The 144,179-nt window shown below is 36.1% G+C and overlaps 10 protein-coding genes across 11 annotated transcripts; 5 read left to right on the plus strand and 5 right to left on the minus strand.

The window, feature by feature from the left end:
• The first annotated feature begins 20,660 nt into the window (after positions 1-20,660).
• On the plus strand, positions 20,661-22,083 carry LOC143569759 (putative calcium-binding protein CML36). The gene is made up of 2 exons (XM_077055590.1): positions 20,661-21,141; positions 21,559-22,083. Exons 1-2 carry the CDS (start codon positions 20,891-20,893, stop codon positions 21,962-21,964), a joined length of 657 nt encoding a protein of 218 aa, XP_076911705.1. The 5' UTR covers positions 20,661-20,890; the 3' UTR covers positions 21,965-22,083.
• Positions 22,084-26,842: 4,759 nt separating this feature from the next.
• On the plus strand, positions 26,843-35,583 carry LOC143569763 (anaphase-promoting complex subunit 5-like). Its single transcript, XM_077055594.1, has 20 exons — positions 26,843-27,215; positions 28,389-28,548; positions 29,226-29,347; positions 29,437-29,677; positions 29,759-29,912; positions 29,986-30,064; positions 30,137-30,222; positions 31,061-31,187; positions 31,301-31,333; positions 31,462-31,701; positions 32,359-32,436; positions 32,520-32,782; positions 33,442-33,501; positions 33,617-33,684; positions 33,776-33,881; positions 33,957-34,098; positions 34,173-34,271; positions 34,780-35,044; positions 35,218-35,285; positions 35,422-35,583. The coding sequence occupies exons 1-20, from the start codon at positions 27,045-27,047 to the stop codon at positions 35,581-35,583; spliced, it is 2,724 nt and encodes a 907-aa protein (XP_076911709.1). The 5' UTR covers positions 26,843-27,044.
• Positions 35,584-37,630: 2,047 nt separating this feature from the next.
• On the plus strand, positions 37,631-43,306 carry LOC143569760 (uncharacterized). Its single transcript, XM_077055591.1, has 3 exons — positions 37,631-37,906; positions 42,574-42,838; positions 42,921-43,306. The coding sequence occupies exons 1-3, from the start codon at positions 37,681-37,683 to the stop codon at positions 43,153-43,155; spliced, it is 726 nt and encodes a 241-aa protein (XP_076911706.1). The 5' UTR covers positions 37,631-37,680; the 3' UTR covers positions 43,156-43,306.
• Positions 43,307-44,112: 806 nt separating this feature from the next.
• On the minus strand, positions 44,113-47,889 carry LOC143569761 (rhomboid-like protein 20). The gene is made up of 8 exons (XM_077055592.1): positions 47,667-47,889; positions 47,482-47,582; positions 46,342-46,482; positions 46,016-46,082; positions 45,728-45,879; positions 45,490-45,591; positions 44,650-44,763; positions 44,113-44,552 (listed from the first exon to the last, which is right to left on the minus strand). Exons 1-8 carry the CDS (start codon positions 47,689-47,691, stop codon positions 44,385-44,387), a joined length of 870 nt encoding a protein of 289 aa, XP_076911707.1. The 5' UTR covers positions 47,692-47,889; the 3' UTR covers positions 44,113-44,384.
• Positions 47,890-54,833: 6,944 nt separating this feature from the next.
• On the minus strand, positions 54,834-58,554 carry LOC143569764 (histone-lysine N-methyltransferase, H3 lysine-9 specific SUVH1-like). Of its 2 annotated transcripts, none has more exons than XM_077055595.1 (3): positions 58,483-58,554; positions 56,004-58,156; positions 54,834-55,085 (listed from the first exon to the last, which is right to left on the minus strand). In XM_077055595.1, the coding sequence occupies exon 2, from the start codon at positions 58,091-58,093 to the stop codon at positions 56,015-56,017; it is 2,079 nt and encodes a 692-aa protein (XP_076911710.1). In that variant the 5' UTR covers positions 58,094-58,156; positions 58,483-58,554; the 3' UTR covers positions 54,834-55,085; positions 56,004-56,014. The 2 variants fall into 2 exon arrangements, with proteins under 2 accessions (XP_076911710.1, XP_076911711.1); XM_077055596.1 differs by having other exon boundaries at positions 54,834-55,082; positions 56,000-58,156.
• A 9,467-nt stretch (positions 58,555-68,021) lies between these two features.
• LOC143569776 (uncharacterized) lies at positions 68,022-71,595 on the minus strand. The gene is made up of 4 exons (XM_077055605.1): positions 71,535-71,595; positions 69,725-70,982; positions 69,042-69,172; positions 68,022-68,141 (listed from the first exon to the last, which is right to left on the minus strand). Exons 2-4 carry the CDS (start codon positions 70,917-70,919, stop codon positions 68,022-68,024), a joined length of 1,446 nt encoding a protein of 481 aa, XP_076911720.1. The 5' UTR covers positions 70,920-70,982; positions 71,535-71,595.
• A 2,136-nt stretch (positions 71,596-73,731) lies between these two features.
• On the plus strand, positions 73,732-75,693 carry LOC143569777 (putative protein FAR1-RELATED SEQUENCE 10). The gene is made up of 3 exons (XM_077055606.1): positions 73,732-74,761; positions 74,842-75,061; positions 75,129-75,693. The coding sequence occupies exons 1-3, from the start codon at positions 73,732-73,734 to the stop codon at positions 75,691-75,693; spliced, it is 1,815 nt and encodes a 604-aa protein (XP_076911721.1).
• A 4,153-nt stretch (positions 75,694-79,846) lies between these two features.
• LOC143569766 (glycosyltransferase BC10-like) lies at positions 79,847-84,252 on the minus strand. The gene is made up of 12 exons (XM_077055597.1): positions 84,177-84,252; positions 83,294-83,359; positions 82,715-83,177; positions 82,249-82,347; positions 82,063-82,163; positions 81,878-81,949; positions 81,692-81,785; positions 81,510-81,590; positions 81,345-81,404; positions 81,133-81,255; positions 80,907-80,945; positions 79,847-80,191 (listed from the first exon to the last, which is right to left on the minus strand). The coding sequence occupies exons 3-12, from the start codon at positions 83,078-83,080 to the stop codon at positions 80,063-80,065; spliced, it is 1,164 nt and encodes a 387-aa protein (XP_076911712.1). The 5' UTR covers positions 83,081-83,177; positions 83,294-83,359; positions 84,177-84,252; the 3' UTR covers positions 79,847-80,062.
• A 9,833-nt stretch (positions 84,253-94,085) lies between these two features.
• Positions 94,086-97,282, minus strand: LOC143569767 (uncharacterized). The gene is made up of 3 exons (XM_077055598.1): positions 96,973-97,282; positions 94,651-94,877; positions 94,086-94,555 (listed from the first exon to the last, which is right to left on the minus strand). The coding sequence occupies exons 1-3, from the start codon at positions 97,274-97,276 to the stop codon at positions 94,277-94,279; spliced, it is 810 nt and encodes a 269-aa protein (XP_076911713.1). The 5' UTR covers positions 97,277-97,282; the 3' UTR covers positions 94,086-94,276.
• A 44,364-nt stretch (positions 97,283-141,646) lies between these two features.
• Positions 141,647-144,179, plus strand: LOC143569762 (uncharacterized). Its single transcript, XM_077055593.1, has 2 exons — positions 141,647-143,095; positions 143,183-144,179. The coding sequence occupies exons 1-2, from the start codon at positions 142,204-142,206 to the stop codon at positions 143,605-143,607; spliced, it is 1,317 nt and encodes a 438-aa protein (XP_076911708.1). The 5' UTR covers positions 141,647-142,203; the 3' UTR covers positions 143,608-144,179.

The raw sequence follows: 144,179 nt of genomic DNA on the forward strand, positions 1-144,179 counted from the left end.
GTTCCAAATGACGCTCGTCGGGGCAGCCAGAGCATGGTTTGATCGTCTACCGATCCACCACATCTACGATTGGGCAGACTTCCAGCACAAGTTCAGCCAGCACTTCAATCAACAAAGAAAATATACTGAAGAGCAATGGACGATCCTCAACTGCATCCGAGAGGAAGACGAATCTTTGCTAGACTTCATCACTCGCTTCAACTCAAAGAAGCTAAGTCTGGGCACCATTAGCGAAGATCTTGTTCGCGCCGCTTTCATCCAGGGCGCTGAGTACCCAGAGCTCATCCGCACGTTGACAGGTAAAGACGGCATGCCATCCACGTGGGATGCCATCATGACGGCAGCTAAACGCTTTGCCGAAACGGAGAAGCAACTGGGTAGAAATCTTCCCCAGAGCACAAACCTCTACACTCAGAGAACAAGAGAAAATAACGTCCGGACCGCCCGACAAAACAAAAAGAGGAAGCTTGGTATTTGGCAGTCAAGGGTAAACTTTGACACCTCATCCAGCTCTCGCCCTCTCTTAGGCGGAAGGGACAACATGCAGTCGTCGAACCGGAATCCCAGATGGACGCCACTCACCAAAAGCGTCACCAAGATATTTGCCACCGAGAAACTCCCATGGCCAAAAGCTCCAATAATCCGACAGCGTCATAACGCTGATCAGAGCAAATCCTGTGATTTCCACGGGACAAAAGGCCACACCACGGAGGAATGCACATCCTTGAAGGATGTCGTTGAAACATTCGTCAGAGATAGGAAACTCACACACCTCGTGGCGTCAATCAAGAATGGAGGGAGGAAAGACAATCGGTACAAGGGCAATGGACAGAAGCCCGTCGACGTCAGCATTCACATGGTTCACGGCAACATCAGAGAAAGAAAACGACGAACAACGGAGCCAAGTGCGTGAAAGGAAGCAGAAGTGCGCTTCTCGCGTGTGCCAGGGGGGCCCAACAAAGAAGGCCCCATAGTCATCAAAAGCCAGCTGGGGCACTACATCACCTCCCGCACCCTTGCTGATAATGGCGCTTCATCAACGATCATGTATAGGCAGTTCTTCGACAAGCTAGACGACGAAGACAAAGAACGCCTAGAAACAGTTTACGCCTCGATGGAAGGGTTCGACGGCAGCACAAACACCCCCTTGGGTATCCTATCTTTCCCCGTCACTCTCACGGACGGGAAGTATTCCCGCACAGAAGACGTGGACTTCGTTGTAATGAGGAAGCCACACCACACATACGACATTCTCTTCGGAAGAGATGGGATGGCAAGATTTAATGTCGTGGTGTCTTCGGTCCATGGGATGATGGGATGGCCAACAGCCGAGGGCGTTGCTATGATCACGGGCATTCCCCAGGTATGCATCGCATCTGTCTCATCTAAACCCAAACCAAAAATGGCTAAACCAACCACCTCTAAGCCAGAAGAATGGGCCTTCAATGGCAAATACCCTGACCAGGCCGTTACCATTGGCCCAACGATCACTAATCCCACATGCACCTTACTCAAAATCTTATTGCAAAAAAATGCCGACATCTTCGCGTGGACACCAGCTGACATGACTGGTGTACCTCGAAGTAAGGCTGAGCATAAGCTCAAGTGTGACCCGGCGTTTGCGCCGGTCATACAAAAGCGTCGCGTAATGGGTGCTGAGCAGGCTAACGCGTGTAGAACCCAAGTCAAGGAACTCCTTGACGCTGGCATCGTACGCGTTAGTAAATATCAAACATGGGTTGCAAATCCCGTCATGGTACCAAAATCCAACAAACAATGGCGCATGTGCATAGATTTTAAAGACCTAAACAAAGCATGCCCCAAGGATTGTTACCCGTTACCCGAAATTGACCTTAAGGTAGATTCATTAGCACCGTTTCGCCTTAAATGTTTCCTTGATGCGTATAAAGGGTACCATCAAATCCACATGGCTGTTGACGATCAGGATAAAACCGCATTTCGGACGCCCGATGGCACATTTTGTTACCAAATGATGCCATTCGGACTAAAGAATGCCGGATCCACATACCAACGCCTGATGGACAAAGAGTTTCATGCCCAAATCGGGAGGAACTTGGAGGTTTACATGGATGACTTGGTCATCAAAAGCCTCGAGCCAGAGGCGATGTTGAAAGACATCGAAGAAACTTTCAACACGCTCAGAAAGAAACATGAAGCTCAACCCGAGCAAGTGTTCCTTTGGGATGGAAGAGGGGAAGTTCTTAGGAGTCATAGTTACCAAAGATGGCTTCAGAGCGAACCCCGAAAAGGTTGAAGCCATTATGAAAATGGAATCACCTACTACCATCAAACAGGCTCAGATACTGAATGGACGACTAGTCGCACTTAACCGCTTTTTGGCAAACCATGCGGATAGGTCGTTCCCATTCATGTCAACATTAAGAAATTGTTTGAAGAAAACGCACTTCCGCTGGACACCAGAAGCGGAAGCAGCCTTTCAAGAGATTCGGTCACGCTTGATCGAACTCCCAACACTCACAGCACCAGAAGTGGGGGAGAAATTAATTCTTTACCTCTCCGCCACAGATAGAGCAACTGGGGCAGTCTTACTAGTAGAACGAAAGGGCAGCCAGATGCCCATCTACTATGTAAGCCGCGTCTTAACAGACGTGGAAACCCGGTACTCCACCCTAGAAAAATTAGTCTTTGCGCTTGTACAGGCTTCACGCAGGCTAAGACGATATTTCCAAGGTCACCCAATCACCATTCTCACCAACTTCAAACTTGCAAACGTTCTAGGAAAACTTGAGTTGTCAGGGCGCCTAGCCAAGTGGGCAATTGAGTTGGGAGAATACGCGATAAAGTACAAGCCAAGACCAGCCATAAAGGGCCAGGTCTTGGCTGACTTTATTGCAGAAGTCCCCGCTTCACGGGAAAAAGAGTGCCAGGAAGAGGCTCAACCCTCTCCAGCACAAGACATTAACGATGTCTGGCGACTCTATACTGATGGAGCAGCCAACAACGAAGGTTCAGACGCAGGGTTGAAACTAACTAACCCAGCAGGCCAAGAATACACTTACGCTATTCGGCTGGATTTCCCAAGCACGAATAACGAAGCGGAGTACGAAGTATTCTTGGCCGGATTAAGAATTGCGCGTAAGATGGGGGTGAAAAACTTGGAAGCCCACGTGGATTCCATGCTAGTAGCCAACCAAATAAACGGGACGTACACGGACGTGAACGACACAATGGCCCTATACCTCGCACAAGCAAAAACCCTTATGTGCGATTTCAACGATTGCAAAGTTGTGCACATCAAGCGAAGCGAAAACAAATCTGCGGATGCGTTAAGCAAGCTTGCATCGTTAGCCTTCACCCACTTGGGAAAGGACATCTGCGTTGAACTTCTTTGAACACCATCATAACCGCACAAGGAAATTTGTGTCATCCAAACCGGCACGGAAACATGGATGACGCCAATCATAAATTACCTTGTGACGGGTGTATTACCAGAGTCAAAGACACAGGCAAGAAAGATACGTTGTAAATCACTGAACTATCAACTTGTTGATGACATACTTTACAGGCGTAATTTTCTTAGCCCACTCCTCAGATGCGTTGACGACCAAGATGCCGACTGCCTCCTAAGGGAAGTACACGAAGGCATCTATGGAGTACACGCAGGTCCACGCGCAGTTGTAGCTAAGCTAAACAACGCGATATACTTTTGGTCGGGGATGCACACGGATGCGCTGGCCTACATCAGAAAATGTAGATCCTGCCAGCTCTACGCACCCAACACGCATCGCCCGAAGAACGAACTTGTTCCAGTCACTTCTTCATGGCCATTCCAGAAGTGGGCCATCGATGTTACAGGCCCATTTCCCACAGCAGCAGGAACCGTTCAGTTCCTAGTGGTAGCAATCGACTACTTCACCAAATGGATAGAAGCAAAACCCCTAGCCCAAACAACCGCTAAACATATCAAAAAATTTATTTGGAAATTTATTATTTGTCATTTTGGACTTCCACAGAATTTGGTGAGCGATAACGGCACCAACTTTGCTGACCAGAAGCTACAAAAGTAGCTGAAAGAGCTTCAAATCACCCACACCTTTACCTCAGTGGCACACCCGCAGGGTAATGGTGAGGTGGAAATAGCAAACAAGAGCATCGTCGACGGCATAAAGAAAAGACTCTTGGAGCATAGATCCGGCTGGGTGGACGAAGTTCCACATGTCCTTTGGGCAAACAGAACGCTGAAAAAAGCAAGCACGGGCGAAACCCCATTCAGCCTCACCTATGGCACTGAAGCCATGGTTCCAATCGAGATTGGTCTACCCTCACCAAGAGTCATAACTCAATCAAAAGACAATGATGCGGAAAGACGGTTAGACCTTATACTAACTGAAGAGCGCAGAGACTTAGCCGCGGCGCGTGAAGAGAACTACAAGCGACAAATGCAAAAGTACTACAACACGCGGGTGAAACTCTGCAACTTCAATGTCGGAGACTACATACTGCGTAACAACGAGGCTTCGAACGAGGAGCGCCCAGGAAAGCTGGCCCCGGTCTGGGAAGGGCCATACATTATTAAAGAAGTTCTGGGAAAGAGCGCATACCGGCTCGAAAGGCTCGATGGCACCCCCATCCCAAGAACATGGAATGGAGCTCAATTACGCAGATGCTACATGTAGATCAATTCCAAACTTGTAACGAACAGGCCTAGAGCCACTTCTAATGGAAATGATTCTCCTTATCACATTGATGCTGATAGCCTTACCTTTATACTTATGAACTGACCACACTGATATGCCGGTATTCACCGCATAAATAAGTGAGGGAGGAAGTAAGTCGTTGCGTGTGGAAAGCGGCACAACCCGCATAAACACAAATAAACAGTAAAAATTTCTAATGAAAAGATGAGGAAAACCTTCACGCAGGTCAGACATAGATAAAGTTCGGTCATCCTACTAAGTGAAAGTGACGGTTCTACCCGCACAATCATGATAGAGGAAACAGAACATTAACCTATTATCTGACACGCGTCGAAAGGATAACTTATTCAAAACACTTAGAAAATTGCTAAGTTAAACTAAAATATGCATAAGCAAATCATATAATGTTTACAAGGCAAGGCATTAACAAACATTTATATTCACAATAAAAGCTGTTCAAACATTACAAAATGGCTAGGTATCTACCCGCCTACAAAAAGTACAAATCTATCCTAACTGCTTGGAGGAATCAAGATTCAGGCTTCGGGACCACTCCCTCCAAACACACTTGAACCCGCACCATCAGTTGGCTGCGGCTGTTCAATGAAAGCTTTGAGAACAGCTAGCCTGTCATCAGCAGCAGCAACTTCATTAACCTTCTCCACAACCGGATGAGAGAAAGCAGCATACTGGTTCACAGCTTGGTCATAGGCAGCCTCAGTATCAACATCGTGTAAAGGAAATTTGGAAGGCGAGATGTCTTTCTCTGCAAATCCTAGGGCAAGTAAGAAACCAGCTTTCTCTCCATCCTCATGAGAAGCGTTGAGGGCTGCGCTCATGGCATCATCATAGGATGTGTTCGCGAAAATCCGATGCACAACCTACAAAAAAAAAAAAAAAAAACTTTTCTAAGTATAAAAAGCAAAAAGAGCAAAAAGCAAAGAATAATGGAGCTATGCGTACCTGCGGCAACGCTTCTCGTAGAAGCCAATCCTTATTGGACAGAGCCTCTTGAAGGGTAGCGTGAGCTTGATCGCGCGCGCGTTCGGCCTCATTCTTGTTTAAGTTGGCAAGCAACACTTCCTTGGCAGCAGCCTCCTCAACGCTTTTAAGCTTGCGCTCAGTACGATCAAGTACACCCTTCTGATCCAAGAGCTCTTGTAGCTTCTTGGCGTCCTCCAAAGCCAAAGCCTCATGAGCCTGCTGAAGCTTCTCCAGTTTAGTTTTCAGCTCTTCATTCTCAGCGCGTAGAGGCTCAGCAACAACTTCAGCTTTTGTAGCCCTTTGAGTAGCATTACGCGCAGTTTCCTTAGCCAACCTAAGCTGTTCATTAACAACTTGGGCAGCCTTGGAATGGGCCTCATGCCTAGCTTGGATTTCGGCCTCAAGATCCTTGAAGGCCTTCTCTTTCTCAGCAGCGGTGGCGGCAAGCTTCTTGTTCTCTTCCCTCAGCGATCGCACCTGAGCCCCCTCCAAGCTACGCGCAGTCCTTAACTTATCGTTTTCACGACAAAGTAATTCGACACGCGGCTGCATCCGGGCGAGTAGAATTCGGAGCTCGGTGGACAACCGGCCTTCCTGGTAACTAACCATGGCCTCCCCCAATGCACCACTTGGAGCGGCATGGCGCGCCCAGTCGACGCAGTCTGCAGCCGTCCTGAGAGTTGTTCCTCGGCGGATATTCCACCTTGGAGCATAAACCTCATTGGAATCCGAAACTGCGAAAACAGAAAACAGTTAGGAAAAAATGACAAGAATGGATAACAGGCCAAAGTAACCCCACGCACCTGTAGGGTCGATAACAGGCCGATAGCCGCTAAACCCATCACCCGAACCTAAAGGATATCCATCCAAGAGGTCAAGGAGATGGGAAGGAGGCAAAGATCGGACCTCCTCATCAACAGAGGTAAGTCTAGAGGTCCCAACTCTAAACATACCTGAAGAACCAGCCAAGGACGAAGTAGTCGTTGACGCCGAATGTGACACTGTAGAAGCCACTGAGGTAGAGACCATCGGAGATTAACTCATTTGAGATGAACTCATAACCGTGGTAGCCGCTGCAGATGAGCTCACAGAAAAAGTCACCGCCGGTCCGGTGAATGATGTAGTAAATATGGCACTAACGGCCGGCGAAGAAGTTGAACTGCTCAACGCAGCAACGAAAGTGGACGCCATCGTCGGCACAGCAGCCATGACAGACGACGTCATAACCGGAACAGTTGCTTCAACGGTATAAGCAACTGAACCAGTACCAGAAACAGGCGCAGCCGCCTGGGTCATCGCCTCGGATAGGTTGACCAAACCTATCGTCGTGGGTCCCGAACCACTTCCTCCCGCACTGCTCTCAAAAACAGATAAGTCCACTCCTGCATAAAGAAAAACCAAAGATATAAAAAACAAAGGCGGAAGGAAATGCGGAAAAGGTACACAAAAAGTATACTTACTGGTTTTCTTGATCTTGAAAGCCCTGACAGGCGGAGATGGACCCGATGAGACCGGCCTCTTCACGCCAGTTACCTTCGCAACGCTTGGCGGCTCGGAAGTGACAGCCGTTGTCTCAACCTCTGAGACAATGGTCTCGTCACCACCACCAAGGTTCCTCGCCGCCTCCTCGCTCTCAGTCTCGGAATCAGACTGATCCCCCAAGTCAACGAAGGGAGCAACCTTCGTTTTGCCCTTCACGCCAGCCGCCTTCTTTTTCCTCACAATAAAAGGCCCATCTGCGGATCCCTCATCAGAAGATGACAAGATCAGAGGAATTCCAGCAGAAGTGTGAGCATGAAGAGGACGAGGATTAAAGAACTCCTTACCTGGCCGAGTGGCGCTTAAAATCTCGTGCCCTGGCGGGTAGACCTCTACGAATCTATCCGCAGTCTTCTCCAAAATGGGCAACTCGTTCTCATCAAGATCACGAGTACCTAACCGCGCGGGACCACCAGTCTCCCGCGGGTGCAAGAGCGACTATAAGTCGTTCCCCTCTGAAATAAAAATGATAACAATGTTAGAAGGAAATCCTAAACCAACACAAAAGACGGAGCATACCATAAGGAATATAGTTCAAACCGTATTCAAGAACGATGGGTATTTGCGGCGTCCCAGACCCGGCATCCTTCCACACGCGGCTCATCCCAAGCATGACCATCCCAGACTCCGCGAAGCGATAAACAGGAGTCCGAATCTGGGAAATCTTGGTGAACCACTCCGTCTCCTGGTAATTGGAAGCCGGAAGATTAGGGAGTGCCCTCCCATTCCTGAACGTCATCGCAATGGGAACGACGCGAGCGAAAATGTAGAAAAACTCAAGCTTCCAAGAGCGGAGACTACGCTCGGTAGTGCAGATCTTCAAACCCTTGATCCGAGTGACAAGGGTATACCAACCCTGGATGCACCTCCAGGTATAGAAGGTCATCAGACGGTCGACTCGAGGCTCGATATCCAAAATACGGCACACCCATTCGAAATGGCGAACTTTAGCAATTGCCATTGGGTGCACCTCTGTCAAATGAACACCGTGTTTCTCTAAAACACGGTATACGAACTTCGTTAATGGGAATCTTAGATTCCCATATATGAAGAACGAAGCGTAAACCCCTATCTTGCCCTTAGGGGCGTCGTATACCGTCTGGTCGGCCTTCGGGAACTCTGGCTCATAGGGCTCCAGCATGAACTTCTTGACGATGTAATGGTATACATCGACAGAAAGAGTACACTGACACTCGCCAGCAGTACTCTTATCGTCCTTATCGAACGTGGACGTCGGGTTCCCGGGGTAAACGTCGGACTCCTCAACTTTAACCTCTGGGTCATGAGAAGAAGACATTTTTTAATGTTGAGGAAAGAAAGCGGTTTCAGGAGAATGCTCATCGGAAAAGATGAGTATTCGCCGGAAATCGCTTAAAAGGAAAAGGAGAGTGAAGTGAAGATAATGGACGAAATACACCCTCTCCCCCTTATATACTCATCACAATGAATGCGATAAATTTAATGCGGATGAGAGAGAAAGCGCAGGCGCAATGACACGGCGACACGTGTGGATAAAGCAAGCTGGCAACAGGTGTCGGAATGGCGCGTGTCATGAAACTCGCGCCCACACGCCTGAAAAAGCGTCCTAATTGACCACATGCTGTCACGTCGTCATAACTTCCTGCACATCCTGAAACCGTCAGAAGAAGCCAACGTCCCTTCAACCGTTTGGACTGTCCTTATCCTTTCACCAACCCTCCGAATTTCAAAAAGATTCAAAAATAAGAGGGAATATACCCCCTTACCTTGGAAAGCAAGAAACCATAAGACAAGTGCGGGTACATTGTCAAGGCGAAACCCTTCACATACTTAGCATTTGTAGGGAATTGAAACCAAGAAGATCGATCTTATGGGCCATGCTTGCGGAAAGAGAAATAACACCCCCGCATGGCGGGAACGTTGAGAACTAGATTGTTTGAAGCTTCAAGGTGGAATTGGTTGTTTTAACATAACTGATCACTATGTCTAAAACTACCAAAACCTCGTGAAGAATCTACACAAGTGAAACTCAACGCTCCCGACTTGCGAAGAGGTTACACACCTACCCGCATCATACCCAAAGATCAGGCAGAAAAGTCGGGAATTTTCTGCAAGTGACATTTGGAAAACTGCGGGAAGAATCCCCACGGAGAACCTTAAAAAACGAAAACCCCCTTTTCAAAACCCCTTGCTTAAAGTCCAAAAGTTCCCCTCACTTATTAACAATTCATGAGAAGAACAATGGATTGGAGGGACTTGAAGAGGTAGGTTCCCGCAAAGCCCAGTTGGACCCGCAAGACTCACCTTGAAGAGGTACGTCTGCGCAAAGACCAACTGGATCCGCAGGAACCACCATGCTCAGAGAGATGAAGACCTTACACGCAGTAAGCCAGCTGTCCCCACAGGAAAGCCTCCCTTGGTACAGTACCCTGCCTGTTCCCGCAGCTGTGGGTACAAGCCAAGAAGGAAGGCTACCCGCACTAGCAGTAAGGCTACACGCACAAGGCACTAACTCTTATACTTCAGCAATGTCACCTGAAGAAGGAATGAGCAGGGCGGGAATATTCTCGCCCAAAAGTGCCAGTCCGTACGCTTCTAGAAGATCTTTTGTACTATACCTACCAAGGTATGGACAAATGGACAAGATCTGACAAAAGCAACCCATGAACCAATCACAGGGTGACAGCTCACTGACAATAGTACGAGGAGGAGCACGCTCCAGTACAAAATGTCACTCTCAGCCGCTGCCTACCCACCAACTCCCATCGTGGCACGAACGTAGCCCATAGTTGGTGGAAAAGGAATATTATATACAGCTGGCCGTACCTGCTTGGAAACCTACCTTCGGCTATAAATACTCCAACACCTTGGAACGGTATCATCATCTTCTCTCTAGCTATTTCTCTCTATATACACTTATATTCAGAGCAACCTAGTCTGATTCTCACGCCGGAGGGTGGTCACAAGAAGGAACCCCCCCCCCCTTTCTCAGTGACGAGCTTACGGTGTCTGTTTTGCAGGTTGAGAAGAATAACCATCTTTGCCGGACCTAACCCTCGTGGGAAACATCTACTTAACCCTAAGATTATCCTTAATATGTCGGGATCACTTAGTGTTTCTTCAAACTCCTAAAAATGTCTAAACAAAAAACATGTGACTTCCTGTAAGCTCATCTTTTATACTAACATTACATGAGTTCATCCACATTGAATGAGAATATTCTGAGTGAATCAAGGTTATTAATCACTAAAAAATTCAGTATGATACGCAAGACACCGACGACACAATACATTACATTTAGCGACGACTACATCAATTTTTATTTTACTTTATTTTGCGACCTGTATAGACATGCGGAAAACGGAAAAAGTTAGTGCCAAGTGAAAACCATGTAGCAATGACACATCTATAGCGACGACTTCTTGGACCTTTTATGTCGTCACTTAGGCAACAACACCTATGATGACGACATGTAGTCCTATAGGTAGTAAAGATTTCGTCTTATCAGATGCAACTTCAAATTCTTGTACCTTTGCATCATTTCATCATAGGTATTCTTTTGACTCTTTATGTGAGATTAGGTAAAATTCATGTTAACAATCAGAATCAGGGGCGGATTTAGTACGGGTTCCCCGGGTTCACGGGAACCCATTGATTTTCAAATTTTACGTTAAAACGATATATAAAAAGTGTTAGTGAACCCATAAGATTTTTAGAAATGAACCCATAATATGAAGTTCAAGATGGTGTGGTCGTAAACTCCTTTAAAACCATTCTAATCTTTTGTAAGGTCTCAAGTTCAAGTCTTTCAAAGACCCATTTTTATTACCTTTTTTTTTCTTTTCGGGAAACCAACACTTTGTTATTAGTTTGGGTTTTACTTGAAAGGTTTCTAAGGCTCATTTTAGTAACTTTTTTTTTCTTTTTGGTAAACAAGCATCGTGTATTTAGTTGGGGGTTTTAATAACTAAAAAAAGAACGTTTTTGCTTATGATGATTTCCAGACATATTCACACATCATGCACTCACAACTCATTTATTGTAAAACAAATTTCATTTTTAATGACCTTACATATTTTTTTTAAATTAACATATTGTTTTATTATGGTATTGTATTATATAATATTCTATAACAATGCCGGACCGGCCTGAAAAATATAACATTTGATTTTGTGAAATTTGAACACCGAAAAATTATGAACCCATAGAAAAAAATTCTGGATCCGTTGTTGATCCGAATGTGTTTTCTTAGTAACTAGAATCTCTACAATGAATTGCAAGTAATATGTATGGTTTTTGTAATTCAAGTTCTTAAGTTAAACCGCAAACTTCTCTTTTTTCAAATCAATTGACTAGCTAAGCATTGCTCATTATACTTTGATCTCTACTTAATAATAATTTATTTTACAATATTAAGTTTCATTTAACAAGGTTATACTAAACAAAAGCACAAATACTAAATGGGATACTGTAAAGTTAAGAGAATCAAAGGAGCTCGATGTTTACTAAATTGGTATTGTTTTTGTTGAGTGTAGAAATGGATTGCGTGAATGAGTCTGGAGTTGGGCTTTGGGCTGGACTTAATAAGCTGGATTAAGAGTATTAAACAGATCTTGCTGGTCCAGTTGAAGAATACACACGGGCCCAAGTTTGATCCAAATCATCCAAAGTCTAACCGGGTGAGAGCGGGTTATCATTAATGTTTTCATAACCGGATGGCGTATCAGGCACGAACCGGACGGGCTACCCGGTTCAACCAGTCAAACATCTTTTGTCTGACAGTTGAGGTTGAAAAAATTGAGGTTGAAAAAATATTAAATTTCTAATATAAAAAAAATCTTCAGTAAGGAACTTATATAAACTTTTTCTGGCCAATTTCACGTGTTAACTAGGCGCTTGTTTCAGTTTTTTTTTGTCCAGATAAACATAAACAGGCTAAGACTACCCGTAGTGGCAATATTGAAGGCGTTTTGGCCTATAACGCCGGGGGCACCCCCCCCCCCCCCCCCCCCCCCGTTTTGGGCTATTTTTTTAGGCGTTTTGTGTATAACGCGAGAAATGGGCTCAATAATAAAAAAATATATCCGTTAAAATGCCGTTGGATAACGCGAGAAATGGGCTTTATGACTACACTCTGTTTTTGTAAAAAATCATAACTCTGACTGGGCGTCACGTGACGCGTAACGCCTGGTGGTGGGGCTTTATCACATGGTCTAAACAAGACCATTTTTCATTTATTTTGGCCCAATTACACTTGTTACTATGCATTTTTTTTTAGTTTCATGGCTCACTTGAACATTAACATACTAAACTAGGTCCTTTTTTTTCAGTTTTCCCTTCAATTTCATGTGTTAATGTTGTAAAGAAACTTACATACATATATATAAGTTTTATAAAAAAAATTGTGCTTAGGACCGAAACCGTACCCAAACAGTTGCCGAGCCAAGACTTTTATATACACGTATACGCGTGGATCCAAAAGTTTCGTTCATTCACTCAATATTTTAATCTCACATTCTCTCTTGTTTTTGTGATGAGAGCTTGTTGTGACAAAAGTAATGACTACTAAAAGTGAAGGGTGATATTCGTGAACATCCTGAAAAACAAATGATAATGGGCGAACTCAAAACGAGCATAGATTCTTTTCCTAATAGCAAGGTCCATAGATTTTATTCGAAACCGTCAAATGTGCCCACCCAATTGATTATATATTAAACAAATGAAAAACCAATTTAAACAAAAAAAGTATACTCTTTCCACTTTCAAATAAAGACATCTTTGATATCATTTAACTAAACAATCGATGGCCTAGTTGTCAATTCTTTAGATACATGTATATTAATTTTATTCGTTTAGTTTGTATTTCACATAAAAAGTTGATGCTAGATTGCTAGTTCGATATTATTAACTTGAAATATATAATTTTAAATATTGTAAATGATAAAACTGGTTAATAACATATGATATGTCTTAAATAAACTTTAAAAGTAGAATTATAAATTTATTTGTCGTTTCTTAGCATTATTGTTAGTTACTTAGTTTCTTTTTTTAATAAAGTTACAAAAAATACGTATCATGATGTTATTATTATGTGTATGTTAATGATATTAAAAAAATAGTATACTTAAAAAATGTTAACTCTTAAATGTAAGATGAAATAGTTTAATAGTAAATAATCCTTTTTGTTAATACTCTATAATGTAATTCGTTATATTGTAATGATAAGATTATTAGTAAAAAGACGATTTAATTAATAAATATTGGATTTTAATAATCCCAACTTTACTCTATTGACCGGTGCTAAGCCCAACTTCAAAAATAATTTCTGACAATCTTAACTTTTAACTTATTTTCCAATAACAATCCCAAACTAACTAAACACTAACCCCGTTAGTCTCTTGCTGACTTGGACTGCTTATTTGACACAAATGCTAACATGGACTGCTTATGTGTCAAATACATACATAAATACATTATATACATATACATGTATTATAATTTATACATACCAAAATCACAATCTGCTACCACCACCACCACCCACATGCCTCCATCACCACCTCCTTTTATTCCCTGACCCCCCTCCATCTTTTCTTCTCCTCGACCTTTTCCAGCTACCAACTGTCGGCCATCGTGGACCTGAGCACACAATGTCGTCACCTTAACCGTACACACCTCCACCCATAAAAACCCCTCTCCTATTTTTCTTCCATTGGCTGCAACTCTCTTCTTTCCCGTCGCCGGAGTAAAATCAAAATTGCCCTAATGAATTTAAGGGAAGACAAAGATGCAGATTACTATAATTTTGTGATAATCAAACCACCCACTATCAAATTTGGTTCAATTTTGTTTCAATCCGCTCTAATTAGAAATAGTGGAATCTAAAATTGGAGCGGACGGTCAAAATTATTGTATGAAAATTTATTAGCGGCAGTAGTTCGATGGATGTGGTGAGGTTGCTGTTGATTTGTGGTGGTCGCGTTTCAGGCAATGGTGGTGTTAGTGGTTGCCGCCGCAGATTGATGGTGGGGAATACAGAACAATGGTGGTGTCGAGGGATACATGTCATTGCGGCGGCGGATGTGATTAGGGTGGTAGAAATCGGAGATGATGGGTGGGACACATAAGCAGTCACAACATTTGTGCCAAGTAGGCAGTCCAAGTCAGTAAAAAACTAACGAGGTTAGTGTTTGGTTAGTTTGGGATTGTTATTGGAAAATAAGTTGAAAGTTGAGATTGCCAGAAATTATTTTTGAAGTTGGGCTTAGCATCGGCCAATAGGGCAAAGTTGGGATTATTAAAATCCAATATTCCTTTAATTAACTATAAACTTATAGTACCACCTCGCATGAAAACTATCACGTTTTTCTTATGTTTTACCGTCAACTTGACTTTCAATAAAATTTTTATTGGAATGTTCATAAAAAAAAGACAAACAACACTACAAAATTAGATTTTTTTTAATTAACATGTACAAGTTATTGCCGGAGGATGAGTTAAATACTTAATTAGTTATAAATTAAAAAAGTTTTAAAAAACGATATTGTTTTTGGTCTTCAACGTAGTGCTCCATCAGTCAGGGGCGTCTCGTGGGTAAGCCTAATAAGACGAAGGCTTTGGGACTTCAGTTTTATAGGGCCTCAATCTAAAATGTAGGTTTGTATCATGGGTCTTTGAAAGTTGTTTTTTAAGAATGAATAACCCTCATTGATTTGCCACAAGTTAAGGAGGAACGTCACGTACCCATTGTCACTGCATATCATCCATATCTATAATTCATAGATACTCTCTATAGCTATCACATAAAAAAGCCTCAACATTTTAGTTAATTTTAGGCCTCCGAACACGTTGAGCCGGCCCTGCCATCAGTCCACTCCGTTGAGATTTCCACCGACACCTTTCAGACCCGATTGCCTGTGAACCACATATAGCTGGCGTAGCATTCTACGGTGTGGTTTTTTTCCACCTAATCCATGCTACCACACCATGTTCAAACTTGAAACCTTATAGTGGGTGTCACTACAAAGGTCTGGTATTACTAGATGTCACACTCGTTGGATAATTGGTTATCTTTTACTTTCAAATATATGTATGCTTGTATTTTGATTTGTAAAGAGAAACTAAAAGGAGAATAAAAGGGAAAAAAATCATATCCATGAAATAACCATTCCTGTTCTCTTCTGTTGATCATTTTCTTCTCCATCACACGATTTTCCACTTTCTTCACCGATGTTAATGTATTACTATTTTCTCCAATAATCCACAACTTTTTATCGGTCACACAACCACCTCTACCGCAAACACTATTTTCATCTAGTGACAATCTAATCATTTTCATTATAAAGGACGAAAATAGGTCCGGGTCAGATCTAACTCACTATGACTCCACAATATTTCGAACCCGTCACATATTACATCAGCCCATAACAAAAACAACTACAATGATCTTGCAGTGAGATAGCATCCAAGATAAAATAAAAATAAAAAATTAATGCCTAAACAATAAACTAACATCTATATGATATGAGATGATATACCATTTGACAATGAAAAAAAAATTCTACACCTTGATTTAGGAAAGTTCAAACCAAAAAAATAAAACAGCGTGTAAGATGGTGGAGATTTTAAAATCACACATTCAAAGATTTGAATTAAAATAAAATGAGCGTTTAGGTAACCTTTATTAATAACACCCAAACATTAGTAGATAAAGCTTATAAAATCTATGGTCTATTTGAAGTTTAAAATATGATGTTGAAGAGCATGAAATGAGATATGTGTTACTATGCCCGTGATACATGGGGTTTTTTTAATATAGAAAAATACTAGGAATACCAAGAAAGAAAAAGCAAATTAAAGATACAAATTCGTGGGTTTTACATGCTTTTATCATCAAAAGAGTTTTCATATACTCATGAAGCCACATAAAATGAGTTTTAACTGGACGTTAGCATCCAATTCGGTTGATTTAGACGAATCAGCAACTACGGTTTTGGATTATAGCAAATTAAACTGGTTGGGTTCTTCAAGACAGGGAAAAATGGTTTGGCTTTAATGATTTGAGTCGCTTATTAGTCTTTAAGCAAGTCATGTGGAAGTCATTAATGATCGAAGAGTTGCGTCACTAAGATAAAAATAAAAAACATTACCAAATACATATGCATTACAAAAATGACGAATAATATATGACGTGATTAACAAAAATTTTGTTAATTCGTTGTACTAAGAGCATTCTCAATGAGTTCTCTATCTTCATCTTTAACTAAAAAAACATAATTTCTTTAATTTATACATCATTTTCTAATAACCTTCCCAAACCCATTCTTCATTACCATCTCTATATTCATTTGTTTTATTATTATTTTTTAATATAAAATGTTTTCTAATACAAATTTATAGAAGGGTAGATGGAAATGAAGTATTGTGGAGCACTCTAAATTTGGAGGCTTCTTATATCATTTCACTAAAATTTAGAGATGGAGTTTAGAGATAGAGAATAAGTTGGAGTGATAATTTAAATGTTTTTTCTAAATTTTAGAAATGAAGATGGATATAAAGAACCCATTGAGAATGCTCTAACTCATTTAAACAAAATATATTTCATACTAAAACGTCTTAACGTACATCTTTTCTAAAACCACACAATCATAATTTATGTTCATGACTAATTAAAAAAAAGCAAAACATTATACTATAGGGGTGTTTAAGATTGCTTCTTAAAAGTGCTTATGGCTTTTTGGAGAGGCAAAATATCCAAAGTGCCCCTCTAAAAGCACTTAAAAGCTCTTGAGCTTTTAAGTGCTTTTAGAGGGGCACTTTGGATATTTTGCCTCTCCAAAAAGCCATAAGCACTTTTAAGAAGCAATCCCAAACATGCTCTATATTCCAACTTCAAAAGTCATATTTCATGTTATTTGCATCTCCATAGTCTCCAAACTCCAGATTCTCGTATTGTCATTCAACACTGTGTACGACGATTTATAAGACAAGCATAATACAAATAAATAATGGTATAATCATATTCCATTAGCACGGGCAGACCTAGATAGCCCTTCTATGGGTTGGGGGAGCCACCTAAAATAAATTTATGTTGTTATACATATGTAAAAATCTCGATCACCCCTCTTAAAATTAATGTTAAGCCCCCAACTGCCGTCGATGAAAAAAAAAATTCTGAATCTAGCATTCTTTAGTAATAATAATAAAGTCGTTACAATTGAATAAGTAAAACACACATAATCCCTGCCATAGTCATTTTTCATTATGGTAAGTAGGGATGAGCTTTTTTTCCTAAATACCCGTACCCGTACCTGTTCAGTACCCGTATTTGTACTCGTACCCGTACATGTATGTGTCTATTGGGTACGGGTATGGGTACGCAAATTTACTGATTATAGGTCCGGGTACAAGTACGGGTATTACGGGTACTGGTACCCCTTTAGAATATGTATGGGCTTTTATTAGGTTTCCGCCACTTATGACTTAACTTTCAAGCGAGATTTTCAAAACATAATATATATTAGTTGAATAAGTTCATTATCAATTTATATGTGTATATTCATATATTGTGTATTCGTATATTTTTATTTCATTAAAACGTGTATGTGTAATTGTGTATATAATTAAATAACATCTATTAACTTTCACTCTTGTTTTTCTATAGAATTTGAGAAAGCAATAAACTAAGAAAAGGAAAAGAGAATGGATTTTATATTATGGTTGATTTGTTTTTCGTATATTTTTATTTCATTAAAACGTGTATGTGTAATTGTGTATATAATTAAATAACATCTATTAACTTTCACTCTTGTTTTTCTATAGAATTTGAGAAAGCAATAAACTAAGAAAAGGAAAAGAGAATGGATTTTATATTATGGTTGATTTGTTTCATTTTGTGTTTTGGTTGCAGTGTTACGGTTTTTGTATTATAGATAATTGATTATCGGTATTGTACTGTTACCGATACCTGGTTTAGTGAAGATTTTTTTTTAAAAGAACAAAGAGGTACAAAAGCGAGTACCGTACCTAAACTACCTGTACTCGTACCTATACCGGTACCCGTACCCGTACCCTATAATTCGGGTACGGGTATGGGCACCAAGATTTACTGATTTTAGGTACGGGTACTTTCGGGTACAGGTTCGAGTATAGGTACGGGTACGGTCCCGATCTCATCCCTAATGGTAAGGGGGCACAATGACCTATAAAAGTTTCAAGGTTTTAAATTTTAAATATTAAAATTGTTAAACTGAAGACCGGAACTTGGAAGAACCCTATAAAAGATACTAAAACTTTACTCAATCGGTTCAGCTTATATAGGCTACTCCAAACAAAAAATCAGGGTCAAACCATCAAAACCGGTTTCCAAAACGTGTAATCCTAATTTAACTCGGTTTAAGTGGTTTCACAATTTTCACCACTCATTGTTTTAACTCATACTTAACCAGGTTTTTGTTCTTTGTAAACCCATATCCGAGTATATTTAATTTTCATTATAAGAATAAAACTTTGGTTTAAGGTATGACTTTGGTTTAATATGTATTTGACTTTGCATTTAGGTTTGAATAATGTCTATGAAGAGGTAGGTCCCAGCAGAGCCCAGTTAGACCCGCAAGACTCACCTTGAAGAGGGACGTATGCGCAAAGACCAACTGGATCCGCAGGACCCACCATGCTCAGAGAGATGAAGACCTTACGCATAGTACGCCAGCTGTTCCCGCAGGAAAAGCCTCCCAGTGGTAAAGTACCCCGCCTGTTCCCGCAGCTGCGGATACAAGCCATGAGGGAAGGCTACCCGCACTAATAGTAAGGCTACACGCACAAGGCACTAACTCTTAATAATTCAGTAATGTCACCTGAAGAAGGAATGAGCAGGGCGGGAATACTCCCGCCCAGATGAGCCAGTCCGTACGCTTCTGGAAGATCTTTTGTACTATACCTGCCAAGGTATGGACAAAATAGACAAGATCTGACCAAAGAAGCCCATGAACCAATCACAGGGTGACGGCTCACCGACAACAGTACGAGGAGGAGCACGCTCTAGTACAAAATGTCACTGTCAGCCGCTGCCTACCCACCAACTCCCATCGTGGCACGTACACAGCCCATGGTTGGTGAAAAAGGAGTATTATACAGCTGGCCATGTCACTATCAGCCGCTGCCTACTCACCAACTCCCATCGTGGCATGTGCGTAGCCTGTAGTTGGTGGAAAAGGAATATTATACAGCTGGTCGTACCTGCTTGGAAACCTACCTTCGGCTATAAATACTCCAACACCTTGGAACGGTATCATTATCTTATCTTATATCATCTGATATTATCTTATCATCTCTAGCTATTTCTCTTAATATACACTTATATTCAGAGCAATCTAGTCTGATTCTCACGCCGGAGGGTGGTCACAAGGAGGAACCCCCCCCCCCCCCCTTCTCAGTGACGAGCTCACGGTGTCTGTTTTGCAGGTTGAGAAGAATAACCATCTTTGCCGGACCTAACCCTCGTGGGAAACATCTACTTAACTCTAAGATTATCCGTAATCTGCCGGGGTCACTTAGTGTTTCTTCAGTCTAGATACGATTTAGTTTAGACGTGCTGTTAGTGGTGGTGGTGTGTGTAGTTTGGTATTTGTTTTCGTGTGGGCATATGCATGTGCTCATGCTCTTTGTGTGTTTAGCTTATGGTCTCAATATTGTTGGCAATTACTAAATTTGAGGAAAACAATAACAATTCATAGTTTAGCAAAAAGAGTTATCAAAATAGCAAATACTTACAAAAATAAACGTAACTATATATTTTAATTAAACACTTCATTATTTAAAAAATCAAATATTTTATTAAAGCTTGTATTAAGTTACTTTTAAAAGTCACACAAAAGTGTTACCAGATACCGAAGACTTTGCAAAGCTTGAAACAAAAGCGCTATGAAGGCAAAGTGATCAAGATTGAATACATAGTAGACGATATTAAACGAGCTTTCTCCGGTTAAAAATTAGATTAAAAAAAATTGTGGGGAGTGGGATAGCTTGTGTAAGTTTGATTTAGTGTAATTTGCTTGGTTAATGTGGAGGGGCTTGCTAGTATTTGTTACCAAATTTAATTTTATAATTCAAATCAGAATCAATTGACCAATAATAAATAATAAAAAAATGTGATTAATTACGCTTTTTATAATCTTTTCTCTCCCGTTGTTAAAAGCAATCCTGTCTAATTGAGAAGAAAACTTCGTTCGCCTCTAATATTCATATATATTGCTTCATATATAAATCATAACGTTATACTTGGATAACAACTTATACATCATCCTAAGAATCATCTTGCACAAGCGAATAAAAACGAACGCCAAAAATGTCATTCACGATATTAACGGTATGAATTATTATCGATATTGTTAAACCAAAGCAACCAAAAAATCAACATATTTTATTGATCTCAAAATAATTTCATTTCCATTAACAATCAAACACTTAACACGTGTAATCAACCGATTGGTTTAGGAATACAACGTCAATATCAAAACAACATACAACCAACCAACCACATCGTAGTCATACGAATAGTCTTGATTATTGTCTGTCAGGAAGCTTCGTGGAAGGCCACTCTCAGTCCTCCATTTAACACCCCCGCCTTCCTCTCTTCTTCCTCCGCTCATACCTTCTTTCTTTAATCTCTCTCTCTCTCTCTCATAATAATAATAATAATATTATTATTAATGAAGATTGCTGGTAACATTCATATACATCCTAAACACCTTTTCCGGTCTAAGAAAACCCGGTCTGTTTCCAGATCTAACCCGTCCTCGTTCAACTCCTCCGGAACGACGTCGTCTAGCTCACCGGATCACAAGTCTAAAGCAAACGGTGTTGCTACTCCGACTAGCGTGTTGCCCACGCATGAAGTATCGTCTGATGAGTGGTCTGAGGCTTCTACGGACGTCCACATCGAATTAGTACAAGCGTTTAGGTAGTTTCTAATTACGGTTAACAAATTATATTTACATGATATAAGTTCACGCATGAAAAGATATCAACTTTTATGACATATTTATTTAATACTTAAATCATCCACAATAACAACTTTTTAGGTTGTTTTTTTCTTTGCATCTTTCCATGTTACTGGTTTTTTATTATTGTTGGAGTCATTCTTACCGCTCATTTTTCAAACATGTTCTTAAATAAAAAACTATAAAAAATCGGTTATGCGCGCTTATGGTGAGACCGGATGGGGGGTTGTCTTGTGAATAAATGTGTTAGATGATGTGACAATGTTGCTGAATGTTTGGCAGCGTTTTGCGTGTTTTTAAAAAATAATATTTTTATGATGTGCCATCTGACTATACATAATTATGGATGTTCTAATTGAATTATGTCTGATATATAGGTTTATCGACAATGACGGTGACGGAAGGATAACGCGAGAACAACTAGAAGCTATTTTGAACCGGATAGGAGGATCCGAGCCTTTGATCCGCGAGGAATTAAGCTCGATGATTAACGAAATTGACAAAAACGGGGACGGAATTATTACGCTAGAGGAGTTTGGAGCGATAAGTGCTGCTTTCGCACCCCCAGCATGTGATACGGAGCTAAGAGACGTGTTTGAGTTTTTTGACGCGGATCACGATGGACGGATCACTGCGGACGAGTTGTTTGAGGTGTTGAAGTCGTTAGGAGATGGGAAGTGCACGTTAGAGGAGTGTAGGAGTATGATACGGAGCGTTGATAAGAATGGGGATGGGTTTGTGTGCTTCGAGGACTTCTCGCGTATGATGGACCCGCAGATGTGATGTGAACCCGTTCGGTTCAGTTCACCTGGCGTTTTATAAATTTGAGATTCTAGACGACGGTGGTGGTGGTGGTGTTGAATGTTGATAGATTGTTTAGGGTTAATTTGATTATGTTATAAAGGGTTATTATATACGCAAAGAGTTGATTATAGAAATATAGATTGTCAGAAATCAGAATAAGAATCCATCTTTTGTTATTATTCTATTGCAAGGAATATTTGTTTTTGATAATTAAAATTTAAAACAAAAATGATAAGAACAAATAATACTCCGTAATATTTTATAATAGAAGTAGTTGTAAGAAAGGGGAATTAGAATTTAATTTTTTGATTTTGTTTTTATGGGTGGGCAAGATCGCAGGAGATCTAGGTTGCCTCACCCGAGCTCGTACGAGCTGGCCTAGCATGCCTAACTCCAGAGCGAGTTGTGTTCCATGCGGGTATATATATACCTTTAGTTTTAAGATTTACAAATTTGGTTTATAAAAACATGTAGCCATCAAGCATAACTAATAACCTATGACCTCATGAGTTGATCCGATCCATATCCCAATATTCTGTGTAGTAGCACATGTAGATAAGACGACATGGATACACAGCTCACATAGTAAGATCATACAATATCGGTAAGATAGTAAGAACTAAAATCATACAATATCTACATGGATGTGCAAGTCACCTGTAAAATCATATGATCGAAGTCTAATTATTGGTTGAAATTAAAGTAATTAAAAACTTGATTCCCAACAACAAAAATATTAATAACAAACTTGATTTGCCATTAGTAGTTTAAATGAATTCGTTAAGAATTGTTGTTAAAAAAAGTAAATTATCTATAGTTTGATGTAACCTTTAATATGATAACATATACACATTCGGAATGAAAATATTTAAGGGCGGTTACTAAGAATACGTTGTATATAACTATTTTTAAAGAAAGGAAGATATAATCCCTTTTTTATAAGCTAAACTTGAGACATGAATTCCAATTAGTTATAATGCATTTTGTTATAAGAGGAAGTTTGGTGGCTACTTTCTGAGATTTGAAACTAAGGTTAGAGTTGAGGACAAAACTCAAAACTATTACCATTCACCAATTCTCATGGCCACTACCGCCATGAATTATGGCCAAACAATATTTTTGGACCAACCATTGAAACATCACTAACGTTTGAACGCAACCACCAAAGTCATTGCTTGTTGCTTCGTGTACACATTTAAAACGTTTTTATTGCACTAGAATCTATCATTAGATAAAGGTCTTTTGTTTTCGTCTTTGTTCGGTATGTAGTATGAATTCCTTTATAGGCTTTGAATCGTGCTACTTTTGCTTTCACTTTGCACAATATCTATGTTTAATCTTGAGAGAGATAAATATTAGTTTAGTTTGATAATTTACCTGTAACGCATTTGATAATTGAAAATTTATTTAAATAATTGTCGTGTGTTCAATATTAGATTTGTATAAGGATGGCGTAATACTTGATTTGATGTATATGTGATAAATTATGTTAGACGTGATATGACATATTTGGATATGATGCAATGAGCTTTTATTATGTTTCATTTTGATATAACATATTTGGATATGATGCAATGGACTTTCATTATGTTTCATTTTGAATATGATGCTCGGGCATTCCCAACCTATGGGATATCATAGGCACATCATTGTTACACTAAGGGGACGGAGTGTGTTCGGTAACTCTTCATGGCTATGTGTAGCGGAGCGGATACACCACCACCACCATTGCGGGTATCCATTAAAATGAATGTTTCCAGGTTGTGATACCTGTGAAAGTTTGGATGGCGTGTTGTATATATTTGTAATCTAACACCAAGAAATCAAATCAAATAAATAAACATGGAACTTGTATGCAACTGTAGATGAATAAATTAAAACATGAATCATATTCTGAATCGTGTAATCACTAATGGATAAACTTATTTGTTGTTTACACACGTACAATGATTTATCGGATCAGACATGAAATATCGATCATGAAATTGAGATTTGATATAAATGTGAATGTGTCGATGATTTATGTTGTAACAATCATTTATTTATATCTTTCGATCGAGAAGAAAAAGAATAACCAGGGAAAAATTCATCGATCAATATATTTGATCAATATTCCATATGAGCCCAAACATTAATTAAGCCCACCTCACATACCACATACATTCAAGTAAATAAATACTCAAACCCAAGTATAAAATACAATCATAAATCCTAAATGACATTGGAATTAAATTGTAACACCGTGTAAATTACCCTATTAAATTTAGCCAAAAATGTCAATCTATTAAAGTATAGGGGCTAAAACTGAACATTCTGAAAACCTCATCCATTGCGATACGCGACGGGGTGAGCATAAGCCCATAGCATAGCGCGATGGCCTTGCACACAAATCAATATCTGGGCGGCGTAGCGATACGCGATGGCTTAACCCATAGGACCATCGCGTAGCGCGATGACCACGTTAAGTAACCGTGGACACGTGTCCAACCATGTGTCAACACGTGGCACAATATGACATGCCACGTGTCACCATCTGGTAAGGCGGCGTAATTTTGCGGCGTCGCGATACGCGACTGAGTAAAGAGAAATCCATCGCGTATCGCAATGGGTCACTGAATTCGCCTATAAAAGGGGGTGACGGGTATGAGGCCTTCTCATCCCAATTTCACATCCATTTCACACACTTAACTTAGAAAGGTGTGCCTGATTGCGGGTGACGAGCCGACATTCTGTTTTCTCGTAATTTGTGCAAGTAACGAAGTTATGATCAAGCTAATAATCGTATAAGCGAGTTAGAGATCAAGATCCTACCAACAAGCCATCACTAATTTCTTAGTATTATTAATCCGAGTATCTGTACTAAGGTAGGGTTATGTTTAAGATAATTAATTATAGCTTAGACATCAATCAAGGCTATGACCTTTAACCTTGAACGTATTTTATAAATATTCATAAAGAGTTTTCATAAACGTTACTTATTGATGAAGTAACGTTAACAAATGATATATTTTGGCGGACATGTAGTAACTGTAATGGGGATATCACTAGTAGTGAGTTTCTTGCCTAAGGAAAAGTAATTCGTATAAATCTCAATCAACCGCGGGACCTGTTTACTTATCTGGAAAAACTCACCGACGTGTTAGAACCTATTAAGCCAAAGCATGCTATATCAAACGTCACATAAAACAAAGTGTTTTCATTCACAAACAAAGTAATAAACGATTTCAAGGTTAAGCTTAAAGGTAATAGCTTAATCAATAAACACAATCCAGTATTTATACGAACCTATTTATGTATAGGTTAAATATCATTCACATTTACATTCAAGAAGGTTTCAAACGCACCCACGGTACAGGTGAATGCGTTAACCTTTTTAATCAGTCAAAGCACATTTATACTCTATAAGATGAATGGGTTGTTTGTCTTAAAGAGTCAGTCAACGTTGACATGAGATTACGTGATCTCTAAAACGTTATAATACAAGATAGAAAATAAAACCAACTCAGACCGATTACACATGTGTCTTGATCCATACATAACTGTTCAGCCTAAACAGTCAAAGGCTACGTGGCCGCGGGCTAGCAGTCATAACTAGTTCTCCATTAGGGGCTACGTGGCTCGAGGAACAGTTTTGTTTGTGTAGGGTAGTGGTACAAATCCCAATATGAAATACTTCTTGCTGCGTGTACAGAAAACTATATTTGTATTGTAACTGTTATTTAAACGATTTATAGAGTCATACGTGTTCACCAGCACATAGTTGACGTATTTTTCCAACCCATTGCAGGTAATTAAACATTTGTAGCATTAGCAAGAATTGGAGTCTGTATGAAGATAGAAACGTGTTACAAGATGGCTCCATTTTTGTTAAACTAAATCCTTGTAATATGAAACACATGTTTTGAAAACGAATACTTGGGTATTTAATTCCCAAGTAAATTTTCAATGAAAATTAATATTATATCCAACCTAAAAGTCTTCCGCTAAAATTAACTCATAAACTCTGATATATTTACAAAACAGGCACCAACTATTGGCCACACTTCTAGGCCCTAAGTTGGGGTGTGACATAAATCGAGCCCATACTCCGTGTCATCTAACTCGCTTTATCTCCAACGTTATTTATTCGACCGACAAGTTAATCCAATATATTAAAATACACGTCGATAACACTAAAATTACCAACATTCCTCCCCCATTTTAGTGATACCTATGATTAACTTAATCATCATCACGGAAACATAAACGATGCATAAACAGGAATATCTTTTGTATTGAATTTTCATTTTAGTATCTACGCGATACAAATATTAGAATACCAGGGCGTCACAATAAATTGAAAGCATATTTTAAAAATTTATACAAATAAAAATATATACATTAACATTATATTGTTATCTTCATATTCTAAAACAACAATTTGAAAAGCAAACTGTAAAAAATTCTCTATGTAAGTGTCTCGTGATTTTGCCCCTATTCAATGAGGCTGAAAAGAAGCTGGCTCGTTTGTTTATTAATTACTCATAACATTATTGAACATAACTCGGCGACTCGTATACATATCTAGACGTAGAGGTGCATTAAATACTTGGTTCCGGACCCGACCTGGAAATACCAATCAAAACAGACTCGACCCGAACATGCTAAAAATCCGGTCAAATAACCGACTATACTAGGAACCGGTTTCTACCCGACTCGATTTTGACTTTTGTTGATCATACCCGAAACTAGTTTCAAGTAAAAAAACCCCGATTTATACACCTCTGACTAGACGACTGTGTGAGGTCGTGAGTTTAAATCTTCATAACAGAACACCCCCAATTTTAAAATTTTGAATTTGGGCAAATTAAACCATCACTCACTCAAATCAAAACGACGTCGTTTGCCCCCAAATCCAGGTTTCCCTCGCACATCTTAGCTAGCTGACTCCTATATCCTTCTAGGGTTTATCTACTTCATAATAATCAAATCTTGATTTCACAATTTTATCTCAATTAACCCAGTTTTCTAATCAATTATTGTAATTTGGGATAAAGGGTTTTGTTAATTGCAGCAAATAATGGCAGGAATGGTGAAGCCCCAAAGTGGGTTTGTAATCACACCACATAAAGTATCCATATGCATTCTTCTTCAGGTTTATGCTCCGTCTGGTCAACTGTCCGTACCATTCCCATTTGACTCCATTTCTCAGCATAATTGTCTTGGGTTGTTCTTGATCGCACTTACTAAGGTATACCCTTTATTATTTTTGCCCAAGTTTTAATCTTTTTGGTGTTTAATTTGATGGGTTTTATTAGTTTTGGTTGTTGGAGTAAAACCCTTCATTAATTTTTCCTAAGTTTTAATCTTTTTGGTATTTAAATTGATGGGTTTTATTATTTTTGGTTTTTGGAGTAAAACCCTTTATTTAGTTTGCCCAAGTTATAATATTTTTGGTGTATAAGTTGATGTGTTTTATGGTTATGTTGACTGTTGACTTGGGTTGGAATGATTGGTTTTTAAGAACCATGTAGAAAATGATAGTATAAGTTAATTGATTATAGATGTATAGCTATAAATTGCAACCATTATTTTTAAGATGATGGAAAAAGTGATGTAGATGTTGTGTTAAACAAACAAACGGACCCAGTAAATTCTGGTCATCGTAAGCGACCGATAGAGTTTTGGAGGGTAGGATGTGGAAAACCTTATTGTATCGCAGAAAATAGAGAGGCTGCTTCTGCTGAGACCTGTCTTAATTTTTTTTTTTGATATGTGAAGTATAGTATCTACTATTTAGATAAGATAAGTTATGAATAGGAATCAAAACGAAAACAAAACAAAAGGTACGAAAAATAAAAGAGCAAACTATTGATGACGCAAGATGGTGAGAAAACTACATTAGCTACGTATAAAACTTAAAAGAACAATACATGAATAAGGTTGATCTTGTGTTAACAAGTACAACATGTCAAAATGACTTTATGAATATTGGAAAAAATCCAAAGGCCCAACGCTTATGTAATTGTGTCTTTGATGTTGTATATATATGTATGATACTTCTCTATTTGGTAACATGAATTTTAATATATTTCTCTTGGCTTTGATTTCTGAATATTAGAGTTATTTCTCATTGCCTAATTAGTAATCATAGATCTTTCCGATTACACCATGTTAGATTCACGTAAGAAAGTTCATGGTAGATTGTAGAGAAATTCATTTGGAGACCTTTGTTCACACTATAAACTGCTTATAATATCCCAATTTTTGACACGTAAAGTGATTCATCAATTTGTCAGCTTTATAATTCAGTTCGTCGACAACACGCCATTTTTATTCTTTCCTTTTCTTCATGTTTTACTTATAACGTCCTTTGATAAACTGTTTTTTCTCAATATTTGAACTTTCTCTATTAATCTTGAAGTCGTGTGATGATATTTTGGAGCCGACATTGGATGATTTCTTGAAGTTATTAAAGGAATTTGGTGGATTATTATATAACTGGTTGACTGATCATGTAACCGGTAGGTTATCTTCAGTATCATCACCAGATGACCTCTTTTCCCTTTTCACTGAGTTACGAGGTGAGAAACTCTTTTATCTATAAGTTTAATCTTATTATTTATTTTATCTTTAATTATATTTTTTCCTTTCTCACTTCATACACGTGGGCCTGTAAACAAACTGAATGTTCAGCGAAAAGTTCGTGCATCGTTTGCGGGAAATTTAATAAACAGACAACATGGACAAAACCTTTTTGTTTATTTAGTTAAATAAACGTGCATGGACACATGTCCAATCAGATTGATATTCACATTTACTTACAATTGGTGTTTGCTCAATTATGTTCGTTTATAATCGATCATCTATGTTAAGTTATATTTGTTCGTTCATTTTTCGTTTACGTTCGTGAATCATTTATGTATGCTATTAACGAACGGACATAAACGAACATGAAAATGTTCATTTTCTTAACGAACAAACACAAACAAGAAAACCCTGTTCGTTTAATTGTCCGTCTGCGATCGTTTGTTTGGTTAAAGCGAAACGAATGAACTCGAACATGCTCTGCTCTGTTCATTTACAGGCCCACATACATGCACTATTTTTATCTAGTACATTGTTTATATGTTACATTTTGTATTCGGTTTGACTCTTTTAGTTAACTTTTCCACTCTTCGTTTTTTAATTTTATGCATTTGTATTTTATTCATTTAATTTCTTTTTTCTTTTGAAATGCCGAATTGTGCATGTGTTATAGGCATTCTTGCGGGCCTAGAAACAAGCATTATTGATGATGATCAAATAAATCTGGATCCAAATAGTAATCTTGGATTGTATCTTCGTCGTTGCTTGCTCTCCTTCAATAATTTGTCATTTGAGGTATCTGTTTTCTTTCAATCTATTGTAGAGTTAATATAAGAAACCTTATATTGTTCTAACATATGTTTATAATGTTTCTTTACATATAGGGCATGTGTCATCTTTTAACAAATATAAAAACATATTGTAAAGAAGCATTTTCTTCATATGGAATGTCACATTTGGATGATGCTAGTAATGATCCAGAGGCACCATTAGAATATGAAAACATGGATTTGGAGAATATTGTGCTTCAGAATTTTACAGAAGAACTTGAGTCAAGAAAAAAGTCAACCGAGCGGGTTCCTTTTCATAATCATTCATCAAAAGCACTTATTAGTTTGGTTGAAGGTAAGATTTTTTTTTTTTTTTATACTTTTATGAAAATGGAATAGTGACCTTAACCTAGTAAGAAATGTTATGTAAATGCAGATATCACTGTTTCTCCTGGTCAAAAAGTCAAAAAGAGTCTTAGAAGGGAAACACAAACGCAGTCAACAAGTGTTGAATTGTCTGAAGTGACCCTTCAACGCACAAACTGGCAGATACAAGGATTCTTGTCAGAGAAAGCAGAAATGATTGAAAAGTAAGTTTTTTTATATATTTTACTGATATTTAATTACATATAATTTATAATCTATTAATAATTGGTTTTATAGGCTTGGAACCTCTTTTCCTATGAGTGCATTTGAATCTGTGTTAAAGCTTCTTCAGAAACTGGCACCCGAGTTGCATCGTGTATGCTACTTTGTAAACTGTATTATTCCTGTATCACAATTTTTAATTACTAATTTATTTTAATGTTTACAGGTTCACTATTTACGTTATTTGAATAGTCTTTATCACAATGATTATCCAGCTGCTTTGGAGAATCTTAACCGTTATTTTGATTATAGGTATTATTCCTCATCTTTTACTTCATTTATGTTTGTTTTCTAATAATATGATACCTCTACTAAAGGTGGCAAACAGGCCGGCTCGGGTTGATCACTTGACCTTAAAACATGTTGCTGTCCATTTTGTATAGTTAATGACTTAATGCTATTGCTGTAAACATTAGATATACACTTTGGGAAACTTTCAACTAAGGGTGGGCATGGTCGGATTTGGGCTCAAATCAAACCCAAAATCAAAAGTTCGATTTTTGGGGTTTAGAAAATTGTTTAATTTCGGTTTTTTCAGTTTTTGTGTTTCATTATGGGTTCGGTTTTAACATTTGAGCTTGAAAATTTTGGGCTGAAAAAAAATGACCCAAATTGATGAATCTGTGCTTGACTTTGGGCCTAATTATTTTTTGTTAATTAATGATTATTAATATTTCACATAACATATATGGGCTACACCGCATTTTATTTTCTTAGAAATTGCTTTAAATCGTTTTTTTTGGTTCAGTACGCTTTTAATTGGTTTGGTATGGTTTTTTGGTTTATAGCAACATTGAACCGACAAATCAGTTTTTTTTCTGAAAAACACAAAGCCAAACTGTCGCTTTTTGTTGCTTTTGGTTACAATTGTTTCATGCACATTCTTAAATTCGTTCAGTCTGGCCCATTTGCGTTTTAGCCACTTTTTGGATTTCACCTGATAAGGATAGTGCCATAATCCAAAGGCACCACTTTTGATTTTTAACATTTTATGATAAAAAATAGAAAATAAGCTTTATCAAGAATCTTTTTAGTTCTCGGTTTTTTTGGGTTATTTTAATTAATTAATACATGGCTATTAATATTGCAGTGCAGGTATGGAGGGATCTGATTTTGCCCCCCCAATAAACCACATGAACAATGGAAGATATGAAATTGCTTTATTATCTCTGGGAATGACACATTTCTATTTTGGTCACCCCAAACTAGCTCTAAACGTATGTAATTCAAGTAATTATATGTTTAGTATTATTAACAGTATCATGCTGGTAAAAAGGCATATAATAGTAATCTTTATATTTATTTCTTAATAAGTTTCTTTTTGTTTCAGGTTTTGACTGAAGCAGTCCGTGTCTGTCAGCTGGTATACTTATTATGCTCAATATATTTTATTTAGTAATTAGATGTTTCTCTGATGTTATTTTATATTCGGTTTCATATATATATAGATATATATAATTTATTTATATTTTGTTTGTTTACAATTTGTAGCACAGTGATGATACGTGTCTTGCCTACACATTAACCGCCATTTGTAACCTGCTATCTGAAGTTGGCATCTCAAACATAACTGGAATTATGGGAGCATCAGATTCACATGTTTCCACATCATTATCTGTTCAACAACAGTTATTTGTGCTTCTTAGAAGATCTTTAAAACGAGCAGATTCTTTAAAATTAAAGCGCCTTGTGGCTTCCAATCAACTGGCACTGGCTAAATTTGATTTAAAGGTAGGTTGTTGATAACAGTAAATGTTGCAAAAAATGACTCGTTTGGGTAACGAGTTATACGGTTTAGGTCAAAATGGTAGCTTTTTGTCCAGTTATCTTTATTTTCCTATTAGTATGAGAGTAGCAGTTTTTGTCACAAAAAAAAATCAGGTTTTGGGTTGGAATAACTAACTAACCCGTTTAAAAAACACATTATTTTTGGGTCGACCTGTTTACTTAAACAAGTTGTGTTCGGGTTGACCTGCTTAACCTTATAGAGTTAGACAAGTCGACCCACTAACCTGTTTAGTTAAGTTGGTTGCCACTAACCCGTTTGTGACCCGTTTAACCCTTTTTTTACAACGCCACCAACCTGATGAATACGCTTATAACTTGATTGTTTCCCTCTAGCCCGCCAACCTGTTTGACACGTTCAGATAAATGGGTTAAACGGCCGTGTTTAGGTTACACGATTTTAAGTGTGTGAGGTTTAGGGTTGATGTTTTTGACACAAATAAAAGTACGGGTTGTGTTCTGGTTGAACCCTTCAATCTGCCAACCTGACAGGATTGACACCCTCGGCTTTAAACATATCCTTCATTTGACCCATTTCTTTTCAAGCCATCTTTTGATTTTAACTATTTGGCATGTTTATGATTATGTTTATTGCTAATACAGCATGTTCAAAGACCATTATTATCTTTTGGTCCCAAAGCTTCGATTCAACTTAGAACTAATCCAACTAACGTTTGCAAGGTACTTTGATCTTACATTATTAAACTTACCTTTACATTATTCTGAATTAAACTATCGATGATACTTTGTTTTTGTTGTTTTAGAAACTTAGATTAAGTTCTCAGTTGATACACCAATTTGATAATGAAAGCTCAATAGTGACAATTGATGGTGCTTTGAGTACTTCATGGCTTAAGAATCAAAGAGAACCAACAACCACATTGGTTTTTCCTGAAGAAAGTGAGCTCCAGAGCAACCGTGACACCTTTTATTCATGGTTACGATCAAGTTCTGTTCCTGGTTCCGTGTTGCAGCTTGTGGGTTCGTCTTTTTTAGTTAGGGCAACATCTTGGGAGCTATATGGAAGGTACTCTTACATCTTCTAACAGTTTTGACACCCGTTTGTTTATTAACGGGTCAAATCGGGTATGTTTTATCCACGCCTGTAAACGAACCGAACAAACATGAACGGAGCATGCTCATGCTCGTTTGTTTAACTTTAACCAGACAAACGTTCGAATACAAACGAATAAATGTGTTCGTTTGTTAAGAATATAAACGAATGGTTCGCGAACGTAAACAAACGGACAGAACTGAGCTAAAACCAATTGAAAATAACGTGAATAAGAATGTGTTGGGCCTAGAAAGTTAGTAAAACTAGACTGAATTGTAATGAGCCTAACAATTTTAAATGAACGTATTAGCGAACACATGCAAACAAACGTAAACTAACATGAATGAACATGAACAAACAAATTTAAATAAATAAATTTTTTGAACATAAATGAACGTATGAGACATGTGTTCATGTTCGTTTGTTTAACTACATGCACAATTTTTTTTTTTCATGTTTGTTTGTTTAATAAAGAAGCAAACTTCCCACCGAATGGTTCACAAACAATTCACTGAATGTGCGGTTCGTTTACAAGCATAGTATTATCTCTAGCGGGTCGTATGCCTAAAATAAAATAAAAAGATTAGCTTAAAAGGAAATGGGTCGTTGAAGTTTTTATTTTTTTCATGTAGTGCTTCTCTTGCTCGGTCAAATGCTCTGGTTTTCGCTACCTGTTTTGCTGACTCTGCAAGGTAATAACACGTCATTGTAACTGATTTAATTAGCTCTTCTGAGTTATGTTTGGTTGCTATTGTGCCCCTGTATTTGATTTTATTCTAAAGATGTTTTCTTTAATGATTGGTACAGTTCAGCTGATCTTGCATTAGCTTATGGGAAACTCATCCAACATTTAGCTGTGTATAAAGGGTACAAAGGTCAGACTGAATTTTAACATATTTTACTAAATTTATTACTTTGATCAAATCTGCAAGAGCGATACGTTGATGTATTATATTCTATCAACAGAAGCCTTTGCAGCACTTAAGATAGCCGAAGCAAAGTTTTTGTTGGTCTCAAAATCTGGAATCTTGCCAGTTAAGCTGCAGCTGCTTCATGAGCGGGCTTTACACAGGTATTATTATTATTATTTATCAAACTTTGTTATTTTCTCATTTTATTGTATATTTATATTTTAATGATTTTGTAGGGGCCATTTGAAACTAGCTCAACAAATATGTGATGAACTTGGAGTTTTGGCTTCTTCTGTAACCGGTGTTGACATGGAGATCAAGACTGAAGCTAGTCTTCGCCGGGCCCGCACATTGCTTGCTGCTAACGAGTTTAACGAGGTCATTAATTTTTTTCATTTTTTATATTTTTAATTATATTAAGAGAATGCTGATGTGGCTGATGATGTGTGCAGGCAGCTTCGGTTGCACATTCTTTATTCTGCAAGTGTTATAAGTTCAATATGCATGTGGAGAATGCAAGTGTTCTTCTTCTCCTTGCTGAAATTCACAAGGTACTAACTACCAACCATGAAATATAAGTATATAACTGGTTTTAGTTAAATTTAGGGTAAGTTAAGGATTTTTGTTATATATTTATGGGGGTAACTTGCAGATTGTATCTTTAACTTCAATAAGTACAAAAAACATCCTTGAGTCTGCTAACTGGGGTTAACTTTTTATTGCAGTTTTTCAAAAATGACCATTTTGCCCTTCCCTTACAACAACAGGACAAAATATCTAATTTTCACTGTTTTAAAATTGATTGATTATTATAAAATTTTATAAAATAAAGTGATAAAAAGAATAAAAGAAAGAAAATAAAAGGGCAAAACGGTCATTAAAAAACTAACACCAGTTAGTGGAAATGACAGCTGTGTGACGACATATGACGTTTTTTGTACTTACTATAGTTAAAGGACACGATTTGCATGTTACCCCGTACATAAAGGACGAAAACTGTAATTTACCTTTAAATTTTTGTGAAGTTTATATTATCTCTCTTTAAATATGGTATTGCAGAGATCTGGAAATGGCGTTTTGGGAATTCCATATGCTTTAGCGAGCATATCGTTTTGTGAATCATTTAATTTGGATCTTTTGAGAGGTGCAGCCACTCTGACACTAGCTGAGTTGTGGTTGTTGCTTGGACCTAGGCATGCTAAACGGGCTTTAAACCTTATTCATAGCGCTTTCCCTATAATACTTGGTCAAGGCGGCCTTGAGCTTCAGTCTCGGGCCCACATTGCCGAAGCTAAATGTTACTTATCCTACTCCAGCATTTCAGGTAGTCCAATCTAATAACCATCTTTTTTTTATAATACACATCGTCTTGGAGCGGGTCATGCTTTTTCAAAACCAAGATTTTTACAAATACCATTTTTTAATGATCGCTTCAAAATATAAATTTCTTGAGGTGTTTCGATGCTGATTTGTTTTCATAAATATTTATCTTTTAAGTATCTGAAGATCCGGATATAGTTATTGATTCGCTAAGGCAAGCTTGCGAAGGACTTGAAGCTTTGGAGGTTAGTTGGTTGATTTCGGTTATAGCCAGATTTGACTAACGATAAAATGTCCAAAACGCCCTCAAATAAAAAGCTACAAGTTTAAAGCAATGAATTGAATATTTCTGATTTGATGTTTTGTTTTGAATTAATTCAGTATCACGAGATGGCAGCAGAAGCGTATTACTTGACGGCTATTGTGCTTGATAAGTCTGGGCAGATGGAAGAGAGAGAAGAAGCCGCGAGTCGGTTTAAGCAACATATTACCGCACTTGAAAATCCCATAAAGCCCGAAGACCCGCTTGTCAATCTGTTGTAATCAAACGTATAAAAAATTTTGATCCAACAGTATCTTAAATCTTAACATTAAGGCTGGCTGAAAAAAAAAATTATGTATTTAAGCATTTTGAATATTGTATTTAAAGAATTAGAGATGGCTGCAGTTGTAACTTTTGATATGTTGTATTAGAAGTTAGAACTTTAGATATCCGATATTTTAAGGTATTGTGATTGTCATGTGCAAAACATGTTACCTCATTAAAGAAACATTACGTTTTCGTTATGTTTGTAGACCCAGAATGACTGTTGATCGATTTGTTGCGATCATTGGTTTGTGTTGTACACACTTTCGCAATACGGGGTGTCTAAGCATTTGGCTTTTTATAAATTAAAAAAGAGAAATCTTTTGAGCTTAAAAAGCTTCTTAAAAACATATTACTAAGCAAAATATAAATCTTTCCATGGCTCTTGTACGAGTGTTTGTAACTTATGAAAAGTAACAAAGTCTTAAAAATATTATAATTAGGTCATTTAAGTTTAAAAAGTGTCTTAATTAAGTCACTAAACTTTCATATTTTATTAAATTAAAGGTTTTAATTTGTTTTTTTAGTATTATTCTTTTTTATTTTACATAGTAAATATTTTATCATTTTTTTATGTTGACGTTGAGTAGAGATGTGGATTTTATTTTTTTTAATTTTAATATAGCGTTTTTTTTTAATTTTTTAAATTTAACTAGATATATTGCAAATTCCGACCCCAACATCTTATCCTTCATTTCTTTCTTGACGCACAAAAAAATCGGTGAGACTCGACTAGAAGATTTAGTGACCCGATTTGGGAAAAATTTGCATGAGTGACTTAATTAAAACATTTTTGAAACATGATTACTATTCTATGACATTTTTCTTTAAATATGCTATATAGTTTTTGTTTCCATTTATATATTTTATGGAGTGATTATAATATATAGAATCAAATAAAGCGTTAACAACAGGTCATCTTTGATGACGTGAAACAGAGAGAGATGATGAATGTTTTGTGTAATAATACCTTAAAAAAATTATGCAAGGGTAACTCCCTCCGTTTGTCCATCAACTTATAAATTCACTTCACCTCAATTCATATTGAAATTTGGGTTTTGGTTTCACACTACTTGATAGCCTCTTAGATATTCTCACACAAAATGTTTTTCATTCCTCTCTCCTTCATGTCATTAAAGGTGGCTTATTATTGTTGATGCCCCATTTGATTCTATACATTACAATCATTCAATAAAATATATAAATGGATACAAAACTATAGTATATTTAATGAATAAGTTGCAACCAACAAAAACTCATTCACGAGCCATTAAAAAGGTTAATATTTTGCTTAGTAGTACGTTTTCAAGAAGCTTTTTAAGCTTAACAAGTTTCTCTTTTAATTTATAAAATGCCAAATGCTCTTTAAGTAAGTTAACCTAGATATCCCATATTCAGAAACTATGTACAACACAAACCAATGATCGCAACAAATCAATCCACATATTCAACCTTGGTCTACAAACATACCGAATACGTAATGAGTTTCTTTAATGAGGTCACATGTATTACACATGACAATTATAATCTGTCTTGTTTCAACTCCATCAACTTATTAATTTATGTAACCTCACGTCAACCCAATTCTAAAGAAAAAAATCAAATTGAAATTTGGGTTCTCGGTTTCACAGTTTTAGTTTCAAATCAAAATGGGACCAGACTAAAATATAATTCTGGTTTCTCAACTCTTAACATAATTCAGTTATTTAAAACTAATTCAAAACTAAACAAAATCAAATATGTAATTTTACAATTTAGTTAGGCGTTAAACTAAACAAATAAACCAATCGGTTTTCGCTATTTGGTTCAGTTTATTCGGTTTTCGATTCAATTTGGTTAACCGATGGTACAAAAACTAATCGATAACCGATTTTCAGTTAATTCGGTTATCTATAATTTCAATTCGATTTTGTTAGCTTTTGATTATGTTATTGCTCACCACCAGTGACCCTACTGACCCACATAATTTGACTAACGGCGTATCCAATTTGTTAAACGCTTATCCAACTCGCCAGTAGTATAGCATACAACCACCACTGAATTAATATCGAAACATGGAAGATTTCAATGTGGTGGTGGTACCGTCGGATCGTTACGGTGTGGATCCACGGCCCCTTACAACAACCACCGAAGACAACTGGCACGACTGCCCATCTGATCCTTCTGCATATAACGATGAAGAGTTTCCAGCTCTTGACGCCTTGCAATTCTTCCGTATCGAACCCCAGTATGATAACTCCGGCAATCGTATAGTTCGGGTTGTCGGCAAATACTTCCCAGGTATTATTATTATTATTATTACTAGTATTGGGTTTGGATCAAATACAAATGAAATTAACGTGCTAATCGTTAGAATCAAGTAGAGTAATTATATATATATATCTGTATAAGTATATATAATTACTCGTTTAGCACGTTAATTTCATTTGTACGTTAACTTTCCCCTATTCCCCTGTTATTATCATACTAATCTATTTAGTTTTGTGGTAATTGTAAGGGTTGTATATTTGAGTTGGTATTTGGTGACTGTTTTGTTTGATTATTATTATACTAGATTTAGAGCCCGTGTAACACACGGATTGTATAAATAATAAAATTACAAGTAAAGCAAATAATTATATAACGTATATGAAAAAATGCATTACATTATGCGTGTATCCATACTATGTGTTCATAAATTGATTTTATTTATATCACAAAATGATTTTTTTTATAAATGAACTTAATAAAAAAATGCATGTGCAAAAATGTACCCGAGAACGCTCCTTTTATTGAAACTTTTATTGTCAGTATAATATATGTATAATTAAAATAATTTAGGAAGCAAACTTCTCATATAATAGTTTTTGACCACTCAGCCTAAATACCGAAGGAGCATTACCTTTGTTGAAATATATATTTCAATTTACAACACATAGAAGGGAAAGAGAACATTAAATTATAACGACGAATGTTCTTCAAAAACTCTGTTTTTCTAAGCTACACTATGAATTTTTTTTTGATAAGTTTCATGGGCTTCTTGACTTTGCCATAAAGACAACATAAAAAATAATATGTTAACTCATTCAATTTTGTTAAATCAAAGATGGGCTCTTCCCTAGTGGGATTGGTAGACCAGAGAGAGGGGTAAAGCTCCTTGGAGGGGCTATTAGTCGAGATCCCTACTTTATTAAGGAGTTGGCGAGGCGGAGAGCATCTCGTGCGGTTGATCTTATGAAACTCTTGCCTTGCCTTAGGGATCCCCAGAGCGAATTCCTCCTGCTTAGGTCTTGCATGGGGGTTGCTAAGTTGCTTTTTGGGTTACGAACATGCCACCCCCATATGATGGATGATGCGGTATCCTGTTTTGATAAGGGGCTTCGAGAAGCCATCGAAGACATAGTTGTATGTGGAGGCCCGTTCTTTGGTGATCTTCAGTAGCGACTTGCATCTTTACCGATGCGTTTATGGGGTTTAGGCCTTCTTTCGGCTCATGATGTTGGGGTTTACGCTTTTGTAGCGTCGAGGGCTCAGTCTTGGAAGCTACAGAATCACATTTTAAGGAATAGCGAAGTTGTCGACCTGGACTCAGACTACGTGCAGGCCCTGGAACGCCTAAATGGCACTCTCCCAGACTTTGACATTGGCGGTTTCTCTAATATGGACACCGCCCCACCAAAGCCTCAAAAAACTTTGGCGAATGCCCTTTTTGGCAAAATCGCTCAGAGCCCGGGATAAGTTTTTGGATTGTCCCCCCGACAGAAGACGGTTATTAAATGCTTACAAGGTCCTCATGCCCAAGATTTTCTGACCGTTATCCCGATTGATGGCTTGGGCCAAAGCATGTCTGCGGTCGAGTATAGGGCCATTCTTAAGTACCGTTTGATGGTCCCAATGTACCCAGAAGACGAAACATGTCCGATCTGCCGTAAGGCTTGCCTGGATAAATTCGGAGAGCATGCGGTTCATTGCAAGGAGATGCCTGGGTTTAAATACCGACATGATTGGGTGCGGGACGTTCTTTGGGACATCTTAAGGCGAGCTGGGATATCAGCTAAAAAGGAAGCCCCCGTAAACTTCCTTACAGACCCCACGGAAGGGAGATCCACTCTACGACCGGCAGATTTGCTCGTCTTTGGTTGGGCCGGGGGAAAACACGCTTGTGTTGACCTCACAGGGGTATCTCCCTTAGCTGGTTTGAGGGATAATTGGTTTGTAGCTGGGCAAGCAATGAAAAGGGCCGAAACAAAAAAGGTGGAGAAACATGCTGAAGCCTGCGAAGAGAACCAACATGTTTTTGTCCCTCTGGCTTTTGATACCTTTGGCTCCTTGGCACCGGAAGCTATCTGTTTCCTAACCAGGGTCCAACGGGTTGTGCATAGCAATGTGTTGACTCCAAAGGGGCAGGGGTATGTCTTTAGCAGGTTAGGGTTTGCAATTCAGAAAGGGGTGGCGGCGCAGCTTGTTGCCCGCCTACCTGCTATGTTGATATAATATCTATGTTTCTATATAATGAAAGAAGCAATCAAAGATTTTGTGAATATTTTGCTTCATTTGAGCATAGTTTTGCATCACATGCTTACCGTACAACGTTCTGATCACCATTAAATGAAAAGTTAATGCTGACACAAATGTTTCAAATTTGATAAAAGTTAGAACCTTGATAGGCATGAGGGTGGCACATCGGAAGTGCTCTGATCTTTTCTTAAATTTTAATAATCGAGGGAAAAATAGTCAATTTGTCAAATCCCGAACCTTTTGATTATTTCCAAAATGTCCTTGAAAGTAAATTTGAAACCCGAACCATGTTTAAAATTCTAACTTTCATTCGTTTAACATTTTCAAGTCAACACTTTGAACCCGTAACAAATTTGACGATAAATCTATTTGTATTCTCAAAATTTTAAAAATAGATTATTTCCAAAATGTCCTTGAAAGTAAATTTGAAACCCGAACCATGTTTAAAATCCTAACTTTCATTCGTTTGACATTTTCAAGTCAACACTTTGAACCCGTAACAAATTTGACGATAAATCTATTTGTATTCTCAAAATTTTAAAAATACTTAGAGCATGTTTGGGATTGAGTTTGAAAAATGCTTATGGCTTTTCAGAAAGCCATTTTAAAAAGCCAGGATTTGAGGCTTTTGCAAAACTGTTTTTTAGCCCTTTCAAAAAGCTAAATAAGAAAGTTTTTTTATGATTGCCAAACACATTTAAATTTTTTGGCCTTTTGAAAACACCAATAAGCCAATAAGCATTTTTCAAACTCAATCCCAAACATGCCCTTAGATTTACCAACTTTTTGATTGTAAAAATCAAATTTAGGTTCCACAAAACCCGAATCAATCCTTGATAAAAAAATATCAACAAATTTAATATGATATACTTTGTTATATATGAAAGTGATTGGTATATTTACTAAATAACCGAAAAAATATATACTTTTCTAAATTAATCGAAAAAATAAATTGATAGATTTAAAGAACATATTTATAATTTATAAATTTATATAACATTTACAATAATAATAATAATAACAAATAAATAGATTGATTTTTAAAAAAATGGACAAACTTTTACGCATAGATTTATAATTTAATGATTAAAAAAGTTGCTTTGTAAAATAAAAGCATATTCGAATTTTGTTTTTCTATATAATAGTATAATATATTAATGATAACATTTGAAATTATATTATTTCTAATCTTTAACAAACATAGTTTGTTGTTAATTTTTAGATATCACCAAGTATTTTTATGTTAATATTTATTTTGGAATAGAATGTAAAAGGAAAGTGAATATGACATATATTATGATCAATTAAGATCTTGGTTTTGGAGGAAAAAAAGTTGTGAGGTTGAACCACCAACTGACATGTGTCACAGTTATTTTCTTTTATTAAAATAGGTAGATTATTATCATTATTATACCAAGAGTTTTAAGCACTAATTATTATTATTGTTATTATTATTATTATTATTATTATTATTATTATTTAAAGAAGTAAAAAAATAGTGTTTAAATCGATACAGAAGGCAAAAGGGGCAACAAGTTATATCGCTAGTCTTTTTTGGATAGCACACGAGTCACGACTAAGTAGCTCTATAGCCTCAGTAGCTAGCTAGGGCAACAACTAACAAGAACAAATGGTTTATAGGTTTTCAAGAAAGTAACTTGATCAAGGTACAGTACATAATACCTCATTTTAGATAAAAAAAGGATTGATGGAAACTAACACATCTGGTCTTGAGTGACTGTTTCTTCAAAGTGGATAGATACTGTTACTTTGAACTAACTGTACTTAATGAAATTGGGAAATTATACCAGAGGTTTATACGGTTTGATCGATCAAATTCCTGTGAAAAGTACTTCATTTTAAGATGAAAGGATTATGGAAACTAACGCATCTCGTATTGACTTTTGGACATTTCTTTTTTGAAGGAAATACCTTCTTGAATTATTAATGAAATTTGGAAATTTTACAAATCTGTGATGAACAGCTTGAAAAACCATCTTCAGTTGAGTTTATGTTGATCAAGGGCTGCTTATTCCCAGTTGCTTTTCCCACACCGAAAAAATAACTTACAATGATAAAATAATGAGAAATTGTTCAAATGCTGGCCCTCATTTTCACCTATTAGACTAGTTGTCTGTTTAACTGGTAATTACATACAATCACCGGTTTATCTTTGTATGAGACTCAAGTTACTCCTAAACTCTTGCAGAAACAATATGCTCTTCTAATATATAATCAATATATAATCTCCTTCATGGTTTATCTAACCGTGTAGTTCCACTAAAGATTCATCTTTAGTCGACTGGTCTACATGGAAATGAAAATTGCGTTAAAGTAACTAGTATGAACAGTCTATTCTTAGTTTTACAAATCTTGATTCAATGCTAATCAGATGTTGACATATCTTTGTTTAGTTGTATTACGTTAATTAATCAATGTTTGTGTTCCAGCCCCGGTAATTGGGGGAGAATGGCTGAAGAAATACATAATATACAAAATAACAACTGAGTTGCCAGAAGGCCCGTTTTGTATCGTCTACATGCACTCAACCGTGCAGACAGAATATAACAACCCGGGAATCACCATTCTGAGGTGGATTTATGAACAACTTCCATCAGATTTTAAAGACAGGCTTCAAGTTGTTTATTTTATCCATCCTGGTCTTCGTTCCCGCCTCCTTATTGCTACCCTTGGCCGTTTCTTATTAAGTGGCGGGTAAGTTTCATATTGTACAATGTTTTATAATTGAAATCAGATAATTAGTTGTAATAATTCAAGTTATTTTTGTTTTTGACAGGTTATATTGGAAAGTGAAGTATGTAAGTAGGCTGCAATATCTATGGGAAGATATGAAGAAAGGGTCCGTTGAGATTCCTGATTTTGTAGTTGAACATGATGATGTTCTTGAAAAAAGGCCACTTACTGATTACGGGATTGAACCTGACTCGCTTCAGTTAGCCGGACTCGCTTCTTCAAATTTCGCGTATGGAAGGTATGAGGACAGGTGGGCTAATGGCGAGTTTATGTCATAAATTGCTTGTAAAAGTTCGTGATTACGTGTGATTGTTGTTAAGCGTTGTGTAATGGTAAGTGATCGAGTATCCAAGTATGGATGGACTCATGTTTGGTATTTCATTATTTGTACTATGTTAGCTGTGTTATTTATAGTTAGTGTGTTAAATACGATTGTATAGATAATGTTTAGGAGCGCCTTTTATTTTTCTTCGTAAAAAGGGCTTTGCCCGGTAACGAGAAAAACGGGTACACCTTTAACTCTTTTAAGAGGACATACCCTCCAAGAAGACTAGGATGTTACATTGTTATTAACCCCACAAAAATACCAACATCATATTCACAATGGTCACAGGGCATATCGTCATGAAACGAAACAAAGACCATGAAACCTCCATGCCAGCGTTCATATCACCATAATAGTCACGGCGTGAAGTAACATAACCTTTACCAAATCCACAGGAACCTCCTTTCTTGGGGTAGGATGAACATGATATGCAACACGAATGGTGATTGCAAATATGCATTCAAGATAATAGACCTGTACACATGTAAACCCGATAGTTGCAGTAGAAGTTTCTGTGGTCTTCATGCCCAATAACTGGCTACTGCCTGTTTTGAATGGATCAGCAGTAGAGACCAGAACTGGGCACACACTAAAACAGCCGGACTCGATAGGAATTTCTATCATGTGTGATTAGATGCTCATACATGCCCCATCACAGGACCGACTCTCATTGGAATACCCAACCAGCCGAAGAAAACAATCCTTCCCAAAAGTGAATAAAAATCGATTTTACACACTATATTTTGGAATTGCATGATAGCCTGGTAAAATAGATTTTGTCAGCTTGTGTTCATAAAATAGCAAAAAGATCTTAAGAGCATACCCGAATTATAAAACAAAAGTATGTTCACCAATTTTACACAACATATTTTATCGTATGTCCATGAAGACACCGTTTTGAAACCAAATTCTCTAAACAACTTACATATGATCCGACACAGCATAATTCAAATTTACCAGAACAAACGAAAACAAAAACATTTTGCTTAGAGATGTTTAGCATGCATTGTAACTATACATCTTGATATGTTCAAATCACATGTTCAAATTAACCCTAGAAGATTCTAGATTCATGAGTATACATACACATATCTATCTCTATGCATAAAAACATAAAGCAGAAGAAACTAAAATTAGGCTGAGAACAAAATAGCATGAAAAGTCAAAAAAATAGAGCGTAAGTTAATGAGCCTGCGCCTCAAGAAGAATATTAGTGGCAGCATTGATGTCATTTCTTGCATGAACAAGTGCTTGTCTGGCTGAGTTTCTATCAAACCCCATTGAAACCAGTGTTGCAATCGAATCTTCTGGTGGCTCAGAACCCGTTGACATCAACCCACCATAATTACCCTGAATTTAACCAACAATAATTCATCATCCTTTTCACAAAGAGTTTACTTAAAAGAGTTATTGAAGCCAAGATGAAAACAGATAAAACTTTAATTACCTCCACTTGACGGGCTGCAAAGGATGGTGGGTTTCTAGGTGGTGTCGCGGGTGATGTACCGCCCACAGATGGAAAAGAAAGCCTTGAGAAGAACGACGATATGAACTCTGGGAACTGAAATTATGAGAAAAAAAACAATAAGAATTATTATAACTTTTAAAACATCATTAAGCTTTTTAGTAATAAAAGCTGATAGTTAAATGCTGCAGATAAAATTCAAAATTTGTTTATACAACTCTAAGGTTAAGATAGTTCAACAGAGATCATGGATACTAATCCTTCTAAGACTATTAATTTTTTTCAGAAATAAGTTTTCTACTAAATGGGAAGTCCATCACCATATTGAAAAAAACAAGATTTACTATGTAAGTCATGATTAATGGTTGCGCTTTTAACATTATAATGTTTTAAAAGTTTAAAAACAGCATTAGCTTAGGAAACAGAAATCATCTGTTGAAAGATTGAAGGGTGTCAAAACGAAGACCAACAGATATGCTTGTTTAATTTAGGGTAGCAAATTTGGTTTGACTTATGCAGTCATCCATCAAGGTTATCTAAAAAAATCCCCTATATCATTTGGTGCAAAGGACTAAACTCTTAATTAAATAATATATTTTTTGTAATCATATCTAACACTTCTTTATGAAAATTTAAAAATTAGAAAGAATTATTCAGATCAATCTGTCTTGTTTCAACTTTCAACCCATACACAAACTATCATTTTGATTTTGATTCAATCCCCCCAGCAACCCATTTCGCCACAGAAAGTGGCTGCATGACCATTTTTCGAATTCATAAACAGCATGCACAGCGTGAGGAAAAGAAGCAAAGAATGTATACCTTAACCCTACGGATGCGTAGCACATTTAAACGATATAGAGACCCAGCAAGAATGCCACACAGACCAGGTATTAAGGATCTTTTCCAGGATGACAATAGAAGCTGTGCATATACAAAACAATGGTGACCACAAACAGACAGAACGCGCATTGAAAGTAAACAATAAAATAAATATAAGATTTGGTAGGTAACAATTTAAATTTTACAGCTCATAAGTTATAAGAACAAACTTCATTACCTGAAGACCAGCTATATAAACAAAAGATTTGTCTGAAAAAGACACGCTAGATACACGGAACCGTGTTGAGACTGGAATGTCAAAAAAGAAGGGTACAAAGGAGGAGAATATGAGACCATAGGGACCGGATGTGAGCCTACTCAAAGCTGGATCTGCATAAATTTAGTTACAAGAACTAAAATTAGGGTTAAAGGATCAAAGGATATTTTAACTAACACCAATAGAAGAAAACACAGTAATCATGTAAAAACAACAAAAATGAAAAATGATGAACGCTGAGTAGCATACCATTGAGAAATGCTTGAGCTAAAATCTGTAGCAGTGAAGAAACAATTATAGAGAACGAGACAAATACCTGCAAGACAGTGAGATGTTCATTCCAAATATCGTAATAGATGAACAAACATAATGAATATTTTGAAAATACGCATCAATATATAATTGAAATCAATTATAAAGAAACTGTATCTTAGCTGTCTTTCATATATTATGCATGATGCAATTGACATGATTACATTCAATCACACAGGAGTCGCATGACAAATTAATTCAGTGTGTTCAGTTTGGAAAAAAAGACTAAAACTCAAGAAGGTTAATGGATTGAGAATACTCACAGAATACTTGTTGGAACCAATTTGTCTTTCAAACACACGAAAGTAGTACAGAAGATACGCGCCAAACATCAGCTCAGGTGTAGACGAAAATGCAAAAACTGAAACAATCAGTTTCCATAACTGAAACTTCTTCAAGATATCCTGTCATGTAAAATGACTATAGGTCAGCAAGCAGCTCCCAAATCGTAAACTTTATTAACATTTGAGAACCTCATTAACCAAGTTCGGATCATGAACACCAGTTTCATGTCCCACAGACACTATTATAGGAAAGTGATCATGAGAAAACTGAAAAGTATGTGAAAACCAAGAAAACTACTACTACTGCCAAACGATTTTATTTTTTCATCTCTTTTTAATATAAGGTTAGAAATAAGGATTAAAAAAAATGTGTAGCTCAATAGGCTGCATATACGTAACTATGTGAGCTACATACTTTTTCTTCATTTTTATCTATTTTACATTCGTTACCTTATAAATAAAAGATTAAAACAAATGATTAGTTGGTAGTTGTTTTCTCGGTTTTCTCGTAACTTTGCAACTTTTCTAGAACCCTCGCCTACTATTATAAGTAGAGGTGCACAAACCGGTTTAAAAATTAAAACCAGTTTGGGTTGAAACCGGTTCAATTTGGACAACAAACGTCAAAACCGGTTTATGATCGGTTCCGGTTCGGGTTGAAACCTTCTTGACCAGGTTATGATCGGTTTCGGTTCGGGTTTTGACAGATTTTTCCGGTTTCGGTTCGGTTAACCGGTTTGGAGCCAGTTTTGGTGGAGAAAATTACAAACCGGTTCCAAACTGATATCTACATAATCGGTTTCAAACTCGTTCGGTTTCGGTTCGATTTTCGGGTCGGGTCGGTTCGGTAAACAGGTTTATTTGCCCACCTCTAATTATAAGTCTTATTAGCCTATACAACAATATTATTAAACCTGTAATACCTAAAGTACTAAATCATTTTAATCTGCTCATTCCACTACTAAATAATCAGTTGTATGATAAGTTAGGGTTAGGAATAATCTAATCTACTTCAATTCCACAACAAAATGTGACCAAATTGATTCACAATTTCGAATCATATCATTAAATCAAAGCCTAATTAGGTTTCCATACACAAAATTATATCAAAAACCTAACCTGATAGGAGAATCCGAGCTTATTCGAACGGCCTTGGATCCCAAAGACGATCGAAAACAGACAGCACGCAATAACAAAGGCTCTAGTGATCGGAGCATTATCTGATCAATCAGCAAACGAATAATAAACAATCGATTCAATATTATTATTATTAATGATAATAAAATGGAAATGAAGATACGTACTGAAACCAGATGGGCCGCCGTTCATGTTTAGTGGACCAATGACCGTCAATCTGACTGAGTGAGTGGTCAGTCAGTTATACGGATCTATTATTATGAATATGATGATGATGATGATGATGGTGGGTAATTCGTTGGAACCAGAGGATTTGGTAGGTTAGGGTTTCCTTGTGGAGTAAGCTAGCTAACTATTGAGAAACTAATTCAATATTTATTTTGGTTGGTTTTTTGTTGGGTGTTAAATGGTTCAGTTTTCGGTTTATTCGGGTTGAGGATTTTTACGGTTGAGATTGTAATTGAGGCGAACTGAATTATGTAGTTTTAAAACTAGTGGTGAGTAATAACTGAATTAAACTAAAAATCGATGAAAATGAACTGAAATTAACCGATAACCGAATTAACCAAAAAGCGATTATTGATTATTTTTTGCACCATCGGTTAACAGGAAATTTACTATGGTCATATATTTCAAACTTTTATACCTAAATTTCATGTATTTGTACCACATTTTTATGTATAAATACTTTCATTTCATGTATTTTTTGAGTAAAATTTTTAGCTTATATATGATTTTGGTTATTAACCGAACCGAAAACCAAAAGATTAACGAATAAACTGATCCGATTAACCGAAAAATCAATAGGTTAGTTAGGTTGAGACAATTAACCGAACCGAATCATGCACACCCAAAAGCTTGATTGGGATATGGAGCTTTTTGGTTAAATGATTCTAGAATTTTGAAACCGTAAAGTGAATATTAGTTTAAATTGGTTTAGTTTTTGGTTTTAAACCAAATAATAATCAACATGCTTAGTTATGAATTTAGTTAATTTTTATGTATGTTTATGGTTAGTTTCTTTTCTTTAAAAAGTATAACTTTATTTATCATTTATTTCCTTTTCAATTGATCCGTTTGTTGTATATTGTAAGCATATATCTACTTTTAGAAGTGTAAAACTTTATCTAAGATAAATAACGTGTTTAATTTTTGGGAAAATCTTATATGTGAAGGCTCCAAAAACGTCAAGGGAAAAGTTAGTTAGGCTAGGACGGACCCAATCGCCAAATGAGATGATACAATTATTATTTAGCTTCTAATTATCACCTAATACGTTCATAAGAATATACAAACAACAAAAAGCTTAAAATATAATATAGCTTGTACATAAAAAAGTGTCTTTTTCCTGCTTACTAGGGATCGACCGTCCTAAAGAGATGAATCCACCCTCCTTTTCCGATATATTATGACTTCATGAGGTAGTGATCGATTTGTAACATAGTTCATTTTCTATTTGTTTACTAGTTTTCTCTGTACGCATTGACATTTTAATTTTCAACACGACATAGTTAGCCATTTAAAGACCATTATTATTTAACGAGAGGCTATAATGTATTTTCAAACCCTTATTATAATGACTTTTTTTCAATCATTTCATTGATGAGCCATACAAGAGTGGCTTGTGGGACAACGAAAACAAGTTAGGGCTTTAGGCCCCACTCAGTTAAGGCCTCCAAATCAAAAAAATAAAAAACAAAAACATTATATATAGATATATTATAGTGGGTATAGTAAACTCAAAGTAATGTACGGTATGATGGTAAGTTTGGTTGTTACTAAAGTATAGGTTGTGAGTTCAAAACTTGTAATAATCAAAATTTTTTCTTAAATGTTATGAAAAGGCCTCAAAATTTTGTTTTGATTTAGGCCTCCACATTCGTTGAGCCGACCCTGGAGCCGTACAGTGACATTCATAGAACTTTTGTAGATAACTTCAAACAAGAACTCATTTAAGCAGTCATATTTCCTGACACATGAATCCAATGCTATAAATATGAATAAGTGTGGTTCTACTATCTTATAAGTGTTCCAATTTATCTGGTCCTAAAATGTCTCAACTCTAGCACCACATAATAAGTATAATAAAACAAAGCTTGGCACATACAGGTGCACAAACAGGGTATTTTCAGAAACTGGAACTTGGTATGGTCAATAAAAGTCAAAACCGGGTCGGGTAGGAACCGGTCCGGGTAGAGTTGGGTATTTGACCCGGTTTTTCGGGTTTCAGGTAGGGTATGGTCGGGTTTTGACCATATTTCCGGTTCCAGTTCCACCAGGTCCCGGTCGGTTCTGGTACGTCTTTGGAGAAAAATCCTATACCATGTCCTACCTGAGGTTCAGGTACCTGATCCGGAACTGGGCATTTTGTGCACCTCTAGCACATGCAATGACACCAACACGGTTGTGATTTGTGAAGAACTTTAAAGATTAAAAAACATCAACGGTGCAAGATTAATAAGCTCAACAAATTTTTAAAAGGAAAGCTTGTACATGTTTGCCAGTAAATCATACATGCGTAGGTGATTTATTTATAATATATGAAGAGGAGACAAGTTACAACGCCAAGTAGTGGAAACCCTCAATGTAAAAGGCGAGAGGAGTAGATACAGACATAAATTGACTTTGGAGGAGCGGATTAGGCAAGATTTGCTAGAGTTACATCTCTCTAAGGACATATTCCATGACAAGAGTTCATAGAGACGTATGATTAAGGTTAAAGACTTTTAGAGAATTTCACTTTGTATGGACTTATCTTCTACATTTTAGGTTGATTTGCTTGTGTTTGTTCTTTTGTTAGTATGTCTATCTGGATTCTATGATTTCATATGTACCAGTGTTTGACTATTCCACTTTATCACTATATGTTTTGTTATTGGTACATGTGTGTTTGTATGTTGCATGCTTTGGAGGTAGAGGTGCACAAATCGGTTTTTTTGAAAAAACCGGTTCGGTTATTAACCGGACCGGTTTTTTTTATCCAGAAAAAAACCGGTTCGGTTAATAACCGGACCGGTTATTAACCGGTTTTTATTGCTGAAAACTCAAACCGGCCAAACCGGTTTGGACCGGTTTAAAAACCGGTTAGAACCGGTTATTAAACCGGTTTTTTATAACCGGTTTTTAATAACCGGTCTAACCGGTTAACCGGTTTTTTTTTTTTTTTTTTTTTTTTTTTTTTTTTTTTTTTTTTTGCTTTAGGGTTTAGGGTTTAGGGTTTCGTTGTTAGCATTCTTTGCTTGGAAGATTAAAAACACATAACTTTCATTTATAGCTTTTACATTAAAAATACAAACATTAAATCGTTATCGCATATTCGTAACTCAAAAATACAAACATTAAAGAATGCTTAGACACGATTACATTAACAAGTTGATGTTTGTTACTCATTTTCTTCGCTACCCGATCCCGAGCTATTCCTTAGGTAATCGTCGTACGCGGCTTCTTCATCGGTCATTGGTTGAATGTGTCCTTGATTGACCTCGTCTTCATACAAGGCCGCCTCATAGTCCATTTCCCCCTCGAGTGAGCGTTGATGTTGTGCCCTGTCTAAAGAGTCCAAGTAATCCTTGTAGCAAATCGACATCTCTACAGCTGCTGGAGTGAGTCGAGTCCTCCTAATCGATATAACCCTGCCAGAAACAGAAAAAGCAGACTCCGAAGCTACCGTGGAAGCTTGGACCGTTAGTAAATCTTTGGCCATGGCGGCGAGGATCGGAAACTCATCCTCCTTACCTCTCCACCAAGCCAGCAAATCAAGACTTCTAAATTCATCCGGAGTCATGTGTTTCACAAAGTTGGTACCACCATACCTTCCAAGTTCACTGCTTGGGGTGTTTACCCTTTGACGTTTACCGGCGTCTTCCCAAATCATGTAGTACATCCCCATTTCAAGGTCGGTTTGGGATTGGGATTGGGCAACAGCTCTTAACGAGTCATGAATTTGGGAAGACGACCCGTGTTTTGTAAGGTAAACATCATACATGTTTGCCAATGTGGTGTTGAAATCATTCTTTAAAGTTTGGCTATAATAGGGGTTTTGATCGTCGTTTAACCCTAGCTCATCACAAATTTTTTCTATTAAAGCTTCAACACCACCAACATTGATGCAAGGGTTTAACGCAGCCGCACAGGTCAAAACAGCGGGTAGTTGTTGAAAATATTTTATAAATTTTTCTTTCATTTTTGCACCCATATCAAAATAAGGTGCACCCCTACAATGAATTTCAGTCAACTTTGTGCACATGACAGCAATTTTTGGTAAAGCAATGGGGCTTGTTGGATAGTAAACCCCGGATAAACTAGTTGTGCAAGATTTAAAAATTTGAAGAACCTCCGTAACGATCTCAATCAATAACCAGTTTCTAGGATCGTACGGTGCACATTTACCCCTACTTGACATTATTTGATGAAACGCAACTAGTGATTCTTTTTGTTGGATGGCTTTCTCAAACATATCACAAGTCGAGTTCCATCTTGTTGGACAATCCCAATTGGGCCCCAACCATTGACAATTAGCTTCATCACAAAATTTTTTGTATCTTGAAAATGTTTTATTGTTGCTAAAAACATCTCGTAACATTCTTTTAAAATTGTTTCTTTGCGTTTCGATCACGTTTAACCCATCTTGCACGGCCAAGTTGATAATATGTGCAATGCATCGGCTATGAAAAAACGCTCCATCACAAATAGGTTTATACTTTAATTTTAAATGGCCAACCGCGGCCGTATTGTTGGACGCGTTATCAAACGATATTGAAAAGATTTTATCTTCAATCTTGTATTGTCGAATGACTTTATCCAAGAGTTTAAAAATATTTCTACCCGTGTGCGGGTAATCAAACAATTGAAACGCAACGGTTCGTTTCATCATTTGCCACGACCGGGGGTCAACCCAATGAGCCGTCACACAAATGTATGAGTCGGGCGAACCATTAGGTACCGACCACACATCCGTTGTTAAGTTCACACCAGTTTGTAAGTTTGAAAAGTATGAAATTAGTTCGGATTTAGCGTTTTTCCATGCTTTAAGCATATCTCTTCTAAGGGTCGAACGACTTACGTGTTGGTAGCGTGGTTGAACATACTTTTGCATCATCTCCGTGAATTGAGGGTTGTCGAAGTGGTTGAAAGGAAGTGATTGTTGAATCACAAAGTTGCCAAACTGTTGACGTACCGCTTCAAGGTCGTACGTAAACACCGTTCCTTGATTCGTCATCTCCGGCTCCGAACTACTTCCGGATTCGTCCTTCAAGACCTTGCAAGAGGGCCTTTCTACATGAGCTCTTAAACTGGAGTTTGCTTCTTTGTTATAAAACTTCAAACAATGTTTGCATCTAGCTTTTTGGGTTCCGTTAGACATTTCGCATAGGTCGAAATGTTGCCAAATATCTTGGTTTCGTTTCGTGGGGATGACCCGAACGACGGTTTCTCCCGTGTTCGAGGCACCCATGTTGACCGATGAAGCAGCACTTTGGGAGGCCATGATAATCGACTACGAATTAAGAGTGGTATACTCGAGTATGAAATAAACGACTACGAAAGAAGAGCGTTTGGAGTTATAATCGCGTATGAAATAAACGTTTAGAGCTTTTGGAGTTGTATAATCAAGTGTGATCTAACCAATACCCAACCTAAACTATATATAGATGTTTGTGGGGGTAAAAAAACCAAAAAAACGGCTAAAAAAACGGGCAAAAAAAAAAAAAACGGCTATAAAGCCGTTTGGTAACGTTCGAAAACCGGTTTAACCGGTTAACCGGTTATTAAAAAACCGGTTAACCGGTTTTTTTATAACGGCTATAAACCGGTTATTTTAAAAACCGGTTAACCGGTTTTTTAATAACCGGTTATTAAAAAAAACCGGTTTTTTTTATAACCGGTTATAAAACCGGTTTTGGCTCCAAAAAGTATAACCGATACGTAAACCGGTTACGTAAACCGGTCAAACCGGTTTTTAAAAAAACCGGTTTTTAAAAAACCGGTTTTCCGGTTAACCGCCCAAACCGGTTCCGTAACCGGTTTTTTTGAACACCTCTATTTGGAGGTGAGGGGTCACTTTGAAATTAACCTCTCTATCCTCATGGATAGAGAGGTTAATTTCAAATGGATAGAGGTCAGGTTTGCTTACATCACACCTTTCTCATACCGCACCAATAATTTTTCTTATTTGTGGGTAGAGGTGCACAAATCGGATTTTTCAAATACCCGGCTCCGGGTATGACCGGGTATTGGCAATACCTGGGTCGGGTCCGGGTATTGTCTCTAAAAACCATACCCATCGAGTTTGGGTCGGGTATAGAACCAGGTATTCTAAAACCGGGTATTTGAATACCTTATTTTCATGTATTTAAAAAAACCCAATTTCCGGGTTTTTTTGAGATTATTTATGTGTATTTTCAGGTATAGATTGGTTTATTTAAAGGGTTGCACTTTTAGAGGTATTTTTGAGTATTTTTCAGGTATAGATCGGGTATTTGAAAAAAGTTGGTTTCAAGTATTGGAAAAACCCGGTTCCGGGTATGGAACCGGTTCCAGTTTTCGGGTACCAGGTATAAATCAGGTAAGGGTTTTGGTACCGAAATGCATACCGTGTTGGTACCCTACGGGTAGGGTCAGATACGGGTTCAAGTATTTAAAACTCGGGTATAAAAGAAACCGGTTCCAGATACTTTTTTCGGGTCCGGTTCCAGGTTCAGGTTTTTTGTGCACCTTTATTTGTGGGATTTACTGGGTAAGTTTTTTTTTTTTTAATCTTACAAAGAATATTGAAAAGCAAGATGATTATGCATATTTTTGTACGACTATATATAAAAAGTACGTCTTTTGAAGTAACAAACTAACAATTCACACGGCTGTGTGAAGTAAACCTCTTAAAATCACTAAAGCCTATTTCCAGTGCCTGCCTCACAAACCATTTTATGAAAGATTTATTCAAACTATAGCAATACATTTTTTTTAAACAAACGATAAACGAAAAAAATATTCTCATGTCAACCATACTAGAAAATGACCCACTTCAAGTTTATACCCAAACTATTTTAACCCGTAACCAAACTCATCCAATCCATTAACCATGTTCTGATACAAAACCATGGACTGTTATTGTCGATCTTACATCATATATCTCGATTCTAGACACCATTTGTTCCAAGTGGTGACCTAAAAAGTGATCAAAAGGTCACATACTCAAAATAAATGGCCTCTAGAATCAAGATATGCGATGCAAGAATCAATAACAAGTCACATAGTAAAAAAAATGGATCATAATATCGCGAATGCCAACTTTTACATTTTAACTCGGCACGATACTCAAATCTTTTGGGATTTTCAACCATGACAAAAATGCACCCTTATTTCCAAAAGTACCATGTAGATGGATGCACATAACATCTTAAATAACAAAACACTACATAGTCACCTAGCAATAATAATAATCATCATAATCATAAGGGCTACACACCCAATCCCCATACAAAAGTACTTAACTTAATACTGCATTGCCAAGTTAAATACAACTTCAATATTACCTCCTCCTAATGCTTCCATCATTTTTCACCTACAAACTACAAATACTTCTTCTGCTTCTGCAAATAAACAAATAACATGTAGTTAGATTCACATCTTTCGTCACAAAATTAACAGTTTTCGCTTCATTTCATTTACGTCACAGATTATTAATTAAACAAAAAACAGAACATCAACTCTCTTTTTAAAGCCAACGCCACTAGACTGCCAGAATTTTAAAATTAGCCGATCAAAATAACAAGAGAAATCAACTAACATCAAATTATTAACAATTTCATCAACTAAAAGCTCTATTAGTAGGCTTTTAAAAGCACATAACGTTCGGTGAGCCATTCGTGAAACGTTCAGCGGGAAGTTCGTTTATTTAATAAATGAGTGAACAACAAAATTTTTTGTTGATTTAGAGAAACGAACAAACATGAACACACGGCTCGTTCATTCAATTATGTTTGTGAATGTTCATTCATTTGTGTCTGTTTATGTTATCTCGTTTATGTTCATTATAGCTTACGTTTGTTTGTATAATCATTTATTTTTTTTGGTCCATTACAGTTTAATATAGTTTTATGAAATTAAAATATCACCCGTAACAATTTAGTCTAGTTTTATTATTTTTAAGTGCAATAGACTGATATTCATGTCTACTTTAATTGGTGTTCGCGACTTCACTCAATTAGAACCTTCATCTATGTTCAGTTATCTTAGTTCGTTTATGTTTGTAAATTATTCGTTTATATTGTTAACAAATGGACATAAACGAACACGAACACGTTCATTATTAACAAACATAAACGAACAAGAAAACTCTGTTCATATGTGTGTTTGTTTTTTTATTGTTTGTTCGGTTAAAGTTAAACAAAAGAACACGAGCATGCCTACCTTGGTTTTATTAAACTTGGAACCTTCCAAGTATATAGCAAACGAACAAAAATCCAAAAAGATCAGAGAAAAAAATGACTTCAAAAAAGGCAACTTACCGGAACTGCCACTAGTAAAAAACACCCTTGCAATTTGATTCGCCACACAAACATTTTTTCCCACGCGCACCCGCTTTGTCAGCCGATACCAAACCATAGTTAAACGTTAACTCCTGCATAGGCGGAATATGCTTGATTGCAAAAAACGCAACATGAAAATACGATTCATCTTGATTCTCACGAATAACCGGCTGCCAATAAACATTAGGCGAGCAACTATGGTTCATAAACCGACTCACATTTCCCTCTTTTCTCGCACTAATAACCAAAGGAAACGGAAACTTAACCGGTTCATCAGTAGGTCGAGTTTCCAACGGCTCAAACGTGCGGGTAGCATCAAAAATATAATTATCATCAGAATCAATCCCTTTTTCAGAAATCACAACCCCTGCATATTCACAAATAAACGAACCGGAACGAATCGGGTCCCACGATCTAAGCCCCCAGCCTTTATTCTTCGTCTTAAACACTTCTAAACGCATCTTCAACCCCGCTTGCGAAATGCGGTTCCTGCAATTAACAGGACAGATACACATACTCCCACACTCTTGAATCAGCGAGTTGTGACTCAGTAACACACCGAGTGAAGTGTACGGTATTTGCCCTTCGTTTCTTTGAACACAAGGACAGTGACTATTAGCTTGGCATCCACCGGTGCAGCAGTTACAGTTTTCAACAGACGGTTTCGTTGAAGGAAACGGTTTTGCATATTTTAAAGTCGGTGAGTAAGTAAAATAAGCAGGACCCTTTTCGCCATCCACATCGTTTACAAGACAAACGGGTAAACTTTCAGCCCCGGAAGTTAGATCGGGAAGAATAACACCGGGTCGTGAAACGGCCCCATCTTTCCATTGTTGGATTGACTTCCACAACGTAAACGCTTCACGTTGACCAACAACTCTAACTAACTTATACTTGAAAATATTACAGCCAGATTTTCCCTTGTCGATCCAGGACTCGTGTATTTTGTATAATCCATCGTACACATACACTTTCCCAGTTGGACTCGCAAAATCTTTAAGCCCGCGAATCACTCTAACTTCATTAGCTTTATGTAAGCTTTTTTCAAGAGCGAGATTACCTCTAACTAACTGTTGATCACTTTGTTGTTTATCTTTCCGTTGAACACCGCCTTGACCACTGTAGATTAACACATCACCGTCATCACCTTCATCATCATAACCGCCTGAAGAAACAATACTAACCGCCAACGGATCATCCTCTCCAGCAACTTTAACACCCATGTAATCAATTCCCGCCATACTCGGTGCATGAACGCCTGCTAAACACATCTCCATACGAAAGAAGAATATATCACCGATCTCGACACCTGGCACCGGTCCGATCCGTTTCACGGTGTTAGCGCGAACGCCTTTAGTCATACAAATATTACCCGCGCGCAAGTCGGGGCGTTTAGCGACACCTGGAACAACGTGTTTCTCATCAATTTGCGTGATTTTTCGTCTCAGTAAGTTGAAAACGATTAACACACGGTCAACCAACTCTTTGTTACTGTTGGCTTGATGAAACGTGTTGATTTCAACAAGATTAAAAGCTTTTATCATGTTGTTGACTACTTCGTCGATCGCAATATCGGCAGTCGAAACCGGGATTCCGGATTTCGCTCTGACTTTTCTACGAGCGACCCGCGTTTGTTCGTTAACTTCACTTCCAGTTTCCATGTTTCTTTCGAACCCATTCTCGAAACTATCACTCAAACTATTTCCATCATCATCCACACGGTTTCTCGTAGTACTCGTACCCCTTCTCGACGTCCCAATATCACCATTCCCGGACGCTGAAACCGGGGTCTTAAACGAATTCAAAGGAACCGGCGACGGTATCGGGTACGCCCATTGCTGGCCCGGCTTTTGGGGATCAGACATAGCAAAGAACGGAAAGAACGGTGTGGCGCCAGGTGGGAACGGGCCGGTCGGGGGGATGGAAGCATACTGGGAAGACGGCGGGGCAGACGGGTCGGGTGGAGACGGGAAAATCGGGGCGAGGGATCGTAACGGCTTAACGGTTAAAACCTCAGTCTTGCTTACATTACCAGAAGGTATTGGGTTAGACCCAAAAGTGTGGTCCATGGAAGAAGCTTTTCGAACACGCAAAAGATTCAAAGTTTACCAGTGAATCACACTTAACATCACCTGAAAAACACATGCATTATATCTTTATTCAATTAGGGCTAAAACCCCCAAATTAATAAATTAATAATCCTCAGATTCAACACCAATTACAAAAAAAGATTAAAACCCTAGATACCCAATACGCCAATAATCGATAAACCCATAACAAAACACACAATCAAACACTAAAATTTCATGATTTTATACCCAAAACACAAGAAATTAGGGTTTATTAATGATACGGAAACATGGGTTTGATTAAAAATTGAAATGATTAATCGATTTGAAAGCATGAATTGAATAAGATCTGTGGGATTAAGAAGTATTATTGTTATTATTATTTTTACCTTTGGGTTCAGAATTAGGGCGAGACTGGAAATGAAATGAAATGAAATGAAATGAAAAGAAATTTGAAACCTGCGTTTTTCACGTTGTGTATTTGATTTCAATTTTTACACAGTGGACAGGAGATGACGTCACGCTTTGTATGGTATTAATGGTTAATAATATTTTGGATTAATTATCATTTATTACTTAAATTAGATTTTTAGTAAAGGGAGTGAACCAGATTTTCCTGTAAGAAAAACTTAACTCTTTTTTATTAATTTTTTGTTTTTTTTTTTGGCTTAATAATCATCTAGTTCCTTAAAATAATACGTTTGTGCTGATTGTTGGTATTGAAATAACATTATCGATACCGGGTATTCATTTTTCATGTTTTAGCCTTTAAGTTTTAGTATTTATCTTTTGATATTTTCAATGATTAGACGCATTTTGGTTTTAATATTTTTTGTGAATAATGATTACTTGAATAAAATATAAAAGGTAGTTAAAAATAGGCTTTGTAAAATTTTATGAAGTTTCAACTTATATCATTTTTAATTAACGGTATGCTCATAATTTATTTAATTAGTAAGTAATATTTAAGTTTAATGTATGTTATTTATATTGAAAAAAAAAAAGGAAATAAAAGTTGATGGGTACCTACGGTTGCAAAATATTGACAATTCACTAGTTTAGAGAGAGTAAGAATGGAAAAGAAAAATAACGTGAAGCATGACAAAGGTGACCATGACCCCCTCCCCTAATGATTGAGTTATATATGTTTTATTTGAATAATCTTTTATAAAAACGAAATTCACAACAATATAACAGTAAATAAAATTTAGGAAAATTGGACTTAAATAATCCAATCTTTAATGGGTTGGCCAATAATAATCCCACCTCCGGTATTTCCCGCTGGCAGTCCCACCTTTTCAATGTTTTTTGTTTTATAAACCAGCGTTACTGATGTGGCTGGTGAGTTGGCAGTCATAATCCTACATGGCTTTTCCCTTTTAATCATAAAATGCAATTACTATATTAATCCTACAAAAACGAGCTGCAGGGGATTCGAACATGTGCCTCCAGCCCCGCAGTCAACACCCAGATGCATAAGCCAACTGATCTGAGTGATCCTTTGATAAAAATCCAGAAACACAACCTATATAACCAGACATTCGCAACCCATAGAGTATTATGAACCCTAGATCATCAATCAGCCAGGTCGTTATTTGATTGGCCGATTGAAATTAGGGCTATTAAAGAGTGAATGACGACGAACACAAAGGTATAATTAGTTACCTATAAAGATGATTGGAAGAGGGTTAATTTGATCCCGGCAGTGACGGCGGAAGGGGCTCAAGAACACGCATCAAAACATCAATGATAATATAATTCATTATAGGGTAACTATAGGCGATGTATGTGAGGTTCTTTCTGAAAGTTTAATTGAATTATTATGAACAATATAAAGTATATTGATTAACAGGTTACGTCGGTTCGTTCAAACGAGTAATACGAATCAATAATTGATCTCATTCCATGTTTATGGTGTCGGTGGGCTCGTTATGGTATGCATAAGGATATGCAAGATTCAATTTCTATGTTTAGGACGAGAATTATAGTGCAAGCTAGTGATTTGGGTATCCGGGTTTGCTAATCGGGTCGCGGGTTTGGGTCAGATCCAAGTTAATAAATCTGGATAATAGGATTTAATATAATAAAATATAGTAATTGCATTTTAATCCAAAGGGAAAAGCCACGTAGGATTATGACACTGCCAACTCACCAGCCACATCAGCAAAAACTTAACCCCATTAAGTTTTTTTAACGCTGGTTTATAAAACAAAAAACATTGAAAAGGTGGGACTGCAAGCGGGAAATACCGGAGGTGGGATTATTATTGGCCAACCCATTAAAGGTGGGATTATTTAAATCCAATTTTCCTAAAATTTAAGTATTGCGCGTTCGTTTAACGTAATGGATTGGAATTGGAATTGGAATTTGCATAGGATTTGAAATTTGAATGAATTGGATTCGAATCTGAACATTCCAATAAGAATTGGAATTAGGGGAAATTGAAATTCAATTACATTCTTAATGTGTTCGTTTTACAAATGAACAAGAATCGGGTTTTATTACAAGGATAACGGCGAAAACATTTTAGTTTTTTTAGATTTTTTTGTTTTTTATTTATATTTTGCATTATAATTTTTGTTATTCTTCTTTTTGATTTTTTATGGGTTTTCTATTAAGATCAACAACCCTTTAAAAATATTCAAAACTAATAATAAAAAATTCATAGCTCAAAATATAAATTAAAAACAAAAAAAGTAAAAAAAAAAACAAAAATGTTTTATTCGTTGTCCTCGTTAAAAAAACACTCGAGATAAGATTCCAATGAATTCTCCACATATTGAAAGGATTTGGAATTCCTTGATTTAAAGGAATTTGAAATAATTGAATTTCAATTCAAATTCTTTGAACCGAACACACCAAAATAAAATTAAGATTTCAATTTCAACGAAACGAACACGTTATGTCATGAGATTTTAATTTCATTTCCTTTGAATTCCTACGAATTCTGTGAAATAAACACGGCCTTATAGTTTAAGAAAGTTTTTTTTTATGTATTTTAGTTATAATGTATTTGTTCGAAATACATTTTAAATTGTTCGAAAAAAAAGTTATATATAACTGTGTCAATTGTCACGGACAAATGGCAATTCAATTTTCACGATTTTATATCTAAAACTTTGTCTTTTTGTTTTGAACACGTCTAATGCAATTATATTGCCATATTAATCTAGCGGATGTAAATTGTAATATGATGTTTAAACATAAATAAGCATGTCTCTATTTCATATATTTTAGTTATGTATCAAATCAAATATTTATTAGTACTTGTTTGTATATTTAAATTACTAGTCTAGCTACCCGTGCATTACACTGATTTAACAAATTAAATTATATAAGTAATAAAACAACTCAAGATATATGAAATGTACAATAAAGATGCATATCCTCAAATTACATTTGAACCATAAATCATATCAATGACATTATTACAGTTTTTTTTTTCTTGTGGTCTATATGACCATGTCATGTCACAAGTTTTAACAACTCACATAAATTATATATACAATGAGATATTATTGTGGGCTAACAAATAACCCAAATGGATTAACATATGTACATCTTCAAACTTTTGCACAAATTAATTCTTTTTTAAACCGTTAGTAGTTTAAAAGAAACCAAGATGCATAAAATTTTATTTTTATAAATTTGACCTCTATCAAATCACTACTACTCTCGCGCTCTTACGTGTCTATTCTAGCCTCGGTCTTTCTTTTCAAGTCTTTATCATTTTTAAAAATTACCTTTTTGTAATAATTTATCATTTATTTTTTTCTTATACACCGTATGAGTCATACACATCGTACACGTACTTATTCGTCGTATATCTTTCCTTCATTTGGAAATTCACTTAGGCCCGTATACGTTTTTAGGCGTATAAGTCTCCTCCGGCATATAAGTCACTCGCGTATAAGTCATTAACGTTTAAGTTATCTTTCAAGCTCACCCTACCCGTATAAGATATACCCATATAACTTATACATTCCTATAAGTTATACGCCGTATAATTTATACGTTGCGTGTACGTTGTATAACTTATACGTCCCGTATAAGTCATGCCCTGCATAACTTATACTTATGCGCCCATTAACTTATCCGTCCCCATACATATGTGCCTCCATCCTTTTACGTACATACATGGGCATTCAGGTACATATACGTGCATACATACATATACGGATACACACACTTATACGCTAACATCATATGCGTCCAAACATATGCGCCCGTATAATCCGTTTCGTTCCAAACAACTTGTTTATGTTCAAGTTTACATTTTTCTCACATAATAAGGTCTGATTTACTATCCCACCAAGTTTCATGTAAAACCGACTTCGTTTACCCGTCCTTTTCACAAATCGAACACTACTCGTTTTACCCGAAATGAACCAGCTAACCCGTTTACTCGCAAGTTCATTACTTTATCAATTATCGTGGTCCGTTCTATCATCCTACCAATTTTCATGCAAATCCGTACACGAAAAGTAAATTTTTTTAACAAAAACGTACAGTTGAGGTTTATGTTCGAAATCACTCAAATATACCAAAACCATATCAAACTAACTCGGAATTGAGTGATTCAAGCTGCAACGGAACCTTCTCACCGATATATACCAGTGCCGCCCACTGCCGCCACCGGAAGCCACCGCTACAGTTGCCAAAAAAACTCTATTTTTGCTGTTACGGTTTTCTTGATAAAAAATGGACTTCCAGACCTCTGATCAAGGATCTGATTGGTGGAATCTTCATTTATATGTCATGAACACTCTTTAAAAAATTGAGAACGATCCGACGATTAGATCTACGGGAATCGTTGTGTCTTTGTGGGTGATTTTCTCAAAAACGAGAATTTAGTAAATGAGGAGTTTGGAGGCTAAGATGGTTATAAATGAGATGGTGGCTACATTTATAAGGAGAGTGTATGATTTCATATTTAACATTTCATCTAATGACACTTATTCCTCTCATACTTTAGATAATTACGTTTAATACCGACGAAACTTTGGATGTTACACGAGTTATACCGGGAAGTTCAACTGGTTAAATAGTTTAACTTATAATTTACTATGGATGTAACTTCAGTTAAAAAATAACCCAAAACTTAAGGATTTCTATAACAAAAAATAATCTAAAAGTTAATTCATATTAAAAAAATAATATAAAAGCACTCAATTTTTAAAAAATAGTCATAAAGTTAACACATTTATATGTTAATTTTTGGGTTAAAAGTAATGTTGAAAAAATATGGGCCGCAAATATTAAAAAATTCTCGGGCTTAAAACCGATTTGCCGGTAAAAACCGGTACTTTAGACAAAAACCGCCGGTGTGATGTTCTAGCAAACCGGTCAAATGTTCCAGACTTAAAATACTGACATACTGTACGAAATTCGATTTAACCGGCTGGTTTGAACCGGTTTTTAAAACATTAGATTTTATCACTTTCAATTATTGTGAAATTGAAGGTTCAATGCATAATCAAAGGTGATGAAGTCGACATTAGAATTTATAGTTTAAAAGAGTATTTAATTAGGATTCTAGATTTGAAAATACGCAATTATCATCACAAGAATAACACATGCATCAATTTTCCTTTAAAACTAGCCAGAGTTATGGAGCGAATTAAACGTGTAGCATCTCACAAATGTTTGAACTAACTTTGCAATTTCTAAAATTTTAAAACCAAACTTGCAAAATAATCAATCACAAGGACTACTCGTGCAATTATCTCTATCTATACTATATATAATACATCAAACAAGGGCAAATTAAGACACTCATTTTTAAGTAATTTACAACATTTAAAGCATGATGTACATGTGTTAGTAAGGGTAAGCATGTCTTTTAAACACAATCCATTCAACTTACAAGTTTGGTCCCTCATCTTTAACCATATTATGTTTTTAATTTAACTTGTAAATTAACTTCTCACCCATCATTTTTAAACGACTATAGCCTTTTCATACGTTAATATTTTTATAAACAAATTGCACCATAAAAACGAGCATTTTATTCTCTTTAATTTGGATATGATATTGATGTAATTTTTTTTTTCATTTTAAATAAATTAACATGTTACGTATGGGTGTTTAGTGTCGGTTTTGATGGTTTTTAAGTTAAACTTGTGAGTCCAACCGTTAATACTGATTTTTTGTCGTCCAAAACTAAACTCAACCTTTGAAAGTTGAAACCGAATCGTTACTAACGGCTTGGTTCCAGTTTGGTTTCACAGTTTAATATTTAATTACTAAATTTAGTTTAAAATAATTAATGATTTAAATGTACCATCAATTTTAACTAAAAACCAACATAATATAATACTTGAGATGATCATAAATAAAAAATGGTAAATTTAGCCACATAAATGGTAAATATTAATGGAAGATCTAGGACGTGAAATAACAACAAAGATTACAAAAGGAATCATATTGCAATTAGGTTAATTTATGGTCTTTTCTGGTTTCATATGGCCGGTTGCCGATATAAACCGCGAACCAACCGCTCACTACATTTTGAAAATTTTTAAACCGACCAACAAACCGAAAGTAAAAAAGAAAAAGAAAAAAGAAGTCAAACTAATGACCGATTTAAACGATTTCAAGGTTTTAACCGAACCATAAACACTTATATTTGTACGTGATTAGCATGTTCAAACACCCGCTGCATCGCGCGAGCACCCGTCTAGTATAGTAATAATTCTCATGGTCGGTAATGTATGACCAATGATCTACTTATTTTTTCGGTTAATCTTTTTTATACACACACGTTGTGAATCAAAGTATAAACAGTACTGGGCTCTTGCCTTGGTGGTTAGTGTGAGTATATTTTGTTAATTTTTATTATAAAAAATATAATTTTTTACAAAACTCTTATTTGATTATAGGGACGTACTTATTTTTATGTACAATGTAAATTTCTTTCAAGATTTTCATGATAATGTACATGCACCGAAAGGTTTCGTTTTTTTATTGTTATATGTACTTTTTTTTTGGGTTTTTTTTACTACATTTAAAATTTGATTATGTTTATTTTTTGTCTATGTTTTTAATGTACAAGCACAAATAATATTTTATAAAATTTTGGACTTACCATTTCGACATGAACTTTTTTCACGAATAAATTATGAATAAGAGTGTTCAGGTCGTTGAAACCGAGCCTTACCAGTTTTATGAGTATCACTAGTTTTTATTCATTCTTAAATCTAATATAAACAGTAACAATAGGATACTATGCTTTTATTTATTACTATAAATCAGGAACAATAATTCATGGTTAGCACTCTCTCTTGTGGCTGATATTATATATTTCATTTGTGTCATTTCATTGTCGTACTTTTTTTAAATATTTATAGCTTAATAATTCATCTTACTTTTATATATTTCTTTTACTTTTAATATATTTACATTACTCAATGTCTCAATGATTTGTTTCATTATTAGATTTCTTTTGTATACAACAAACTTTTATATTCGTTTATAGAGAACTCTTACCTTCTAGATTTGACGTGCCTTTTTAATTTTATACTTCTTTTTATACCCATGTTTTATTTTCACAATTCTTTTATATTGAACCAAATTTTTTATGTTTTTTTGAACGGCCATTTTATATGTACTTTTATTATTATTATTGAAGTTTACTTTTCAAACATTTTTTATAGAGATCAGGTACGGATATTAAGGTGAACAATTTTATTTGACTAATTTAACGAATATGCTTATGTGTTGTGTTGTGAAGCTAGCCTAATTAAAAAGGAGTATGAGATAAATGTAAGGATTTTAAGTAAACTCTTTTTAAATTGAGAATTTTGAGAACCATTTTAGACAACTAAAAACACCTTTAAAAAAATATTTAAAAAATTCATAAAACAAAAAATAACAAAATTTATAAAAAAGTAAAAAAACCAAAATTCTTATATTTCATTCCGGTTTCATTAAAAAAAAACGTCGTATTATACACATATGTATAATTTTATTTAATCTTTAGTTACGTAATATACGCATATGTACAGTATCATTTATTTTAAATTATACATACGCGTATAAAAAAACATGTAAATGTACATATATGTATATATTATACATATGTGTATATAATTTAGCTAAATCGAGTTTTTTTTAAATGAAACCCGGATGATAAAATAAGAATTATGGTTTTTTTACTTTTTTTCATTTTTGTGTTTTTTTATTTTGTGATTTTTTTTAATTTTTATTTTTTTGTGGTCCAAAATGGTTCTCATATTCTCAATTTTATAAAAATATGATACACACGCATATAGTAGGAAATCTAATCAATTTACGGCTCTAACAATCATTTGAATATAAGGTAATCTATTATATGATAAAGCTAGTATATATATACGAATGTTGATAACCACAATATTGTACATTTATAACACCTATGGTTTATCGGCTTTATTGTTGAAAAGATGTTTTATTGTTAAAAACATTGTTAGCATAACTCAATGGGACCAATCTATAACTAAAGAAAATAGTGTTGTGTATTTTCTTCTGTTGGTACTTCTTGATCAGTTACATTGGCTCATTGGAAACCTTATTAACAAACCATAAATAAACAAAACTTAGTATAGGGAAAAAAAGTCCATTGTGTATGGTACTCATGTCATGTTACTATGTATCCTATAAGTAACTGGTGTTGATTTTCTATGAAAGTTGTTCAAAACTTAGACAATATTGTATTGCAATCCATGTATCTACAAAATTAACTAAACTTATCTTGACGGGTTATGAAATTATCAATCTATGTCTTTCATATGTTAAGGACATCGATATATTAGTTTTACGATATTTTATTGTCTCATCATTGGGCATGATCAATGTATCGATTGCTGTCCGTGTATACCTAGCGAGAAACTTCGATGTATTGATTGTAATTAACTATGTTACTTATAGACCAAGATTTTTTTGTCTTTCATTGAAAGATGTTCGCCGATAGTCTCAATAAAAGCAATATGTGTATGTTCATAAACTAATGATGTTTAACACTTATTCCAATAGTCATTAATAATTCAGGAACTAAGATCATTAATAATTCAGGAACTAAGGTCACTAAATATGACACCTTGGAAAAATATTTTTGCTATCTCATTACGTAAGCCACAAATCGCAGAAACTTCAAGTTGTAAATTTGATAACCATTTAGATAATGCATTAATTTAAAACACTAAATGGATATATAAATAAATCTTTATATATTTTCCTGAATGTTTTTAAGAATTTACACCTTACATAGTTACATCAATGGTAAATAATTAACTTCTCTAAGAATGAGCCTTGTATGTGTAACTATCATTTTGAACATCTTCTAAATCTTCTTCGCAAAGGGACAATGCCTCAATAAGGAATCATAACTGCATGATTAGCTAGCGTGTTTTATCTTATACGTATTTTACATGCCATCAAAAAGCTTGTTACTTTTCAAGTAGTATAAGATTGCTAGAGGAAAATAGGTTAAAAGTTGGGACTATCAAAAAACATTTCTTCAGCTTGGATTAATCCCAATAGATAAAAGTTAGTATAATTAAAATCCAATAACCCATTATTTAAACATATATTAAAAACAAAAAAACTTAATATTTTAATTCCTACAACCCCAATACAAAACCCTCAAAATTAAGACCCCCTTAAAATACTCATCTCATCCGGTTATGAGGAATAAATACAAAATGAAGCCAAAAAAATATCCCTCTACTAGAAATACATTAAATCATCACTTAATACCGATGGAATTATTTATTTTTACAAAAAAAAAATACATTCTTTACATACACTTTACTATTTTTTATTGTTAATAATCCTGCTTAGAACATAAATGTTTTCAAAATTTACTACAAGAAAGAATAAGTACAAACAAAAAAATATATATAGAAAAAGGTGGTAGCACAAACTAGACCTTAGCATGGATGACCTTCATTCATGCCTTCCATCTAAACCATGATTTTAGCGATTGGGATAATCCTCCAGCTTCCTCGGTGTCGGGCTCGGTGTCAGAATCACTAGTGTCCGTATCCGTATCTCCTGTATTCTCCAAATCCTGATAGGTGACAATTTTGACCAGGTTACAACATGTCAATATGTAGGGCGGTGTAATGAATTAATGAAATAAGGCAACGGCTTTGGGCCTCCACTTTACTAAAGCTCAAATTATATATATTTTTTATATATGCAATTTGCGCGTTGGGATTGTTAGTGATGACGTTTGTAGTCTATAATTATGTATACGCACATATGATATAGGAATAATAAAAATGAAATAGTTTAATTTTTACTCAATTTTATTATCAACTTTGGTCCTAAAAAACCTTGAGATGGCCCTGTCTATATGGGTTGTATCTTATTGGCAAGTGGCCAAACAAGCAAAGTAGTAAAGATTAACTAATAAAAAAAAATGGGTTAGATAGATCAAACTGAAAGTAGTCTAAAGTTAACATAACTAAATAATTATATATCTTTAACAATATTTTATACACTAATTACTTATAGAATTACCAAAATAGCGAAAAGCCGAGAACGTGTTGTTGACACCTTATTTGACCTGACTCTGTTTGACATGTTACCCAATGTGTCCGATTTTGCGCCTCTTAAGTGATTAGTTTCAAAAGGTGATACTGACTACTAATGGCACAAAACAAATGAACAGCTAAAAAGTGAACCAGGATTGAAAATTACCAGGAAAATTTTAAAACTTTCCTGTTTTTTGTTTTTTGTTTTTTTTTTGTTTCTATAATGCTGTTTGAAACTTATCATTGCACTAAAAATTGGTGTCAACTGAGATGATTAAAACATGGGTATGCTAAAGAACACAGATTTAACCACCCATCAATATCTGATCATAGATACCATCAACATATGGGGAGTCATGTAACTTATGCTAGACGAAAAGAGAACTTAGCAAGAAGTCAAGAAACATAAAATAGTTATTTTTGAAATTTACCTGCAAATCTTTTGATGTTGGTGAGTTTTCTACGGATCCAAAATCTTCTTCCTCGTCATTATCATGTATGTCATCAGTTACATCACAAAATGATGACGAGCTCGATTTATCGCTAGTTTTATCTTCATAACCTGAATGTAAATCATTAATGTGTTTCATTAGCTCCTTATCAGAAAAAGGTTACACTATTAATTTAAAAAAAAATAAATTACACTTTTCATATCCTTTGGTTATATAGCAAATCAGAGTTCGTCCTTAAACTAAGGAAATGACAAGAACCGTCCTTTATGTTCAAATGCATTTACATGTTCCATCCTTTGCACTATCGGGCGTTAGTTTTTCAGTCCCGTTAAAGTCAAGTCATGAAGGCAATTTGGTCATTTTACCTGAAACAAATTTTCAAATGACCAAATTGCCCTCATTTGCAATGCACATGAGGGAATTCGGTCATTTTACCTTTTCTAATAAAAAAAACTTAAATGACCCATTTGCCCTCATGTGCAATGCACGTGAGTTGACGGAAAAAACAAACGCCCTTTAGTGGAAAAAAAACGGAATGTGTAAACGAATTTTATTTCCTTAGTTTAAGGACGAAACCTGAAACTTGCTATATACCTAAAAGATGAAAAGTATAATCTACTATTTTATAAAATGAATTTCTTTTGTATTAACAGTTTTCTCACCACTTTTTTTAACCACATTACTTCTGTCATCTCCTTTTGCAGCCTGATGAACCTTCACAATATCATCATTCTCCGAAACCCGTCTTCTTGGAATAATATGCTCACTAAAACCAGAAGTATGAGTTGGACCGATTGTTATTGTTTCAGAGCGAATCCTTTTAGGTATCGGGTACGGGTCTATAGTTGTGTGGCCCACAATCCCAATATCCGAACGCCTCTGGCGATAGCCTGATGCTTGGTTTGTTTGTAAAGTGGGACGCGGTCGCGTTTCGTAAGGAATATCAATAGAGTTTCTTCTTGGTATAATATTATTAGGAAGATCAAACTGAGTGTTTCTAGCAGCTGAAATATGAGTGTCAATAACATTTACCATATTTTTTTCAGCCATCATTCTCATGTTTTTTATTGCTTTTTGTCTAGCAATAAGAGACTCCATTCTTTGGATTCTTTGTACTTCTAATGCCTCCAAATTCATCATATTCCTGTGGTTTCCTGACCATGTAATATCAGATTCATCGTCATCATCGTCATCATGATCATCATAATCTTTAACTTGTACACCTTCATGATCATAATGATCATCATCAACATCATCATCTGATTGCATCAGTGGATGAATTTCACCAAGCATTGGAAACATATCAGTCACCGAAGCACTTGCAGACGATCCTGTTTCCCATCCTTTACTATCATCCTCTAAATGCCTTAAAACAGAATGTGGATGATCAAATGAACTCCTTCTTGATCCATCATTACTTTTTAATCTAACATTTCCAGTCCCAAAAGACTGAAACCGACCACCACGAGTCACCATAACGGGCCTTCGGTTGCTCAATCCACTGTTTGTTTCTTGCTTAATGTAACTTCCAAATTTATGACCATGATAAGTTTCATGATCACTTTCATTGTTTCCCATACCTCCAAACACAAGATTATGGATTTCATGATGGTATGCTGCTTCCTTTTGGATTTGAGGTGCGCTTTTATGACCGTAAAATAATAGAGTTCCAAGGAGAATAAAAGTGGATGCGAAAACTGGAGAGGCGTATACCAAAAGAGAAAACAAAGCAGGAAACAACAGGTGTGTCGAAAACAAAACACAAGCCATGAACGCCAACAACGGATGCCTTGCAGCTGCTCTAAAGCAGTTTCTGAATGCAATGGTAACACGCTTTCTCACATAATCAACCCCCATTCTAACTAGGTTTACTCCAAAATCCACCTCCTTTTAGCTTCTAATTTAACCTATTATGAACTGCTGCAGATATATGTAGATATGTATCAAATAAATTTAAAAACGGATGTATGATTTATATCAGAATCAATCAACAAGTTATGAACTGCCACAGATACTATATGTATAACTATTTCGAAAACGAAAACATAATTTATAGCAGAATCGATCAAGACATCATGCATGATTTGTATCAGAATCGGTGAATGAATAATGAGCTGCTGCAGAAATATATAAGCATCACACACTTTTAAACCTAATTTGTGATTTCAGTTGAACTGCAGCTAATATTATATGTATCAGACAAATTCAAAACCTAATGTATGATGATTTATATCAGAATCGGTAAACGAATTATGAGCTGCTGCTGTTGCTGCAGAAATATATGTCTATATCAAATACTTTTGATACCTAATGTATAATTTATATCAGAATCAATCAACGAATTATGAAGTAATGCAGATATTATATGTAACAAACAATTTGCATATATGCATGTGTATGAAACAATCTGGAAACTTAATGTATGATTTATTTATTTATTATTATTATTATCATCGATCAACGAGTACGTACCTAAAATCTCTTTAGGAAATTAAGCAAAGGCGATCAGCTTCTCCTCGGTTTCATTTTCTTCTATATATTATTATTATTATTTCTCAAATTGTATGCATGTAACGTTTACAATGTGGAATTGGAAAGAACGTCAAGCCGGGGTTTATACCGGTGCCGGTGGCCGGAGCCATTAATGTCGTTGTATGGGGAATTTTAGTTTTAATTAAATATAATATAAAATAAAAAAATAATAACGACGGTGGATCGTATACGGACTGATATCTTTCTTGACTATTTGTTTGACGTTTGCTTTGGAAATATGTTAGAATCAGCGCATGATAGCAAAACATTTTGGAAATACGTACGACAGAATTACAAATTTTGTCCTTTAAAATAAGACGAATTACGGTTCGTGTCCTTTTCTAAGTTTCCTTGCAGGCGGTGTACTTTAAACTTTTTTTTCCTACAAGTTTTGTCCTTTACGCTAACTGGGTTAGAAAAAGTCAGTTAAATCCCATCACGTGAGGCGCATGTGAGGGTACTTTTGTCCTTTCATATATCTCTGCAACTAAGCCCTGTATCACTCTTCCCCCTCCCTCTCAATCGAATCAATTCCCGGCGATTAAAAACCCGACAGTTAAACCCTAAACCCTCGTATCCGACGCGACTCAATTAGGGCTTCAATCAATTGCACATCATTCTCAGAACTTAAACACGTAAGATGGATGATCCTCCTCCTCCTCGATTCTACATTCGTGAAGCTGATGAACAATCAAATGCTGATGCGTTTTATGGTAAGTTAAAACTTTAGGGTTTATAATTGGGTTTATTTAACTAACAGCTGTTTAATCTTGTTTGTGTAGTAAATAATCCACATTTGTTCACGATCAAGATGCACCATGGTGGCAGTTTCACTAAATTTCCTGGACGGGTTTATAACAGAGCCGTTGTCCATTTTGTTGACATGCTAGATATTGACAAGTTTTCAGTTCACGAGCTTGATCGAATCTTGCTTGAATTATCCTATCCTACAGATAAGGTTAGATTCTACCATTATGTAGTACCGGGTTCAGAATTGGATTGGGGGCTTAGAGCTTTGGGAAGTGATGATGATGTTAGGGGATTTGCTAAGTATATTGGAGCTTTTAATCAGTTAATGAATGTGTATGTTGAGCATGAGTTCACCTCTGTACACACATACTTCTGCTCAACCTCAAAGTTTACCATTGAAGAGATAACAAATGAGGAGTTTCTTGCAAGCGAGGTCGTACTAGATAAAGCAAACTCAGTTAAGAAAAGGTTGTTGTTGGAATGGCAAGATAGCACAAATGAGGTTGTTGTTCAAAAGGTAGTTGTGGAACAAGACAAACAGGATGCAAATGTGAATGTTCAAGAAGAGAATAATGTTGGTGTTGTTGAACAACAAGACCAGATTGATATATGTCATGAGGATCCAAAATTTGACCCTATGTTTGGAGAGGATGCTTTTGGTGTGCAACCTACAAATGAGGTGGAGATTGATTACAATGGTGATGTAGATGAAGGTGGGGATGGAGGTGGATATGGTGTGCAGCCTACAAATGAGGTGGATATGGATTACAATGGAGGTGGGGATGGAGGTGGGGATGAAGATAGTGAAGATTCTTCAATTTCAGATGAAGAAAGTGGAGATGCGTCTTCAAGTTCAGATGAAAGTGGAACTGATGATAGTAGGGATTCTAACTATGAAATGAGAGATGAGAGTTCTGATGATGATGAACATCTAGAGGGTTGTCCAGTTAAGAAACCAAAGAATGTGAAGAAATCTAAGAACAAAAAGAAATCTAAAAATGTTAAGAAAACTAGGGATGGTGATGAAGATTCAGAAAGTGATTCAGATAGTGACTTCAACTATGAAGATGGTGAAATACATGATGTAGATGTAGATATGAGGGATTTCAGACTGCATACTGATTTTGAAGTTGAACAGCAGGATGCAAATTGTAGTTTAGAGGTTTTGGACATAGAAATGGATGATGTGATGTTGGATAATGATAGGATGTATAATGAGAAACAAAGAAATGAGGGGGACATGGATTATCTTTTCCATGTGGGACAAGTTTTTGGTACAAAAGCAGAGGTGAAGGATATGATCAAGGCACATGCAGTTGAAACAAGAAGATAAATTAGGATAAGAAAAGATGATTTGGTAAGGGTCAGGGCTGTGTGTGAAGGAGATATGGAAGATGGGTCCCACATGCAGGGGGTTGGATCTAGCAGTGCTAATAAAGATGAGGGACCAGTCCAGAAAAGTATTGGGGGTAGGGGAAAAAGGAAAGACCCACTTGCTATTAGATGCCCTTGGGTACTGTTGTTGTCATACCAAAAGAGAACAGCTTCATGGAAAATTACAAGGTTGATAAATGAACATAAATGCCTTCATTCTAGGGAAATTTATGCTTGCACAGCCGGGTTCCTCTCAAACCATTTGGTTACTGATCTTCAAGATGACCCAAAGCTGAAAGTTAAATCCATCAAAGAAAGGTTTCAAAGGAGGTTTGAAGTTGGTGTGTCTGAGATGAAAGCTTATAGGGCAACCAGGGAACATATAATTGGAAATTTCAGAGGCAAATATGGGTTATTGAGGGATTATATTGAAGAGTTGAAGAGGACTAATCCAGATACAACAGTGAAGCTTGAATTAGAAGAATGCTCAGATCCAACATCTGAGACAAGACAATTCAAGAGGATATACATCTGTTTGGGGTCTTTGAAAAAGGGGTTCAAAGCAATAGGTAGGGATCTGTTGGGACTGGATGGGGCTTTCCTTAAAAGTGCTTGGCCTGGTCAACTTTTAACAGCAGTTGCTCTAGATCCAAACAATGGATACTACCCTGTTGCATATGCTGTAGTTGAAGCTGAAACATTGAACTCTTGGGAATGGTTCTTGGAATGCCTTGGTGATGACTTGGATATAAACAACAGATCCAAGTTTACCTTTATGAGTGACAGGCAAAAGGGTCTTATACAGGCTGTAGATAAGTTGTTTCCTTCTGAAGAGCATAGGTTTTGTGTGAGGCACATTGAAGATAACCTAAGATCACTCTTCAAAGGAAAGCTTTTAAGGGATGCTCTTTGGAAGCTGGCTAGATGTACATCACCTACACAATATGAGAGAGAGATGAACAACTTAAAAAACTTGAACAAAAGGTGTCATCTTTGGGTATCTAAGATCCCACCAGAAACATGGTCAAGGTCACACTTCTCTGGTAAGTTTTTAATTTTGTATCCTTTATTCTCTCATAACTTTCAAGTTTTGTCCTTTATCTGTTGTGTTTTGTTATAATAGGTAGAGCAATGTCTGATGTGTTGACCAACAACATGTGTGAATGTTTCAATTCAAAGCTGGTAGATGGAAGGGACAAGCCTATTATCACATTGCTGGAATACATCAGAGAATATGTGATGAGGAAGATTGTTACTGTGTTGAAGGTAATTGATAGGTCATCAGGGTTACTAACACCATATGCTACACAAATTATGGAGTCAGTGAAGAAGGAAGCAAGCAGGTGAGTTGTATGTGAATATTTACTTGTCTTGTAAATGATGTGAATGGTTTACATATTTGGATGATAGGTACTCTGTGCACTGGAATGGTGAGGATCATTATCAGGTAACAGGTCCATATGGTGATCAGTGTGTAGTGAACATGAGCACAAGTACATGTGCATGTAGGAGATGGGAGATAACTGGGATACCTTGTAGACATGTGGTGGCATGTATTTGGGTGAAGGGTGCACATGACAGATCTGTTGGCAGGCCAGAAACATTTGTCAAACCAATTTACACAATGGATAGGTGGAAGGCAGTGTATAGCTACAAGGTGTATCCCATCAATGGTATGAGTATGTGGCCCACATCACAAGTCCCAATCCAGATCACAGCTCCTAAATTAAAAAAGCAAACTGGAAGGCCAAAGAAATCAAGGAAAAAGTCAGCAGTGGAAAGGGAAGATGGTGGTTCAAGGAAAAAGTCAAAGGTTGATGCAAAGGGCAAGGGAAAGGCTGTGGAGGGTGAAGGCCAGAAAGTGAAGGCAGTGAGAAAGACAAAGCCAAAAGGATCAAACACTTGTGGGACATGTGGTCAAAAGGGTCACAACAAGAGATCATGCATGTTGCAGATTAATGTGCCTACTGTTTGACTGTTTTTGTAGTTTTTATGACTTTATGGTATGGATATTTTTATGACTGTTTTTGCAGATTAAGTTGTTAGACTTTTTTTGAAGTTTTTCATGGTATGGATGTATTAAGTTGTTATCTGGACTTATTTTAAGTTTTTCAAACACTTGTATGGATGTATTAAGTTGTTATGGATGTATTAAGTTTTTCATGTTTTTGAAGTTTTTCATGGTATGGTAATGGTTGTGCATAACTGCAGATGGATGGATCAGATGTTACTTATTTTAAGGGTTTGGACATATTTGCCCTTGGATCAGATTTTACTTAATTTAATGGTTTGGCAGATGGATGTTTGTGCAGATGACTCATTCATCTTTTTGTGCATATGGATCTGCATATGGATGGATCAGATGTTACTTATTTTAAGGGTTTGGACATATTTACCCTTGGATCAGATTTTACTTAATTTAATGGTTTGGCAGATGGATGTTTGTGCAGATGACTCATTCATCTTTTTGTGCATATGGATCTGCAGATGGATGGATCAGATGTTACTTATTTTAAGGGTTTGGACATATTTGCCCTTGGATCAGATTTTACTTAATTTAATGGTTTGGCAGTTTTTACTTATTTGCCCTTGGATCAGATCAGATCATATTATGCAGTATTCATCTCTTGGTTTATGGATGTTGTAGATGGATGTGTAGATAGTGCACAATGTGCAGATTGTGCATGATGTGCAGATTCTGCATAATGTGTAGATTGTGCATAATGTGTAGATAGTGCACAATGTGCAGATTGTGCATCATGTGTAGATAGTGCACAATGTGCAGATTGTGTATACAATCCATCCAAAAGTCCAAAATAAACTAACCAAAGATCCAAATTAAATCCAAAATAAACTGATGATACATTGCTTAAAAGGGATCCAAAATTACATCCAAAATAAAGTCAAAATACATAATACTTAAACTGCATAAAGTCCTAAATTAACTAATAAAGTCAAAATACAAATAGTCAACAACTTCAAATTCAGTCAACTAGTTACATTTTCATTGCAATTACAATTGCAATGAAAATGATCCAACTAATGACCAATCTGTTCTTCATCTTCCTTGCTTGTTCTTTATAACTCTCTAAACTTTGTTCAACCATGTTTTTCGATTTCAATAAGCCCGGGATAATCTCCAATGCCCGTTCACACATTGGTGGGTCACGCCATCCAAGAAAGGGGCAATCCGATGTCTGGAAAAGAGGAGAAACATGAAGTATAAACAATTGACTGGAACTTAAATCGAATTACACACTTACCATGTCCGGACAAGAGAAAAACCGACGACCTGGATTTCTATCAGTCCATGAAGTTCGAACAACTGCTACCTTGCCACAAACACAGTAAGCCATCATCAATTGAGCCCTGGTATTTGAATTTCGCATCGAGCCCTAATTGATTGAAGCCCTAATTGAGTCGCGTCGGATACGAGGGTTTAGGGTTTAACTGTCGGGTTTTTAATCGCCGGGGAATTGAATCGATTGAAGGTGGGGTTGGGTTAAAAAGAGGGGGAAGAGTGATACAGGGCTTAGTTGCAGAGATATATGAATGGACAAAAGCACCCTCACATGCGCCTCACGTGATGGGATTTTACTGACTTTTTCTAACCCAGTTAGCGTAAAGGACAAAACTTGTAGGAAAAAAAAGTTTAAAGTACACCGCCTGCAAGGAAACTTAGAAAAGGACACGAACCGTAATTCGTCTTATTTTAAAGGACAAAATTTGTAATTCTGTCAATATGTATCTACTTTTTTGAATATTATTTAAAACTAGTTTTTTCATCATCATCATCATCATCATACTCAGTATATCCCACCAATAGCAAAGCTATGGTAGGGCCTGAGGAGGATAAGATGTTGACAGCCTTACCTCTACCCTTTAGGAATAGAGAGGCTGCTTCCGGTGAGACCCCCGGCTCGATAGTAGTTTTGCATCAAGCCTTGGACATAAGGCACATAGCACTCAGTCATCAGGACACCATTGGTGCATGTACCCTTGTCTTTCGGCTATCAACGCCATCACATGATGTCTGATTAACCTTCCACCACTTTTAACATTATTTTCACTAGATTAGTAAAATAACGTCAAAATTAGTGCAATTTAAAACTAGTTTTTTACCGTTAGTAAAACTCAGACAATGATAAAACTTAAGTGTGTTATTGTACCGGAATTAAAATCAAATAGAGCACTAGGGTTACGTTAGTCGGTAAAACTCGAGCGTTGGTAAAAGTCGATAACTGAACTAAAGAAACAAAAACAAACTTTTTGAAATATAATAATAATATGTTATATATAATAATATGTGATGATATGTTAGAAATATAATAAGTTATACTTACAGTTCGAAAGAAACAGGATGATGACCAAAATGAATTTTTTTACCAACAATATTTCTTAACTAACCCACTCAAAACAAAAAATATCTATAATGGTCACTTTTTAAACTGTCGAATCCAACATACTAGAACTGACATTTGACAAATCTATTTGACACTCTTCCGTTTTTGAACCAACTACATCTACACACGTATACACTTAAACGGTCGGCCATAAATCTATTTCGGGCTTCATATCTCTTCTCTCGGGATTTATATCTATTCTGTCAGGCCAGACGAAATAATATTACATACGAAAATGAAGCCCAACGGAATAGAGCGGAGGCTCGACAAAATAGATAAGAAGCCCGACGGGATAGATTTATGGATGACCGTTTAAGTGTATACGTGTCTAGATGTTGGTGGGTCAAAAACGGAAGAGTGCCAAATAAATTTGTCAGATGTCAGTTCTAATATGTTGGATCTGACAATTTAGAAAATGACATTTTAGATATTTTTAGTTTACATGATCGAGTTAGTCAAGTAATGTTGTCGTAAAAAGACCATTTGATCATCCCTTAAAAAAATAAGGTAATGTAAAATCATAGGTTGAGATTTGAGAACGTATTGGGCTGAAGACAACTTAATTGTTTGAAGCTAGGGTCGTCAAGAAGACGAGTGCTTTATTTGAGGCCATAGTTGTCGAGAAGCTAGGTTAGTTGGTGCTAGTTTTATATTCTTTTGTTAGCAAGGAGTAAAATTCATTTTATTTTTATAATAAGATACGACGAATTAAGAAAGTACACTATTGTAGCTACTGAAATCAAAGAACATATGAAAAATCAAAGAGTAACAGATGACATGTCGACATGATAAGTCATCATAATGACACAAAACCGTCACACTCAGGGGCGGATCTACTATGATTGTAGGGGGTTGGCCGTCCCCTGTGAGGAAAAAATTTTTAGTGCTATATATGTGTTAAAATCCTCTCCGACCCCTGTGAAATTTTGACACCGACCTCTGTGAAACTGGTAAGAATGCAAGATGAAAAGAAAATATTAAAATTAGACACTTTCAAATTTTCCAGTGACCCGTAGAAGCTGCCGGAAGTGAATGGTGAGAGTGTAGGTTAAGAGATTGAAGAAGATACAGTAATTGAAGTTGAGAATTAAATTTTTTGAGATGTGCAAAAGTAGGTAGCTTGCCTAAAAAGTAACTATGTCGGGGAGAGTTGAGTGAAACGTATACTCAAAATTTATTAGTTTTTTTCTATATTAGTTAATATAGATTGATATATAATTTTTTTGTTTTTTTCTTGATGAATTTAGTTTATTCCTTTGTTATTTATATTTATTTTATTCCTTTTTGTGATAGATGATTATTTATTACATATATATTTTTTCTATAGAACTAAAGGCTACATGAAATCATGTGACCTGTTTCGAATTGAAAAAGGTATATTTATTTTTAGTGATGTTTAATATGTAATATTTTGTTTGATTATGAAGCCTAGCTAATGAGAAATCAAAGCGATACCGCACCGATTAGAATCGATCATATCGGAACGACCAAATTGGACTGGGAAAATATAGCGATTTAACCTGACCCGAATAACCGAACTGGACCGAAAAATAAAATAGTCAACTAAGCACGACCCAAAAAATCCCGACCCATGTGAGAAAATTTTCTGGATCCGCCACTGGTCACACACTCACACTTGCACACAGTATAACGTGATACGTTCATATTATAGATAATCATTATTGCCAAAAAAAACCATTTCATATATCAAAGTTAAAACCAATATGCGCTAGTTAAGAAATAGATTAAAACATAAGTATTATCAAGAAAAATAAAAAGATTTAACAATCTAAATACAATAAAAAAACAAAATCCATAAACTTAATCAAGCCTCATCAACATGCGGAGAGGTATCACAAGTTATTATACAGGAATTAATGGGAAGAAAACGGTTAGATTCCGTTGTGAATCCATCCATAAATGATAATGTTCAAGTTATCTTCAAACTGACGTAGAATTTGAGAAAAGTTGCAGCAAATTATCCAGCGTTTCTGGAAAGAACTTTCTTGCAAATAGGAAGCAGGGCCGCCTCATTCCGTTCCATATGCAGGGCGTAGTCAACACGGTTTTCTGCAAAGTCAATAAGATGTCATGAATCAGTATCTGTTATAAGAAGCAGTAGCACTATAGAGATCTTAATATTGAAACTTGTGGAATCATTGTAAACGATCCAAGCCGCTCGTGAGCTACTAGAGGTCCACTCGCTTAAATCTTGAATCGAGTCTAAAAATAAGCTTGTCTAATAAATAAGCCTGGGCCCAAGATTCAATTATCGAGCTCGAGCTAGCTCACGAGTCTGAAAGATCCTATTATTTATATAACGTTTGCTTAATATATTAATAGAATCTTTATTTCATATATTAAACATATAATTTTATAATAATTATTAGTAATGCAACTGTGATAAATATAACTTATAACTAAATAATATATAGCGTGTTAAATTAACGAGACTGAACAAGCCTATTATTCATATAATTTTGTATTTTATAAAACAAATAAATATTTATATCATTTTTATTTCAAATATTAAATATATATTTTATAATAATTGTTAAGTGTATATAAAATTATGATAAAAATAACTTAAATAATACTATATAATATAAATGTATTAATACATAATATAAACAAGCTCAGCTTTAGAAATAGAGCTCGAAACAAGCCGAGCTCTAGCTCTCGTAAGTTAAACAAGCGAGCCTAGCGAATTTGAATTCAAAAGGTTAAAAATCTCAACCCAATAAAAAGTATCATGATTAAGTGGAGAAAGCGATAAATTCTTTACCTTTTCGTCGCTTGTGAAATGCAGGCTGGTATCAAAGGACTGCAGTACAAAAATAGGTTAACTGGTTACTCATAACAATCACAAGAGGTTAGCCTAGTGGCTAAAAGAATTTCAAAAGTATATTTTTGCAATCATAACTAACGCATTAATCATTCATACAGCTTTTCTTTCATTAAAACAGGGCAAGTGTTTCACTACACGAGAAAACAAAATGAAGTAAGTGTACCGTGAGGTTTTTAAGAAGCTTGGGAGTAATATCTTGAGATTTATATGACCTCGGGTGCCACTTTCTTTCTGACCAATCTACATATGTTACAGACCAATTTGCAATGCCAGCCGGATCAATCATCTAAAAAGGAAAGAGTCTTTTAGCAACTACAAATAAAATTATAAGTTATAAAAGATAAAAACGGGTTATACTATTTAATAAATACTAACATAGAAAAGCGTTTGGAAGTAATGTTCATCCGCATAGCAATTGCGACCCTCAAAACCTGGCTGTTGAAATTTAAAAAACAAAAATCATCACCTCATGATAAAGTCTTACTTTTTATTATTTTTTGAAGCAAGTTAGTTACAACTTATAAGAAAATTTATACTTACCCTGCAGTAAAGCCGGAACTTTCTGTAGTAAAGACTATCAGCCATAATTATTAAAGCGTGCTTACGAGTCATAGTGAACCACTGCAAATGTGCATAAAAAAAATTACTTTAATATAAATAAAGATCTCATAAACCATGAGTCTTATAGTAAAATAATATTATGCACGATTAATATTTAATACCTGTGAACCCTTACGAAAATCCTTGAATACGATTTCTGGTAACATATGTTCTGAATACCTACCACCTGCTCCGTGTGGGCCCGGATCATCATAGCTACAAACGACACAAACAGATATTTGGTAAAATGTCTTTTTAAAAAAAAAAACGAAAGAAAATATGTGTTTTAGAAAGTATCATGTTCTCACCAATCAATGAAACTAAGATTTGTGAAGATTAGGTAGTTGTACACAAAATCAAAGCTACGCAATGGTACACAGCTGCCAAAGAAATTAAATAGTTGAGTATAAAAAACAATATCATTGTAATCATAATGTATGTTACATAATACAACTTAGGAGGTTGTATGAAATAAATCTAATTATTTGTTTACCTGTCAGATAGCAACACAAATTGTTGATTATCTGGATCTTGAAGTGCATTCATTAATAGTCTTCTCTCTGCATCAACCATGGATATTTTTCCCCAAGCAACCTACAAATGCATAACAAAATCAGTCGATATAGGATCAAAATCATAGCTTTTTATTTCTATAATTATTCTAAAAAGGAATAGATACCTTTTCGCTTCTAATATTTCTACCATTGAAGTATGGACTAACGTGAGGTTGTTGTTCTCTCGAGGCATGCACATAAACGCTGAATCTACCTTCATGACCCTGCAAAAGGTTTTTAAAAATATAAAGTTTTTAATGGAAAACTAATACAAACATTAACTACATATGTTCAACATGCAAGCTGAATGAATAAACATGACAAACATCATAAGCAACACCATAAGCAACATGCAATAATAAGAGACAATAGTGCTTACAATGCTTGGATTAGTTGTACTTATTTTGGTTGTATACTGTGCATAATTATATGCTACCACTTAATATTCTTGATTAATTTTGTAACTTTTAAGACTTTAAGGATGGAAGCAACTAACTTACTTTCAAAATTTTTACTAAAAAAAGTGCTTCCTTTCGAGTCAATGGAGAGAAAAAGTTAACAACTGAAGACAAATAAAAGAAAGAATCTCACTTGAAAGAACTTGTCCCAGAGCATTTCAAATGGTAGCGAGCCCGGGGTCAAAAACATGAAAGCAACTTTCGGGTTCTTTGGAGCAGGAGGAGATGATTTCAAGATTTCTGTAATAACCACCCGAGCTGCAGTTTCTTCATCTGTTAATTGTCTGGAAGGAACTTGTGGAGCGTTGTCATAATCAGGACAACTACGGGACAAAAAGATATAACAGGCTGCAGTGTTCCTAGGCTGGTATATATATACTCCAACTAAGAATATGCTGACTAAGCATACTAGCATAAAGACCCAGTTTGGCCCTTTCAAATTTGGTCGTTGTCGAACATAGTCTTTTAAGCTTCCACGCCATGCTCTAGCTATCTTCATTTAGTATACTATGAACGCATCACACGTATGATAATATTATAAAAAGTTATTATTTATTTAAAACTTGTGAAACCGAAGTCATGAGTCATGCCTGCATCTGAAAGGCACATAAAAATAATCAACTTATGGCGCTTAATTAAGTTTTCAATATGTTGATGTTCACAACTGAAATACAACCACTTGATGTCTACCATACAATCTATAGTTCTATACCTTAGTTTGGAAGGCATATATTACACTTTCCTTGTAGGCCCTTAGGTACCTTTGCACCACCAAACGCTGTCAGAACATGTGAACATGTTACTTATTTATTCGGGAAAACTTAAGAATGTTTACAAAATATCAAAACATATTGTTTTCATAAACATGCATAAAACAAGTAAATAAAAAAGTTAACCATGTTAAAAAGTATACATCAAGCAAGCTACTTTTTCGGTTAGTCAGTCAGCATATCTCAAGACGCATCCGTGTGACAGTGATGTCACTATCCCAATGAAGTTAAAACAAGTGTCTTGTACATTTTAAGGATGCATAATCCCTATCTGATTATTTTGCGGTGTTTGAATTAACAAATTCAGCTTATGATAATCTGATTATTTTAGGAGTCAAAATCGTCATATAATCAACTTTGAACCGGTTGCAACAAAACTGGTTATCTAAATGCCACAATAACATTAACTATTTATCATCTACCAATTGTTAACAAAGGACTCTTATTTTTCCTAATAATATTCTTTCTAATCAATTTACCTAATAGTTCCTTAAATAACCAGATTAGTTATTTCATTATAATTACTAAATAGTACTTAACATAACTAAGTGTACATTTGTAGGTACAATACTTAACATAAATAGTACTTAACATAACTAACTAAGTGTACATTTGTAAGTACAGTTCTTCAGCTAAAATAGTTTACACAGATCAAATCTAAACCTAAATCTTACAGATCACATGATGAAATAATATATTTATAACAAAACGTATAAAATCAGATCTGTGTGATTACATGAATGTACTAATTGACCGTAAGTAACATGTTTGACCGTGAATGAAAAAAGTCAAAATCGAAAATACAAATTGAAATAAAAAACGTACAGAGAAGTCGAATATTCAAAGATCCTCTTGTAGTTGAGCAGTACGGTTATTGAATATCAGCTCCAAATCGAGAGATCTAAAATAAAATAAAAAACCGAAGATCCGAATTAGCGTTACATTCAAATCACGTCTGATCTAATGCACATAATAATAATAATAATAATAATAATACTAGTGAGAATGAGAAAAGAGTGTACAGTGTAGATGAAGATACAGCTGCGGTGGCGACGACTGTTGATGCGGTGGTTGGCCGTCGTCAACGGCAGCTGCAGAAATGAGTGGCACAGTTGACACAGATCGAATCGAATTGAATTGAATTAAATTAGAGTGAGTGACTAATGGTATTTTTTAAGGCGTGGGTTTTTAAGACAACAAATTGAAATATGTGTTAAAAGTGACTGACTGACTTTTATGAGCAGCCGGATGAGGAAGAGTGTTGCAACTTGCTTACCTTTCTCTTTTCGTTATTATTACATAACATACCAATTTCACCCATAAAATTATAAGAAATGTAAGAAACGCCCATCAAAGTTATAATATGATTTTTTTTTTTAATATTAGAAAAGTATAAGACCATATATAGTAGGATATTTTGGGGTGTCCAAGACGCCAGGGAAAACCAACCCCCCCCCCCTCCCCCGAGGGTTTTGGCCTTTAAGTGTGGCATTTTGGGTGAACTTTGTGTACAAAACGCTAGGTCGACTCGAATTTTGAGGTTTTTGTGAGAGAGAGGTAGAGAGATAGGGATGAGAGAGGCGTTTTGAGGGCATTTTCCCAATACACTTGTTTTATGTAAAATGTTAAAATACTTATTAGACACTACATGACGTAAAATGCCCTAGTGTGTCTAGTTTTGACTACGTATGATTAGTGGAATAAAATTTTTGTGATAAGACGCTTGATAGTATTCAAGAAAGTCATGATTTGTTCGAGAATAATGAATAAAAGTCGGTATCATTTTTATTCGATTTTTTTAGTTTTTGTTTAACTATTTGACTAAGAATCATGGTTGCAAAAGTAGCTAGGTGCTACCAAGTCAATACACTATTGACTAGGAGTTGCGAGTACTTGGGAATTACTCATCGAATACTCGGCCTAGGCGGGGTGGTTACTGGGCCGCTTAAAACGAATTTTACAACATTGCTAAGAATATATGTTAGGTAGGCTATAAATGAAACAGACTTGGTTTAATGAACGTGCATGAATAAATAAAATTATGTTCGTTATTGTTTATATTCGTTTACATATTCGTTTATGTTTATTGAATACTAATACTATTAAACCAATTTGCCTTTCATGTTTTAGAATTTAGACCCACTAGATTATTGGTGTCCATTTAAAGTTTTAAAGCAGTTTAATACACAGATTTTATTAATTCATTTGTTTAGACTTTAGCTCAAATATCATTGTTTTCTTTTAAAATTTGTATATTGTTGTATATTTTTTTATAAATATTGCATACTGTTGAATCATCCGATGATGGTTATACTTAGAATATAATTTGGATATTATTGTTTACCTTTTAATAGGTGTATGTTTATGTTCATTTACTATATTAACAAATGAGCATTGATGAATATAAACATGTTTATTTTCTTAACAAACAAACAAGCATAAACAAAAAAGTTATTCATTCATGTTTATTGTTCTGTTAAAATGAAACAAACAAACTCAGATCATGTTTGTTTAGTTCGTTTACTAGCCTAATATTTATTGAAAACTTTAATCTTGGTGTAAACTTGTTTATAAGTTGTGAACTAAAAGGACTTTTTAAGTGTTTTCATTTCTTTGTGTTGGAAATTTGTTACGTGTGCATTAGTAGGTTGTTATGACACAACAAATGCACACTAATAGACATTGATGAATGAGATATCGATATGTGATTGTGTGTATTTGAAAGAAAATACTATAGTGGTGTATCCCACATTGGTGGGATGGAGAACTTGTGCCTTGTTTTTCCTCTATAAATAGAGAGGTAAACTAAGTTGCAACACACACCAAACCTTACACACAACACAAGCATTGTTGCAAGGTTTTTTCCAACTACTTCTTCTTCTACATTTCTGGTTTCTTTTATTCGAACCTTTTTCAGGTTTACGGTTAACTCCGGCAGTACCACTGCTCCGGCTGTTGTACCCTGGGAAACGAGTTCTCTTAGGAGACTCGAAATATTGTTTTAAGGGCCCCGTGTTCAACACGATCCTCAGCCAAACCGTTTACATTTTTTTTTTGTATTGTATTTGGTTTTTTTCTTTGATTCTGTATTGTATTTCAGATTCTTGTATTGTATTGTATGAGTAATAAAACTGTTTGTTAATTTTCTGTTTATTTACTCAATTCATGAATTCGGTTCCTACAATCTTAAAACAATATTTTTAAAACCGTTTGGTGAAAACTTTGTTTAAATTTTCAGAAACTATTCTGTTTTGATCCAAACCAGTTTTGTTTCAAAATAGTATATGTTTTAAAAAACAGTTTTTTCTTTTCTGTTTTGGTCTCAGAATCAAGAATTGGATCTTCAAAGTTGGACTTAGACAGATTCGTTCTTGGTTTAGCATTCTGAAACCAGAAAGGCTCCCTTTTTGGACTGTTTTTGGCTATCTAGCACGAGATAGCTTATCGTGAAAACTTTGTTTAAATTTTCAGAAACTATTCTATTTTGATCCAAACCAGTTTTGTTTCAAAATAGTATATGTTTTAAAAACAGTTTTTTCTTTTCTGTTTTGGTCTCAGAATCAAGAATTGGATCTTCAAAGTTGGACTTAGACAGATTCGTTCTTGGTTTAGCATTCTGAAATCAGAAAAGGCTCCTTTTTGGGCTGTTTTTGGCTATCTCGCACGAGATAGTGTTATCTCGCACGAGATAAAGCTATCTCGCACGGGATAAATTTATCTCGCAAATTTCAGAATTTTCTGAATTTTTTTCTAAGTTACTAACTTGGTCTGTTTTCTATGTTTAAGAATGACATGACCAACCCCAAACACTTCTAATGCTACCCCTGCTGTCTATTTGACCCCAGCCAATGTGGGAGCGACCACAATGGCTAACCATGCTGAAAAACCCGAAAAGTTCACGGGTGTCCACTTTAAGAGGTGGCTGCAGAAAATGTTTTTTTACTTGACAACCTTGAACTTAGCACAGTTCTTGGAGAAAACAGCCCCCACACCCACTGCCCAAGATGATGCCCAAAGTGTGAGTGCTTTGGACGCTTGGAAACATTCTGAATTTCTATGTCGCAATTACGTGCTCAATGGTTTGGCGGATCCATTGTATAACGTCTATTGTGGGATAAAGACTGCCAAAGAACTGGGAGTCTTTAGACAAGAAGTATAAAACCGAAGATGCGGGAACAAAGAAATTTGTTGTGGCCCGTTTTTTGGACTTTAAAATGGTTGACTCCAAGACTGTGATCACCCAAGTCCAAGAACTACAAGTTATACTTCATGAAATTCATGCCGAGGGTATGACACTTAGTGAAACGTTCCAAGTTGCAGCCATAATTGAAAAGTTGCCTCCTATTTGTGTTGAGTTTAAGAATTATCTTAAGCACAAACGAAATGAGATGACTATTGATGAATTAATTGTTCGTCTTCGAATTGAGGAAGACAATAAAACGGCTCAAAAATCAGCTCGTGTGGAGCCAATGGCTAAGGCCAACATGGTTGAACTTGGACAATCTTCTAAGGGGGGGGGGGGGGCATAAGGGTAAGGGTAAAATGAATAAGGGAAAGGGAAAGGTGAAACTTGGACCGAAGAAGGAGGTTGTGAAAAAGAAACCTCAATATTCAAACTTCCAAGGTGTTTGTTACAATTGTAATGAGAATGGCCATCGTGCGAACCAATGGAAGAAGCCTAAGCGTGAGCGTGCGCATATGGTGGATGAAAATGGTGAACCTTTGGTGGCAATGATCACCGAGCTCTCGGCAATGATTGAAGAAATCAATCTTGTGGGGGACAAACCGCAAGGATGGTTCATTGATACGGGTGCGACCCGTCATGTATGTGGTGATAAGACCCTCTTTAGCACCTTTAAGGAGACTGCTAGTGATGCTAAGCTGTTTATGGGGAATCAAGCAACGGCCGACATCAAGGGCGAAGGGAATGTGATCTTGAAGATGACTCCGGGAAAAGAGCTTACTTTGAGTAACACTTTGTATGTGCCCGAAATTCGTAAGAATTTGGTTTCGGGTTGGTTGCTTAATAAGTTTGGTTTTCGTTTAGTGTTTGAGTCGGACAAGTTTGTCTTGACTAAGCATGGAATGTATGTTGGTAAGGGCTATGCCCTCAATGGTATGTTTAAACTTGATGTAACCGTGATTGGAAATGAAATGAATAAGGCATCTACTTCTGCTTATATTATTGAGTCTTTAAATTCAAATGTTTGGCATGGTAGATTAGGACATGTAAATTTCAATTCACTTCGTCGTTTAATTAAATTAAAAAGCATACCAACATTCCACATTGATACAAACTCGAAATGCGAAACATGTGTTGAATCAAAACTTACAAGATCATCCTTCAAATCGGTTGAAAGAATAACCGAAACACTTGATTTAATTCACACCGATGTGTGCGATTTAAAAATGTGCCCAACAAGAGGGGGAAACAAATATTTCATCACGTTTATTGATAATTGCTCAAAATATTGCTATGTATATTTACTTAAAAGTAAAGATGAAGCAATAGAAAAATTTATCTTGTTTAAAAATGAAGTTGAGTTACAACTTAACAAGAAAATTAAACGTGTGAGAAGCGATCGAGGAGGTGAACACGTTTCACCATTTGCGGATTTATGCGCACAAAGTGGCATAATACATGAATTAACCGCTCCTTATTCTCCACAATCAAATGGCATGGCGGAACGAAAGAACCGTACATTGAAAGAGATGATGAATGCCATGTTGGTTAGTTCTGGGGTGAGCCATGACATGTGGGGGGGATGCCATTTTAACGGCAAATTATCTTTTAAATAAGATACCTCTCAATAATAGGGACGAGACTCCTTATAAGTTATGGAAAGGAAGAGAACCTTCGTACAAATACATGAAAGTGTGGGGGTGCCTAGATAAAGTCACCGTGCCACCTCCTAAGGCTCTTAGGATTGGTTCCAAAACTGTTGATTGCATTTTCATTGGATATGCTCACAATAGTAGTGCACATCGGTTTTTGGTACATGAATCCAAAAATCCAAATGTACACGTAAACACTTTCATGGAGGCGAGCCCCAATACTGTCTCGTATTTTGAGCACGTGTTTCCTAAGTTAGGACACACACATGAGGCCTCATCATCACGAGCGAATGATGTAGGTGCAAGCTCGTCAACACAAAATGACGACTTGGTTCATGAAGGAACACATGAACGGCCCGAGACTGAGGATGGTGATTTAAGACGAAGCAAAAGACAAAAGGTTGCAAAATCCTTTGGTCCTGACTTCGTAAGCTTTATGGTTGAAGGTGAACCTAATACCTACCATGAAGTGGTGACCTCACCTGAAGGACCTCAATGGAAAGAAGCAATCAAGAATGAAATTGATTCGATCTTACAAAATCATACTTGGGAATTGGTAGATCTTCCAATTGGTTGCAAACCACTTGGATATCGTTGGATTTTCAAAAAGAAGATGAAAGCCGATGGAAGTATTGATAAATACAAGGCGAGGCTAGTGATCAAAGGTTTTAGACAAAAGGAAGGTCTAGACTATTTTGATACTCACTCACATGTAACACGTATAACCTCTATAAGGTTGGTGCTTGCAATCGCGTCTTTACGAAGTTTGGAAGTGCACCAAATGGATGTAAAAACAGCTTTTCTAAATGGTGATTTGGAAGAAGAGATATACATGGAGCAACCTGAGGGTTTCTCCGCCCCTGGTCAAAAGGGTAAAGTATGCAAACTCATCAAGTCTTTGTATGGCTTGAAGCAAGCTCCAAAACAATGGCACCAAAAGTTTGACCAAGTCATGATTGGCAATGGTTTCAAAATTAATGAGTGTGATAAATGTGTTTATGTTAAAAATACAAATGGAGGTTATGTTATTTTATGCCTTTATGTGGATGACATGCTTATCATTGGGAGTAATGATAAAATGGTTCAATCTACAAAAGACATGTTAAAGGCACGATTTGACATGAAAGACATGGGTTTAGTTGATACTATTCTTGGAATAAAAATCATTAAAACCAAAGAAGGTCTTACTTTGAGTCAAGCACACTATGTCGACAAGATTCTTGAAAAATTCAACAAGGAAGACAAGCGAGTGGCTCGTTCTCCTGTTGACACTACTCTACATCTATGTAAAAATAGAGCTGAGCCGGTTGCTCAATTAGCAAGAATCATTGGAAGTCTAATGTATCTCATGACATGTACGAGACCCGATTTAGCATAAGCGGTTAGTAGGCTAAGTAGATATACTAGCAATCCAAGTGTTCAACATTGGAAAGCTATTATAAGGGTGCTTTGGTACATAAGATACACAAGAGACTATGGTTTGCATTATACCAACCATCCAGCTGTGATTGAAGGGTATACTGATGCGAACTGGATTTCGGATATGAAAGATTCCAAATCAACAAGTGGGTACGTGTTCCTACTTGGTGGGGCAGCAATATCTTGGAAATCATCTAAACAAACTTTAATTGCTAGATCCACAATGGAGTCTGAATTCATTGCCTTAGACAAATCTGGGGAAGAGGCAGAATGGTTACGTCAATTCGTGGAAGACATTCCACAATGGCCAAAGCCGTTGTCGGCAATTTGCATACATTGTGACAGTGAGTCTGCAATTGGTAGATCTCAATGTTCAATGTATAATGGCAAATCAAGGCATATGAGACGTAGACATAACACGATACGACAACTACTGTCAACGGGTGTTATCACGATTGACCATGTGAGGTCAGAAGATAACATTGCAGACCCGTCAACAAAAGGCTTAAGCACGGATAAATTTTATAAGTTGTCGAGAGGAATGGGACTAAATCCCGCGATAAAGGAAGTATGAGAGAAACCTAACTTAGCAGACTGGAGATCCCAAGAGCTAAGTTCAATAGGCAAACTTAATCATATGACCAGAGGCAGTCACTGTGGGGGAGTACCCCAAAACCAAAGGGAGTCTTGAACTTACTAGTCCTTTCTCCTAGGGGAGTACCCTAAAACCAGTGACATTTGGGAGAGGTTAAGCATATTAAGGTTAAGTGAAATAACCATGATGCTTTTAATGATTCATGGGAATCACCTATGTTAGAGAGAAGTGTGGTCGCTTCGAATGGAATTGTGGGGAGGCGCAATTTCCTAGAGCTCTCGCAGAACCAGGACCGTGATCCATGACCATAACGGACACAAGAATGAGGGGTTGACCAAACCAGGGAGAGTATTGTGTGAAGGCATATGTCGTCTACACAAATGGGGGTCTGTTCAAAGTCATCGCGACTACAAACCGCTAGGAGGCTAAGTATGCTTCACAACGGAAGGTTCAAAGGGTAACACCTACCTATCCGGCAATACTCAACTGCTGAAACTTACTTCGAAGAATCGATTTCCATTCATGTGGGGGATTGTTGGAAAATTTGTTACGTGTGCATTAGTAGGTTGTTATGACACAACAAATGCACACTAATAGACATTGATGAATGAGATATCGATATGTGATTGTGTGTATTTGAAAGAAAATACTGTAGTGGTGTATCCCACATTGGTGGGATGAAGAACTTGTGCCTTGTTTTTCCTCTATAAATAGAGAGGTAAACTAAGTTGCAACACACACCAAACCTTACACACAACACAGGCATTGTTGCAAGGTTTTTTCCAACTTCTTCTTCTACATTTCTGGTTTCTTTTATTCAAACCTTTTTCAGGTTTACGGTTAACTCCGGAAGTAGCACTGCTCCGGCTGTTGTATCCTGGGAAACAACAAGTTCTCTTGGGAGACTCGAAATATTGTTTTAAGGGCCCCGTGTTCAACACTATCCTCAGCCAAACCGTTTACATTTTTTTTGTATTGTATTTGGTTTATTTCTTTGATTCTGTATTGTATTTCAGATTCTTGTATTGTATTGTATGAGTAATAAAACTGTTTGTTAATTTTCTGTTTATTTACTCAATTCACGAATTCGGTTCTTACACTTTGAAGGACCATTGTTGCAAATGTGACATCTTAAGAAATTCAGACATGACTCACTTTACCAAACCCCGATCTTTACTAGATAGATAAAAGATGGTTCTAGATAGAAAATAGTGACTTATGTCATATGTGGCAAACGTTATAAATCAAAGTTTGGAAAGTATTGATTATTTTCTTTTTCATGTTTTTGGTTTTTAGTTGATGACCTGAAAATTAAATGATACTAAAGGGATGGATTATATTGTTAGTACATGCCTTCCTACGTGGTCAAAGATACAATTTTATATTTGGACATGTAGATTTAATATTGGAAAGGACTTTTGAGCTTAGGTATTGTTGTGTTTGATAAACAGTCGGACTAAAACCATAAAAGGCATAGCATGATAACATTGTGTCGCACCTTAACAAAATGTGATGATGGTATATTGGTATTTGCAGTGAAAAGCTTTTGTTTGATTTGATCTTCAAAGAATAACTTGGAGGCCGTGGCGGAACTAGAGGTTTTAGGCTGGAGGGTTGTAATAGAAATGTTTTATGTTCGTTGGTATACATCAATAACTGAATTGTACGAGGCCGGGTCACCAATAATTTCATCATCTAACAAATTAACCTCTTTCTTGACTTATTCTATAGTTATATGCATTAATATTCAACGTCTAAATATTTGATTTAAGATTTATTTTCTTGATAACAAAGTATCTCTAAAATAAAAAGAATCTAGCCATAAAATAATAAAAGAATCGTAACATACAATTATAGGAAATAATAAAATTTAAAGTAAATAATATATTATAACATAAATCAAATCAATTTCGTATATATAATTAATGTATATAAAAGTTAAAATGAAAAACATAATAAATATTCAATAAATTAAATAATTATAAAGTGATTTAAAATGTACAACTTGTCAAAATACAAACGGTAAGAAAAAAAATAATATATTAAAATATTACTTTAATACTGAGTCTATTAACCGTGCATCAGAAAAGATAGCATGCATAACCTAAATATATTTATATATATTTAAAATCCATTTTAACCACATGACCACATCTTCATCTTCCATCTTTTTTCTACAACTCCGATTCGTAAACCTTCCCTCAACATTGGCATGCCAAAAAAAAATTTGAAAAACAAAATCTCACTATTCTCTTTCAACTTTAAATAGCCTATGGAGACAATCTAAAAGGTCAAAACACAAAATAACATCAAGTACAACGGTTAATGCATACCGGTTGAGGCATACATTGGTCTGCTGGAGGGTCAATCCGGACCCTACTATAGTTCCGCTGCTGCTTGAAGGAGCTTGATGCTACGTACCGAGTGGTTGGCATAAGATCAAGTTGGTTATATGGCAATGCATCACAATAACTATAATGCATTTTATGATGATGATTACTAAGTCCTTTTAGCTAATGGTACCTGGTAGTTCCGAGTTGATGTATCAACACGATAACATGGCGTACACTATTGCACTTAACTAGGTTGGGTTGATATGTTTGATTAATTCACGTTGGTAACGTATTTGTTCTACTTTAAAATAAATAATAATATATGATTCCTTTTCTTCCTTTTTTTGTTTGTTTGTTTTTTTAAGAGGAGTTAAATGTACTTCATCCTCTTGGTTTTTGTATTATGGTTTTAAAAAAATATTTAGCAAGTCTAAATTGTACTACAACAATTTTAAACACTATAAAATTAGTTCATCATAGATCCAATAGCATGAAGTTTAAGAAATTTAAATTATCATTTATCTTTAAGTTTGTTTGCTAGTCGTTTCAATCTTTTCACAAAGCAAGATCTATTCCAGACGACAAGCAAAAAAGATTAACTAACATACCAACTATCCATGTCCAAACATGTCATAGTCCTTACAAATTGCTCATTCGTGTGCGTCAAAGATATACAATAGCAACAACAATAACACACTTAATAAATGTTTCATTTCATCAAATTTGATGTAAAAACATTAATCTCATAGAGAGGAGAAAATAGGAATTGTTACCAAGCTTGTACCCGCATCAGCAATAAAACAACTTCCCGTCACATAAACTGAAGAATCATGGATCAAGTAGCGTGCAAGAGCCGTCAATGATGGATTTATCGTGCCAAGTGTCTTCAAAGGAACCGTTCTCAAAGTCACATTATTAAACCAATCTTTGTCTACTAATCCTTGAGTAATCTCAGTTCTGAAAATCCCAGGATTTATGCAGTTTACTCTTATGTTGTTTACTCCCAATTCCATTGCCATCACCTGTTGTCATTATTTGTATCCAATAAATTAAGTTTAACACATCATGTAAACACACTATTAATTATTATACAACTTTATTTAATAAGATAATATACCTTAGTCATGGTATTAACAGCCTTTGAAGAAGCATAAGCAACACCACCCGGGAGATAAACACGATTAGTGCCAGTAATTGATGAAATGTTGATTATTGAGCCGCCTTGTTTGGCTTTGCGCATGCGTATACCAACATGTTTTGAAAGCAGCCATGATCCGGTTAGGTTTGTCCGGAACATGTATTCCCAGTCTTTCTCTTCATAGTCCAAGGGGTTTTTGGGCTTACCTAGATTACAAAATTTGATGTGAGCCCTTGAAATTACAAAAGCAAGTATCACTACATTGAAAATCAGGTATATTCGAGTTTGTACACTAAGATTTATTGGTAATGAGTAAAAGAAAATTAATAAAATCAATGGTAATAATAAAGGAAACAAGTCTTAAGTTGCCTAAAATGTATTATTTCCCAAGTGTCACACTAACTATGGTCTATGGGTACTAATTGTGACTAGCAGCAACTTGGATCATCAGTGAGTGACATCCGTGGTGGAATAAAACTTCGATTATCATGTCGAAAAGTTTTTGAAAGTTACTTCGAGTTTACATGGTTAATGGAAACTTGCATTAGAAACGATCATTAACAATATGATCCATGAGTGACAATTATTATTAACAACATTAAGTGATCAATAACAACTCAGTTACTGCTAATGATTGTTAACCATACAACTATCAACTGTTTTACTCCCAACTTATATAATCTTTGACAAACAAAATAATAATAATAAATAAATAATTAAAAGAAAGTTGTTCTGTTTCAACATTGTGATTGTTCTCCACAATACATGGAAGGTCTTTGGTCAATTTCACGTTCAATTATTGTACTCATTTTTCATTAACAAAAACCTACTTTTCTTGTTTTCTATTGAAAATTTATCCGATTAAAAATTTTAGAGTAAGCTGCGGTTTTTGTCCTTGTGGTTTGTTCAAATCTGCGGTTTTAGTCCAATAGTTTTAAATTTGCGCCTTTTCATCCCTGAGATTACATTTCACTTGCAATTAAGGCCTACCTCACTAACCGTGTTAAGTCTGGTCGATAAACTCGTTAACGTGCCCCTCACGTAAGGGGCAATTTTGTCCTTTTTCTCATCAAATAAACCCAGTCCTAATTTGCAAGCCTCCTCACGTGAAGGGCGGGAGCGTATTTGGAAAAAAAGGACAAAACTGCCCTTCACGTGAGGGGCACACTGATGAGTTTAACAACCAAACTTAACAGAGTTAGTGGGGTCGGGTTTTATTGCAAATGAAATAAAACCACAAGGACAAAAAATGAAAATTTGAAACAATTTGATTAAAACCGCAAATTTGAACAAACCACAAGGACGAAAACTGCAGTTCACTCAAGATATTTTAATAAACTATAAAACCTACAATATTTAACTAAGGCTGAGGGGTGTGGGGCTTCAACGGGGGCGCTAGAGCCCCTCCGCTCGCGCCCCCAGGCGCTAACACCACACCACCGGGGCGCTAACGGGGGCGCTAACGGGGCGCTAACGCGAAAAACAATGCAGGCGTGAGCTGGTTAGCGGGAGAAGAGAGAGAGGAGCACACCTTTTGAGGTATTTTGGACCGTTGGGAGCCGAAAAAAAACAAAAAAAAATATATTTTCTATATAGGTTTACGGAAAAGAGCCGTTGAGCTCATATTAAATTAAAAAAAAAATATTTTCTTAAACTATAAATATATATCTTTATAAAATATACTTCATTTCACAATTATACACCTTTCCTCCTAAAATCCTCTCAAAACTAACACAAAAAAAATGTCGTTGTTTGAATATATTTATAAAAAAAAAAAAAAAAAAAATTCGCTGGAGCCCCTGCTGGAGCCCCTCCACACCAGGGGCCAGGGCTCCAACGGGGGCTCCAACAACCCCCTTATCCAGTTTCTCTCTCTGCCACATGTCATAATATTATTGGTTGGAGCCCCCACTAAAGCCCCCATTAAAACCCCCACACCCCTCAGCCTAAGGGGTTGTTTGGCCTAGCTTTTTTAGCTCTTTTTTTATTTATTAAAATAAGCTTAACTTGGTGTTTGGTTTAGCTTTTTAAGATTATGCTTATTAGCTTATATAAGCTAATTTGAAAAGGTTTGTTATAGATGGTTTTTTAGCTTATTTGTGTAAGGTAATAAGCATAAGCTAAAATATAAAATCCAGGCAGAACACCCCCTAAATGTGTACCAAACAATAATCTACGTTGATCCATACCCACCTTACTCTAGTTCAAAAGTTATTGCGTAATTATGTAATAACAAATTCAGTTAAAAACCAGATAATTAACAAATTTACAAAACTTAATCAAACATATTCTAAAAGCTACCTGAAAGCCCAGCATTATTAATCAAAGCATCAATATGTCCAAAAGCCACCCACGCCTTCTCTACAGCAGCTTCAATAGCCTTCTCATCAGCACTAACATCCAGCTGAACCGCAACGGCTCGAACCGGCTCCGACCCGGGTCCGTTAATCTCATCACACAGTGATTTCAGCAACTCAATTCTCCTAGCAGAGGCAATGACCTTACAGCCAGCTTTGGCTAAATCAAGACAGAACTCTTTGCCGATACCGGACGATGCTCCGGTGGCGAAGACCACTTTGCCGGTGAGATCATGCCATGGCTCCATGATGGTCTCGTCATGGTTAGAGGAAGTGGGTTTGGTTATGGTTGGTTTTATGTTGATTTGTTGAGCAGTCTTGGTTGACCAGAGGGTTGACTTGAGTCTGTATTTGTGGGCGGATTGGAGAAAATGGAAGACAAAGATTAGTTTATTCGGACAAGACAAATGTTTGGTTGGTGGCTTTTATCTTTTATGGTTTGTTACGTTTGTAACATGTTTTTTCATGTGTGTGTTTTTTACTATTGGAAATGGAAGAGAATAAGGGATATAATTAAAGAAAATTTTTAAAATGTATTTTTTTTAATGGGGAGAGATTTTAGTTTTGTTCATATAAATAAAACTTTTCAGAAATGTTCTCTAGAAACACGTCTTTGACGACGTGTTAGGCCTCAACTCATCTTTCACAACATGTTTGATCACCAAACGCATCTTTCATGACATTTTAGCCTTCAATGTGCGTTTTTGACGACCTGTTAGCCTCTCACGCGTCTTTCACGACATGTTTGGCCTATTAATTGTTTTTTTTAATATTACGTTATTATAATTAATTTTATCTATATTTGGTTTTTCTTTTATAACTTGTAATATATAAATTTATATTTTTTCTACATGTTGTCATAAATTTTACTCAAAACCGAGTGTCAAATTGATATCGAAATGTTCAATAAATGTTTAATAAAATTTGACCAAACTCGTTCTAAGGAAAGTTTATGCCAACACGTAGATAAAAATAAGCACGTCTCAAAGATATATTTAAAACTTAATAAAACTTTATGCATTACAAGTTATTAAAAAACCAAATACGGGTAAAATTAATTATAATAATGTAATATTAAAAAAAACAATTAATAGGGCAAACATGATTAATTGCAAACATGTCGTGAAAGACGTGTTGAGACCTAACACTACTAGAAAACTGGTCGACTTCTTACGCCATTTTTTGTTGGAAATGTGTAGGAAATCACTGTTTCCAACACATTTCCAACAAAAACGGGTATGTGGGAAAAAGCCTCGTGAGAAATATTTTACTACGCAGTTCCAACACATTTTCCAACACGTTACCTACAAAAAAATGTCGTTGGAAGTTTCCAACGCATTTCTAACACAAATAATTAAAACATGAATTTTCACTTTCTTACACATTTCCTACGCATCTTAATATACTTTCTTACACATTTCTAACGCAATCTAATTATTTTTAATTTTTAGATTTACCTACACATTTCCAACGCATCAAAATAATTTGCATCTAATAATATTTTAGTTTTCATTTTTTTCCATCATATTCCTAAAATATATTTAAAAATTAAAAAAAAATCAAGATCTATTATGCTAAAAATGCAGAAAATTTTGTATATAATATAAAACATGTTTTACAAATCAACCACATAAACGATAAATTTAAAAGGTTTACAATATAACACTAATCTTAATTTTTGAATTTTGTCATCTTCCATACGCTAGTTTTTCATTTCTTTCATTCATTGTTCCAAGTCTTCTCATGTCGTCTGTTCTTTTTTCAAATGTTCTTCCATTTGGGATCGTACTACTTGTACCTAGAAATTTGTTAAAACTTAATAAAACAAAATATATATGATTAATAATCATACCCAATGTTTTCTGAACCAAATCGGACATAAAACCGCTCGTTTTAACAGTTGATTGGTCGGCACGTCGGATCGATTGGGCCGGATGACGTCATAATATAATTATATATACACCACAATTTTAATCAAATTTAAGTATGTATATATATTTTGATAACAAATATACTTTATTTAAAGTAAATTAGCTGGTACTAACCCGTGTTGCATTGGGTGTAAAGTAGTGATGACGTCTGGTACAGGTCGACACAGTTCGAGTCAAAATCTGAACAAAGCTACCATATACAAACAAACTCATGAACACCATTGAGTGATTTGCAAATCGTCTGAATCTAAGGGCAAAGTGAGGTGCTCCCTGTGTTCATATAGCTATGATCTTTGTATATCTATGAATATGTTCATCCATTTGATAACAAAAAATATATATATAATATATCAAAAAAACAACAAAATTTCACAAAAGATTATGGAAATAAGAACATACTTGAGAGGGCTGTAGAAGATCCATACAGTAGGAAACAAAAGCTAAAATTGATATACATTCCCTAATTCCTATAATAAGAATCAAAGCAGCAATTGGACACACCAATAAACCTGCATAATTGTACATAGATGACAAATAATCATCCTGCAAATACATAGGAATTAAGACATAATCAACTAATCAAGATATTTAATAAAAAAAAAGTAGAACTCGTACAAACTATCGAGAGCATCGCTTCGGCACATATTTAGCATTTGATTCATAAGGATGATCGGGGCACCATTGACAAGGTGCTTCAGTTAGTCAGGTGGCTCAGCAACACCGCTGCTGACAATACGATTTCAGTTATCGTGTTGCAAATTGCTCAAGTAGTTTATCAAGTGAAAATAAAGCACATGAATTTGTCCGGGCTCTTGATTTATGCGCCTAGCACTAACAATATACAACAAGTTCATGCAAATATACAATTCAAAAATTGCAAAACTTTCAAGAAAGGCCAATTAGCCTTACCTTAATAGATGATGCAATTGTTCTCAATTAACTTAAAGCAAGGTCTATGTGCTTCAACTTACTACATCTCCATAGATTATCCACTTTAGCAAACCTGCATAAAGAAAGCCATGATTTGTAAAAGAAAATTTATTAGAATAAATATAACAAAACCAAAATTCATTCACAGAATACATGTTGATTCAACAATCAATAACCATATTGCAACAACCTGCATTTATATGGCAACAATATTTCAAACTCACCAAAACAATTTTCCTACCGTTTAAAAATCAAATTAACCACTTTATATTTGCAAAATATTCAAAAATTATCTATTATAAGCAAATTAAATAAATAAATAACTCTACATGAATACAAGGAAACTCACTTAGACATTTTATCAAACACTTGGTATGCATGATGGAGCAAAGCATAAAAGATAAAGTAAATAATCTCAACTAACCTAAAAAATCAGATCATAGATGTTAATTAGATATACACCAAAACTACAAGCCTTAGTCATATAGATTTAGTTAAAGAAATTAACTGAAGAATTACCTTTGAAGTATTTGTTCTTCATTCATGAGAAAAGAGAGAGATCAACATGTGAGAAAGCCAGAGGGAGATCGAGAGGTTGAGAGAAAGTGGGGAGTTAATTGTTTGGGGATGAAATCTAATTGGGTTTAGATTGGAGGGAAATCAAATTATTTTTGTGTTAAAAACTGGGGGGAAACTCAAAGGTAGATTTTATAAACTAACCCTTATAATTCATAAATATAAAATATACATGTATAACAAAAACAAATAAAAATATCTAAACGAGTCGAGGTTTGCTTTTATTAGCTCAAGTCAAGTCGTTCGTGAGCTAATTTAGCCTACACCGAACTAGTTGAAATTGGATCAATAAAAGGCTCGAAATGAGCATAGTCGCTCGCGAGTTACTTGAGCTCACATTGATAAAAAGCTCTAAACGAGTTGAGCCACTCTCGATTTACTTGAGCTCGGATTGATGAAAAACTCGAACAAGTGGAGTTTTTTCGGGCCCGAGCCTCAAATAACGCTTTTATTTAGTTACTGAGCTCAAGCCCCCACCTTGTGTGAGATGCTCGTTTAAGCTTGTCAAGCTTTACTAAGCCTTGTGTATTTTTTTTAGTTCATCTATTTTGCATTTATATGTATTAATATCATAATTCACGACCCTTTAAGTTTTTTCTCGACATATATAAAAATAATCATACATGTATATAAATTAATTAATAAATAATAAATAAGCCGAACATGATCTTAAAAAACAACTCATGAGCCAAGCTTCTTCTTTCTTCGCTTAACTTCGCAAGGAGAATCTCCTTTGTATTAGATCCAACTCATGCATGCATGCATGCATCCATCCATCCATCCATCCATACATACATACATACATACGGCGAAAATGTCGAGGCACGAACTGATTGCTCACAGCTCATAGCTCACAAGGTACTATCATACAACTTAAATATGACAATATCTAATTTATTTATTTAAATTCAATCAAATACACATCGTCTCAATTTGTTACAAATAAATATAAAAAAAAACAAATAAATCAAACTATTTGTCTTTTTATATATAACCTAAAACCAATCTATTTGACATTCAATCTTCATTTCAAAGCAAATAACAACATGCAATATGCCTCTCTCTATATATATATATATATATATATATATATTGTCAACAACACATGTTGAGTAAGTAATCACCAAATTTTGATAATAAATATATTATATATGAAATATGCAAATCAATATCATGAGTATCAACAATTAAATGAAAAAAATAACTAGTGTCAGTTAATCGCCAGCTGACCATGCCTCACAAACGGGCTATGACTACTATGACGACTTGCTAGAATTACAAATTGCTAGAATCAATTATGGACCCCTTCGAATTGCTAGAATCAAATAATAAAACAAATAAGCAAATAAGCAACTAACAAATAAACATTTAATTGATCAACAACACAATAATCATAATTTACCCATATGGATAATATGTAGTATGAAAAATAAGATTTGATAAGCATAAGTCCCCAAAAGTATTTTAAAACAGTAAAATAGGGGAGTGATTACTCACCTTGATGATTAAACGAGTAAACTGTGAGATAAAATAAACGAGCAAGGTTATCATGACAAGTATTCTGATCCAAACAGACCTGATACATATACAACATAAAATAGAGTAAAAACCGAGAACATAGGCGTTCGAATCAATCCAAACAGGTGTATAGAACTCCGGTTATGATAATTTTAATAAATAAGCGAGCTGGTACTAACTAGAATTCGAACAACGAGCCAGGAGTTGGGTTTTCGATAGTACACTTAAAATTTCAAAATAAACATAAAAGTCTTATGGCTTGAAAGCTAATGTTGGTCAGAAGTAGTAGTAATTGAAAAACCTTTGAAATTGACTTTTATGCCCTACAACGGGTCGAAAAGCAATTGACTGACAAAACCCCATCAATCAGTAAAATTGATTGAGGGATTTTGTTAGTTAGACAAAACTAAATGTTTTACATGAAGACAACTTAACCAGAAAGATTGGAACAATGAGAAATCACGAGTCAAAGAGTCTTGAATATCAAAGTCAAACCATGGATGAAAGAACTTGAACAAACTTTATGAAATTGATAAAGGGGAATAAGGATTTCAAGATTAAGAGATGGTGGCTGATGTTTTCAATAATATTTTATGGTTTTATGATGTGTTTTAATTAACTATTGAGAGTTATAATGCATTTATGAAGTAATCCACTCGATTAGGAAATGAAATAAGCTATTAGTGAGAAAAGCAGGTATAGTAACTAACAAAATTCAGCATGGACAACAATAAAACGAATTGGTATGTTTTAAAACATTAATTGACGTATCTTGGAGCTTAAATTTCGTTAATTTAGTCGAAAATAGAAAAGATTTGGCAAAATAGTCCTTGTAGTTTTGTAAACGCGATTTTTAGCCGTTTTAAATGATGTTAAAAGTTTATAAGCATTGTTTGACAAGTTATTAAAATATAATATTAGTTAAATCTAGTTAAATACTAATAAATACAAGTTTTATTTAATACAAAAGATCTGAAATATATTCTGAGTTGGGTAAACGAATAAGAAACAAATACGAAAGATCTGAAATGTTACAATACATACATACATACATACATAAACAAGAATAATAAGTATATGATAATATAGTTATATATCGAAAATGGTAACGATTGTTGGCGTTGGAAATGTAATGGAGTAGTGGTATTCTCGGTTAAGGAAACGAGGAAGTCGGTCTAGGAGTATGTTTTATCGGTGGTCACTCGTTTGACTAGTTGGTACAATCATATTCCAAGAATGATAAGCATATGTGATTTGAGGGTTTTACTGAATTGTCTTCCTACCCTTTCCGACGTTGTCGATAGAAATTATGATGTAACATCCTAAAATTTTAATGATGAATAAAGGAAGTTATGTTTAGTGATTTCGCGTAATTGATTAATGTCGGGTAAGGAGCGGACCATGGACTTGGATTAATTAAGATGGGTTAAATGAGAATGGGATCTAAGGGATATAAATATCCCCTAAACCCAAAATATCTTCATTTCCATCTTATCCTTTCACACTTCCAAAACACACACATACCACACTAACTTCGCCGGCCGGCCGAGCCAAGGGAAGAATCGGGCAGGTCCGAGAGAGAGCGATTAGTGTGCTAGCAAGTAAACGAGATCCAAACAAGCCCAAAAAGGTATGATTCTTGATCTTTGAAGTTTAAAGATCCAAGCTTTTTAGCGTAGATATGACCGAAAATGGTCGGGAAGCGTAGTGGGTGATGTTGAACCATAACAAGGGTGTTAAAATCGCCCAAAAAGCTGGTTAGAAACCAAACAGCGGCTGATCTGGGCAACTTCGCCTGTAACTGGGCAACTTCGCCTTCAAAGCGATGAACTTCGCCTGCAAGCCAAGTTCGCCTGATGAACTTCGCCTGCAAGCTAAGTTCACCTGATGGCAACTTCGCTGTAAAGCTAAGTTCGCCTAACTGGTAACTTTGTCTGAGGTCAAGTTCGCCTGCTGACAACTTCGCCTGAAGCAAAGTTCGCCTGATGGCAACTTCGCCTAAAGCCAAGTTCGCCTAAATGGTAACTTCGCCTAAAGCCAAGTTCGCCTAAATGGTAACTTCGCCTAAAGCCAAGTTCGTTTAGAAAATAAATTAAAAATCTAATGAAAAATGTGTTAAGACAGTTAATGGAAATAAAATTTTTCCAAGCTGACCTGGCAGCTCGACCCCAGCCAGGGGCTCTGCCCCTTGGACCCTGCTAGGGGCTGCCGCCCCTAGACCCCGCTGCCGGGGCGCTGCCCTCGGACCCCCGTTCGTTGTGGGTAGTAGTTAAGACTGGAAAGATGATATGAGTAGTGATAATTGTTTGATACGTGTACTTGTTATACAGTCAGCCGTGCACAACTGAAGAAAGGGATTACGATTAACGGTGAACGTAACCGTGTTCAAGTGAGTTTCTAGCCCCATTTATGTGTTATGTTTTCGGGGCTGTGTGCATACTCAATATGTTTGTTAATACGCTTATCCTAAGAGATAAGTGTATGCCTTATGTGAATAATGTGAATGTATGAATGATTGCTTGATGGTACGTGAACGATCTTCGGGTATTGCACGTACTGTCAGGTTGTAACGCTAAGTATAAGGTAAGTATGATATGTATGCTTATGTGTATGAACATGATAAAGTTAATAAAAGAAGGAAATGACGGTTGTATGGTAACGAAGAGGGAATCGAACTCTACTAATATTCGAGAACTAGGGAACCGAACCCTACTAATATTCGAGGAAAGAGGGAAACCGAGCCCTAATAATACTCGTGGAAAGAGGGAAACCGAGCCCTAATAATACTCGTGGAAAGAGGGTACCGAGCCCTAATAATACTAGAGGAAGGAGGATACCGAGCCCTAATAATACTCGAGGAAGGAGGGTACCGAGCCCTAATAATACTCGAGGAAGGAGGGTACCGAGCCCTAATAATACTCGAGGAATGTAGGGCGTAATGCACTTTATAACGTAAGATATGAAGGCGAGTTAATACAAAAGAAAGAATGAAAGTATGAAAGAATGAAAGTATGAAAGTATGAATGAAAGAATATAAGTTTATGTGTATTGTATAGTGTATGATTAACTATAACTCACTCAGCGTAGCTGACTTTTAGTATGCACGCAGGTGAGTAGGATGAGGCAGCTCGCTTGAGGAGACACGTGGCATTGAACAAGAGCCTGGCATCTGAAGACTTATGATGTTTTAATTTTAATGTTTTAATGTGAAAGACAAAGGATGTTTTGAGACAAGTTATGAAATATTGTAATGTTTTATGAAAGTTCTATATTCCGCGTAAATGTTTTAATTAACTCTGATATTTAGAACTGTGTTTATGAGTAAATCCAACACGAAAGTAGGGTTACCGGTAACGGGGCCTTACATATGATGTCCCTATGTTCTTTATTAAGTTTGCAATCTTTGTCATGAGTAGAGTAATCACATATTTGTTAGTTGCCCTTTTATCCTTGGGATCTTGAGTAAAATTGTTGCTTGCTGGGACTTGTGTTGCCGATGGATCAAGCTCGTTCCTCTATCACAGCTTGGCTCGATTCAGTTTATCCATTGCTATCAAAAAAAGATTTAGGGGATCAAGTATCTACCACTTGGTGGATTACTTGGAGAATGAGAAATGACGCTCTCTTACAATTGAAAGGAATCGAGGACGAACGTTACGACGATATTGTTCAACTTATTTCTTTTTGGTATTATAGGCGTTCTAGCTAAGGGTGTTCTTCGGGTTATATTTTGGGTTTCGGGTTGTTCGAGTTTGAGCTCAAAGCAGATTGACCTAAGAACCGACCCATATAAGATCAGGTTTTTCGGGTTTTGAGTTGAATGTGTTGAGTAAATTCGAGTTAGGTTTCAGGTTTAACAAGTTAAAAAAAATTATTACATTATTAACAAGATCATAAACAAATAAAACCATATTCTAAACCTTCACACAACCATAATTAAATCAAATTCAACATACAACCATATGTTTTGAAATTATGATTTATTCAAGAACGATACTAATACTCATTTACAATTAACACATATTGTTGCTATTAGATAGGTTTCGAAATTTGAATCGGAGTCGGCAACATTAAGGGTGGCATCCATGAATCTTGGATTGTCAATAGATATGTTTGAATTGGAGTCTTCTCAAATAATCCAATCGATGACTTACATAAATGTGTTACAAACATATTAATGTATTCTTAATAACTACATGCATCATTCCTACTTCTGTTGTATGAGTCTACCCGATTTTGGGTATTTCAACCCAATTGCTAACCCGATTTTTTTTTATCTTGGGTTCGGGGTAGGAGTTTAACCAAGTAAGGTAGATTTGGGTCGGGTTATTCGGGTATCGGGTCTCTTCGGGTCGAGCTCGGTTAAAAAACACACATCTACTTCTAGTAAACGTTGTGTTACTTAGACCGGGTAGATGATGAATCCCCGGCCTTATGTACTTGTAACCATCTTTCCGTTTTTTCCCTATCTAGTTTCTTACTAGTCGTGGCCATTTGCTTTTTCTCTTTATATATATTTATGTCAGTCTTTCAAAAATAATAATTAACTAGTATTTCGACCCCCGCGTTGCGGGGGGTTGTGAAACCATAGACGGATACATAAACCAAAACAAATGACATTTTATTGAATAAATGGCGTGAACCTTTATTCCAACACTATCAATCAATATACATATAAAAGTCTAACTTAGAGCACACAAAAGAAAAAAACATTTGTCTTCAATATCATTAAAAACAAATGGAAAGAAAAAATACATAAGAAAAAGAAAACCTAAAAATCAAACTCCATAAACGAAACACCCCATAAACAGAAAAGGAATGAACAAACACCAAAGAGACGATCGCAACATTAGCTTCACAAAATAACCATATCCTTCTTCGGAACACCTACTGCCCCCTGCTCCTTTGCAGCCGTGAAATATGTGCACAAATAAACTAAATATCAAAACATACATAATTAAAAGCTAACTAATTACAACAGACAACATTCAAAAAACAACTAATTACAAAATAAGGAAGTTAACACCAGAAACATGGATTATTAGTAGGGATGTTCACGGTCCAGTTTGAAACCACGAATCCGCCTAGACTGGTCATCGGTTTGGTTTCAAGGTTTTATTTTTAACTTTTGGGTTTGGTTTATAATTCATACCGAAAACCATAAGAAACCGTCACTAATGGTTTGATTTTTAGTTTTGACTTAAAAACCGCGAAAACCGGATTATGAACACCATTAGTTATTAGGTTATGCAACTTTTGAAAGCTTACATTCACCAGTAAAACACACTTTAAAACAGACAATACCTTTTGTTTAGGAGAATCTGAAACACCAACCAGTAACCACCAATCAGTTGTAATGTATCACCTACAAATATGTTAAGTCACATTAAGAACAAAGTATAAACACAAAACAGACTAAATAAAGCGAAAATAATTACCTTGAAAGTTTCTGTAACAATTAAAAGAGCTTCAACAAAGGACCTGCAAAGCAAAGTTAACCCATTTAAAGACAGCTTTCCAAAACTCAACTATTTCCATTTCTCATTACCCAAAATGTGTTTCTAATTAATTACATGTAAAATTGTCTAACATAACAGGAAATGAAGGACCTAGAAAGTAAAATGTAGCTAAAACATTTGCATGCAATCCCAAAAAGCAAAAAAGATAGCAAACATCTCATAAAACAAATCGATTTTAATTTTAAAAGCACATAATTCACGCCTAAAAATGAATTCTAACAATTCTGTGACCCTAGATTAATCCTAGTTTGCAAATGTGTTACAGGTTTAAGGCAATTCATTTAGAAACAACCGGATACTTGTAAGTGGTAACTAACAACATATAAAGATTGTCATAAGTCATACAAATCAACAATCAAAACACCTAATAAGACACGGACATATATGTCATATGAAAAACCTAAAAACAACATAATACCTTTAACATGCGCAGGATCCACAACAGAGAGTTCAAAAGATGTGCATAATCAACCATTCACCAACCCCAACCATAGATTCATCTACCACTACTAATGCTTTTATTGGGGACTTTTATCGAACACTTGATGAGCAACAAATATATAGAAACAATGATTTTCCATATACACTTGCAAACCCGTTCAAAAATAAGAAATTTGTTTTAAATCATGAAGAACTTGGGAAAAAACAGAGATGAACATACCTTGGGCTCTCAAAGTTGCAGAGCTTGAGCAAGGAGCAAATATATGACAATTTTCCAAATGATAACGATGTTTTCATCATTCTTAATCTAAGTAAATGTTGAGCCTACAACAATGTTTTCAGTAACTATTATTTCTTTTTTATGAATGGCCTAACAAATTTAACAGAAAACATTATCTTTTCAAGTCTTAATTAAGCAAAAAAAAAACATCTTACAATATATATGCCTTCCAAACTCTTTGACTCTCCAACTCCACAACCTCTTGCTGCCACGAACCCCGCAACCCCACCGGCTGTGTTGCAATTTAAAGCCCCGATGGTTGTCGTTTCCTGAAAAAGATCACACAACCAAAGATCGGCCGTTATCAAGCACTAAAGGGCCGAAACATCGATTAAAGTTTGGAAGTTCAAAATACACATACTGCACAATTTGCTTGTAGGAGGGATATGAGCCAGAAATCCTTATTTTATGTCTTTGGTTAGCGTAATCTTCGTCTATTTTAGGGTCGCCAAGCAACAGCCGACGTCGGTGACTGACCGGAAACCTCATGTCCGTCGCCGGAAAAGTAAAATAAAACAATCCTGGTGACACGTGATATGTGTATTTTGAAAATAAGTGAAGAGCTACATCACATACACGTGTAAAGTCTCCAAGAACACGTGGAGCAAGGTGAAATGAATACATACTGTATAACAAATGTAACAGATTGTACAACCATTTATGCATAGAAAAGTTCAAAATTAATATATAGTATAATATTACTAACTTACAATGCTTATAAACTTTTAACATCATGAGTATAAACAATTAAATGAAAAAAATAACTAGTGTCAGTTAATCGCCAGCTGACCATGCGTCACAAACGGGCTATGACTACTATGACGACTTGCTAGAATTACAAATTGCTAGAATCAATTATGGACCCCTTCGAATTGCTAGAATCAAATAATAAAACAAATAAGCAAATAAGCAACTAACAAATAAACATTTAATTGATCAACAACACAATAATCATAATTTACCCATATGGATAATATGTAGTATGAAAAATAAGATTTGATAAGCATAAGTCCCCAAAAGTATTTTAAAACAGTAAAATAGGGGAGTGATTACTCACCTTGATGATTAAACGAGTAAACTGTGAGATAAAATAAACGAGCAAGGTTATCATGACAAGTATTCTGATCAAAACAGACCTGATACATATACAACATAAAATAGAGTAAAAACCGAGAACATAGGCGTTTGAATCAATCCAAACAGGTGTATAGAACTCCGGTTATGATAATTTTAATAAATAAGCGAGCTGGTACTAACTAGAATTCGAACAACGAGCCAGGAGTTGGGTTTTCGATAGTACACTTAAAATTTCAAAATAAACATAAAAGTCTTATGGCTTGAAAGCTAATGTTGATCAGAAGTAGTAGTAATTGAAAAACCTTTGAAATTGACTTTTATGCCCTACAACGGGTCGAAAAGCAATTGACTAACAAAACCCCATCAATCAGTAAAATTGATTGAGGGATTTTGTTAGTTAGACAAAACTAAATGTTTTACATGAAGATAACTTAACCAGAAAGATTGGAACAATGAGAAATCACGAGTCAAAGAGTCTTGAATGTCTAAGTCAAACCATGGATGAAAGAACTTGAACAAACTTTATGAAATTGATAAAGGGGAATAAGGATTTCAAGATTAAGAGATGGTGGCTGATGTTTTCAATAATATTTTATGGTTTTATGATGTGTTTTAATTAACTATTGAGAGTTATAATGCATTTATGAAGTAATCCACTCGATTAGGAAATGAAATAAGCTATTAGTGAGAAAAGCAGGTATAGTAACTAACAAAATTCAGCATGGACAACAATAAAACGAATTGGTATGTTTTAAAACATTAATTGACGTATCTTGGAGCTTAAATTTCGTTAATTTAGTCGAAAATAGAAAAGATTTGGCAAAATAGTCCTTGTAGTTTTGTAAACGTGATTTTTAGCCGTTTTAAATGATGTTAAAAGTTTATAAGCATTGTTTGACAAGTTTAAAAGTTATTAAAATATAAAATTAGTTAAATCAAGTTAAATACTAATAAATACAAGTTTTATTTAATACAAAAGATCTGAAATATATTCTGAGTTGGGTAAACGAATAAGAAACAAATACGAAAGATCTGAAATGTTACAATACATACATACATACATACGTACATAAACAAGAATAATAAGTATATGATAATATAGTTATATATCGAAAATGGTAACGATTGTTGGCGTTGGGAATGTAACGGAGTAGTGGTATTCTCGGTTAAGGAAACGAGGAAGTCGGTCTAGGAGTATGTTTTATCGGTGGTCACTCGTTTGACTAGTTGGTACAATCATATTCCAAGAATGATAAGCATATGTGATTTGAGGGTTTTACTGAATTGTCTTCCTACCCTTTCCGACGTTGTCGATAGAAATTATGATGTAACATCCTAAAATTTTAATGATGAATAAAGGAAGTTATGTTTAGTGATTTCGCGTAATTGATTAATGTCGGGTAAGGAGCGGACCATGGACTTGGATTAATTAAGATGGGTTAAATGAGAATGGGATCTAAGGGATATAAATATCCCCTAAACCCAAAATATCTTCATTTCCATCTTATCCTTTCACACTTCCAAAACACACACATACCACACTAACTTCGCCGGCCGGCCGAGCTAAGGGAAGAATCGGGCAGGTCCGAGAGAGAGCGATTAGTGTGCTAGCAAGTAAACGAGATCCAAACAAGCCCAAAAAGGTATGATTCTTGATCTTTGAAGTTTAAAGATCCAAGCTTTTTAGCGTAGATATGACCGAAAATGGTCGGGAAGCGTAGTGGGTGATGTTGAACCATAACAAGGGTGTTAAAATCGCCCAAAAAGCTGGTTAGAAACCAAACAGCGGCTGATCTGGGCAACTTCGCCTGTAACTGGGCAACTTCGCCTTCAAAGCGATGAACTTCGCCTGCAAGCCAAGTTCGCCTGATAAACTTCGCCTGCAAGCTAAGTTCGCCTGATGGCAACTTCGCTGTAAAGCTAAGTTCGCCTAACTGGTAACTTCGCCTGAGGTCAAGTTCGCCTGTTGACAACTTCGCCTGAAGCAAAGTTCGCCTGATGGCAACTTCGCCTAAAGCCAAGTTCACCTAAATGGTAACTTCGCCTAAAGCCAAGTTCGCCTAAATGGTAACTTCGCCTAAAGCCAAGTTCGTTTAGAAAATAAATTAAAAATCTAATGAAAAATGTGTTAAGACAGTTAATGGAAATAAAATTTTTCCAAGCTAACCTGGCAGCTCGACCCCAGCCAGGGGCTCTGCCCCTTGGACCCTGCTAGGGGCTGCCGCCCCTAGACCCCGCTGCCAGGGGCGCTGCCCCCGGACCCCCGTTCGTTGTGGGTAGTAGTTAAGACTGGAAAGATGATATGAGTAGTGATAATTGTTTGATACGTGTACTTGTTATACAGTCAGCCGTGCACAACTGAAGAAAGGGATTACGATTAACGGTGAACGTAACCGTGTTCAGGTGAGTTTCTAGCCCCATTTATGTGTTATGTTTTCGGGGCTGTGTGCATACTCAATATGTTTGTTAATACGCTTATCCTAAGAGATAAGTGTATGCCTTATGTGAATAATGTGAATGTATGAATGATTGCTTGATGGTACGTGAACGATCTTCGGGTATTGCACGTACTGTCAGGTTGTAACGCTAAGTATAAGGTAAGTATGATATGTATGCTTATGTGTATGAACATGATAAAGTTAATAAAAGAAGGAAATGACGGTTGTATGGTTGTATGGTAACGAAGAGGGAATCGAACCCTACTAATATTCGAGAACTAGGGAACTGAACCCTACTAATATTCGAGGAAAGAGGGAAACCGAGCCCTAATAATACTCGTGGAAAGAGGGTACCTAGCCCTAATAATACTCGAGGAAGGAGGGTACCGAGCCCTAATAATACTCGAGGAAGGAGGGTACCGAGCCCTAATAATACTCGAGGAATGTAGGGCGTAATGCTCTTTATAACGTAAGATATGAAGGCAAGTTAATACAAAAGAAAGAATGAAAGTATGAAAGAATGAAAGTATGAAAGTATGAAAGTATGAATGAAAGAATATAAGTTTATGTGTATTGTATAGTGTATGATTAACTAGAACTCACTCAGCGTAGCTGACTTTTAGTATGCACGCAGGTGAGTAGGATGAGGCAGCTCGCTTGAGGAGACACGTGGCATTGAACAAGAGCCTGGCATCTGAAGACTTATGATGTTTTAATTTTAATGTTTTAATGTGAAAGACAAAGGATGTTTTGAGACAAGTTATGAAATATTGTAATGTTTTATGAAAGTTCTATATTCCGCGTAAATGTTTTAATTAACTCTGATATTTAGAACTGTGTTTATGAGTAAATCCAACACGAAAGTAGGGTTACCGGTAACGGGGCCTTACATATGATGTCCCTATGTTCTTTATTAAGTTTGCAATCTTTGTCATGAGTAGAGTAATCACATATTTGTTAGTTGCCCTTTTATCCTTGGGATCTTGAGTAAAATTGTTGCTTGCTGGGACTTGTGTTGCCGATGGATCAAGCTCGTTCATCTATCACAGCTTGGCTCGGTTCAGTTTATCCACTTCTATCAAAAAAAGATTTAGGGATCAAGTATCTACCACTTGGTGGATTACTTGGAGAATGAGAAATGACGCTCTCTTACAATTGAAAGGAATTGAGGACGAACGTTACGACGATATTGTTCAACTTATTTCTTTTTGGTATTATAGGCGTTCTAGCTAAGGGTGTTCTTCGGGTTATAATTTGGGTTTCGGGTTGTTCGAGTTTGAGCTCAAAGCAGATTGACCTAAGAACCGACCCATATAAGATCAGGTTTTTCGGGTTTTGAGTTGAATGTGTTGAGTAAATTCGAGTTAGGTTTCAGGTTTAACAAGTTAAAAAAATTATTACATTATTAACAAGATCATAAACAAATAAAACCATATTCTAAACCTTCACACAACCATAATTAAATCAAATTCAACATACAACCATATGTTTTGAAATTATGATTTATTCAAGAACGATACTAATACTCATTTACAATTAACACATATTGTTGCTATTAGATAGGTTTCGAAATTTGAATCGGAGTCGGCAACATTAAGGGTGGCATCCATGAATCTTGGATTGTCAATAGATATGTTTGAATTGGAGTCTTCTCAAATAATCCAATCGATGACTTACATAAATGTGTTACAAACATATTAATGTATTCTTAATAACTACATGCATCATTCCTACTTCTGGTTGTACGAGTCTACCCGATTTTGGGTATTTCAACCCAATTACTAACCCGATTTTTTTTTATCTTGGGTTCGGGGTAGGAGTTTAACCAAGTAGGGTAGATTTGGGTCGGGTTATTCGGGTATCGGGTCTCTTCGGGTCGAGCTCGGTTAAAAAACACACATCTACTTCTAGTAAACGTTGTGTTACTTAGACCGGGTAGATGATGAATCCCCGGCCTTATGTACTTGTAACCATCTTTCCGTTTTTTCCCTATCTAGTTTCTTACTAGTCGTGGCCATTTGCTTTTTCTCTTTATATATATTTATGTCAGTCTTTCAAAAATAATAATTAACTAGTATTTCGACCCCCGCGTTGCGGGGGGTTGTGAAACCATAGACGGATACATAAACCAAAACAAATGACATTTTATTGAATAAATGGCGTGAACCTTTATTCCAACACTATCAATCAATATACATATAAAAGTCTAACTTAGAGCACACAAAAGAAAAAAACATTTGTCTTCAATATCATTAAAAACAAATGGAAAGAAAAAATACATAAGAAAAAGAAAACCTAAAAATCAAACTCCATAAACGAAACACCCCATAAACAGAAAAGGAATGAACAAACACCAAAGAGACGATCGCAACATTAGCTTCACAAAATAACCATATCCTTCTTCGGAACACCTACTGCCCCCTGCTCCTTTGCAGCCGTGAAATATGTGCACAAATAAACTAAATATCAAAACATACATAATTAAAAGCTAACTAATTACAACAGACAACATTCAAAAAACAACTAATTACAAAATAAGGAAGTTAACACCAGAAACATGGATTATTAGTAGGGATGTTCACGGTCCAGTTTGAAACCACGAAGCCGCCTAGACTGGTCATCGGTTTGGTTTCAAGGTTTTATTTTTAACTTTTGGGTTTGGTTTATAATTCATACCGAAAACCATAAGAAACCGTCACTAATGGTTTGATTTTTAGTTTTGACTTAAAAACCGCGAAAACCGGATTATGAACACCATTAGTTATTAGGTTATGCAACTTTTGAAAGCTTACATTCACCAGTAAAACACACTTTAAAACAGACAATACCTTTTGTTTAGGAGAATCTGAAACACCAACCAGTAACCACCAATCAGTTGTAATGTATCACCTACAAATATGTTAAAGTCACATTAAGAACAAAGTATAAACACAAAACAGACTAAATAAAGCGAAAATAATTACCTTGAAAGTTTCTGTAACAATTAAAAGCGCTTCAACAAAGGACCGGCAAAGCAAAGTTAACCCATTTAAAGACAGCTTTCCAAAACTCAACTATTTCCATTTCTCATTACCCAAAATGTGTTTCTAATTAATTACATGTAAAATTGTCTAACATAACAGGAAATGAAGGACCTAGAAAGTAAAATGTAGCTAAAACATTTGCATGCAATCCCAAAAAGCAAAAAAGATAGCAAACATCTCATAAAACAAATCGATTTTAATTTTAAAAGCACATAATTCACGCCTAAAAATGAATTCTAACAATTCTGTGACCCTAGATTAATCCTAGTTTGCAAATGTGTTACAGGTTTAAGGCAATTCATTTAGAAACAACCGGATACTTGTAAGTGGTAACTAACAACATATAAAGATTGTCATAAGTCATACAAATCAACAATCAAAACACCTAATAAGACACGGACATATATGTCATATGAAAAACCTAAAAACAACATAATACCTTTAACATGCGCAGGATCCACAACAGAGAGTTCAAAAGATGTGCATAATCAACCATTCACTAACCCCAACCATAGATTCATCTACCACTACTAATGCTTTTATTGGGGACTTTTATCGAACACTTGATGAGCAACAAATATATAGAAACAATGATTTTCCATATACACTTGCAAACCCGTTCAAAAATAAGAAATTTGTTTTAAATCATGAAGAACTTGGGAAAAAACAGAGATGAACATACCTTGGGCTCTCAAAGTTGCAGAGCTTGAGCAAGGAGCAAATATATGACAATTTTCCAAATGATAACGATGTTTTCATCATTCTTAATCTAAGTAAATGTTGAGCCTACAACAATGTTTTCAGTAACTATTATTTCTTTTTTATGAATGGCCTAACAAATTTAACAGAAAACATTATCTTTTCAAGTCTTAATTAAGCAAAAAAAAAACATCTTACAATATATATGCCTTCCAAACTCTTTGACTCTCCAACTCCACAACCTCTTGCTGCCACGAACCCCGCAACCCCACCGGCTGTGTTGCAATTTAAAGCCCCGATGGTTGTCGTTTCCTGAAAAAGATCACACAACCAAAGATCGGCCGTTATCAAGCACTAAAGGGCCGAAACATCGATTAAAGTTTGGAAGTTCAAAATACACATACTGCACAATTTGCTTGTAGGAGGGATATGAGCCAGAAATCCTTATTTTATGTCTTTGGTTAGCGTAATCTTCGTCTATTTTAGGGTCGCCAAGCAACAGCCGACGTCGGTGACTGACCGGAAACCTCATGTCCGTCGCCGGAAAAGTAAAATAAAACAATCCTGGTGACACGTGATATGTGTATTTTGAAAATAAGTGAAGAGCTACATCACATACACGTGTAAAGTCTCCAAGAACACGTGGAGCAAGGTGAAATGAATACATACTGTATAACAAATGTAACAGATTGTACAACCATTTATGCATAGAAAAGTTCAAAATTAATATATAGTATAATATTACTAACTTATAATAATTGTTTATTTTAAGTTTCCTATGTATTTTCAACAAAAACATAATATTATTATTATTATTATTATTATTATTATTATTATTATTATTAATTTTCTTTTCCCTACGTATTTATGACAAAAAAAAACTTACAAAATTTATAAAATGAAAAAACCAAAATAATTAAGATATTTTTTGGCTAGAAATGCCATAAAAAATCAAAACTCGCTTTAGAAATTTAAACATGAATAAAATATACACGGGCTCGAGCCGATCGTAGGCTAATTTTTTTTTCAAAAGTTATAAAAATAATTAAAATTGTATAAATTAAACAATTATTATATTAAAAACAAACATCAATAAGATTAACGGTGTTGGAATACTTCCAACGCATTTCCAACGAAATCTACTATTTATTTATTTATTTTGTGTTTTTTTGTTAAGCATTTTTCACGAAAATGTTAAATAAAAGCGTGCAACTATTTTTTTGTTGGAAATGTGTTGGATTATTAGCTACGCATTTGCAACACACCTGCCTTTTGTCACTATTTTCTTTTTTCGTAGGAATTTCGTTGGAAATGTGTTGGATAGCATTCGTAAGAAATGCGTTGGAAATTTTTGTAGGAAACATTACTCTTTTCTAGTAGTGTAAAACGTGTTTGTAGGGGACATTTCTGAAAACTTTTATTTATAGAACAAAAATAAAATCTATTTTCATTAATAGGATATTTTAAGAATTTTCCCTAATTCCCATCGACCACCTCGAGTCAATGATTGGAAAATCTATCTCATATAAGAAAGTTTGACAATTTATGTAGAGAGGGATTAATTTGGAGATGAAAGAAATATCACATGATAGGCAATAAAATGTTTGGTAGAATACACACCAAGTGCTTAATTAATTGAAAGCTCAAATGAAAAGTGTATATATATATATATATATAGTGTTGAGAATTTGTATGAAATTTGTTGAACTTACATGTTTTAGGAAAATTCTTTAGAAGCATGAGCTATTTTTTAGTAGTGAGATTTATCAATAGACTGACAATCGTTCATGCAAACCAACATACAACCATAATAGTTTCCCGTCTTCTCGGTTTTACACGTACTTGTTTCAGTTTTGTGAACAATGTTTCTACATAATATTTGATTGGAATTTTTTCCTTCTTCTACTCTTCAATTATTATTGGATCGAAACACAACTTATTTTATGTTACGTTAAATATGGTTTTCGTTAATAGATAATATATTGACAAGAAAGTATGATAAAGTGGGAGGTTGGGGGGAAGATGGAGGCAAGAGAGAGCCCCCTTCCACACACTACATAAAAAGATTGATGTTTTATTCCTTCAATCTTTCCCATAGTTGTTTGTTAAAGTGATGCCTTGTACCTTACATATATTACATTTCGGTGTTTTAAGTAAGTCATTGTATCTGAAATTTAATTCACATGGGCTGATTTTAAGATACTATAATAAGATTAATTGATTTATCAAACATTTTAATTTATATGGTTTGGTTTGGTTTGGTTTTTGGGTTATGTTTTATGCTTCAATCTGTGTAGATACTAATTAACTAGTTGTTGTTGAGTTAAAGAATAATAAATCATCTTAACTACACCAATTCACTTGTTGTCTCACTTCATGGTATTTGCCTTGATGTTTACTAGCTTGATTTTTAAACACCTGGAAAATAAATAATTAAAAGAAACAAAGCACGGTTTTTGCTCCCCTTCCGCACCCTATCGCACCAACCACATAGGCACATACTCTAAAACATGTGTTAGTTTCGCATCATCAAACAACTGCATGCGCACTATGCAACCTTTGGGTTAGAGTGACAAAACCGGTTAACTTACGTATGCGATCGCCATATGACGTGTTGAGTTAGGCAGGGTTGTCCCCGTTAGCCTCATATTTTATAGTATCTTGATTGCCTTGTTGTCCGCTTACCTCAAGAGAACTATAGGTATTCGGTTTTTAAAGACCAGTCACAAAATCAAGACGTTCTAGTGTAGTTAAAACTTTTGTTTGCCATGCCTCATTTTGATCTTGACCAAATTGACAATATTTTTTAAAATGGGTTGCTATGAACCACACCCATTTTTATCAAGAACCAAAACAAAAGGTGACTATTTTTAAAACTACTCGTTTCGACCTAAATTTCTTCTAATTCGTTCGTTACCTAACCCAACCCGTCAAATACGTGTTAGTAAGTAGCCTACGAACAAGACAAAGGTTGTGACAAATTTGGCATTTCCTTTATAATGCTAACTAGCTTTAGGATCAGTGTGATGCACATGAATCTCAAAAGAAATACAATTAAACTATAAATATTAAACTATTAAAATAAAAAAACTGATATTTTATCAAATTAAGTAGTTTAATAAGTTCTTTCTAATGGAATATTCATACGAATGCGTGGTGCATTCTCACGCAATTTCTTCATAATCACAAAAAAGATGCACATAGTAATTTTATTAGTTGTAATTATATATTTTTTTAATGGAATACCGAATTTTAACAAAAGATGATAAGATGTTTCATTATAAATAAAATAAAAAACATAACATCATATATAAATTTAGCATGACTAAAACACGTCTTTGTATTACATATTTGAAAGAAATGGATGATAACTTCATGGATTTATGGAAGTTGAATGAATACGTGAGAATAAAATTGATATTTATTCATAATTTCTTCTTGTTTTTATCTTCTTTGACCTATAGATATCGTTCATTATTTTTTACCACATTCATCTCCTACAAAGAACAGTGTTTATAAATTGATTTAATAAAAAAACATTACATATGATTTTATTAAAGATATAAATATGTTTATTTTACTGGTATAAATATCTGCATATATTTAAGGAAAAATTTCTAAAATAGCCCATTTATAGCTAGTGTTTCTAAGTTTATCCCCACATAATTCAAGTTTTCAATTTTATCCCTTTGGTATCTCGTCGCCGACGACATGATAGCGAACACCGATGATGCGTTACCGAAACATAGGTTTGTTGGGTATAACATAGGGTTTACGATGCGTTATGTTGCTAACGTAGAGTAGCAGCGATGCGTTATCACTAACGTAGGGTCCCGACGTCATGTTATATAACCTAACATGTCGTCTCGCTTTATCACTAACGTAGGGTCCCTGTAACATCCCCAAAATTTCGATCCAAATTTGACAACTAGGTAAAGCTGAAGGATCAAAATTCCCTAAAATAAGTGTTGGGAAAAATTAAAATAAAGAAAACAAGATCATTCTATAAGGAAATAAAAAAATGTTTCATAAATAAAGTTATCTTATGTTAAGGATGTGGAATAAGGAAATTTCATCCCACATTGAAAGATGCAAGAAAATGGAAGCATTCCACATGGGTATAAATAAGGAAATTAAAACTCATCCCACATGGAAAGTGGTAAAGAAATGGAAGCTCTTTATAAGGAAGAGATTTTCCATAATAATATTCTTATATGCTTAACATGCACCCAGTGGTCCTAGCGGAGGGTGCGAAGCACCCGACGAGCACGCGCACGGGCTCGGGCGAAGGACGTTGGGCGATGGGCGCAATGTGGCGCTTTGATGGCGCACTTTGCACTTTGGACAATGGGAGTTAAACCCAGAAGTGACAAGCTACCAAAAGACAAGGGACTAAAAATGAAAATTCTAAGTTCAGGACCCATCGCGCTACGCGATGAGCCCAGAACACAGGTCATCGCGTACCGCGATGGACCTTGATGAGTCAGCGGACACGTGGCAGCCTCCAGTATGGCGGCGTATATATTGCGGCGTCGCGATACGCGACGGGGTTACCAAGACCCATCGCGTACCGCGATGGGTTGCAAAATCAGCTATAAAATGGGGGTTCACGACACATTCATTCTCACACCAAAACCCTTTCTCTCTCTAGAATCACTCTCTCACTACCTCGATTTACGCGATGAGCCCAGAACACAGGTCATCACGTACCGCGATGGACCTTGGTGAGTCAGCGGACACGTGGCAGCCTCCAGTATGGCGCCGTATATATTGCGGCGTCGCGATACGCGACGGGGTTACTAAGACCCATCGCGTACCGCGATGGGTTGCAAAATAAGTTATAAAAGGGGGGTTCATGACACATTCATTCTCACACCAAAACCCTTTCTCTCTCTAGAATCACTCTCTCACTACCTTGATTTCCGTGCCCCGACCCGACAATCGTCACCTCGTAATCCGTACCACATAACGACGATACCTCGAAGTGCGTGCCACTCAAAAATAACCAGACAATTTGTCTCGAAGTACGTGCACGACACGACAACCAACATATGTCGCCTAGTTTTACGTGCCAAGCATCGTAGTGCGTGCCAAGCTCTGAGATTCTGACAGTTTAAGCCCTAGAATGCGATAGAGAGTGGAAGTGTTGCTCAATCAATCTTAGTTAGCAAAACTCCGAATAAGCCGTGTGAGGTAGGGGTTCTGCCTAAGTCATTATTTTATTATATTATATGGCTTAGACCACAGTCAGGGATATAGCCCAAACCTTGATCATAAAAATGTTTACATAAACTTTATACATACAAATGATTATAGTAATGTTTCTTTACAACTAAGAAACACATGTTTTTCATTCATAAGGAAATAGTCAAGATATAGTTTCTTAACGATTAAGAAACATAGCATTTCATACACAAGGAATATAGTAAAAACATTGTTTCTTTATGATTAAGAAACATAAGGTTTTACATTCAATACTAAGCAGTCAATGAATGTTTCTTCTCGAAGAAGAAACAGATTATAGATGTTTCTTCATGAAAAAGAAACTCAACATATGATTTGTTAAATAAATATAAAGACTATATGTCTCAATATTTTATTCAAATTATCAATCAAGGTATAAAGCTATCAAAACCAGACTAAGGGTCTGTAGCCGGATCAAGTAACGATCTGGATGTTTATACAAACCTATTTTATAATAGGTCAATCATCAATCAATCAATCATTCACAATCAAGGTTTCAAACGAGATCACCAATCATTCAGAACAGACAATCACAGGTGAATACGTTCAAACCTTTTATAACGTGAATACGTTAACCTTTTCAATCAGTCAAAACATATTTATACTCAATAAGACGAACGGGTGTTTGTCTTAACGAGTCAATCAATGTCTACATGAGATAATGAAATCTCTAAAACGTTATAATACAAAGTAGAGAATAATATCAACTCAGACCGAATACGCATGTGTATGGATCCAAACATAACTGTTAAAGCTCAATCAATCAATGAAAGGCAATAAAGCCGCGAGCTTAAACGGTCATGACCAGTTCTCAGTTTAGGGTCGTTTGGCTCGGGGAATACCGTTGTGTGTGTAGGGCAGTGGTACATATACCGGAAGTAGAAATGCTTCCGCTGAGATTTTCAAGAAAACTACATTTGTATTGTAATGTCATTCAAAATGTTTTATTGAGTCATACGTGTTCACTAGCATATAGCTGACGTATTTTTCCCCACATTTCAGGAAAACATATTAGCACAGGTAGCAAGGAACATAATCATTCATGATGATAGATGCTCGCAAGGTATAGATGACTCAGTTTTAAATTATCAAAATATTATAAACAAGATTGAAACATGATTATAAATCAAACACTCGGGTATTTATTATCCGACAAGCTTTCAAATAAATTAATATTTTATTATAACCAAAGTCTTCCGCAAAAATAAACCGCAACTCTGATGTATTTACAAAACAGGTACCAACTATTGGTCATTCGCCTAGGCCCTAAGCCGGGGTGTGACAGTCCCGGCGTCATGTTATCACTAACATAGGGTCCCGGCGTCATGTTATATAACATGTCGCGGCGACCTATTCCGGCCAAATTCCGGCCACGTGTCGTCATCCTATATGTTTCGGTAACGCATCGTCGGTGTTCGCTATCATGTTGTCGGCGACGAGATACCAAAGGGATAAAATTGAAAACTTGAATTATGGGGGATAAACTTGGAAACACTAACTATAAATGGGCTATTTTGAGAATTTTCCCTATATTTAATCTCTATAAGTTAGGTAATTAGTTATTTAATAAAATTATGGATTGGTATGTTTTAATTACACTGACATAAATAAGTTTTCATTGAAATTTGGAAAATAATTTGAGCGGAAAATTTTGGTTAGGAATGAATTTCCAATTTAGACGTGTCTCAAGTTATTTTACTTTATTAGAACAGGCAATGTTGAAAAATACGTTGTATGCCGCTAATGCGAGTTTCTGTAACTCCACCTATTTAATCATTACTAAGAATCGATCAAAGTTGGTCAAACTCAGCCCTAATCACATCTAGTAGGTGAACTTGGGCCGATTTTGACTTAGAAAAATAGAACATTATTCGTTTTTCTATAATATTAAAAGCAAATATCATTTTCTTAATTAATGATTAGCAATTTTAGAATAATTTATTATTTAGGAATCATTTCTCGTATTTATATTGATATTCATATATTTTGTTATAAATATTTGTAAATTTAAACAATTTGACATATATATGATATCAAAAAATTATTTTCTTTATATTTACCATGTCCGAGTACTCCGAGTACACCTAACTTCCCAGTCAGCCGTCTAGAGTCTGCCTAGCGACTTTTATGACCTTAAAAATAGGTAGATTGTATCAAATGTGTTACATTTTTATACTTGGTCTACATATATTCTTTATAATAGATTGATAATATTATATTGTTACTCTTAGACCATTTCTTTTTCTTTAAGTTGCTTTTGATTCACTCACTCCAAGAATCGAAAAAAATAAAGGTAATGATTTGAACAAGGAATTTGGGTTTCTTGATGATTGGGGAATTCCTTTATTCGTTCATCCAATTTAACTCTATTTATTCATCCAAACATCAGACTTTATTTTTACAATTAACTCCTTTTTCATAACCAGTTTGGTCACTAAACGCATCTTTCACCACCTATTAGCCTGTGCGTCTTTCATGACTAGTTAGCCTCTCATGCGTCTTTTACGACATGTTTGACCTGCTAATTGTTTTTTTTATATTACATTATTTTAATAAATTTTATCCACATTTGGTTTTTCTTTTATAACTTGTAATATATAAATTTATATTTTTTTTACATGTTGTCATAAATTTTACTCAAAACCGAGTGTCAAATTGATATCGAAATGTTCAATGAATGTCTAAAAATTTGACCATACTTGTTTTAAGTAAACTTTATGTCAACACGTAGATAAAAATAAGCATGTCTCAACGGTATATTTGTAACTTTATAAAATTTTATGCATTACACGTTATTAAAAAAACAAAACACGAGTAACATTAATTATAATAACGTAATATTAAAAAAACAATTAACTAGGCAAACATGTCTGTAAGGCCCCGTTACTGGTAGCCCTACTTTCGTGTTGGATTTACTCATAAACACAGTTCTAAATATCAGAGTTAATTAAAACATTTACGCGGAATATAAAACTTTCATAAAAGATTACATAATTCATAACTTGTCTCAAAACATCCTTTGTCTTTCAACATTAAAGCATTAAAATTAAAACATCATAAGTCTTCAGATGCCAGGCTCTTATTCAATGCCACGTGTCTCCTCAAGCGAGCTGCCTCATCCTACTCACCTGCGTGCATACTAAAAGTCAGCTACGCTGAGTGAGTTCTAGTTAATCATACACTATACAATACACATAAACTTATATTCTTTCATTCATACTTTCATACTTTCATTCTTTCATACTATCATACTTTCATTCTTTCATACTTTCATTCTTTCTTTTGTATTAACTTACCTTCATATCTTACGTTATAAAGAGCATTACGCCCTACATTCCTCGAGTATTATTAGGGCTCGGTACCCTCCTTCCTCGAGTATTATTAGGGCTCGGTACCCTCCTTCCTCGAATATTATTAGGGCTCGGTACCCTCTTTCCTCGAGTATTATTAGGGCTCGGTTTCCCTCTTTCCACGAGTATTAGTAGGGTTCGGTTCCCTAGTTCTCGAATATTAGTAGGTGTAACACCCCGACCAATGGCGGATTATACATCGGGGCGCCACGTATTGTTTCATTACTCGTGACACTATTTGGGTGTCAATATTTAATATATACATTTACCGCGCACGCGCAACACAATTTGTAAAGTAACATAAATCATAACATAAATCAAAATATTCAAATAACATAAACTTGTCTTGTTACATTTTAAACTAGGTCCAAAAGAAAAGAAAACATCCTATGTGTCCTCAAGCTTCCAGAAACAGCTACAGCAAACCTGAACATGTGTTAAAATAAAACGTCAACACTTGCGTGTCGGTGAGAAATCAAGTTTAATACATATAAATAGATAACAATATCTGCGCGCATCATGTGTATAACTGGTGTTCAACAAGGGTGTAATCAGATTGTGATCAAGCCTAATAGATCATAGCTCATAGTTCAACCCGTGCTCCCAATTGAGCACAAAAACAAGAAAACTGTGCAAGTGTAAACAAAAGAGAAATCATAAACGATAGTTCTCCCGTGTTAATCTAATGGATCCATGAAAACTGCGGAATAGGCCGACAAGACGGTTAATGATCCACACATACAAATAAACAGCCAAGTCTACGTCCATAACACATGGGGTTTTGCGCGACAAAAGTTTATAAACAAGTTTAAGACTCAAGTTTGTACGAACACATGAACATCCCAAAACATTAAAAATAAAAAGGGATTAGGTACGAGATTACTCACTTGTAAACGGTGCGTTGAAAGCTAAAGCAAGAACCAACTTTTAAACAAGCACAAGTTAACCTATAAATAAGAGTTTATTGGTTTAACGATTGGTTTTTATGCCTTGAATATATGTCAGCATAGCAATATGTATATTTAACAAATTATTATATATATATATTACCGGAAATCAGGGCAGGACAAGGGAAAAGACGAAGGCAGAGAGAGTGGCGGCTGAGGAACAACGGCAGAGGGCAGGGAGAAGAGAGCAGAGGAGAGTTTAAGTGTTTGTGTGTGTAGTGTTAAATAACAAGAAAATAGTATTATATATAGGGAAACCCTAGGGAACACAATCCCTTAAAAAGAGGAAAAGATCTCATCAAATCAAGCAAAAGATATTAAAAGCATAAGAAAACAAAAGCAAAAGATATCAAAGATATGGCAGCAGGGGAACAGGAAAAAGGGCTGACAGGTTACAGCATAAAGCATGGGAGGTGTCAGATAAAGGTACTGGTCAAGGCATGCAAAAGAAGATTTCAAAAGATTATGTCAGTCACTTTTTCTGTCAACCAATAGGATTGGTGCGCATGCTGCGCCGAAAGTGGCTTTTCGGACAGATGTCGGAACTGACCTACAGTGTTCAAACCAAAGATAAGATATTTCAAAAGTATACAGGCTGACCTAAACAGAAGAAAAGACTTTAGGTCTAGCGCGAGAAGACTCGAGCGCGAGGGCGAAGGCAGACAGAGAACAATCCTTAGCGCGTCGCGAGAAAAACTACAAATCCTTAGCGCGTCGCGGGAAGAATTATAATCCTTAGCGCGCCGCGGGAAGAACTACCATTCTTAGCGCGCCGCGGGAAGAACTACCATTCTTAGCGCGCCGCGGGAAGAACTACCATTCTTAGCGCGCTGCGGGAACAGTTCGCCTCGCGTATCGCTGGAACGGCTGGTCTTCGCGCAGGCTTCCTTGTAAGGAGTCTGGCGCGTGGAGCTGCGCAGACATCCTTAGGCGGGAAGAACCAAAGGACAAGCAAAGAGTTAAGAGAAAAAGGGTTCAAGGCTTAAGGGTTAAGCAGAGGGGCGGGACGGCAACAAGAGAGAGAAAGGGCGAGATGGCGACAAGAGAGAAAGAGGCGGGACGGTGACAAGAAAGAGAAAGAGGCGGGACGGCGACAAGAAAGAGAAAGAGGGAGGCGGGAAGAAATTAATGCTATTATTATTATTAAGTAATATAAAAATATATATATAATTTATTTAATGTTAAATTTACAAAGATTAATAATCAAATTTTAAATCATAAAAAGAATCGGATTCGAAAACGGGTACCTGGGTCGGGTCGGATCGGGCAGTTGTCAAAGTCTCCCCTACTTTAAGAAATTTCGTCCCGAAATTTATCTCGAAGTAGGTTGCGCAGAGAAAAGGTGCGGGTACTTGATCTTCATTTGATCTTCCCTTTCCCAAGTGAACTCGGCTCCGCGCTTGGACTGCCAACGAACTTTCACGATAGGAATGCGACTGCGCTTGGTTTGCTTTACCTCGCGATCCATAATCTCAACGGGCTTCTCAACGAAATGCATAGACTCATTAACTTGAACTTCATCAAGTGGTATGTGAAGGTTCTCGTCAGCTAAACATTTCTTGAGATTGGATACATGGAACGTTGGATGCACATTGCTGAGCGCGGGCGGCAGGTCCAGTTTGTAGGCAACTTTTCCCACCCTCGCGAGAATCTTGAATGGTCCAACATAACGAGGTGCAAGCTTACCTTTCTTCCCAAAGCGAACAACACCCTTCCAGGGCGACACTTTGAGGAGAACAAGATCACCAACTAAAAATTCGAGAGGCTTTCGCCTGCGATCTGCGTAACTCTTCTGTCGGCTTCTGGCAGTCAGCAGATGATCACGGATCTTGGCGATTTTATCGGTTGTCTCTTGAACTAGTTCGGGTCCTGTGATTTGAACTTCACCCACTTCGTTCCAACAGATCGGTGAGCGGCACTTTCGACCGTAAAGTGCTTCAAATGGGGCCATACCGATGCTGGAATGATAGCTGTTATTATAAGAGAACTCGATCAGAGGTAGGTGCGAATCCCAATTACCTCCAAAATCAAGAACACAAGATCGAAGCATATCCTCAAGGGTTTGGATGGTTCGCTCAGACTGTCCGTCAGTCTGAGGCTGATATGCAGTACTCATGTCCAAACGAGTTCCTAACGCAGTTTGGAGAGATTTCCAAAAGCGAGATATAAAACGGTCATCGCGATCGGATATGATGCTCAAGGGAGTACCATGACGGCAGACAATTTCTTTGACATAAAGATGCGCAAGTTGTTCAACACGGTAGGTTTCACGAATGGGCAGAAAGTGGGCAGACTTGGTCAATCGATCCACTATTACCCAAATGCTATCATGTTTGCTTGCGGTCAAGGGTAACTTGGTGATAAAGTCCATTGCTATACCTTCCCATTTCCACGTAGGAATTTCAGGTTGTTCGAGCAAACCAGATGGGCGTTGATGTTCAGCTTTTACCTTAGAACAAGTTAGGCATTTAGCTACGAACACAGCAATATCCTTTTTCATACCAGGCCACCAATAAGAAAGACGCAAATCTTTGTACATTTTGTCAGCACCAGGATGAACGGAATACCGAGATTTGTGCGCTTCACTCAGTATGACAGAGCGAAGATTCTCATCATTGGGGATCCAGATGCGATTGAGATAACAGAGAATTCCATTCAGGTTAGGGACAAAATGCGCTTCCGCGCCACATGCTAACTCGGCGCGAAGGTTGCCATTGCTGATGGACGCGCGCTGCGCGTCACGAATGCATGATTCAAGATTGCTTTGAATCGGCGCAAAGTGAAGCTGCGTGCGCGGCAAGATACAGTTGAGTTGACTGGGTTTGCGGCTGAGCGCATCGGCTACCACATTAGCCTTTCCAGGGTGATATCGGATCTCACAATCGTAATCGCTGATGAGTTCGTTCCATCGGCGTTGTCTCATGTTAAGTTCCTTTTGATTAAAAATGTGCTGAAGGCTTTTATGGTCTGTGTAAATGATACACTTAGTCCCATAAAGGTAGTGTCTCCAGATTTTCAAGGCAAACACAACTGCACCAAGTTCGAGGTCGTGAGTCGTATAATTCTTTTCATGAATTTTGAGTTGCCTTGACGCGTAAGCGATAACATTGCCTCGTTGCATAAGTACACAACCGAGACCTTGGTTGGAGGCATCACAATAAACGACAAAATCGTCAGTACCCTCAGGTAACGCTAGAACAGGAGCTTCGCACAACAGTCGCTTGAGCGTTTGAAAGGCTTCTTCTTGCTTCGAGCCCCAAATATACGGTTTGCCTTTGTGCGTTAATGCGGTTAAAGGCAAAGCGATCTTTGAGAAGTTCGAAATAAATCGCCGGTAGTAACCAGCTAAGCCCAAAAAGGACCGGATTTCGGTAGGAGTGGATGGCGTAATCCAGTTCTTGATTGCTTCAATCTTGGATGGGTCGACATGAATACCCATTTTGTTTACAACATGACCAAGAAACTGTACTTCATCCGACCAAAATTCACACTTGGAGAGTTTGGCAAAGAGTTGCTCGGTTCGAAGCTTTTGCAACACCAACCGAAGATGTTGCTCATGCTCGGCCTTGGTTTTAGAATACACCAGAACATCATCGATGAACACGATCACGAATTTATCCAAGAAAGGCCTACACACCCGATTCATTAGATCCATGAAGACAGCGGGGGCGTTGGTTAAACCGAAGGGCATGACCAAGAATTCAAAATGACCGTAGCGGGTTCAAAAAGCAGTCTTGGGAACGTCCTCTTCGCGGATACGCAACTGGTGATAGCCAGAACGGAGATCGATCTTGGAGAAACAAGAGGCACCTTGGAGTTGATCAAAGAGGTCGTCGATACGCGGTAAGGGATACCGGTTCTTAATGGTGAGCTTGTTCAGCTCGCGGTAATCGATACACATGCGAAACGAACCGTCTTTCTTTTTAACGAACAACACCGGAGCACCCCATGGCGAAGAGCTAGGGCGAATGAATCCTTTATCGGTCAACTCTTGAAGTTGACTTGCTAATTCTTGCATTTCAGCGGGTGCAAGTCGATAAGGAGATTTGGCTACGGGGGATGCACCAGGGACAAGATCAACACGAAACTCGACTTCCCGAGCGGGAGGTAAACCAGAAAGATCTTCGGGGAAGACTTCAGGAAAGTCACGCACGATGGGGATTTCAGAAAGTTTCTTCTTTCCTTCATCGGGTTTGACCACATGAGCTAAGAATGCGACACATTTCTTCCGCAAAAGTCTTCGGGCTTCAGTGCATGACATAAGTTTAAGACCGTTAGATGGTTTCTCGCCGTAGATATGCAGATCACCATTTTCTCGAGGAATGCGAATCATCTTTTTGGCGCAAATAACTTCGGCGCGATTTTGCGAGAGCCAGTCCATACCGATAACAACATTAAAGCTTCCAAGCGGCATAGGAATGAGGTCGATTAGAAAATCGTTTTCGTTAAGGTTAAGCGTGCAATCTTTGATTACGGAGTTTATTAAAATAGTTTCACCATTAGCCAATTCAACTGAAAAGTTTTCGCTTAAGTTTACTCGCGGTCGCGCGAGTTTTTGTTCAAATGCGCGAGAAATAAAACTTCTATCGGCGCCAGTATCAAAAAGTATGGATGCATATTGTCCGTTAAGTAAAAATGTACCATTAACCACGTCATTATTCGCTTGCGCTTGGTGCGCGGTTATATTAAAAGCTCGTCCGCGCGTCACTTGGTTCGAAATTTGGTTAACTGGGTTCGCTTGCGTAATCTGAACTTGCAGTCTCGGGCACGCGTTCCGGAAATGACTGGGATCACCGCAGTTGTAGCACGACCTGGGTCGTGGATTAGGGTATGCTGGTTGTGGGTTCTGCAGGTAGGTTGGTGGTGTTTGCGCAATTGGGTTGGAGGGAAGGACTCTACAGTTTTCCGCATTGTGACCAGCGCGGCCACATTGGTGACAAAGTCGACACGGGACTTGAGTTGGATGGTGAAGTCTACAGGTTGGGCAAAAGAGTTGGTTTCCTGTGTAGGGTTTCTTAGTTGGCGGGGCAGGGAGTGCGGGATTGGTTAAGGCATAGTTATGGACTACAGGGGGTGTGGGGTAGGTTGACAGTGGGTTAAGAGCGTATACTGGAGGTTGGTAGGCGGGTTGCTGGACAACGAGCGGGTTGGTAAGCGCATAGGCTTTGCGCCTGCGCTTGAGGTTGTTACGGTTTGAGGGTTCCGGCTTGGTTTCTGTTGGTTCTGGGACAGTCTTGGTGGGTTTGGTCTTTTCTGCTCCCCGCAGGAACAGGGTTCCTGCCCTGACATGGTTGTCGCTGAGCACAGCGGCCAACTCGATGGCGTCAGAGAGGGTTGCTGGGTTCCTGGCCCATACAGAATCTTGAATTTCCATGGGGAGACCCCCAGGAAACTTCTCGATGGCTCGGCGGGAAGGGGTAACTAGGTGTGGGACAAGCAAGCTTAATTCATGGAAGCGCGTCGCGTACTCGCGCGCTTCGCCACTGTACTGTTTCAGGTTCCAAAACTCTTCCTCCAGGTGCTTTACTTCGTTGGGAGGGCAGAATCCTCGCGTCAAGATTTCCTTGAATTCCTCCCAGAGCATGCTAGAAGCAGCCTCTGCGCCACGCGCGTGAGCTACTCCGTTCCACCAAGTAAGCGCCCTTGATTCCAGGACACTAGAGGCATATAAGGTTCGTTTGTCTGGAGGGCATTGGGTATGGAGGAAAGTGTTTTCAATTTTCTCGAGCCACTGGAGCATTACGGTGGCTCCTTCAAGTCCGGTGAATTTCGGAGGGTTACCCGCATTGAAGGATTTAATATTGTATCCGGAGGGGTTGGTATTAGTTTGGTTTAAGGCTTGGGCTATTGCGGTGGCCATTTCCTGGGAACGTTGCTGCCTACGTCTGCGCGCGGCCTCTCTCCTCTGATAACGAGCTGATAGCGGAGGCATTCTATAAAAGTTTTAGTTTTTGTTAACATCTTGGTATGGGAAATCGTTTTAGCGCAAAATATATCGTCGTAAAGCTTGTTTCGCGGAGTTAATTGCTATCAAATTTGAAGTAAAATGCAAACTTAATACAGGTAATGAATTCGAATTGAAAATCGACAATTCATGTACCACCATGACTTTCCGAATTCCCAATTTAAAATATCGAGTAAATGAATGTTGGAGATTTGACAATTCATGTATCACCATGACTTTTCAAATCTTCAATTTAAATTATCGAGTAAACAAATATTGGAGATTGACAATTCATGTATCACCATGACTTTTCAAATCTTCAATTTAAAACATAAAGTTAATGGTAATTGTAAATCAACTATTCATGTACCACCATGACTTCTCGGATTTTCAATCCCCACAACAAACGAATAAGTAAAGAGATAAAATGAAATTTAATAAAAATCGAAAGATCGCGAATAAAACATGAAATCAAGTGCTGCGTATGCGCCAGCATATTTTATAAATATCGAGTAAATAACAATTAGCGCGCAAACATGAGATATTTCTCATGCGCGAGAAGGGACTCTTAGGTATTTTAGGTCGTTACGTCTAACCACCTATCCTAAAGTCACGGAGCTCTGATACCAATCTGTAACACCCCGACCAATGGCGGATTATACATCGGGGCGCCACGTATTGTTTCATTACTCGTGACACTATTTGGGTGTCAATATTTAATAAATACATTTACCGCGCACGCGCAACACAATTTGTAAAGTAACATAAATCATAACATAAATCAAAATATTCAAATAACATAAACTTGTCTTGTTACATTTTAAACTAGGTCCAAAAGAAAAGAAAACATCCTATGTGTCCTCAAGCTTCCAGAAACAGCTACAGCAAACCTAAACATGTGTTAAAATAAAACGTCAACACTTGCGTGTCGGTGAGAAATCAAGTTTAATACATATAAATAGATAACAATATCTGCGCGCATCATGTGTATAACTGGTGTTCAACAAGGGTGTAATCAGATTGTGATCAAGCCTAATAGATCATAGCTCATAGTTCAACCCGTGCTCCCAATTGAGCACAAAAACAAGAAAACTGTGCAAGTGTAAACAAAAGAGAAATCATAAACGATAGTTCTCCCGTGTTAATCTAATGGATCCATGAAAACTGCGGAATAGGCCGACAAGACGGTTAATGATCCACACATACAAATAAACAGCCAAGTCTACGTCCATAACACATGGGGTTTTGCGCGACAAAAGTTTATAAACAAGTTTAAGACTCAAGTTTGTACGAACACATGAACATCCCAAAACATTAAAAATAAAAAGGGATTAGGTACGAGATTACTCACTTGTAAACGGTGCGTTGAAAGCTAAAGCAAGAACCAACTTTTAAACAAGCACAAGTTAACCTATAAATAAGAGTTTATTGGTTTAACGATTGGTTTTTATGCCTTGAATATATGTCAGCATAGCAATATGTATATTTAACAAATTATTATATATATATATTACCGGAAATCAGGGCAGGACAAGGGAAAAGACGAAGGCAGAGAGAGTGGCGGCTGAGGAACAACGGCAGAGGGCAGGGAGAAGAGAGCAGAGGAGAGTTTAAGTGTTTGTGTGTGTAGTGTTAAATAACAAGAAAATAGTATTATATATAGGGAAACCCTAGGGAACACAATCCCTTAAAAAGAGGAAAAGATCTCATCAAATCAAGCAAAAGATATTAAAAGCATAAGAAAACAAAAGCAAAAGATATCAAAAGATATGGCAGCAGGGGAACAGGAAAAAGGGCTGACAGGTTACAGCATAAAGTATGGGAGGTGTCAGATAAAGGTACTGGTCAAGGCATGCAAAAGAAGATTTCAAAAGATTATGTCAGTCACTTTTTCTGTCAACCAATAGGATTGGTGCGCATGCTGCGCCGAAAGTGGCTTTTCGGACAGATGTCGGAACTGACCTACAGTGCTCAAACCAAAGATAAGATATTTCAAAAGTATACAGGCTGACCTAAACAGAAGAAAAGACTTTAGGTCTAGCGCGAGAAGACTCGAGCGCGAGGGCGAAGGCAGACAGAGAACAATCCTTAGCGCGTCGCGAGAAAAACTACAAATCCTTAGCGCGTCGCGGGAAGAATTATAATCCTTAGCGCGCCGCGGGAAGAACTACCATTCTTAGCGCGCCGCGGGAAGAACTACCATTCTTAGCGCGCCGCGGGAAGAACTACCATTCTTAGCGCGCTGCGGGAACAGTTCGCCTCGCGTATCGCTGGAACGGCTGGTCTTCGCGCAGGCTTCCTTGTAAGGAGTCTGACGCGTGGAGCTGCGCAGACATCCTTAGGCGGGAAGAACCAAAGGACAAGCAAAGAGTTAAGAGAAAAAGGGTTCAAGGCTTAAGGGTTAAGCAGAGGGGCGGGACGGCAACAAGAGAGAGAAAGGGCGAGATGGCGACAAGAGAGAAAGAGGCAGGACGGTGACAAGAAAGAGAAAGAGGCGGGACGGCGACAAGAAAGAGAAAGAGGGAGGCGGGAAGAAATTAATACTATTATTATTATTAAGTAATATAAAAATATATATATAATTTATTTAATGTTAAATTTACAAAGATTAATAATCAAATTTTAAATCATAAAAAGAATCGGATTCGAAAACGGGTACCTGGGTCGGGTCGGATCGGGCAGTTGTCACAGTAGGGTTCGATTCCCTCTTCGTTACCATACAACCATACATCATACCTCGAGTATTATTAGGGCTCGGTACCCTTTTCGTAACCATACAACCATGCAACCGTCATTTCCTTCTTTTATTAACTTTATCACGTTCATACACATAAGCATACATATCATACTTACCTTACACATAGCGTTACAACCTGACAGTACGTGCAATATCCGAAGATCGTTCACGTACCATCAAGCAATCATTCCAACATATCATATCATTCACATAAGGCATACACTTATCTCTTAGGATAAGCGTATTAACAAACATATCGAGTATGCACACAGCCCCGAAAACATAACACATAAATGGGGCTAGAACTCACCTGAACACGGTTACGTTCACTGTTAATCGTAATCCCTTTCTTCAGTTGTGCACGGCTGACTGTATAACAAGTATACGTATCAATTAACTATCACTTCTCATAATGTATTTCTATCTTTATATGACCCACAACGAACGGGGGTCCGGGGGCAGCGCCCCTGGCAGCGGGGTCTAGGGGCGGCAGCCCCTAGCAGGGTCCAAGGGGCAGAGCCCCTGGCTGGGGTCGAGCTGCCAGGTCAGCTTGGAAAAATTTTATTTCCATTAACTGTCTTAACACATTTTTCATTAGGTTTTTAATTTATTTTCTAATCGAACTTGGCTTTAGGCGAAGTTAAACCTTAGGCGAACTTAGCTTTAGGCGAAGTTAAACCTTAGGCGAACTTAGCTTTAGGCGAAGTTGTCATCAGGCGAACTTGGCTGTAGGCGAAGTTAAGCCTCAGGCGAACTTAGCTCTAGGCGAAGTTGTCATCAGGCGAACTTAGCTTTAGGCGAAGTTAAGCCTCAGGCGAACTTAGCTCTAGGCGAAGTTGTCATCAGGCGAACTTAGCTTTAGGCGAAGTTGCCATCAGGCGAACTTAGCTTTAGGCGAAGTTGCCATCAGGCGAACTTAGCTTGCAGGCGAAGTTCATCAGGCGAATCTTGGCTTGCAGGCGAAGTTCATCGCTTTGAAGGCGAAGTTGCCCAGATGAAGGCGAAGTTGCCCAGATAGCCGCAGTTTCGGTTTCTGTCCAACATTTCGAGCGATTTTAACACCCTTGTTACGGTTCAACATCACCCACTACGCTTCCCGACCATTTTCGGTCGTTTATACACTAAAAGCTCGGATCTTTAAACTTCAAAGATCAAGAATCATACCTTTTTGAGCTTGTTTGGGTCTTGTTTATTTGCTTAATCACAACTAGTCTCTCTCTCTCACACTCTCGGATCTCGCCTCTCTCTTCCGGCCGCCGGCGGTTGAGGTGTGTGGTGTGTGTGTTTTGGAAGTGTTAGAGAGTATGGTAAAAATGAAGATATTTTGGGATTTTGGGGGTATTTATATCCCTGAAATCCCATTCTCATTTAACCCATCTCAATTAATCCAAGTCCAAGACCCGCTCCTTACCCGATATTAATTAATTACGCGAAATCACTAAACATAACTTCCTTTATTCATCATTAAAATTTTAGAATGTTACAATGTCGTAAAAGACGTGTTTGTAGTGGACATTTTTGGAAACTTTTATTTATGGGACAAAAATATAATCTCTTTCCATACATAGGACAATTTAAGAATTTTCACTAAATCCCGTCGACGTCCTCCAGTCAATGATTAGAAAGCCTCTCTCATATAAGAAAGTTTGACGATTTATGTATAGACAAGGAATTAATTTGGAAATGAAAGAAATATCACATGATATGCAATAATATGTTTGATAGAATGCACACCAAGTGCTTAATTAATTGAAAGCTCAAATGAGAAGTGTGTGTCTATGTATATATATATATATAGTGGGGATCTTAAAAGAACTTTTTAAAATTAAAAACTTTGAAAATCATTTTTGGTCACAAAAAAAACCCATTAAAAAATTATTAACAAAAATGTTAAAAAAGTATAAAAACAAAAAAAAATTATTTTTCATTCCGATTTCATAAAAAAATAATAAAAATAAAAAAGCTAATTATACACATACGTATATTTTTATTTAATCTTGCTTTACATAATGTACACATATGTACATTATCATTTATCTTAATTGTGCATATGTGTATAAAGAATAACATGTATAAAATTAATATATACGTATTATACATATATGTTTGCTAAACCGATATATTTTTTTTATTTTTTTTTATGAAACCGGAATGAAAAATAATTTTTTTTGGTTTTTTTTTTCTTTTATTATTTTCGTGTTCTTTTTTTGCTTTATATATATTTTTTATTTTTCTTAAAAAAATTTATTTTTGTGGTCCAAAATAGTTCTCAAAGTTCTCAGTTTCAAAATAGTTCTCACATGATTCTAATCACACACACATATATATACATATACATATACATACATATAGTTGGGAATTTGTATGAAATTTGTTGGAATTACATGTAGAAAATTTCCTTAGAAACATGAGCTATTTTCTAGTAGTGAGAGTTTATCAATAGACTGAAAAATCGTTCATGCAAACCAACATACAACCATAAGAGTTTCCTATCTTCTCGATCTTGCACACACTTGTTTCAATTTTGTGAATGGTGGTTCTACATAATATTTGATTGGAATTTTTTTCTTCTTCTACTCTTCTAGTTATTTTTGGATCAAAACACAACTTGTTTTATGTTACTTTAACTATGGTTTTCGTGAGTAGATAATATATGTTGAAAATAGACAGAGAGAGTATAAAGTGGGAGAGGCAAGAGAGAGCACCCTTCCGCACACTACACTACACAAAGAGATTGATGCTTTATTCCTTCTATTTTTTCCATAGTTGTTTGTTCAAGTGATGCATTGTACCTTACATTATATTTACATTTCGGTGTTTAAGTAAATCGTTGTATCTGAAATTTTATTCACATGGGCTGATTTTAAACTAGTATAATAAGATTAATTGATTAATCAACAATTTGATTTATATGGTTTGGTTTTTGGGTCATGTTTTATGCTCCAATCAGTATAGATACTAATTAACTAGTTGTTGTTGAGTTAAAGAATAATAAATCATCTTAACTACACCAATTCACTTGTTGTCTCTCTTCATGGTAATTGCCTTAATGTTTATTTCTTGATTTTTGTTGCATAAATCTGAAAATTACATGCTTGGTCAAAAACTTTGCACGCTGGTAACAAAAGGTCCGTAGACATTATCTTATTTGCTAAGTGCTTGTAAAATGAATATAATGCCCTCATAAAAAATAAAATAAAACCATTATAGTTTAACTTGATGCGAGTATAGCCCCACTTGTTACTAAATAAACATGATTAAAAACACATATATAAAAGCATATTAATATACAACAAATTGTCTAATTCGTCCTTGAGGTTTGATCAATTTTACGACTTCCATCCAACAAGTTTTTAAACCTACTCGTTTCGACCCGAATTCCTTCCGACCCAGTACCTAACCCAACTCGTCCACTTCAAGGTCAGGTATAATAAAATTACTTGTTAGTAAGTAGCCTAAGAGTCACAAGCTGTGACAAATTACGTCCCATGTTTCTTCAAACCTCTTATATTAAAATTCGAAAAAAATTTTAAAATAGAAAGAAAATAAATGATAAAATGGATTATAGGAGAGAGAAAAAATATATTAGAAAAATAGGACATCTGTCATTTCCATTTAAAATTGCGGATGTCGACAAACGTGTAGGGCCAGTCAGATCTGGTCTGGTGAGGTGGACGACAACCATGAGATCCGCCATTCGAAATGGCGGATCACGAATAAAATATTCGTGATCCGCCATTTCAAATGACGGATGTCAACTTTGGTGATCCGCCAGTTTGACTGACAGGTCACAGATATCAAAGTAGACTGCCCCTATGGGTAAAAGTGACTTTTGTTGGACATCCGCCATGGAAGATGTCATCCTAACATCCGCCATTTCAAATGACGGATCTGAATAGTAATTTTGACTAACTTGAAAAGACAACACTGTTGGTGGCCTCGTTTTTGGGGAGTGGGGCCGGTGATTTTGGGGAGTGGGTTAGGTGTAGGAATAAATGTTTTCTTTTTATCATTGTTATTTTTGTTAATATAATTAACCATATATACCAAAAAGCCATATTTTTTTATCAATGTAAATTTTTTTCTTTTTTATTATTTACTTAATAACATTTTTAAATACCTTAGTTAACAATTAACGTTTTTAAAATACGTTTTGTGAGGTATTATTTATTTGTTTTCTAAATGTCATTATTTAAAAAAAAATACAAAATGTATTAACAAGATTTTTTTTAATGGACATCCGTCATTTGAAATGGAGGATGTTATCTTGACATCCGTCATTTCAAATGGCGGATGTGAGTAGTGTATTTTCTGGTTCATTTGACCATACACTATCTTTTTCTTTTTATTTTTACTTATTTTCTAAATAACTTTTTTTTTACTTTTTTTTAAAAGAAAGTTTTTTTAACATTAAACACTAATATATGTAATTTGATAAATACGCTTCTTTATTTTTATTATTTGTTAGTTTTCAAAAAAATGTTATTAAGTAAATAATAAAAAAGAAAAAAATTACATTGATAAAAAATTTGTGGTTTTTTTTGGTATATATGGTTAATTATATTAACAAAAATAACATTGATAAAAAGAAACATTTGTTCCTACACCTAACCCCACTCACCAAAAACGAGGCCACCAGTGTGTTGTTGTGTTGTCTTTTCAAGTCATTCAAAATTACTATTCAGATCCGACATTTGAAATGGCGGATGTCAGGATGACATTTTCCATTTCAAATGGCGGATGCCCAACAAAAGTCACTTTTATTCATAGGGGCAGCCTACTTTGATATCTGTGACCTATCAGTCAAACTGGCGGATAACCAAAGTTGACATCCGCCATTTGAAATGACGGATCACGAATATTATATTTGTGATCCGCCATTTCAAATGGCGGATCTCATGGTTATCGTCCACCTCACCAGACCAGATCTGACTGGCCCTAGACGTTTGTCGACATCTGCCATTTCAAATGACGGATGTCCTATTTTTCTAATATATATTTTCTCTCTCCTGTAGTCCATTTTATCATTCATTTTCTTCCTATTTTTTTTTTGCATTCAAAGTGTATGTTATTGTAATTCATTTTTTTTAAGAAAATTTCGATCCTTTTATATATAACACAAACCGAACTACATCTGGATAATAGGTAAGCGAGCAACAAGCTGCGCCGCTATCCCCTTTTGAATCGCAAAGCCTATTTTACTAAATATAAATCCTTGGTTCCTCGGGCTCTGCGAGTCACTGTGGACCACCTTCTGCACCCGCTCCAAAAAGAGGAAACTCTTAAAAATTTCATTAAAATTCGTCTGCATACTCTTTTTCAGTCCTATGTTAGTGTTCAGCTAAACAAAAAACGACAGTGAGTTGTAACCGACAATATAGGAAATGAATGCGTAAAGCTAACTAGAGAATTTAACTTGCTTTTAATTGAGTCACTCCAAAAATCAAATAAAATAAAATAAAGCAATGCTAGCTTTTGATGGCAAATTCCTTTATATATTCATTCATCCCGTACGTTCTCTCATCTTCATTGCCAAAACAAATATCAGTATTTTTTTACAATTTGCTGATCAAAGGAAAAAAGCTTTATCTGCAACAATACTTACTTACATACAGGTATATACGTCTCTACCTGGTTCTTCTACTTAATAATACTATCACAAATAAAATATAGCAATAATAATTAGTCTAGTTATATGTAGGTTTTTCACATTAAGAGTCGTTTGTATTGGTTCCAAACACGTACAACTTGTTTTATGTTATAATGTTAAATATGGTTTCCATGAGTAAATGATATATGTTGAAGATAGATATACTGATAAAGAGAGAGCGCCCTAGCGCACACTACACAAAGAGGTTGATGCTTATTCCTCCATCCATTTCCATAGTTGTTTGTTCAAGTGTTGCCTTGTACCTTAAATATATTTGCATTTCTGTGTTGTAAATCATTAATTGTATCTGAAATTTTATTCATATGGGCTGATTTAAATATATAATAAGATTAATTGATTAATTATCAACATTTTGATTTATATGGTTTGGGTTTTGGGTCATGTTTTATGCTCCAATCTGTGTAGATACTAATTAACTAGCTGTTGTTGAGTTAAAGAATAATAAATCATCTTAACTACACAAATTCACTTGTTGTCTCACTTCATGGTAATTGCCTCAATGTTTACTTCTTGATTTTTAAACACTTGAAAATATAAATAAATAAAAGAAACAAAGCACGGTTTTTTCCTATTTATAGAAATTTTATCAAACAAAAAAGCTCACTGTTGTTAATAATTTGCATCGTCAAACAACTGTTGTGTGTGTTGGATCTCGGGTTTTTGCTCCCTTTTCACGCCTTACGAGTCGATCGGTCATACCAGCCGCACACTCTAAAAGTGTCTAAAACACGTGTTAGTAATTTGCATCATCAAACAACTCCCGCCCACAGACTATGCAGCCGCCTTTGGGTTAGAGTGACAAAGCCGGTTAACTTATGTATGCGGGTTGTCCCATGCATGTTAGTAATTAAGTAGGAGTGTTTGGTCGCAAATCATGTCATGAGACTGTTTATATTCGAAGAAGAACAAAAACAAAGAATCTTGATTGCCTTATTGTCTTTTTTTTTTACCATAAAAATGGTGACAATATTGGACATGAATGCGAAGAGAGTATCAGTATGCAAATGAAATGCGTAAAGGTAACCAACGAATAATTTAATTAAGTTGCTTTTGATTCAGTCACTCCAAGAATAATATATCAAATAAGGCAATGCTAGCTTTTGATGGAATATGGGTTTCTTGATGTTTGGGAAATTCCTTTATTCATTCATCCCTATTTATCCATCTTCATTGCCTAAACATCCATCAGACTTTATTTACAATTTGCAGATCACAGGAAGAAACTTTATCTGCAACACTACATACAGGTATATATGTCTCTAGTTCTTCTAGTTTTATTCGTTTGGATAGTTAATATACAGACATTTAGGAATTTAGTTTTGGAATTAAAAGATTACTATAACATGAAAGGAAAGTTTAATATATTGTTACACCATGTGAAGGGATGCTACTAATAATCATTCTGTGTTATGAGAAAAATAAAATGTGTTGTTTTTTAGTGGTTAGCAACCCATAAATAGGGGTGCTAAGCGGCTTGGGCTCTCGGATTGGCAGGTTATACCTGACGGCTGACACGAACCTGAAAATCATGTCGCTAACACCAACACGACCCTTTGACCAAAAACTTTTGAACTTGCTATGTATTCTACTCAAACTATAACTTCACACCCAACAGATATACAATGGTATCTTTTGAAGTGATACCAACAGATAAAGGCAATGCATTTTAAAAGATCATTGTTTTTCAAAGTAACATTGCCCCAAAGCTGCAAAAATGTTGTAAATTACAGACGTACATATGGTTGATGCATATTTAAGTTGTTGATTAGTTATATAATAATACTTTGGTATAAATCGTCACAAAATTTTTTAGCACTTACTAGAAAAAGAAGGTCGAATTTTTTCTTATGTTTAATGTGAATTACTCAAGGCTTTGAAACAATGGCTTCATCTTCATCATCAAACATTCAGAAGATTGAGCTGACAACTTCTTCAAGTAAGTCTTCTGATTAATTAACTTGGGACTTGTATAGCTGATATTATATATATGTAGAAGAAATCTATCCATTCAATATCAACAGTAAGGACAATTACAAGAAAAGTAAGCCACATTTTTCATTAAAGAATTACACAAATCTTTAGAACAATGGGATTAATCCATTTATTTTCTTATTTCTTTATGCCTATACATTACTCCATCCCATTCACTTCCTCATTGCCTAAACATCTGTCCTTTTTTTTTACAAATTCTGTACCCAATTTGCTGCTGATCAGAGTAAGAAGCCTCATCTTCAACAACACATACAGGTATGTCTCTGTTTCTTCTAGTAGAAGACTTTTATTCGTTTGGATAATTAATATACAAACAAGGGAATTTAATTTGGGATTGAAAGAAATGTAACATGAAAAAAATGTAATCACAATGCTTTTAAGGGGTGGCCAAACGGTAATATGAATACAACTTAAACAAGTGATATTAATTGAGATGATGTTCAACCGAATAGTTTTAGAGTCCCCATCTTTAACGAATTAGCGCTTAGTCTTCCTTTTATTGCCATAACAATTAGAAGTGCCATCCACTATTAATTGCATTACCGCATATAAGTCTAGTTTTATTCCATTTTGAGGATAGATACATATGTTTTTTCGTTTAATGAAAAGTGGAGTTGGGCATTTAATTGTTTCAAAAATTACAGTAAAAGTATAGTAAAGTTTCCACGTCGGTTTGATTGTCACTGCATGATTACAAACTCAAGTTAGTTAGTTGAAGCAATGCATGTAAGTATTTTGGTAGTGATTATTGTATTGTGTTCACGAAATCATCACAAAATAAAAGCATTTTTTTACACTTACAAAAAATATAGTAGATTAATATTGGGAATATATTTGGTTATATGATTATTCTAACACATGTATATTTTCTTATTGAATGTAGTTGCATTGGAGCAGCTTCAGCATTTTAGTCATGAGCACCTGCTCAGCCTTGTCCAGTTGCAGCCTCTACAAAAGAATGAAAACTCTGATACGGAAGACGAAGATGAAGGTAAAGATGAAGATATAGATGATTTTGTGGTGGAAGAGCCCCATGTTGGCAAATGCAAGATGTGCAAAGAAGAGATCTATTCATTTCATTTATGTTACTACTCTTGCAAGGATTGTGATTACTCTCTGCATAAATTTTGTGCACAACTGCCCCTAACCCAGCCAAATCACCCATCACATCCCGGTCACAATCTTACGTTGTCTGACGGATTTCAGTTTCATGATCCCAATTTCAAGTTCGACTACACTTTTGATAGTCCTGTGAAATGTGATATGTGCCAAATTTTCCGAGAAAGGTTCTACAGCTACCATTGTTCTATCTGTGATTTCACCATGGACATAATATGTGCTACTAGGGATGATCAGAAGATGGACCACCCAAGTCACCCTCACCAGTTACAACGTTATTTCAAAAGGATAATATCTCGTTGTAATGCTTGTGGCAAAGAACATAGTGGGACCTTCTACCAGTGTACCACCTGTTGGTTCATGGTCCATTTGGATTGTGTTTTGCTTCCAGCCAAGTTACTTATCCAACCGTCTACGAATGAGAGTTTCACTCATACTCATTTACTTACACTTGCTTATTCCTTTCCACGAGTTGAAAGAAGGGCCAGATTCTATCCCGTGTGCAAAGTTTGTGGTTTAGGTTTCGACATTAGCAACTGGCATTATAGATGTGATAAATGCAGATATTACGTCCATGTTGAGTGTGCTTCTTCAATGAGTGAGGCATTTATGTCTATCTTTATGCGCCAAGGTGAGTAGATATTTATTCTTTTATTTTTAAATACTAGATATTAAGTCTGTCATTTTTAGTTTTCACTTTAAATATGTCATTCTTTAGGTCTTGGCAAAACTTCTAAAAACTTTAAAGACGCCGACCATCCTAATCTACTTCGTTGTCCATTTCCTAATGAAAGTTTCAACCTTCTCAAGCACCTTTTTATTAACAAAGGGGGGTTAACTATTTTAAGAAAGATTGATGGTGAAAAGTTTAGTCATCCACACCCGTTAATTCTTTTTGAGACATCCCATAACGGGTCCGTTTCTCGTCATGATCCCATGAAACGAGTGGAGCTATTGTGTGACGGGTGCGTGCGACCAATCACATATTTGCCCTTTTACAAGTGTTCCCAAGATGATTGTGGTTTTGTTCTTCATGAGTGGTGCACCAGGCTACCCTCTGATATACAAGACCACCATGGCCATCCAAATCATACACTTGTTCTCCAGCCACAGTATAGACACTCCTTTGGTGTGTTTTGGTGAAATATTTGTAACTTACCTTCTAGTGGTTTCACGTACATATGCATGCAATGCGAATATCATGTGGATATTAACTGTGCCTTCATACCTGATGTGATCACACATGAAGCGCACCCTAACCATCTCCTCCAAAGAAATGAAGCTTCACCCAATCTAATAAAAACTTATTGTATGGCATGTCGCTAGTCAATGGATAAGTTACCGGGGTTCCATTGTCCCACTTGTGATTTCTATCTACATACAAAGTATGCATTGTTATTACCCGGAAAGATTAGGCACAAGTACGATAAACATTCACTTAGCCTTAGATACTATCCAGCTGAGAATCACAGTAGCGAATACTTTTGTGATATTTGTGAGGATGAATTTAACCCGAATAAAAAGTGGTTCTATCATTGCAGCACTTGTTCATCATCTATGCACACCGCTTGTGCTCCGCGAAAACTTCATCGTCAGGAATCTATACCACCAGATAATGTATCTGTCTTCCGGGGCCTAAATGTCAAATCTGGAAAAACCCTTGAGATCGCATATCACCCTCACCGTCTCACCTATGAAATTGGGCTTAGTGCTGA

Source organism: Bidens hawaiensis, unplaced genomic scaffold (genome assembly GCF_021521415.1).
Source record: "Bidens hawaiensis isolate Kalapana, Puna unplaced genomic scaffold, B.hawaiensis_p1.1 tig00024648_1, whole genome shotgun sequence".
NCBI classification, from domain to species: Eukaryota; Viridiplantae; Streptophyta; class Magnoliopsida; order Asterales; family Asteraceae; genus Bidens; species Bidens hawaiensis.

Bases quoted from the DNA above. Each gene is read 5' to 3' on its own strand.
- LOC143569777 (XM_077055606.1), top strand. From the start codon at position 73,732: ATGGAAGATGGGTCCCACATGCAGGGGGTTGGATCTAGCAGTGCTAAT. The intron at 74,762-74,841 runs GTAAGTTTTTAA...TTGTTATAATAG, and splicing joins GTCAAGGTCACACTTCTCTG to GTAGAGCAATGTCTGATGTG. The intron at 75,062-75,128 runs GTGAGTTGTATG...TTTGGATGATAG, and splicing joins GTGAAGAAGGAAGCAAGCAG to GTACTCTGTGCACTGGAATG.
- LOC143569776 (XM_077055605.1), bottom strand. From the start codon at position 70,919: ATGGGGGTTGATTATGTGAGAAAGCGTGTTACCATTGCATTCAGAAAC. The intron at 69,173-69,724 runs GTGAGAAAACTG...ATTTACATTCAG, and splicing joins TAATGTGGTTAAAAAAAGTG to GTTATGAAGATAAAACTAGC. The intron at 68,142-69,041 runs GTAAATTTCAAA...GTCACCTATCAG, and splicing joins CAACATCAAAAGATTTGCAG to GATTTGGAGAATACAGGAGA.
- LOC143569762 (XM_077055593.1), top strand. From the start codon at position 142,204: ATGTATATTTTCTTATTGAATGTAGTTGCATTGGAGCAGCTTCAGCAT. The intron at 143,096-143,182 runs GTGAGTAGATAT...GTCATTCTTTAG, and splicing joins GTCTATCTTTATGCGCCAAG to GTCTTGGCAAAACTTCTAAA.
- LOC143569760 (XM_077055591.1), top strand. From the start codon at position 37,681: ATGGAAGATTTCAATGTGGTGGTGGTACCGTCGGATCGTTACGGTGTG. The intron at 37,907-42,573 runs GTATTATTATTA...TTTGTGTTCCAG, and splicing joins TGTCGGCAAATACTTCCCAG to CCCCGGTAATTGGGGGAGAA. The intron at 42,839-42,920 runs GTAAGTTTCATA...TGTTTTTGACAG, and splicing joins CGTTTCTTATTAAGTGGCGG to GTTATATTGGAAAGTGAAGT.
- LOC143569766 (XM_077055597.1), bottom strand. From the start codon at position 83,080: ATGAAGATAGCTAGAGCATGGCGTGGAAGCTTAAAAGACTATGTTCGA. The intron at 82,164-82,248 runs GTATCTATTCCT...ATGCATTTGTAG, and splicing joins GAAATATTAGAAGCGAAAAG to GTTGCTTGGGGAAAAATATC. The intron at 81,950-82,062 runs GTAAACAAATAA...TTTCTTTGGCAG, and splicing joins TTTGTGTTGCTATCTGACAG to CTGTGTACCATTGCGTAGCT.
- LOC143569761 (XM_077055592.1), bottom strand. From the start codon at position 47,691: ATGAACGGCGGCCCATCTGGTTTCA. The intron at 46,483-47,481 runs GTTAGGTTTTTG...TTTACATGACAG, and splicing joins AGCTCGGATTCTCCTATCAG to GATATCTTGAAGAAGTTTCA. The intron at 45,592-45,727 runs GTAATGAAGTTT...GTATATGCACAG, and splicing joins TTTATATAGCTGGTCTTCAG to CTTCTATTGTCATCCTGGAA.
- LOC143569764 (XM_077055595.1), bottom strand. From the start codon at position 58,093: ATGGACCACACTTTTGGGTCTAACCCAATACCTTCTGGTAATGTAAGC.
- LOC143569759 (XM_077055590.1), top strand. From the start codon at position 20,891: ATGAAGATTGCTGGTAACATTCATATACATCCTAAACACCTTTTCCGG. The intron at 21,142-21,558 runs GTAGTTTCTAAT...TCTGATATATAG, and splicing joins GAATTAGTACAAGCGTTTAG to GTTTATCGACAATGACGGTG.
- LOC143569763 (XM_077055594.1), top strand. From the start codon at position 27,045: ATGGCAGGAATGGTGAAGCCCCAAAGTGGGTTTGTAATCACACCACAT. The intron at 29,678-29,758 runs GTAAGATTTTTT...ATGTAAATGCAG, and splicing joins ACTTATTAGTTTGGTTGAAG to ATATCACTGTTTCTCCTGGT. The intron at 34,272-34,779 runs GTACTAACTACC...ATGGTATTGCAG, and splicing joins TCCTTGCTGAAATTCACAAG to AGATCTGGAAATGGCGTTTT.
- LOC143569767 (XM_077055598.1), bottom strand. From the start codon at position 97,276: ATGGAGCCATGGCATGATCTCACCGGCAAAGTGGTCTTCGCCACCGGA. The intron at 94,878-96,972 runs GTAGCTTTTAGA...TTTGTAATCTAG, and splicing joins TAATAATGCTGGGCTTTCAG to GTAAGCCCAAAAACCCCTTG. The intron at 94,556-94,650 runs GTATATTATCTT...TAATGACAACAG, and splicing joins CTGTTAATACCATGACTAAG to GTGATGGCAATGGAATTGGG.